Source organism: Megalops cyprinoides, chromosome 1, assembly GCF_013368585.1.
Source record: "Megalops cyprinoides isolate fMegCyp1 chromosome 1, fMegCyp1.pri, whole genome shotgun sequence".
In the NCBI taxonomy this organism is placed as follows: Eukaryota; Metazoa; Chordata; class Actinopteri; order Elopiformes; family Megalopidae; genus Megalops; species Megalops cyprinoides.
The window spans coordinates 25,588,972-25,724,601 of NC_050583.1; the positions used below are offsets into that span (position 1 = coordinate 25,588,972).

Sequence of the window (135,630 nt, forward strand, 5' to 3'; positions counted from 1 at the left end):
CTGGCAATACGTAGCAGCCTTTGGGTGCTGGTCTGCTGTGCCCTCACCAGCATGCCTCTACTATCTCTCAGTACCCCACTGCTACTCCTTAGTTGTCCATCTGCCTGCCACTCCCCTCTATGGCACCACGGAGCAGGCTCACTTTTTCTCTCCTCCTCCACTCATTTACAGTATGATCTGCATGCCACTGTCAGAGCAGCAGGGTCACTCACCTCTCTCCCTCAGAAGGCTTCATTCGCTACACAAAGAATGCACTGAATCACCTTAGACACACGTGTGCAGCACGGTGTTAAACTGACTGATGAGGAACACGGGCACAACCCAGCTGTTGGCACAGGATGTCACCATTCAGGCTCTCTAGGTATTTCTAGGTATACAATCACAGAAGCAATTTAAACTTGAATAGGAATAAGAATAGGAATAGGAATAGGAATACTATAAAACAATCAGTTTTTCATAATCCACAATTATTCCATAATTTGGGTTTAATCTTAAAAGTGCTTTACTGAATCACCTAACATTTTCCTGTAAATATCTCAAGTTTTTCCATTGTCTCTTATGAACTTCCACATATGCAGATTTAAGAGCTAATAATTGAACTGTGGTTTGGTTTGGGTTAAGATTATTTTACTGATGTAGTAAGTTATTATATGCAGTTCACGGGATCAGCAATGCATGGGTGGCTCAGGCTACACTGCCACCTGGTGGTAGTACACAGCAGCATTTCTCCACTGGGCAAATCACTCAAACAAAAATAATTACATACTCCCCATATAGATTTTCTGCACTCATTTTTCCCATTTTCTAATTATCCTGAACATTGCATCGGTGGAAACCAATCGGCAAAGGTCTCTAGTGCATCCTCCCTTCCATTATAGGAACTGGGTTGTGCCTACTTTTAATGGTACAAATCTGAAAAATAAGCAATACACTTGACTTCTGTCTCTACATTGCCTAGAAAAGTTGTACTTATGCTTATGATGAAAATCTGTATGATGTGCCCAAAGGTTTAGTTTTCAAAAACTGGAATCAGCTGGCTGAAAACCAGGAAACCTGCTCTGAGTACAGAGATAACCCAGAAAGAAGATTCTAATTTTCATCCAGTCAGGAATGAGGAGAAAGGTGAGGTGAAACATCTTGTCAGAGTACAAAAATGAATCTGATAAATTTGCACATAACTGAACACATAAAATGTTTCAAACCATCATACAGTGCTGTGATTACTAATGCTACCGTAAATACATAGGTATTACAATAAACTCAGAAGTACATTACAATAAGCTTTCCAGTAATATAAAGACTACAGATGTAGGGGTAAGATGTGAGTTATGAAAACTATTTGAGTTAGAAGCTGGGGATGCTACTCACAAGGTTAACCAACCATGGCGAGACTGTGCCTTTGTTCTTGTGTTTGTGCGCATATATCAGGGGAGCCATTGCTCTGAATTGTTTGATCCCCAAGACTTCAGTTTTAGGGGTTAACAAAGGGACAGGACATGTGAAGACAGACAAGAGCAACTGACTCGACATCCCAACTCTATGTCCGCTGTTCGAAGTTCCCTAATTACATTCCCATGCTCACTGCCATGCATTTAATAGGGCCCTGATGACTGCAGGTGAGGTATGGTGATCAGGGGATAGGAAGTGAGTGAGTAACAGGAACGCCTAAATGAGGAGTCACAGGACCACTAATAACCCTTTGTCCCTCTGAGGGCAGAGAGGGAGAGCCTCAGGGCTTTTACTTTTGAAAATATTTCATCGTAGGGCATTACTCCCACTACGTACAATCGCAACTGAACAGTGGGAAAAATCATTAGTGTCTGCTGAGTACAAGTCAGCAATGCATGCAGGGGTTTCAGCACAGTTATTCTGCTGCCACTCAGTACTGTGTACTTACAATTCAATCAGCTTCTAATTAATGTTGGTAAGAAGAAACATTCATCTACAAAAACAGGACAATTGTTGTCAAGCAGGTCTGCTGTCCATCTGAAGTTACTAATAGGCCCCAAGTTACTAACAGTGCTGTTGTTGCTGCTGCTGTTTCTGCTTCATATGCTGATCTTAACCCATGTGGGACTTTCCCGCTGTTCACACAAACACGATAATTCTTCTAATGCCCGGCTGTCAGCACCTCTTTTGAATTACAGCAGAATGAACAGCACTGTGCAAAGTGACCAATGCCCCCCCCCCCCCCCCCCCCCTCCAACTTTTCCTACATGTATTGCAGGTCTGCAGAGTGAAGTCCAGGTCAGAGCCTGTGGCCAAGAGGGACCTGGACCAAGAGGGTACTTTACAATGATTGCTCCCGATTTGAAAACATTTAAATGAATTCCAGCATGGAGAGCGGCTTAGGATAATGCCACCCATTAGAAATTAGAAATAAACTCCCTGGCAATGTAGCCACATGATCTAAGTTATTTTTTACTTTCTTTGCAGAGGAAACACATGCCTTTAGTAATTTAATCTTCAAGCTGAACTTGCATTATGATGTGTAGCCTCACAAGAGAATGAGTGTTTGTGGTAAATGCAACACAGATCGGTTTGTCTGTGGTAAACCTGGTTTCTGTTTCTCTGTGTCTGCTTCTCACTTCATTTCTCTCCTTCAGACTGCCAATGTCAGTCCAACATAAATACACAAGTGAAACCCAACTGTGTAAAAAGTATCCCTGCACAGCTCAATGAATCAGCTTGATGTTGGTGTTTACAAAGATCAGGCCTTTAAACCTACTGTAATATGGGATCACTAGTGGCGGTCATCCAGCCAATTAGCATTTGCTGTTCAAATTTGACAATGTAAGATGAACGAGCCAGAGAGTCCTGCTGCCGTATAACATCTTTCACTCTACATGGCAGATGAGCATCCCAGCAGCACAGAGCCCACATGTCTAGCCTACATTTAGCAGAGACATTGACAACATGCCATAAACCCCACCACCCCTGTCAGCAATGTTTCCTATTGACAGCAAGGTCCACAGTCTGGAAAACATGCCCCCTTCTTTCTCTCCTCCCCCTGCTATTCCCTCCTCCCACTTTGAAGTCTGCCCTGTTGTGCATCTATCTGCATAATGTCACAGAACCTACTTTGTCTCCTCTGTCAGAGTGCACAGATAAATCTGCCATACCCTCCGTGGAGAAGTAATGTACTTGCAGTAGTTTGCTGGTGGACGAGAAGGGATTGATTGTTTCATTGAACTGCAGCTCTTTCCAGGACTGTCCATTTTTCAGCACAGTAAATTACTGAATCCCCTGGTGCAAAGAGAACAAATTTATATCCAGTTATATCCAGTTTTCATACCTTGATTTATTGTGATTACAAATTAGATGGTTTGTTTTAAATTTAGAATTACTGTACAAAGTACCACTGAGAGTTTGAAGCTGTGTTCTAGAGATCTTTTAATGAACTGGTATGGTATCAATTACATGTAATTAAGGATGTCAAAGTAACTGCTGTTTTTGAGGTGAAAGACTTCTGTTCAGTGAAACTCATGGGATTGCAGCATTTTGTGTCCTGAAATACAGGCAAAGGTGCCTAAGAGCATTACCACTGAGAGCATCCACCTAGCCAAGAGCAGGTGTGTGTTCACCGTGCAGTCTGTAGCCACACAGTTTCCAGAACTCTTTCCTTTCATCTTTGCCCGAGAGTTGAACAAAAGCAGATTTGTTCAAACTGAGAAAGATCAGCAGATGTATCAAACTGTTTGTTGAAATGAAAACAAATGCCTATGCCTGTCACTTTTATCTACTGTATATTCCTCTGAAAGTTTGGACGCAACCACTTGCATCCTATAACTAATGCATGTGCTATGGGTATACTCTAAAGTAGGACTGAAGAGCAAGACAGAGTGAGTGAGAGAGAGAGCTGTTTCAAGGACATGAAAGGCATACTTTCCTCTGTGCTGAAAACACAAATCTGAACATTTATTGCTGAATGTAGCTGCCATATCTTAAATTAGCTCACTGACACACTGCAGCATCAAGTGCAGAGAATGTCAAATCAAAATAAAAATAACAGTTTGTAATGGAGTGTATAATTTGAGTTGGCAGGCATCTTTTCACAACGCTTTGAATATATTTTATTTCATTACATGTCTGATTCATTTTTTACTATGGGTATTGTTCTCTGAAACAAATCATGTAGAAATCACCGCTAAGTGCTCACAAGTTGGTGATAAATTTGCCAGTGTAAAAAATTGCAGCAGGGCCTTTCCAATTAGGAAAATTCAGAAATTCCCCTACGTGATCTATCATTCTTGCTGCATGAAGATCTTAGCGAAAGAATAACACACTGCAATGATTATTCCAGACCGTAGGATCATTCCCCTGCCACCTTGATCACCTCTAGGACTTCAGACAGAGAGAGAGAAAATAAAAGGATGCCAGCACCAGAAGTAACTCACAGCCTTGCTTTGAGAGGAGAGGAATGTTCCAAACATCTGGGAAACCAATGGAGCCAACAGAAAATCTCTCATCCAAGGACGTTTATTAAAAAACACAGGTGGGAGATAAAGAATAACTCAAATAGATAATGCAAGCAGAAAAAAAAGCTGAAAGGAAGGTTTTACAGATGCTGCAGCTGCACTGCATGTACCCCTTGTTGCTCTCAGTCGTCTCTGCTGTTGGACGGAACAGTCCAAGTAACCAAAAAGCAAGCTCTGGGAAAAAGATATGCAGGGACTCTCAACTAACAGATGGCAAGAACAACATATTTTATCATAAACTTTCCTTTGCAAAAGCAGCTAGATTTGAATCCCAGGATGACAATCAAAAACTATTCTAAGATTAATAGTAAATATAGAGGAGGGAAAGTTATGAAGTTTATGCTGTACCTGTCTTAATAGCTCATCTGTCTGTCCTCCTGGAGAGGCCACCACCTATAACACACTGACACTTGATTAAATAAACGGATTCTTGATTCTCTCATATCTTTCAGTCTAATCATAGTCTAACCATAGTTATATTTTTTCATGAAAACTTGACTATTTCACAGGTAACAACATGAGCTCAGACACGTTCACCTGCTATTCTTCATCCAGGGTTTAGGTTGTAAAACAAAAGAATGCACCCTGCCTAATGCATTCCATATTGGTTATGGGAAGAGGGTGCATTACAACAGTGTCTTGTGGGTAAAAGTGGAGAACAAAGCTCTGTATTGCTACATATGACTACATGGAGAGAAAGGGTGGGTTTGCAGAAGATATAAAACACCCATGGACTGAAAGATTTTTTTAAAACAATGCAGGAAGACATTTGGCTAAGCAAATCATTACTTAAAAAAACTCTTAGAGAAATGTTTTTTTTGTGTGTGTGTGTGTTTTCCATCACTTATTTCTATATGGTTTATACAGTTAGTTGCCTTTTCCTGGCTGTGGCACAACACAGTGTAACATAATGTTTTTCTGCTGTAACCTCTGTATTTCAGGCTCCCCCTCCATCACAGAAAGCAGAACAGACAGAAGTACAGAAGTTTGGACGTGCTGTGGCTTGCCCATTTAAGCCTGCAGTGAATTTCAGCATCATGACATCATGACCCAGGTTACAGGGGCCAAAGTGGAACTTATCAATGAGGTCACACTACCAATCCTTTGTTTGGCCACCCAAAGCGCCCTCCTGAGGGTGCTTGGGCCTAAAGATCCCGCCTGAAGTGCATAAGCAGTGCCACCCACCCCCTCCCACCACCCCCCACCCCGCACAATGCAGATCAAGTTCAGGAACAAAGAGTACACATATTTTGGTTCCTCCCAAGTTTGTACTGAATGCACTGGTTTTGTTTGGCAGAGTAATGGGAATTTGTGTGCACTTGTTTCCATTCAAGTATCCGGTCAGTCTGTATTACTGTACACTAGGGTGTGTTTGCTGGATTTTATCCTGAATTCCTCCACTATGAGACAGGACTTGCCATACACCAGAATCTTTCTTAGTTTGTATCGAAGGTCACTCAAGTCCAAACAAAAGAACATTCCAGTGCATACTGAGTGGGTGGACAGTAACAAACGCATGCATGCTGTGGCGACCCTCCTCCAATTGGATAGGCGGTTTTGTATCTCGTGTCCAATAGGGCGACCAAAAGTGGAGGCATGAGGAGGGATTCTTGCTCTGTGTCTCACAGTGGAGAAACCGCACAGAGGTCACATATCCTCAGGCATCACTTTGTAACTGTTAATCATCTCCATCCTGTGGAACTCATTGCAACAGTCACCTTCAGTCACCCTCTTCGTACCCGCCAGCTCATATATGCCCACACTTAGTAAGAGCACAAAGAAATCTGTCCACATATCTTGCGGTACCGTCTGTGTTTGTTCAATCTATGTAGGAATTTTAGATCTTGTCGGACATTTTCCTGCTCCTCCACCTTACTTGTGAAGGTTGGCTGGAGTTTAGTCTGAACTAGGAGGGTGGGCCAGATGGATTGCTGCAGCATGTCTTTAGTGTCAGGAACGCAAGACTTTGAGGCTTGTCCTTCCCTGCAGGGTGGGAGGATGGGATATAGGCTGTATCCTGATTTGACCCGAAGTCTCTCTAAACACCAGCCAGACCCCGCCTGACTACTGCACCACATTAGTGTCCAATAAACTCTTTGCAGAACTCAAAGTAACATGAATAAGGACAGCCTAAAATAGGACTTCACCACTCATCTTGCCAGCTTTACCACAATCACCAACTTCAAGATCACTTTTTTTCAATGACTGCAGCATAACCACAGTCAGTTCAAATCTTGACATTCCTCAGATTCCAGCAATGCTTCTGTGGAGAGACTTGGAACCTGAGTAAAAAGCCTCAGACACACAGAGAAGCAGTACTGCCACATGGCGTACCATTAAAGGAAGCATTAAAGCAGAAAAATACCACCAAAACCGATATTGGATCTTGCTAACATAACAACAGTACCTGTGGTATAGGGGCTGTAAACCAATTCTTTGTGTTTCTAATATATTTAACCACAAAAGGGAGGCAAGCGCAATGTTAAGGGCTAACATTTCTGTTTCAAGGGATGATCCAAAAGAGCTTAACCATTCTTAACCATTTTTAGTCTGTGTTACTAAGACAGCACAGTCGTTTGAGAATACTGGAAGCCAAATTGGAATGATACACATCTATTTAAAAAAAAAACATTACCTCCATTTGTATTTTGTCACGCTATAGCACAATACCGACTTACAGCATCACTATGCATTTGTTGTTGATGTGAGAACCCAGGACCATGAGGTTTCATTGTGGTGTTTTTTCATTTGTGAGTTAAGGTCAGGGGGATACAGATGTGGATTGTCACAAAATGATTTACAGTTAAAATGTGTTTATTTTTTCATACTGCTAGGTGTAATTTTTTGTACAAAATTGTACTAACTTCAGATCCAGCCACCTCCTAAAGGACTGCTAAAGTGCTAATTAATGTCCTCAAAGAACAATGTGCGAAAATTCTGCAGCCAATGTTTTTACAAGGGCTTTGATTTGGCTAGGTCAAAAGAAAAGACAAAACTTGGAAAACTGGAAAAGTGTGTGGTTTCACGAACAGGGCCGCGTTTCAATCTGTGCACCTGGCCTTTGCCAAATGCGATCGCCAGTCCTTCTCCCTTCCGATGTAAGCCGTGTAAGTCTATCCTCCTCCAGACCTCCCTGTTTTGTCCTGTCTGCAGACCTGCACCTGAAAAGTACACAAGTGCACCTCTGACAAAAGGAAGCTGGTCCACAACCTACTTACTTTCTCATGTTCTATTTTAGTTATTTCAACTTCTCCCATTGCCCTCACATTGCTCTCCATTTACAAATTTGGCAACAACAGAGCACCATCTGTCCAGCAGATGGCATGTGTGCGTCAAGACTGTTAGGATGTATAGAGAGGCACACACAGTGTAAAATTATGAAAGGATTCACGGAGAGGATCGCTGTCGTATCTGATAACGCGCAGTCCGAGCCTTGACACTGTACCATTTCAATTAAGTGTTTTATCGCTGGGTAGTAAATCAGCAGAGCGCACTCATAAATTCAAATGAAGCTGAATCGATGCCTTTTGTTCTTATGACAGGCAAGATGATTGATTCTGAACAGGCTTGTATTTAATGAGTTATGATTGCGTGTTAGATACATGAGCATTTTCAAAGACAGTGAGACTGAATGGATCTCAGCAATGCCTGGCAAACCACAAGTCCCCCGTTCATTCTGAGAATTCATTGCTCCCTGACTTGCTTACACGCTGCAGGCATCTATGGTCATACTGGAGCAGGCCCATTATGCACCAGGCTGGAAGTCACCTACTGTAACTGGTTCATTGCATTCATGTTCATGTTCATTCAAGTTCATACTGATCCAATCTCTGTTTGAAAAAAGCATGTTAAACCTGCTGTCCACAATGCACTATTTTGCACCATTGGAACCTGAAAAGGATACTATTATGAGGGGTCATGGCACAGACTGCTAATGTAATGTCTTTCTCTGCATAAATAAGTCAGTACAATCACCTCATTTCCTGCTGAACAGCTTGTTTAGATGCAGGCTGGCGTAACCTCTGTCCAGTCGGGGTTAACAAGGGTTCTACTTTTCATTCTAATTTTAACTCACCATTTCTAGATGGAGCACTTCCTGAGGTGTAGAATCTTATCATGTGCCAGGACTGGTGAGAAGACTGTGGTGGCGGTTACAGAAGGTCACCCCGGTTATACAATGTATGTAGAAAATCGAAAATACTGAAAATATTCAGGATATTCATGGATATTCAGACACTAGTATGCGGTATCTGTAATTTTTACCATCTGATTCCTACTTCACCTACTGTAAGAGACATATCTTACTCCCTTGACAATTACGTATTGTTTTGTAGACTTTACTATGCACTAGGCATTACTACATCTGCTCTTGCTGGTTTTAAATCATATCTCTCTGAAATGATTCAGTTGGGGAAAAAAACCGCATCCACATGCACACTGTCAGTGGACCACAGGGGTCCGTTTCAGGGCCGATCTCATTCAGCATATGGTATTTGCTTCAAAGAGAAGTGGATGAAAAATAACAGTTATTGCTTAAGACAAAGACGATGAAGTTAGGTCCCTTGCATGATATCAGATAGCTTTCTACCTCTGGACTGATGGTGCTAATTCTCATATCTGAAGAGTCTTTCTACTAGTTTTACTCAAACTTACCCTGCAAAACACGTCCATAGTGTTGCTACATGTTACCTTAGTGTCCTTACCTTAATGTTACTTTTACACATTCCCCAGTCCACAGTTCTTCTTGTCATTTGTTATTCTCCATATCAACTACCTTGTTATCATATGTTTTATTTATTTATTCATGATTTGGAGGTGACTGCTTTTACTGCTACCTCCAAAACATTTATTCTTGACAAACAGTTTTAAATAACAAAATTTAATAACAAAATGTGCCAAGGCTCTTTCCCTTTTCTCTCTGTTTAGATCATTCAGGGTCCCTGTATTACGCCAATGCCTGTTAGGCTCTTCTACAATTCTGTTGCAACAAAGGGAAAAAAAGTACCACATATTTATTAAGACTTGCAGGTGTGCAACAGTTGTAATGATATTCTTTTCGGTCTGAAAAAAAAAAAAAATCATACAGCACGCTGGTCCAATACAAGGTTTTGCCACCCTTAAACTAGATATTTTACCACAATAACTCCAGCAAATATCCATCTGTAAGAATGAGCATGTGCACATCGCAGTGAGGTAAATCTGTAAAGCTAATTTGTGGCACTCCATCCCATCTCTCGGTCATTTATAGTCAAAAGCTATCCACAGGAGAGGTACTGAAAAATGAAAACATAAACACAATTTAATTTCACTCACAGACATGCAGGGCTTTCTGAGCCCAGCTGACTGGTCTGAAACTGCCGCCATATGGAAGACATAAGGGTCTACGTATATTCCTTAAGGGGCAATACTTTGGATCACTCCTAATTGTATTTCCTGTCTGGGCCTATGGTACAATCCAACCCAAATTTGCATGTGATTATTTAAATAGATCCACATTACTAATGATTTGTCCTGAGTGTCAAATGTCATTTTATTCAATGATGATTCAATTATTGAGATAAAAGGAGGCCGTTTAAGAGGACGCCCCCCACTCCTCCACAGCGACAATAGTTTACTCCTCCACTTCGTTTTATATCTTCATGTATTTAAAAATGATTTTCTTTATAGTCCTGTGAATGCATGACTTTCGGTGGCACCGGGTAAGTATTCTGTACCATTGCATTGAATCCACGTTTAAATCAAGGCAGTAACACTACGGTTTTCAAAATGGGAAGCTTTCTAGGTAGGGTTATAGTCAGACCTCATTTCTTTATTTTCTTGTTTGTTTTGTTTTCTGTGTGTTGCTCTTACAATCGTAGGCTATCTCCTGCTGTGTTGCAAAGCCAGCCAAGACCATGATGCTAGGAAGTCCGGTGGAGCTCTTTTGAAATGGAATACGAGCGAAAACTGGAAACGAAAACGTCATTGCCCCCGTGCGAAGGAGAGGTCAGATGAGTCCGGAGTAACTTTTTTCTTCAAGTCGACAATTTCCAATACGAACACAGTACCACCTACAGCCGTAGAAAATTGGCGGTAAGAACACATTAAATTGTTTTTTTTTTTTTTTGCTGTTTCGTTGCTTAGGTGGCCTATTATCTGAAACCAAATGGCAAAGTACATGATACTTTGATGTCAGTTTCAAATTTTAAACACGTCGATAATTTTATTCGAATTGGGACCGTGAGATGTGCGTGCAGAGGTAGGTGCGGTCTGTTATCTGAGATAATTAATAATTAGTTATAATAGATAATTAATTTTAAATATATAAGTATAATAGTTAATTGTTAGACCGACAGCCAGTCCATTCATTCTGCCTGAGCTCTATTACAGTCTTCTAAAATCTGATCATTTTAAACTGTAGATTATCTGTGTCAGTTTTTTTTAAAAGGTGGATTCATGAAAGTACATCCATTAAGCTGCCTTTTGGTGACATTGTCAGACTTTGATTTAGCATAGCATGCCTCTGTTGTAATTTACCTCAGAAATTGATGTGTTCTCCAGCCTGTTAATGGTTCCTGCCATATTTACAATGAAGAGAGTACACTGAAGATCATCACTACTTAATGCAGGCCTTTTCTCGACTGAATCAGCATAATAGAGGCATCCCTACATGTATTGTTTTAGAGACACTCCCATGACAACTTCAGTGTTAGCTACTACTTGAGTGAGTTCCAATGTCAAGCATCCAGTGCTCATGTTAGTGGAATGCCATTGCATTTGTCAGGGTTGTCATTTTCATTCATTTAAAATGTGTCGTATGTCAAATTAGCTAAAAATCTATTAGAGCATAATAAACACATTACTTTAGCAACGCTGAGAATAAGTGGGGTGAGGTTCTGCTTTTATGAATCCCTCTATGCATTATAAATCTTTTGGCTCATTTAGCTTCACCTGACCATATTCTGCCTAATGAAGTTTCAATAAACAATCTGAACAAAACCCAGTTCTGAGAAAAAGCAAAATTTGGCATGTTGGCATTGGTTATGCTTTTTAAGGGACGCAAATAATTGCATAAGCTGTTTGGTTTATTGTGGGAAAGGAGACCATGCTTCTAACTCTTTCCTTATGTTGTATTTTGATATATGAAGTGAACATTTTGCAGCCAAAATCCGCATTGGAAAGTTTGTAAGCAGCCGTCAACAGCATAAAACACGTGAAATTCAAATGGATTTGAAGTGGATTTGAAGTCCATTGTGATCAAAGGGGACAAGTTTTATTAAAACTGCAAATTGAAATCAATAAGGCACATGTGTTTATACAGGTCAAGTGGTATTTGAAGTAATGTTGGCATTCAAACAGTAATTCTACCAAGAAGAATATTAATATTTTAAAAATGTTCTATTTCAATTTAACATTCATGTTTGGGACTATGTCATGAATTAAGAGTAAAGTCATTGGTTGCAGCTGTCTTGATAACCAGTTTGAACAAAAGAGGTGTTGTGAATGATCAGCAAAGATTTGTGCTTGTTCAGTTTACCATCCATCCGTGTTCAGTTTACCATCCATCCGTGTTCAGTTTACCATGCAGTCTCATTCATCAGGTGGCTTGCATTATTTGTTTTGTTTGAGACTGACCTGTATTTCTTCACAGGGTCCTGTCTAATCCAGTTTAAAATATCAGACCCTGGCAGGCAACGGTGATTATGTTATTTTTCATATCGGAAGAGGGAGGAGAGCTTTAAATATGATGAAGCAGATCCCTGATTGGATTTATCCTCAGGCTAACTGAATTATGCTGCCTAGGGTACATGCAGTCAGATGACTGACTTTCAGGTTTCATTTTTGAACAGCCAAGTGAATTCAGAGCTGAGCTATGTAATGGTCACATGCTGTTGAGGAAGATGCATGGCTCCCTAAATGTGCTTTTTAATTAACAATCTCATGTTTTGTCATAATTGTAGCTTAGAGGCTACAATCTGTGAGTGGAGGAATAATTAATATTATGAAAAGTGGGCACGGCACTGTGACTTATAGCCTCAAAGTTCAATCCTTAGTAAATGTTTTATGTATGTAACATGAACCAGAACACCTTGCTCTGTGATGGATTGATACTTTAAAGCAGAGGAAAAGAGGGTGCAGAGAAGAGGAGAACATGCTGCTTTCAGACGCACGCTCTGCACTGAAGCTGTTCAAGATGAGAAGTATGCACGACTGACCAATTACATGAATTTGAGATTTTCTTCTTCTTGTCTTTCTGGTACTTGAGCTGCCCCCTCAGCATGGATGGTATCGCCGGTGATCGGATCTGCAGCGTGAAGAGCTTTCTGGCTTTAATCTGCCATGAGATCTGTGTGAACTGAACAGAATGCAAACTGGTAAAGAATGTGTCTGTGTCGTGGACACAGTCTCTGCCTTTTTTAGAATCCCCTGTATTGAGTGGTCTCATAAGGCCGCATGTTTGAATTTTTCGGCCCTTAGGTAAACATGTTTCCTGTCGATTCTCGAAACCGCAAGAGCAGAATTTATGTAGTTTCTTTAGCAGGTCAACGGTTAAGTTTCCCTCCCCCTAATATTTACGGCGTGTTTGCATATGGAAGAGCCGTAGTAATGTATTAATCTCTGCAGGATCATTAGAGAGCTTTTCTGTAAACCGTATCATTGTCGAACATATTCCTTTCATTAAGATTCATTCTGAGGGCTTCTAAAAACTTCCTTTGCAAACAGCCTGGGAATGAGCTGAGGGGGCTTGACATCTGTGAAGATATTTATAATCAGAAACATGTGGCTGGCAGACAGAGGCAGGAAGGATACTGGTTTCTAAGCATGCTTCTTGAGAGCCGATCCCCAGCATGGAACTCTGACCTCGGTGATCCAACGTGTCGTAGAACAATCAGCTCTCTCAGAGTTCAGTCTTTTTCATTTTCCCATGACTCTTCCTGATCGGCACAGGAACAAGTGTGAACTACAGCTCGAGAGCGCAAAGGAGCCACGGCTATTGGCTCTGAAAATCAATAACGTAATTACATTCATTTTTTGGACCAGGACCAGAGCAAGCTGTTTGGTGGCCCACAGGGACAGCGCAGATAGCACAAAGGCCTCGTTAGACTTTAGTGTTTCGTTCCATCCACGTAATAAAGTACTCAGTTTGCCAGTGTTTCCTTTATAGACTGTGGATGGATGCCAGCTGCCGCTGTTCTCCAGTGACTTTTAGATTGTCACTGAGAGGTAGCACAGAGTACTCTCTGTGGAAACTGAATTTGCATCAGCTTCCTGTTTTTTTATTTGGTTTTATTTTGTCTTGTCATGCCACAGTCAACAATGACGAATAGTCTGCAATGTTTGTGCTGCTTAGGAAATACCCATTGTCTCATAATGTTATGTGTCATCTGAAAGTCTCCCACAGAGAGATAACATGACTGTGGTTTGTTTAGAACACTCTTCAAATGCCCCTTCAGGCTCAGTTCAACTGAGTCCTGACTGAGCATGCTCCATTTAGTCATGCCTTATAATATCGCTATCTTAACTGCAGCCTTGCAATGTCCAAACTGAAGAACATAAATTGATGTACTTGCTGTGCACCTGGTTTATTTTTTTATCCCATATATGCTTGATTACAATGTTATGTTTTAACAATGGCTGTTTTGTGCATCAAACCATTCAAATTAGGGATTTTAGACATGTGTGAGTTAGATGTTTCCAGCCACAGCCAATCAACATTTGACATACATAATGCAGAGTGAGTCTGATATTTATGAGATGGTTTCACAGATCCTGTCTTTATGAGAGATAACCTGTCCCAGCAGCTGCATGGCCTCCTCTAATGCCCTGTCATTTGTTAACCCCACAGCTGTGAAGCACAGGTACCCATGATCTGTACACTCCCTTTATCACTGCCTCTGTACAGCCTGCTGAGACACAGTGACATGCACTCAGAAGGGGAGGTGGCAGCAATGCTAACAGAAGAAATAAAGGGACTAGGCTGAATATTACCCCATCTCCTTTCTGCATTGTGTCGCCTTGAGTGCAAACATGAAATCCTGGCAGATATGTTTGTCAGATTGATAACTGATAATGTTGTTATGACATGTAAATTAACACACAAACACAAAAGTGCGCGCGTACACACACACACACACACATCCACATACACACCCACATACACACACACACACACACACACACACATACACAAAACAAGGACATACAACATTGAAATGAGTGGGCTCACTTCGGTCTGAAATTTGTACATTTGTCTGATACATGCAGATGAAACCGAGATGAGTCGAGGCTGAGTGTTGTGGCTTGCTGTGACATGAGTCTTCTGCCTTGTGCGTCATCACGGTCAACATTCGGTGCATGACCTTATTTTGGTACAACCTTCTGTTATCTAGAAATGATGACTCCGTGAGTAGTTCATGTAGTATGCCTGTGGATTTGTCTCTACGGGGGCTGCATAGTCACTGTTGTCATTGTCATTGAAAGTACTCCTCCGCACCACCCCCTCCGACAGTTCCTCTGTGACAGGGAGCTGCCCAGTTCTCTCAGTAGAGTTACTTTTGATGGGGCACGCACACACTTAGTATTCTGCTCAGAGTCCCAGCTCTGTGCAGTGGCATCCAGTCTGGGGCTGTGTGTGTGAGTCTGCTCCTCCCCCTCCACTGGTTGAGGTAACACTTATCCCTCTTATTGCGTGTTTACATTGAGTTACTCCATTAAATTCCTTTATTATACATCTGAATTTTTTGCAGTTAGCAAACAACTGTACCGTTTCAACAGTGTGAGCTCTCCTCATATCCTCAAGTCCTACAGGTCCAAAAATAAAACTAACCTGCTTTGGGTCATGAACATATTTACCTCAGATTCTAGCAATGTTCACCTCTTCTATCTAATGTAATACTTTCTTTCTCTATATCTACACACTGCAGTGCCTCAGAAAGTCTTTTCTGAATGCAAACATCAGATAACGCTTATCAGCACAAGCGTCTCATTTTACATGTTACATTTTGCCTAGGAAATAATACTCATATTCTACATACAGGAATGTATGCATTGTTGCCAATGTATCTGAATGTAAGCGGTAGTGTTATATGAAACTGTCATGTACCCTGATGTCAAGAGGCTGTAAAATGTAGTGGTAATATGATACATCAATAATGTTCATATTTTATAAAAAGGATTGTATAACGCATGCACATCCTGACCTGCCGTTTACATGCCATTGTTTGTACATGCCATGGCTTGCAATAAATTAGGACGCTCTTCACTTTAGAAAACAGGTTGCACATTTTAAACATGGCCTTTCTCTACATCTGCTGTTTATGTATAGAATTATTACTAATTATTGTCCTCTCCAAAATATTTGATTCATATCTTCGTCTTGCACCTTTAAACACTGTCACCATGTACAGAAATACCACAGCTTTCTCAAATAATTAATAACAACTCCACTAGCATGTCCATTCATTTGCCACATACCCTCCACTTACATAAGAATGAAATAATACGGTAGTTGTCTATCTGATTTCTAGTGGTGGTGCAGTTAAGACTCTTTTGCTCAGGTGTTTTAACTGTTTTGTCTCTCCGCTTTGCCTTGTCATTTTATCCCAGAGTCATAATTTGGGCAGTCTTTGCTAATAAGTAGTTATAAATAGTGCCAACCTGCTAATGCCAGCTGCCTGGAGCCCAGGAAGCAGGCAGCGCCAGCTTGGTCCGGACCTGAGCCCGAGCCGTATGTCAGCTTTGTAGGATGGCCCTGGCTGCAGTAAGACCTGCGCACTTGTTCCAGAGCCCAAAACGATCCTTTCAGAAAGACCCCTGCGTTGACCCCATGTGCTGGCACTGGGTTATGTGGTTTGGTGCAGTTAAAAGCACCGGATGGCTTAACAAGCAGGTGTTAGTTGTTTATCCCATTGGCAGTGTTGGAAATGTGATATTCACAACTTTACCCTCCTTGTATTAAACTCCTCTTTCTCCTCCTATTTGAAAGTGGAGTCTCAGAGTGGTGGAAGTGCTGTGTTCTAGCTTGCCATAGCTGTCATCTCAGTGTAAGAAGGAATTTAAATAAAAATGAGTGTCCTGCTAGATTTCCTCAGGTACTTTCTGTCTCTTATTTGCCTCAGTCAAAGTCAAAGCAAAAAACGTTAACCTTGTGTTAGTCTGACATTGTAATCAGGATGTAACACAGGAAGGTTTATCTGAATGTCCTGCGTGTAGCCAACACTTTAACTGGTGTTGTAGAAACAATAGGCTACAGACTGGCCCTGAGACTCTTATTGGTGAAGTGAACTTTCTTTGTATGTCTTGTTATTTGGAGAAGGAATTTGTGTGTGTGTGTGTGTGTGAGTATGTTTGTGTGTTTTTATACTTGTGTGTTTGTGTGTGTGCGTGTGTGAGTGTGTGTGTGTGTGTGGTTGTGTGTGTGTTTGTATGTGTGTGTGTGTGTGTGTGTGCATGTGTGTGTGTGTATGTGTGTGTCACATTTCTCTTAATCTGCACACAAAGCGAATTCCACAGTAACCACAGTATTTTTAAGTTTTTTCAAAGAACTGTCTTGTTTTGTATTGATCCAGATGTTTGCATTTGAGTTCATATCCCTTATGTCCTCTGAATTTTACTCTGGACACTGACATCTGACTTTGTGAAGGCTCTCGGATTTGTCATACATCTTGTGATTAAAGCACATGAAGGCTTTGGTTTATTTTGGAGTCATAAGTAAGCCACAATCCTGGAACTCTGGAAGTTTGTACAGTAAATCTTCTCAGATGATGTCATACAGAAGACTGTAGGTAAGAGAGGAAAAACTGAAGTGTGGGTACTTTGAACTGGATTCTTTGGCAGGCATTGCAAGATGGCGTTGTGCTTCATAATTTTAGTCTGACAGTATGTAGCTTGACACGGTCTTCATTCCTTGGACGTTATTCAAATTCTTCTGTTCCATCAAAGTGCTCTTTGTTTTAATGCACCTCACACCAGGAAATAATATCCCTGATTGATGATAACTGGAAACTCCATGAAAGTGGTAGCTGATGAGAAATTTGTGTGTGTGTGTGTGTATGTGTATGTTGGGATTTTCATTAAGATACTTTAATTAATATTCTTCAAGCTACAAGTCTCTTTGAAATGCTACTGTGATTATAAGAGTTAATGTAACGGCAGGCCAGAGAAGCTGCAAATGCTATTGTTTTCATTCTGTGTTCTGCACAGTTAATTTATAGTATGATTAATTGATATCAGGCATTGCTTCATGACATACACTCTTGCTTTTGTGGTTATGTTTGGTTGCATGATTTTATTTCATTTGCTGAGGTTTTACATAAATAATTGCGGTGTCAGCATTCTGAACCCAAGACTGCACTAGAGGACTCTAGACTTATTCTGACTGACACCCTTCTGCTATCGGCATCTCCAGTCAGTGGTGTTCATGTGTTTACTTGTAGCTAAACACATATCACAACGACCATAAGCAATGTATAATTTTGTGCACAAATTATAGTTTTTCGTTATCAAAGCTTCCCTTTTTGGTGCTGATGTGGAACGTCAAACGTTTTCTCGTCGTGGGCTGGTGTGTCACAGTAAACAGGAAGTCCGTGGTAGCGCTGACCTGTATTTGTGTTTATTGGAGGAGAGAGTCCTGAGCAGCCGGGAGGCCGATTCTGTGGGGCCTACAGCCCAGAGTGTGAGAGGGAGAGACCTGAGAGGCATGAGAAGTTGGAGGGGTTGTGGGAGAGGTGAGAGCCTGAGTCCCTCAGTTCCCAATTCCAAATGAGCACGTGATCGGCCATTGTCATGTGGAAGACACCCTCAGAAAGCCATCAGACCAAGAGGAGCTTCCACTGTGTAAAAAGAAAACACAACCTGCTTGAGTAAAGCACTGAAAGGCTCATATGTTTGTGTTTGGATGCTGTTGTAGTACAGAAGTGCAGACCTTTCAGCCCACAGAACTGAGCTGTTTATTTACACTTTGGAAAGGAAGCCACCTACTCAGTATAATTGGTGTTTGTGTGGTGTGTGAGTGGGTGACTATTTAGAGGAAGTTCGTCATCAAATTCAAAATCACCAAATATCACTCTGTCATCATCACGACTACTGTGACACACTGAGCAAAGCATCCGTACTATACCTGAAACTGAGGAGTGCTGTAAATGGCTGCGTTTACCACAGTAGTGTTTTTCCCTGAAACCCACATTTTTGTCATGTTACGTCTGTGGTAGTTTTTAAGCTTGTATTGTGGAAGGTCATTTGTGGTATCTCCCTCTTTCAACTTACCTCTGCAAGATGCCTTGGCTTATAAATAACTCACTGATACCCTGGACTGGCTGCAATCTATATCACTGGATAATATGAAATGTGTCACAGATTTACTGTCTGCTCTGCTGTTTATATAATAATACAGCCGCAGTGCATGTCTTGATCCCCCCTTGTCTCGGAGGAACGAGGAGAGCTCTTGTTTCTTATGGTTTATTGCTCTCTGGCGATGTGTCCAGCAGTCATGTCAGCAAGCTGATTCATGTTAGGTGTCCCAAAATCTCCCTGGGAATGAAGGCAGTGAAACTGTGCTAAAGCCTGAGGAAAAGGAAGAACAAGAGCTGGGGGAGAAAAATGTCATTACGCTCATGTTTTAGTGCCCTGGAGGCAGCCATCTTAATAGACCTAAGAACGGTCCCCAGGTGTTTACAAGATAATATTTTGGCTTGCTTGCAGAGCTATGTCATCAGCTCTCTGCTTAGAAAGCAGGTTCACAGTTATAGCTATTGATTCAAACCGTGTTCCACTCTTACTACAGAATTGTTGAATTTTAATGCAGGGCCTTTTGTATTTATTGACTTGTTTTTGTGAATGATGCTGTTTTTGGTTTGAAACCCATATCCACAGTCTGGTATTTTTCATTCTAAAATAATTTCTCTCTTCAGGTTGTATTGAACTGCTTCATAGATTTTCTTTATGTATTTCTTCATTTCCAGATCTGGAATCCTGCAACATAAATAAATGTCTCTGTTGCTGTGAAATGAGATAAAAACCCATGAAGCTGTAGATCAGTATTTATGAGGTAAAAGAAGAGAGATCCTCCTCCTGTCACTGTCTTTTTTTTAGGGCGAAGAAAATTTGGGACTGGGTTTCACCTGACATGCTTCTGCTATTTTCCTCAAAGCGTGTGAAAACAGGGCCATCTGTGATGACACACCATGTCTAATTGGTTCTCCTTGACATATTGTCTTCTCTGCAAGACTAACACGATAGACCAGCAGCAAAGAGACAAGCATTTTACTCCTATTAGTTACTTCTTGTACCTGTACTTCTTGTGTGCTTTTTATTTCTGAGTGCATTTTCCCATAAAAATATTCAAAAAATAAGAGCAGAGAAAGAACAGAAACTGAGATAAGAGAGGGATACTCAACTGTTATTGAGTTGGGGTTGGGGTTTCCTTGCCAGTGTTAGCGTAGAGAGCTCTGTCTTCGCTATCTGATGAAATACTTGACCGAGGAAGGGGAACACGGGTCAATGTTGCCTGTGGTGGCCTGCTCCACGGGCCAATTTCTGAGGCTGTCAGACCTGGGTCTTGGGCCAGGCCAGCTGAGCACACATCTCTGTATGGTCAGGTCATCAGAATCAGCCCGACACGCGCCCCCTGCCGTGCTGCCTGCTCCTGCTCCCGTAAAACAGTCCAACTGGCAGAGGACACAGATAAATACTAGAACAGAGAGGAACATGGCGAACCCCCCAGTCCCCTGGCTCACTGGCCCGCTCCTCTGAAGGCCTGCCAAGCCAGCTTCCTGTGTAGGCCCCCATCGGGAGGAAGGCACTTTGAAGTGGCTGCTGTGTGTTGCCGAGCAACAGGCAGCAGAGGGTAGCATGGACAGCAGGAGCAGAACACACGCACAAGACATCAATTTCCTCCCAGGTAACAGCCCCGGGAGCAGGGCTGTTAAAACTGTTTGCTTGACGACCCTCCAGCCTCTCTCACACCTGGTCATAACTGACAATGACAGACAGTCACCTGTGATTTTATTAATGCATCTGTTCCTTGAGATAAGTAATACCAAAACTGGTTATTTTTTATTGAGAGGTGGGCATTTCTCAGTGTGACACATCCATGTTCCTTGTCAGGGTTATCTCCCTCAGGATTTAACTGAACCTACATTTTGTAATGCTGCCGGGCATTTCCTTCTTTTGCTTGTGTTCCGATGAGGTCATGGGGTGTAGTGGCCAGCAGGCATATAACCAGTGTAAATAACAATTGCTAGTTTGAGGAATGAAGGAAATAAAATGAAACACAAAAATCACAATTAGAACATCAAGAGGCTGTTTCTTTTGTAAATTTTGTTTCAATGTTTTCTTTCATTTCATGTAAACATTTTTATTTCATAATTTATGTTGTGTTTAGATTTTTAAATCGTTGCTGTATTTTTACGACAAGTTTTCTCGGGAATGTTTATGTTCCTGAAAACATCAACCATCACATAAGCTGCATCTCCTTAATTTTCATGTCCTCGTTCTTCATGGCCGCTACAAAACTCCTCCGGTGCAGGAGTGTCTCTTCGGGTCAGCGCTTTACACGGGCCCTGCTTGCGGGTGCGGGCGTTTGAGTGTGAGTAATGGACGGAGGCTGTGAGGGCACAGTGTGACCATGCGCCCCCTGAGCTGCGGTGCTGTGAGAGAGACACTGGGCTCTGGAGTTCTGCCAGGGACAGTAGGCACAGTTCAGGGAGTGCTACCCTGATGTGTAACCAGGGCAAAAATAGGAAAAGGGCACACGGGACACAGCAAGTAGGGATATCCGTCTGTTTTGATAATACAAATATGGTGAACAGGGAAGAATTTCAGATGTTTTTTAATGTCACAGCAGTTTCCTGCTCATAGATATAGAATTTCTACATCTGTCATACCTGTTGAAAGCTGTGGTCAAATATATGTGATCCATAAAAACAGGATCTATAGTACTATATCTTACACAAGACAAAATTCTACTGTAGGGTCATTTAAACTATCAACAGCGAACTGCCGCATTGGTCACTTTCATCATCCAGCCACTTGACTCTCTGACCCTGTGGTCAGAAGTACAGTAGTCACATGCATCGTCCCTTGTGTAATTTAAATTACACAAGGGACACAGTGCTGTTCTGTGTGCAGTGTGTGCATGCACATCACAGCTGATTCAGTTCTGCATTGATTTAGGGTGAGCATGTGTGTGCAGTCGTTCTGCACAAACATGCTGTCATAATAAGAACAAAGTATAAATGTGAATATTTGCATGCTCTATCAATATTTTACTATTCAGAATCTCAATGTTTCAGAATCACCATACTATTACAGAGCCAGCTGCTCTTTTAGTTTCATACCCATACAGTTGGATTATATCCATCTGGTAAAAAAAGATTTCAACAGATGCTCTGAGACTGTTTCTGTGCTGTATCTTCATAAAATCATGAGTGCGGACAAGGGTTTAAATGATAATTTTATGATTAGGAATATCTGTAGAGCAGTTACACTCATTTTGATCCAGTTGTGACTTTCAGCTTTGCTGATTAAATAGCTCACTGTCCAGGAATTCTATTCTTTGGGTCTGATCTTGGCTTACTGTGATTCCATCCTAACTTGTCTCTCTCATACCTGTGAATATAACTGTTTTAATGACGCAGATTTTATCTGGCATATACTACTAAATGACATGGTCACATGTCTTTGTAATCAGCTCCATTGTAAAACATATCTGTCAAAAACAAAACTCCTATACTATATACTACAAAAGTGTGTGTGTGTGTGTGTATGTCAACATCATAACATCAACATGTCATAACAAACATTACTGCATATTTCAGACCAAAGCGGTTTCCATAAATCATAGTGAATGGTTATGAATGGTTAAAACAGGTGCCATGTCATTCTCATGACAGCATTAAACAGTCTTTATGGCAAAGGGCTTGAGCTTGGTGTTGCAGATTTGCATACAATCCATTTTATTTTTAATTAAGGCCCTTTCCTCTGGGTGAAGGTAACTACTACAGAAGCTCAGGGCCAGCAGTGTCACTTACACCCGGCCTCTCCCAGTGAGTGATGAGCCAGTCACACGCCCACACTCCAAACAGTCACTGTCTGGACAGCTGGCATCTGGCACCTCTCATGCAGCACCATTCCAGGTCACCCACTGTGCCCAACGGCCTTGGCTGCCCATCCGTCCCTCCCAGAGCAGGGGAAGCGATGCATCACTATGCAGCCAGCACAAGGTGGGACGCGGACCAGACAAAGACAGCAAGAACACGCCCCCCAGCACAGGAGGCTCATTGTGGGATGACGCTGGCATGCGTCTGATGGTCTGGCTGGCCGGCCCATTGTTGCCATGCTTTGGCCCTGTTTCATGTGAGTGTCAGCAGGGTTTGTTGAGTTGGTCGGGCCGGTGGGTATTTCCATCACCACTGCCGTCCACTGGGTGCTGAGGATCTCGGCTTCTGTGACATTAAGCACAAACCTGTGACCCACTGGCAGATGCACTCCCATTTCTGAGTGATTATGATATTGAATATATTCAGTATGAGACACTGTTAGGTTATCTTGCAGCAATTCATGGTGATAGTGATTCATAGCCTGCACTAGTTGCAGTCCTTTATCAGCTTTAACCTATGTTACAAAAAAAGCGCTCTTTCAAAACCCTGCCAAATGGAACAGCAACATTGTAAATTATTTGAAGGACTACTGCTGAGCACTTGTGTTTATTTGCTGATAAAAGGGTGCCAGAGGTCTCTGAAAGATGTATGGCCTCCCACATAGGGGAAATGGATTGGTCCATGCAGAATCATTTGTAAAGCAGCACATGAACATGACTTTCACGTTTTATGGTTTAAAATGGGTTACTGATTAAATGTTTAAACAGACAGATGGTGTCCCTCTCTTATTTCGGGCTGTCTGGTGAGACCACCTGCTTGGCTTAGACTTAAAGAGAACAGAGCTGGAGGGAAGGGATGATCATCATGAAAGAGATGTTTGCGCCTGAAACATGTGCCCTGCTTTCCGTATGTTCCATTACCTGTTTTTTTTTTTTTTGCATTACCCCCTAAGCTTAACAGCCCGTAGAGAATGACTCCACTCACCATTCCCTTGAATGCTTTAACCCTGCAGCTGCAACATCAGAGTCATGGGAAGATTACGGCATGGCTTTGACAGACTGGTTTTCGGTTCAGTTTCATCATTCCTGCGTAGCTCGTACAGATCAGCCAAACAAACCACAGAGTCAGATTACAGCTTACAGTACACATTACAGTTGACTTGTACCTGTGTAATTACATACAGTAGGCACTATAAACATATTATACAAGTAAACCTTTTCTACACAGCACTTACTGAATGTAAAGCCCTTAATGTGCTTGAGTTCAGTATGCAGTTACATGGGTCAAGGCCATTGCACTGTAAGCTGTGACCCAAATTTAAATCAGTCCTTTTGATGTAAAATATGTGACGGAAAGTATGCCTGACCCCTCATTGTAAATGAAGTGCTGTGGAGTGGGGTGTTCTGCTGTCAGCACTGAGACGCACAGAAAACCCAAATTTCAGTCGGGTGTCAAGTCTTCTTGTCCTGTCTGTGGCACCACATGCCCCCCTCCTATAGGAAAGAGGACCCCCCCCCCCCCCCTTCTTCACCGTAGAGTGGGCGACAACCCCCGAGGCTCCTTTGAAGTGTGATCTGGAGTCCGGGGAGACTGAAATAGCCAAGATCTCGCTTACAGGCCCGTCTTAGCCTGGCCGAGAAGATGAAAGTCAGTCTAACAGCTCCAGAGGCCGCTGCCGTCTGTGCTGCTGAAATACTGTACACAGCACCCTGAAAGCCTCCGCTCCATCAGGGACACATGCGATGACAGACAGCACACATCTTTAGACTTACTTAGCCTAGCATCTCACTCCTGGAATCTGTGAGGCTGCTGTGAAATGATAATAATATCAATACCAGGCTTATTTGTGGGGCCATTGCCACTTAACCGGGGGTGACTGGGGAACATCCAGGGTGACGCTAGAAGTGTTTTTCCATGACAGGTGCAAAGATGATGGGTAGTTATCAGAAGTTTGGGAGGAAAGGAAACAAACGAATTGGTGAGGGAAAAGAGACAACCACTGGAAAAAGCACATTCGTTTTGAGCAGGAGCGGTATGTAGAAGATGGAGGCCAGCAGAGATGGAGCACACGAGGAGCTCTCTTCTTCATCTTACTATATGTGTGGCCACACACTGACAATTTGTCCCTTTGTGTCTGTGGCCCACACTGCCTAGTTCCCTTTGTGTCTGTGGCCCTCAGTGTCCAGTTCACTTTGTGTCTGTGACCCTCAGTGTCTAGTTCACTTTGTGTCTGTGACCCTCGGTGTCCAGTTCACTTTGTGTCTGTGGCCCTCACTGTCCATTTCCCTTTGCTGGACCCTCGCTAAAATTAACCTGATATCTCTGTCAGCTGACCTGCAGCTCCTAGCGTTACTAATCGCTGGCTCCACAGCAGCTCTGAATTCCTCTGGATTAGCTTGTTGAGAGAAACACACACACGCACATGCACGCATGCACTCATGGACACACACACACACACACACACACACAGACATGCACGCTCTCCCCAATGCCCCTCATGTGTAATTTGGGCTATTGAGACTCGCTGAGAAGAAAAGACAGCATACAATCAGGGGGTTCTGCTCAATGGAAGCCAGTGACTTGCAGGCCTAAAAAGCCAGAGGCAAATAAAGGAAGCCTTTATCTGTGCTGATGGGCTTAGAGAAAAGACTTTACTTTTCTTTGCCTGTATTGACTGCCACTTTTCAAAAGAACATAAAGTTGACAGTGTTTTCAGCATTGTGTCTGCCGCATTGTTGGTCAGTGCTTCAATGGCAGAGAGTCAAAAAGTCAGACAAAGCATACCTGTTTGTGTTTGAAATCCCAGACATGCTGCCTGAAGTTTTCCCCCACAGCAGTGCATCGCAGAAAGGGAACTCAGATAGAAATGTGCTGCTCGAATTGGGAACAACATGTGGAAACTGTAAAGGTTAGCTGTGAGGTTCAGTGGTGCAGTGGAACAGCCCACTCAGAAAGTTTAGACGCATACTGGAACAGCTACCTTTCAGAGTGCTATGAAGTGCAGTGGTGGAGCAGAGCTGCCATCTTAGAGCAAAGTGTGGCAGGGAAGCTTGGAAAAAGTCAAGTTCTTTTCCTGTGTTAGTGGTCATCGGACTCCTCTTGTGTGGCTGGTTAGCCTGAAGTCTGCCTCTCGGAAAGCCTGCTGGTCCCCTGGAACCTCGCTGCCAAAGTAATGCAACTGTTTAAAGAGGATTAAAATAATGATTTTATACTTCAGCCCAAATTGATCTTTCCCCAAGAAGCGGTGTGAAATTGAGAAGGTCTGGCTCTATTGATCCACGACCAGACATTTGAACTCGATACAGTACCCCGGGATTTTCAATTACGGGAGCGGAACTTACACTGTGGAATGAACTCAAATGCTTTTTGAATGAAAACCACTTTTTCATTTCTTGCTTGTCTGTTCTTTTCAACTCTGTTCAGATGTTCTTCATGTGGTTTCAGTCTGTAGTGTCAGTTACTCGTTCAGATAATTGAAGTAAATTACTACTGAGTTATGAATACCAGAAACATACCACAATGAATGCACTTTACTTGAGTTCTGACGTTCATTTTGCTTAAAGCAGTAAGATGATCGGTCAGGGATAGGAATGAAAGTGCCAAATCACATGGTTCACCTCAGACTAAATAATTTGCCTTTCAGCGACAGCATTGTTATATTTCCAACCTCAAATATTTTGATCACTATAAATGTGGTCCTGTTTTGCATTTATTCTGTGATCAGATGCTATATATTATGATCACTGTGAGAAATCTTAATTATATTCCACAGATTCTCCATCTTTATGGGACATTGTAGACATGTTTATAAGATATCTTACAGAAAGCAGAAAATCAGCTACCCTACCAGTCTTTTCTCACCAAGTCTTTCTCCTCCTCCTTTTCCTGTTCATTAGTTTTTGAGAGTTTCTCTTTCTCCCCCCTCTCTCTCCTTCTTTCCTGTGTGGTGGGGTGATGGATTCCCCTTGGCTAAGCCAGAGGGCCTTATTGTACCTCACCCCCCCCCACCCCCCCACCCCCCCACACACACACACACACAGGCACGTATGCATCTGCCCACACTCGCTCTCTCTCTCTCTCTCTCACACACACACACACACACACACACACACACGTCTAGGACCTGGCACTGGATATCTCTCTGTCAGTCACTCATGAATATGCTGGCACAAAAGGGAATGGTGTTGAATGCTAATTGATTCAATGGCTACCACTCAGATGCACTTTATGTGCACAGTGTTTTTACATAACGTGCCAGCAGGTTAACCTTAAATAAGCCTAAGCCAGCACGGTTAAGCTATGACCTAATGTAAGCCATTACCTCTGCTACTTATTACACAGCACAGGGCATCACAGTTCACATCACGCTGACAAGGAGTCATGACACATTTATGTCATCTTTACCAAAACACAGCATTTAAAAGCTTTGTTGACTGTTTTTTTGCTCATTTATGCCTCTGTTAAAAATGTCATGCTGTCTCTTAGACTTTACTGGGTGAATATATAGCTGCCATCCACCACTCAAACACCGGAAGTGTTGTTCATGCCACATGCAAAACAAATGTTGTCATGGTGCAGGTTATATGTGCCTTGTATGTTTTAAGTTTTAATTTGTTGTTCAGTTGTGCTGAGCGTAGGTAGATTTAAATTCTGATATATACTCTCAGACAGATGTATTTCTTTGGCCACATGAGCGTAGACTGTAACATGGCTTTTGATACTGTCTAACCTCTTTTCAAATGTAAATTACTTTGAGTTCTTGCAATCATGTATGTAAATGTATCAGTCTCCAAGTTAAAAGCAGAGCTGAAGAAAGAAAAGAACTGCTCCAGAACCAGAGCCTGCAGCAGCATCCGCTGCTCATCTGTTTGATGATATTAATTTTTCATTTTGAGCCATGAATGTTTAACGGGGCTCTTTGGGGCGTGCAATGTCAGGTGTGTTGCTGAGGCAGGTGTCAGGTATGATGGGATCTCGGTGAGAGGGGAGTGTGGATTACTCCCCGTCTTTTGGGATGGGCTCAAAGACAGGTGTCTCTGCTGCTTTGTCAGGTGCATGGCATGCTTGAGGAGGAACAGCTGGCTGATTTGCTGGTCTGCTTTGTTCTTTGGTCTCCTCCTTTCGTGCTGCTAGATTAAAATACTTCCTGGTTAGTGAGTGTGTAAAATGCATGAGATCTCACTTATTCATGGAGGTTGACCCTTTAAATAACAGCTCAGCCTTGTTGAACTACAGTGTCGGTGGGTTTCATGTCACATTTAAATGTGTTGTGTAGTGTCCCACACAAAATAAGTTGTGTGGTGGAAGGTCAGAATGGGAAGTCTAAAAGATTGACGTAAAGATTTGTGTAGTAGGGGGTCTGAATGAGTTGTATAATATTGTATCATGTCTAAAGGACTTGTGTGGTAGTGTGCCTGAATGAGTTGTGTAGTACTGTGTCTGAATGGGTGGGTAGTACTGTATCAAATATGAATGAATTGTGTGATAGTGTTTACATGTTGTCTAGCAGTAGATCTGAACGATATGTTGTAGCACACCAACATGATTAGTGTGGAGGCTGGTCAGAATTAGAGCTGTGTTGAGGTGAAGAGCCCGCTGTTTAATTTCTCTACTCCTGACCATGTCTGACAGGCTCCGGTCTCTTCTGAAAGGCATTTCTTCCTGACTGTCTGGAGCAGTGACTTCATAGAGACTCCTCTCCCTGACCCCAGAGTTGAGAAGGTTTATCGCTCCTTGGTATTCCCTGATAAACGCTTCCTTCACTAATTTCACACTAGCAGAGCCGTGTCTGACGACAGCCTTCTGCCATTGCCTGGGAAAAAAATCCCTTGTTTACGGTCCGCTGTGGGTCTCTTATCTGAGAGGAGGGTCTGCTCGACTCACTGCCACCAGCTGCTGTCTTTATCTCCAACAGCCTGTTTGATTTCTATATCCTTTCCTGCTGCTGTTTGCTCTACTTTTCTCAGCACAACTCTTTGGACTGTTTAGAGGGGCACCATTACTTCATTCTTTTTTTGCTTTAAGGCTTGTTTTTGGCTATGCGGTTCTTTCCTTCACATGCACAGATCCATAAATGATTTGAATCTGTGCATTCATACACTGTTTTTCTTACATTTAGGTTCGTAGAGCATAAACTGCCTTCAGTTTCGTGCGATAAGTAAATGTTATATTCTTCGTACTGGCAGCACGCCCGGCCTAAATACTTCCTTACGGTGGTGCATTCTGCAATTAAACCTAACAAGCACTGTGAGTGCATTTAGCAAACATTCCCATGAGCAACAGGGAGAACGTTGTGCGCTTTCCCCCTCTGCCGTGTCTCGCTGTCTGAGCGCAGAAGTCGTGCAGGTCTTCACCGACAGTGAGAGGCAGAGAGCGCTGAGAGCGTCTGATCACGGGGGGTGGGGGGGGGGGGGGTGCAGGGGCAGGGCGACGGCCCATGGGCCGCTCTCCCAGCAGGGCTGTCAAAGGGGGATGACGGGGATTAGAGGCTGTTGTCTTTGCGCTGAGCAGCTCAGCCGCTGCATCGGATCCGAGGGCTCTGGAGATCCCCGTCCTGACAGGCGAGCGGACTGTTTTCTCTGCCGCCGCCCCGTCTCCCTCTGCTCATTCTGACTGAAAAAAACAAAAGCACACCTTCAAAATACAACAAAGCAGCCAGGCTATACAGCTGCCCTACATTTGAGATCAGCTGGAATATTGATATTTCAAACATCAAAAGACACTCTACGTAAAATCTGTGGAATATTACAATAAAGTCATAAAGTTTTATTCATAACTCCCTGTGTCCCATGATATTTGGACACATTATATTTCTTATAAGTGAGCAGTTTTATTTATTTTACTTTATTGAATAATTTAGATCACATACCAATGCATAAGGATAAAGAGACTGTGTATTACAGTAGTAATGTGTAGTAAAAGTAATGTGATCAAGCGATTCCTTGTTCGTACGTCTGTTTAATTGTATATTTGAGGCCATGTGGATATACTTATACTGTATATTCCCTGTTGAGCACCAACTGGAGAACATGCCGATGTGAGCAGGGTCATCTCTTACAGCAGGTTGATTGTGTATGTGTATTTACAATAGTCTGTGCATTGTGGTCTGTCTCTGAACGAGAGTCATTTCAGCTCAAGGTTTGACAGTGACCTCACCACCCAGGTAGGATTGATTCCTGCTCCTCCAGTTCTCTGGCTGATTAACTCAAGAGGAGCATGTTTATGGGCTTCTGACGTTGTTCCTTCCTGGCTCATTATGGTTAAACATTGCTCATGCCCTCGGCCCTTTTATCTGTTACTGATTAATACTGTTCCAGGGGAGCTTGGATGCACTTACAGGTTTGGCATCTAACCGTTGCCTGTCCTCAAGGCTCTCTCCTCCCACCTCTCTCGGGGGCCCCAGGGAGCAGTCCAGGCAACTAATATTGGGCTATTTTAAATACTGCTGGGTCAGGCTCCATCAATCTGGAGCTCCCTGTGGGTTTGCTGCTTCCTAGTGTATTCATTAGCTATAAGCCATTCTTTCCATGTACTTATAAAGTTAATTGAAGGCTCATATCTAACAGATATGCTGTTCAGTGTGAGGAATCAACTTCACTCTGTCTGCATATGACATGCAAAACAATGCAGAACATTGTCTCTGAGGCACAGGAGTGAGAAATGTAGGCTAGTTTAGTGTATATATCGTATATAGTGTATTTAAATGGGGAAGGAATCACTGCTGCTGTAGTTTATTTCATAGTGGACACAGTTAAATGGTTTTCAGGTTGTCTGTCACATTCCCATGGCGCGCGGTGATGCACACTGAGAACAGCTTAAAATACATTGCAATGCCTTTTTGTAACTGCTGTGACAGAGTGGAAGATGAGGCTATATCTGTAATGCTGAACAAGGCAGACCATCAGTATGGCAGACACCAGGGTAGACAGGTGTGATCCAGGAAACAGGAATGTACCTGCTGTATAATGTATTATTAAGACAAAGTAAGGTTTATTAGACATGAGGAATTCAATAAACAAACAGACCCTGTGATGTTAATGAAGTTCTGAATGTTTTTATTATGAGGAAACCCATATAAGAGGTTAAGAGTGAGTAAACCAAATATTGTTTCTAATCTAAATCAAGCAGATTTCATGGTTCATATCTAAGTGAGTGGTTACTCTGATTGTTAAGTCTAGAAATAACATAAATATTCATTTACCTTCCACGTTTAATTGTATTAAATTGATTCAAGATCATGAATAAAAAACAGTAATAAATCTCATCCAAATAAAAAGTTAATCCAAGCCCTCTGTTGGAGTAAAAATCTGACCTAGAGATCACAGAGATAATTTTCCAGTAAAAATATTGTTATTACAAACTGCACATAAGAAATTTAGCAGACTATTTATAAAACTAGGTAATGAGCCATTCCAGCTGAATCATACCACCCCAATCCTACAAATGAGGTCTGAGTTACTTGTTGTTCATAGTGTTAATTTTGTATTTATCTTCCCTTATGGAAGAAGAAAGCTGGAAGCTGGAAATTATATCTGTAATAAAGTTGAAAAGAAAAATCATCGCTCCTATCATCATCCTATCATTGCTCCTCACCTAGGTAGATGCTTATTGTTATCCATTGTAATTATTCATTGCAAATTGTAAAGAACTTAGAGAATTTTTTTATGTTTAAGGCAGGCCTTCTTTGGTTGCAACATGAACTGCCTTTGACTATGTTGCAATACTGCGGAGAGTAAATGGCAACGTGACCACTTTAAGTGTTTGAGCAGGGGAACAAAAGTGAGAAAAAGCACACATTGTGTCAACCACCAGACATTAAGAATGTGTATCTCAGCTTAGGCTCACATAGACACGTTCGCTTTGAAGGGTGACCTTGATTGGTCTCTTGCCGTGGAACTTTGTCGTATATGCTGTATGGTAACGGCAGTCACGGTCATTTAAAAAAGCACTCGGAGCAAAAAAGTTTTGAAACAAAGGATGGTGTAAGATTTGAATCCTCTTTCCCCTTCTGATCTGGGCAAAAGATTGAGAGCCTTTGGTCTTGTTGTGTCCTGAGTTTTAAGTTAGTTTGTTTTGTCGAAGAAGGAAGTATGCCTTTCTGACTTGATTCAATTCCACCATTGAAAGCAGTAAATGAAATCTAAGCAATGAACTTCAATTCATAGTACATCATGTTGGGCTGCATAATATATCATCGTAAGTATTGATTATTGTACAGAGGCTTAGACATTGCTCAAACTGGACTCTCTTCATGTTTGTCCTCTGGATTTGGGACATAATTTGCAAAGATTCTTGTGCCACAAAATTGATAGGACAGTGACCAACGTCAGGTGTTTTCTATGCAAGAATCATTTAAAGGTAAAAACCATACCTTGGTGCTGATTGTGAGTCCAAAGGTGAGGCTGAATGCAGCTTTAACTTATATATGTGAAAACCATCAGAGTTGTGTTTGATTTTGGTCATGCACCATTCTTATCTGTTAGTGCTGTCAGACATGGGCCCCTCACCCCATCCATGCTGTTTCTCCCCAGCCAGAACCCACACTCATTAACAACATTATTATGACTCTCCAGTCTGCCTTCGCCCACATTTTGTCTGCAGATTTACCCTAATGAGAGCCTGGATTTCTCAGTGAAAAGGCAAAACATCGGGCCAAGAAAATGTCTTTAATTAAGTGACTCATATTCCCTTGGCACCTATCAAAGAGCCCTATGTTGAATCTTGCAAACACCCCAGTAACTGTGACAGCACTGCTGTAGTTCACAGGTGGTCCTATAAGGCTGACGTGTGCTCGGAAAATCATATGATGCTTTTGACCTTCCTTTGAAGTATAAATTATTAACGGACCTGTATCAGGTTAAAAGTCAGTAAGCTTCGATGGAGGTGCAGGCATTGTGGTCTTAATGCAAAACAGTAAGAGGAATGCGACTGTTGTTTGTAAATTTAAAAGCCTTTATTTAGGGTCTGCTAATTAACTGTCTTCCTTTCCAAGACTTTAGAACTGCATGAACATTTGACTACACGTTCATAATTGTCCACGCTGATTCCTCTACTGTTCCGTGTATTGTTTCAGATTTCCCTTCTTACCCCAAAATGTTGATGCTTCATCAACTTGGGAAAAATAGTATGTATTGTTCAGAGGAAAAAATCTCTTCCTGCTGCAAACATGTGCATTTCTTACACAGGCTGATTGCTGTAATTAATCTGCTTTAAGCAGCAATGAATTAACTACTTTTCCCCAAGAAACATTTCAGTTTCAGTTGAATAAGAATGCAGCCACCAAATGCAGAGGCCCCTTCCTTAATAAAATTATCTGTTTCCTTGTGTATTGCTTACAAATAATTCAGTTTTAGATTTCATAGTGATGTATATTTAAGGCTGCCTATCTGCTGCTACAGTATGAGAGCATCTGGTTGAATGCTGTGGTCATTTGCTTTGCTAGCTTGTGGATTGCCTGTATCGTCAGAGAAAGAGTACCAAACCCTGTCACTACAACAGTCCTACAATGCAGTTAAGCCACATTCCTGAAGCCAGCCAGCTGAGTCCTGGGTGGATGGTTTGGAAGCACTAAATCCAGCTGTGTTGCACAGAACAGGGGAATTCCTGACAACCTAATGCATGTTACAGAAAAGACAAACCCTCCACCTCAGCCCTACTCACAAATCCCACGTGGTCAAAAAGTCAAAAGTCTCCCTCCCCAGATGGCATTAAAGGCTCTTCCTCTGTAATCTGAAGACTGGCCTTGTCACCCAGCTCTGGCACTGCTAGCCGCCGCAGTATTTCATCTGTGCTTGTGACATAAGTCTTTGATTTGAGACCACCTGCCAGTTGGCTGAGAGTCAAGCAGCCAGGGATTGCCTCGCTGGGGGTTGAGGTTAGGCACGTATGTGCGAAGGGAGCGGTGACGGTTCCCTCCAGTATATGCCTTTCCTATGTGACATCTCGAGTTTCCAGTTTTAAATGCAGTAGGGTAGTATTGGGGAGGGCTTGCTGTGACAGCGCAAGTTTGCAGCAGTCAGACCTGATTTTTCTCAAGCAGCTAGGCTAATAGGCTGTGGCTGCAGCCCGGGCAGTGCAGTGGGGGGGAGCACAGTGGTTAATGAGGCATCGACCGGAGAGGGCAGCTGAGATCAGAGCTGGCCTCTGCCTGAGTAATGTCACTGAGCTGACACGGAACTGAGCTCAGTTTGGTCTGATCCTTCAGTTTACTGTGTACAGTTCTGGAAAAAAACATCCTCATCTGAGTGTAACCTGTTGTCTTACCAGTGGCTTTGGGACGATTGACTGGGTCTCTAATAAGGTCAAGGCCAGTAGCGAAGTGTGCGGTTCAGTGGCTGGGCAGTACTAGCCTGCTGTGAGGAGTGTTCTATAACAGGGAGCAGTGCTGATGTCCAGGGCTGACCTTAGGCCTCTGTGCTAAATTTTCTCATAAAAGAGACTCACAGTAGCAGTTCCCCTGTCATCACTTCAGGAAACCTCTTCATTCTTAACTTCCAGCTTCTTCTGCTCAAGGGCCCCAGAGAGTGTGTGAGCCATCACAGACTACAGGAGTTAAAGGAAGTCTCTTTATTTTCATTTTTGCTGGAAATCAGAAACATGTATTTTCCATCAAACCACAAAACCACAAAATATACAGTTTCATAGTGAGGTAAAGGCAGTGGGATAGTGGCTAAGGTATTGGACTTGCTGGGAAAAGATTGTATGTTCCATTCCCTGGGTTTGGTATTGACATTTTAGGCTTGAGCAAAGTGCTTATCTAGAATTGCTTCAATAACTATCCAGGTGTTTAAATAATACTGTAAAATGTAAGTAAAGCAGGTCACCATGGCTACCAACCAAAAAAATAATAGTAATAATATTACTAATACTACTACTGCTACTACTAATAGTAATAATAATAATAATAATAATCGTAATAATAATAATAATAATAATAGTAGTAGTAATAGTAGTAATATTTAATTATTCCTCAGTGTACCGAGGAATAAAATTGGCTCCATAGTCACAGCTTGGCTGAGACATAGTGATGTCAGTCATGCATTGCGTCAGATTTGACAGTCATGGCAATCAGGGAGGGAGGGAGGGTAAGGGAAATGGCCTGACACGGCAGTGCTGTGCCTCAGGGGCAGGTATGTGGCCCAGTTTGTTGACTCTGCGCCCCTCTGTATCAGTGCTGCGGTGTCACACTCTTACATTTTTAATCTATATGTGGGCCATGCGTATGATTTTATGTGCCGAACAAACACAACGTCTGCATGTATTGGACATGTTCTATGTCCTGTTTCCTTTGGACAATCTATATGATCTGTGTGGGAGTCACAAATTCAGCACCAAAGTGAAGCGCCAGAAGTATTTTTCCTTCCAGAACTCAGTAGTCTGGTAGTGGTCACTAGAAGCAGCAGAAGCATGTATTTCAATCTCTGTTTGCCAGTCTGTAAAACTCTGCTTATAGGGAAGGCACGTTCATGTTCGTAACTGTTATGTATCAAGTGGTAATTGAGATGGGGAGTCCCTCTGGTCTGCTGGTTTGTTGCCTGTGTCTATCTTCGATGGGCTGGTTGATAACGGGTCAGGGGCTAATACCTTCCATATGCTGATGGAGCCTTTCTGTTCCGGCCCCTGCAGCTTTCCTTCTGCATTCCTGTGTGTCAGTGCAATACACCGTGGCCATCTATCTTTTCCCAGTCAAAGACACGGGGGCAGGTTCAGCTTGTGAAACGTTTCGATTATAGATGTCTCTCTTTTCGTTTCCTACAGGTAATGCATCTGTCTAAATTTAAACTCTCTGAACCTCTTTGTAGACATTCCTGTTTCTCCGCTTTGGCTTTCCAGCTGCAGGCTTCTGACTTTTTGCATCCTGGTTGTAATAGTGTGTCACACCATTAAAGCAAACACCGTGTCACAACAGTATGCAAAACAGTGGAGTAAGGTGTCATTGCAGTACACACTGGGGGCTCTCTTAAGTGTGATGATGAGCGAATAGTCTTGCTTCCCCCAGAGAAAGCTGCGTTTCCACTCTTATTGTTCCAAAGCCAAACCCTCTAACAATAACAGGAGTGAAATCATGCAGCTTAAATGTAGGTGCGGCAAGGAAAGGCCATTTTTCTTTCAATAGTACAAGTCAATCACTCTGCCATGAAGTGGCAAAAGCACACTTTGTGGTCAGTGGTGTTAATGTTTGAATGTCATTGTTTGTGTATATATATGTGTGTGTGTGTGTGTGTGTGTGTGTCTAGGCTTAGGTGTGTACTGTATGCCTATGCATGTGTTAGGCAGTATAATACAGCCTCACTGTCCTCAGTGTCTGCAGGCCTGTGACTATCTCAGCTCACCTCTGCAGCCCTAGAGACCGATGCTAATTGGAAGTTAATCGTCTGTAAACAGAGTGTCAGATTGACTCAGTGGAGAGGTGATGAATTTCTCAACCCATGGGCTCTGCTGATATGGATTATGTAACACTTAAACACGGCAAACTCATAAATAGTCCCATAACCAACCAAACTTTGAAGGGGGAAAATGTGTATTTCATATTAATAAGAGGTGACATCTGATTAAAACCTACTTCAGGTATTGTTTTTCTGTTAATTATTACTTTTACCATTGTGTTTCCTTAGTTATAGTTAGTTTATACATTAATATAAGACATATATTTTCATTATAAGACTTCTGTGTCCCATGTATTTAACCGTCTGCCATTTATTTGTTCTGGGTTGGAATGCAGAATCACATGTAAGGTACTGCATACCGCAGAAGGGTTGTTGTGGGAACAGTATAGTCTATATGAGCTAAGGTGTCACACAAGAGCCTATACTAAACAATGTTTTAATGGTGGTCTTGTAAAGGTATTCTGTTTGAGTGGATTCTAAATAATTGTGCCTCATGAGTTTGAAAATATACTGGCTGTGCCTGTCTCACAATATGAAAAAAATGACACCATGTGCTGTTTTACGACACAAAATCTTGATTTGCAATGCATCTTTTAATGGGGCTCAGAGCAATTTTATAGTATGTTGTTATATTTTGTACACTTAAAACTGTTGCCCAGTTCATTTATATCACTGGTGACAAGACAGAGGCTGGGGAGTGAGAGCAAGATTGAGAAAAAACCAACAAAACTCAGTAAGCAAAACAAAGGCTCCAAAGATTTTTGTCCCGTTGGGGTCTTTGTTTAAGATTGTTGTGTTTACTTTTTATTTTCTTTCTATATTATCTTACTTTAGTTTATTTTGTTGTTTTCATTTAATTAAGTTGTTAGGGGAGATGAAGAAGATTTATTTATAGATTTATTTATTTGATCCTTTGAGTGTGTGTGCTCTGTCCGTCACCCTGTGAATAAGAACTGGTCCAAAGATGATGACATGCATCTTGCTGTTATATCCTCTCATTCCTGAATCATCATTCAGTGCATGCCACAATGCTGAATATCTGTACATTACTTTATACGCTTGAGTTTATTTTAAAATACAAACATTTATGCAGTATAAATGTCTTATGAACATTTGATTTATCTAATTCTTTTGGAGGAAACTTAAATTTCTAGTCTGTGTTCAGGAGCATAATCCCCATTTATAGCATTACATCTATGGGAAAAAGGGATTCAGTTTATGATCCAGCTTCCAACGGGGTTTGTAGACATGCACTGTGTCATTAAGTGGGGAACACCTGTACATTTATTATGCATCCTACATGACATCCTACATTTTCATCCTTCCACTAAGTGATAAGGTAGTAAAGCCTTATTTTAAAGAAATCTGCATATGTATTTATACATAAATATTTGTGATTTGTATACCTGTAAGTCACAATTATACCCAAGCAAATTCAGTACAATAAACTAAAATTTTATAGCCTTGATGTCTCTAACAAAAGAAGTGAGCACTGATCATAAATGTTCACTCAGGTTAGACTTCTCAATACACATGGATAGCAATTGTTTCACTTGACTTCTATAACAACCCCTGGCAGAAAGAGAAAGGAAAACAGGCATCAATAAAACATGCATGTGAGCAACACAGTGGGTTATGATGTCAGCAACCAACAAATCATCCCACATGGGTCAGCTTAATGGGAAAACAGTGTGTCACCAAAAAGCGCGTCTTAAACAAACAAGATTCCAGTGAGGGAAGCTGCAAGTGAGATTCAGACTGAAGCTGGAATGAGTCTGAAGTCAGTACTGGAAATTCCCCTGAGGAACACTGGACGTGCTGCAAGAGGAATTTCAACAATTTTTAGTGAGGGGGAGGGAACATCTAAACATCTAGATATGATCTCTTTGTCCTAAGTGCAGACTGTGTTTAGAGACACTGTACCTGTGTAGGTAGCTGCTGCCTTGATGCTGGTTATTTTACCCTTTTCCTCCAGACCTTTTCCCTGTATCTGTCAGAAAGAGGCCCCTGGCCTTAGGAAAAGGGCATGCACCACTGCCCTTGAAAGAGCCACTATTTTTATAGGAAGCCAGGTGTTATTTTAGGATCTTATCAAGTGCAACAGACATTCACTTTGTGAGATTGCCCTCCTGCTCAATGTATGCTTTTTTCCTAGTTTTTTTTTCGAACATTGTCAGATCGTCACAATTCATGTAGCGCAGTTAAAGCACCCCTATATGGCCTTGATGAATGTGACTTCATGTCCTTCATGCCCTTTCTTCCTGTAACTAGATTTATGCCAGCCTCCCTCATTCAACTAATTGTCCAGGGGTGTAAATCCCACTGCAGTTGCTAGGGTTACCATGTGGAGGAGCATAGCAACCGGTTCTCTTTGGTTCTGCAGCAGGCCTACTTTTGGGCTTGACTCAGATTTCACATCTTAATTCCTGAAGCATAAACCAAAATTGACTATGGCTCCTTGCGAGGTGTTTTGACTGTATCCCTCAGAGTAACTCCAGTTTTAAATTTTATAATTAAGCAACAAATAAATTGCAGATCACTAAACCAATCGACAGTATCATAAAATTTGCTATTGACATGTTACATTATCCCAGAGTACACTGAAATTCCACTCAAAAACATATAGATGCTATTACTGCCTGTTTGAAGGTGCGTCATTTAATCCTTAACCTCTCTTTCCTCACTGTGTCTTGTTGAACACCATAATCACAGCACAAGAAAGGCAGTTGTAGAATTGTTTCCCATAGACCCACTGCAATTACCGCCTTGACTGCTGCGGGTAGTTATTCCCACAGGCATGAACAGACTAGTTATCCATTCAGTTAGATAACAGGGGAAATAACACCCTGGTTGTAAATGCTTTTTTTTCTGTTCCCAGAATATAAAGATAAAAAATAGTAATGAGGGTCATTCCTGGACACAAAGGTACTTTTTTAGTAAGAGAAGAAATAAGAAAAAGGAATTTGTTAATTCAGCAACTACAAAAAGCGTAGTAAGAATGACTGACATCATTAATGATGCTTGCTAAGGATGCTTGTTATGGTGTACGTTGTTAAATTAGGCATCGGTGCATTTTGTCCTGAAGGTTTCAGTGGCAAACGATTGTGTTGCACCTGAGCTCACGAGTGCATCAGATTAGGCAGATCAAAGGCCCTCTCTGTCATACTGTATGAGTGGCAATGGGAAACCTGGGACAGAACATGATACTTGACACATTCTGTCTGAAAGGAAAATCCAGCCAGATCCTGTGTGCTGTATAAAGGTCATCTTGGTGCTGCAGCACATGCTCAGCCATGGGCTGAGGCATGGCGCTGCCTTCATTGAAAGCACCTGGAGCGTCAGGAACCTTTCATCATGACCGGCATAGTGTACGCTTTGCCTCTCTCTCACCCTCATAGAGTGGCTCTGTGCTGTGTCAGGCACAGATGTGACCTTTTACCATGTTCCTTTAGCTTTGGACCCCTCTAATGTTTTCTGTCTCTGCCCAGATTTTCTGCTGTTTGAACTCACTGTCACCAGGCCAAACACACACCCCTATAGATACTTATTTCATAGAATGTGAATACCCAGACATAGTTATGTTAGTTCTGTTATACTTCATAATTCTCATTTTTGACAGCTTATTTTGCAACTTACATTTGTTCTGGTGAAGTTTTTAAATGACACAGTCTTTTACCTCAGCTGGTCATTAATCAGTATTTGAAGGCGTCTGGGATTAGATAAGTATATAACTTAGAATTTTGTCAATAGCAAGCCAATGACAGAGCTCAATGTGCATGCCATCCTCTTTGTCACTAAGGATGATAACCTATTAGCAACGTTGTTGTGTAGTTGGGAAAGGTAACCCAGGTTTAGTCCTGGAAGGTCTGCTTTGGTGCAAGACAACAGTATGTTGCTGCTTTCTCACTTGATCTGGTTTGCGATAACAGGGACAAGTACACAACAATCTAACTGAGATTCCACTTAGTGTCTCTGTTTAACACAAAGTCAGGCACATGCCTACTTCGGCGCTCTCAAGGGTAATGTGCTTATGTAAAAATGCATCAACCTGGAAAGTGATAGCGCTAAAACCACTGGTAATTGAAATGTTTTCATTAGGTTTTGGAATTACTGCCTGGCCTTGATGCTGAAGCTGTGAGAGTATCTTACTAGCCAGCTGGATAACATTATTTTCCAAATCAACGAAAAACAAATAAACAAAATAAAGTGAAATTTAGCATGAATGTACAGCACGCGATTTGTAGATTCACTGCTCATATATATATGGACGTGTTATCTTCAAAGGCACAGATGACTGAGCGCAAAATAAATGTTCTCATTTTCAGACCTAAAGGCAATCAAACATTAAATCCAAGAAATGAAACAAAACACAAGCAAAAAAACAAACAAAAAAAAAACATGCAGGACCTAAAGCAGTTTTACCTAATGGTCAAAAATCCCCCCTCAGAACTGCCAGAATGCCATAAAATACTACAGGAGATGATTTGTCAGTATAACCCCAGCCAAGGGAGAATTCATAAAATACTAACTACAAGGGTGTAAATAAACCTTGTGTTGTCTGGAATACAATTACACACTTGTGAACAATATGACATTGCTTTGTGTAATGTTAATATTAAATTTTTACATTAAAAATATTTGGAAAAAAATCCAATACATTTTTTTTTCTAGTTTTGATCCTATTTATTCAGGGATATGAATAAAATCAGAGGATACCATAGGGCAGGCTACTATATACATCATCATGGTTGATGATGAGCTGACAGCTGATGGTTTCAAATCTCTGGTGGAACACTGGTGTTGTAGTGAGAAAAGTATGCATATACATTGGTTGTGCCAGTGTAGATGTTTTGAGCAGAGGTTTTACGAAGCAGATCCTCGTGTTTTACATAGACTGCAGTTACAGTATGTTAGAACAGACGTCTGCAGCACGTGCAATTTACACTTATAACATCTACCTGACTAGCATTTCTTTCTGCACTAGTGTTAGCGGTATGGTTGGATTCCTTAAAATTTCATGCCTGATGACTCAGTTTCTTGTGTTCCATAGCCTTTTTAAAAAAGTCTCCTTCCACTCAACTGTCTAGAGTGGTCATCAGCCCGCTTGTTTCCACCCATCGAGGGTCAGCCTCGGCTCCAGAATACACCGATTGGCTATGGCGGCTGACAGCCGCTCAGCAGTTACCACCGATAGTTTGTCTCCCAGTGTGGTGGGCGGGACTCTCGATCAGTGAAACTGAAGTACACACAGTTCGTAACTGATCCCGGTGGAGCCCAGACTGGTGTGTGGGAATGTGCCGGGCACTGTATGGAAAAAAGAAGACCATATCAGCAATTTCTTGGAATTTCCATACTGTAACTTGTCAGTGCTTTGAGAGTAGTTCCGATATCTATTCGAAGATAGATGTTTTACAGTTATCGGGATCATACCGATTTTTATATAGGCTATCTATCCTGTGGCTGTTCTACTGTGCGAGCATGAAGTGACATATTCCGCACCATATCACGTTTGAGCAAACAGGATCCCAGCCCGCAAAAGCCGGGTCGTGTGTCTTGCAAGACAACAGTTGAAGACCTGAGGATTTGCATTAAGGGTAAGTTGTCATGTTTACCTAATCAACTGAGCTTCCAATTTAGACGAGCTTCTGTCGTATTTGAAAGGCAACTAATGTAGGCTGGTTATTTAGGCGTTGTTGGCTATAGCTTGCTAAATTGTTGCGCTCGCTAAAACATCAGTTTAGACATGTGGCAAGCTACCTATAACGTTACAGTAACGTTACAACTAGCAACCGTACTAGCTGTAACGAAATCTAGCTGTCACATATGGGATCTTTTCGCAGGAAGGATAACGTTACTTAGATTATTAGAGCTTTTAGTGTAGCCTATAGCTAGCTATTAGTCTTGTTTGTAACTCATAATTAAGAGCTGTAGCTATCGTTACTGTAGTTGTATTTGATCACATATCTGGAAAAGCCAAGTTACTTGTGGGCTAACTTATATTAAGTGGCTAGCTAAGATCGTTAACTACAAAAAGTTATACCTCCGTTTTCGATAAGACAATTACCAATACCCAGCTAATCTTGATCAACTAGTCATCTAGCTACCGTCATACTCTCAGTGCTACTGCCGAATATTCTAAAGTATGATCATTAGCTACTGTACTAGGTGGCACAGCTATTAGTTATTAATTTATTGAGTTAGAATGGAGAGAAAAGTTAAATAGCATGCTGACGTTTGCTATGAATGTATGCCTGTAGGGAATCACTCGCAGATGTATAGGCAGCGTAGGGGATGGTGCCATGTAGATAATTTAGCTAAAAGCAATGTCTCCCCATTCATTCACTGTATGGCTACCTTGCTACGTTCTGTTTTACGTACAAGCCATTGTTCGGTCGGAAAAGAAACGGATAAAAACATATCATTGTCAAGAAAGCACATGGGACAAAAAAACAAACAAAAAACAACCCATTTAAACTGACGTTTGCTAAAGAGCCCAATACAAAGGTGAAAGTTCACTTTTCTATTCTGAGTCATATAATGCAAGAAACTTGTTTCCGTCTGATATAGGTTACGATATCTACTCGCATGACTGTGTTTAGAATCATGGGCAAAGACTGCAGACTAGGAATTGTAGCTAGCCAACGTTCGCAATTTCTTTTGTCGCTTATGATTGGTTTCACAGTCTCGCCCACGGGGAGAAAACTTGAGCGGTAGTCTCAGTTGCTTGTTTTGTTTCCTGTCGTGCAGAAGGCTTTTTGAATAAGTCCTCTTGTGGTGATAAGCGCCCGACTTTGAGTTTCGCCGTTCATTGAGATATTTTGGTTATTCCTGAGAGGTTAAACGCGCCCTTCGCTTTCTTGTCCTGGCACAAAATTAGTTACGCACAACCTACCTACCTGTTTGATAGAAAGCTGGGCAATTTCCTTTGCCTTATTTAATTCTGCCTGGTTGAGACATAAATCTGTTGCCGAGTTTACCCACATTGATATAATTACGTTGATAGATTGTTTGTAAACGGTCAGATTCATATTGCCTTTTAGTCCGTATGTCGTGATATGGATTCATATGGTAGGTCAGATGTTAAATATTTAAACAGTTTGATGTCTGGTTCAAAGTATGAATTTAAGAATATGCATCCTATTGTATTCAGTGTTTACATGCCTAGAAAGGACAATATGCCCATAACCTTTAGGCAGGAAATTAAATTGTCAGCAGCAATATGTAGACAAATTGGTTGTTGCAGCAGTTTCACAGATGCAAAAAAAAGTTTTGTATGGTGTAATTGATGTCCTGTGTGCCCACCCCAGATAGCATGTTGAGGTGTTGATGGTAGTAGATGGTCAGTGAAATTAAGACATATCTGGCAGGCTCTCTGCTTTCAGTTGCAGCACAGTCTGTGACCAACGGAAGTTCCACTGAGGTTGGGCATTATAAAGAACATGTGGAACCTGGGCTGCAATGCTCATAGAGGGTGGGAAAGGCCACGTAAAGTTCAGAGGCTTGTGCCCTTAGCCTCAGACCTAAATGTAACACAATACCTTCTGTGGGCCTGTGTCATTTGTGTGGAACAGAAATCATATGCAGTTCAAGTTCATTTGCATGTGCATATAACTGTGCTGTGATTCAGCAGATCTGGCCTGCTTTTTGTTGTAGGCCCAACGATATAGCCTGGGTCTGTCATCGCTTCATTCCTTACGTTTTCTATGCTTAGTTATATTCTCGGAAAAACGTCAGTGAACTATGCCATACATGCATTTTTTCCAGATGATCCTGCGAATGTCGATGCTGTAAATTGTGACTGAAATGCAAAAATACTTGTGTATTTGCCAAGGTATCTAGACAAACAGGGATGGAGCACGTGGCAGCAAGACTGGAGCTTTCAGCTCATGCCCCTGAAATATTATCGCCCGTGATGAGATCATTGTGGCGTGATGTAAGAGCACAGATAAAAACTCAACCTGCCGTGTGAGGGCGACCATTAAGATGGCCCCTCTCTTTCAGGTTTCAATCCATCACTGAGCCCTGACGTTGTTGGCACCGGACAGGGCAATCTATAATGATGCTGCTCCAGAGAGAGAATGCTGGGAAAGGGCCCACAGCCCAGAGCCAGGGTTTATAGTGAAAGGAACAGGTGGAATGTCCGGGCTGTTTGCTGCATTGTGGGTGTTGCTTAGGCCTGGACAGAGGGAGCACTGGAACCATGTGTGTGAGTCATGGTGCAGTATCTGTCTGTCAGTCTGTCTGGCCAGGAGAACCACACTGTAATTGCATGCTGTGTTGTTTTCTTTTGAGGCAAGCCCTCAAGCGAAGGGTCCGTGGAATAACATCTCGCAGCTCTGTCACTGAGATCACGGGGGCCTGGCGCAGCGATCGTTTTTCCCTCGTGGAATTTACAGTATTACCCAACTCACCGCAGTGCTGCTGAAAAGCACCTGCCCGTAGCATGCCACACTAGTGCCTATTTCTGTTCAAGCTCTCTGTGTGCAGTGCAATAGAAAGATGGGTCCTTCTCCCTTGGTGTCTTTATGACGTTGAACTTTGCACGTCTCCAGCACTTATTATACTCCAGCCTCTGCCACCATTAGTAATGCTGTCATGAGCATTTCTCTCCCCCACCCTAATGGAATATTTCAAGGATAGGTCCTGATTAAATGATGCGTAGGCCATTTATCAGTTTGTTGTAACTTGTTTTAAATCTGGACTTTGTTCCAGATCAGTTCACCAATATTTGATGCTTCACTTGGTCTGGCTTTCAGACAGCAAAAAACAATAGAATGTTAGCAAGAAAAAGATTTTATGTTATGAAATCCCACTGTGCAGCATTGTGCTGGCTGCTTGCTGCAGGTCCTGTGTGAGTATTTCTCAGTTCTCAGCAGCAGTTGGAACATGGGGAAGTGAGGCTGGCTCTGTCTGTTCAGCACATGGCCCTTTAAATCACCCAGCCAGGGGCCACCATGGCAAAGAGAGCCGCTGAGCCATCGTGCTTACAGAAGTGAACAGCCGCGGCAGAAAAAAACGGCTCTGTCTTTCCGTCTTCTCACGCTGCCGTTCCCTCTCCATGTGTGGCTGTATCTGTGTCAGCCGTGGGGCTTTGTTGCGGCTCCCTCTCCTCGTTACCATACCCTCACCCTTCCGGATCCTTCCAACATGAGCAAGCATGTTGGTATTCAAGCAGGAAATTCAGCAAAGGCAACTGTGTCTCTTCCCATGCTGCTCTGGTTAACCAACTAGACCTGCAACTTTGGAAACAAAGCAGATCAGTTCAGACCAGTCCCACAGAGGCAGGCACTGAATGTGCTTGTAAAAGAAGGCAGCAGAACGCTCTCAAAGAAAGAATTCCTGTTGAGAGTGGTAGAACAGCCTCTGACCTCTATCTGAGCAGGGCTCCGTATGCTGTTGAATCACACACCTTGATGTGGGTGTACTTTGGACTTCAGACCATGTCGCAGATGCTCGGAACGGCTGATTAGCAAAAGCAAATCGGGAACGTGCATGCCTGTAATTTTTTTCTTCATTCCCTCTGATCGTCTGTTGTTAGGTGCAGTTTCAGCTTCATGCTGGGAAAAAATGCTCTGTGTGTGGTGGATAATGTCAGGGCATACTACTGCTATAAAATACTCTTTAATGAGACAAACCCATCACATCTCTCAGAATCGGGTTTGCCTGTATGAAGAGGCGTGTTATATTGGCAGTTTTTTTTTTTTTTTTTAAATGGGGAACTTAATGATGCATGACGAATATTATGAAAGGAGTCTAAAATCTTAAGTGAGGATTCAGCTGTGCCAAAGATCGGAGAAAAAAGACTGAACTGTGACATCACATGGACAGCTGGAAACGGAATGGAAAAACTCCCTTGCAGTTTCACAATAGCCAAGCTGTGAAAGGCTGTGCCTTCCAACAGCATCCTTAGTTCCTGCTTTGTGGAGGCTGACGCTTTTTGTCACTGTGGCGTTTGTGTGTGCTCAGAGCTCCCCTCCCCTGTGTCTTTTGGCTGCGGATATTCAAAGGAAGCCTCGCTTGGCCCTGCTGTGCGTGTTTCCTGTTTGTAGCTTGTTTGTGTGAGCCCTTGGCCCTGCCGGTGCCAGCTTTGCCTCTCCCTTTACATCTTGGAGGCGACAGGGAGCAGGCCTCGACATGTTTTCAACAGGACTGTAAATTAGCTGTGATGTAATGCGGCAGGTTTATTTGGGAGCCCCTGAGAAGCGCAGCCGCCACGGCCTCTCTCCCCTCCTCAGACCCACCGCTCACACTGCATCCGCCTTTGCCCCCGGCCCATGTGTCAGGGGGGCTTTGGTCAGGATCCCAAGGAACATCAGGAAGGGCACAGGTCAGGAAGTCTTAAAATGCCCTGCTGTCTTATTATGACGGGGGGTGAGTTGGGGGGGGGGGGGTGAGTTGGGAGCGGAAAAGGAAGGTCAGTTTTTTTCTTCAAATGGAACACAGGTTTTAATATTTATTGGGGTTTTATGATTGTTTTTTAAGCTGATTGTCTTGGTTTTCCCATGCAAAAAAAAATAAATGATAAAGATTTGAGTTGATCCTTGGTGATGTGGGATTTTATTAATCCGCCTGGTTAGTATGTTGCTGGGCAGTGCAACGGCAAAGCGTGCAATGTCTGGATCAAGTATGTGAGGGTGTCTGTGTAATGTCACCACAGTGTTTGTTTTTCTTCTCTCAGCTCAAAAATATCTTACCAAATCCTCAGTACCATAGCTTGTGAGATTGTGTCATGCATAGTAGCCCATACATCAAAGCTGGGGGCAGTTCGACAAAATTCAGTGTTCAACTCAGCTCCTTCTCCCTGTATATTCAAACAGTTCAATTCTATCTCCAGTGTTTGAAGATTCTTTAAATTCCAGTTCATGTCAAGTTCTCCACTTCATGCGCGAATTCATGAATTGTTGCATGAATTTCAATTTAAATTGGAATTGACCCCAACCCTGACACTCGTACAAATGATCAAAACCTGCAAAATAAAGTAAGCCATCTACAGTAAAATGTGGGCCAATACACATGGTTTCTCACAATCTAAAGCCCACTGTCAACTCTCATGCTGCACAGAACTAGCAAGGCTTCCTCTTTCCTGCTAAGATACCTAATAGCATTGCATGCATTAAAATTTGCTTCAAATAACATAACAGTCAGCCCTCTAATTTAAATTTAAAGTTAATCTAACTTAAAGTTTTGTCTGAAAGCTTTGTCTCTATGTGCCTGCACTCCTTGGCTGTGCCTGTCGCCTTTCTTGGCCCTGTGTCTTTAAAAGCCTGAATGGCCAGGAGTGAGGGCACTGCTTGAGGCCCCGTCATGGTGATATAATATGGGATGGCAGGGGCAGCAGGGATGAGAGCGTGAATATAAATAGGCAGCCAGCCTCTCGGTTGCTATCTTTGGCACAGAAGGCAGCCAGACCCCAGAGGCCTTGGGTTTTATTTCTGTACCAGGTTCGTAAACTCATGTTTGCCTGTGGACATTCATTCCCCTGCAAGATTTCATGCATTGTCATATCTGTCTCTGTTGTTTCTTGTGGTCAGCACTCAGCAGGGGAATTTTGTGTTGAGGAATTGCTGGAGACTTGCATTAGACTCCCTTAATTCTGAGTATCCTTCCACAAATGGAATGAGTAGGGGGGTGTTGTGTAGAGCGGCTGTGCAGCTGGGGTGGAGCACTGTTCCAGTGGGAATAGGTGTAGCCCTGGACTGCCAGTAATAATATGCAAGGAGTTTCTGCTGAGGTCACAACCAGTACATTGCAAATGGATGTGCAGACATGAGAGCATGGGCACACAGACAGGGTCGGGTCCTCCGTCTCAACCCATCTCTTGGCTTCCAGAGAAAAAGCCACCTGTCACACTTCCATCACGTGCTGCTCTACACATGATACTAATGTGGAGGTCTTCTGAAAGCCAGCTGACCCAACGGTTGTATGTAGGGAGATTTTTATATTTGGGTATTTCAGTCCTGCCGTGCACTGGTCTCACACTTGGAACTGTCCTGGTTGGTGAGACATTGTGTCAGTTTGGTTTGTGATGGAATGTTTTCCAATCTGATTTAGGTGGATCCAGTTCTCTTTATTTCTGGTGGTGTGCAATCGGCCAACCCTATCTCCAGCAGGTGTCATCTGTTGTCACGCTGCAGAATCGTGCCAATTGTCTCTATAATTATCGTTTTAATCATCTCTTGGCCCTGGTCTGTGGGCTATGGAGGTGATGTAAGAGGTCTCTAATGGTGGCACCAGGCTGGATCGTGCCAAGAAACGGTGACGTGTGACTTGGAGGGAGGAGGGCATGACATGTTTGGCTGCTATGCTCCCTCGCCTGGGAAGAGGCCGCTGATGTTGAAAGTATCGACCGAAACGTTAAATGACAAAAAAAAAAATCGATGAATTGAATCTGTCTTGTTAGCAGACTGCCTGGAGGCTTTCCATCCAGGCGTTTACTGATGTCTGCTCAGTGCCACAAATCCTCCCAGCTCCACCGAGCTGAGCCTGGCTATTTCCTTCACAGTATGATACCGGAAGAATGGATCTGTGGCGTTCTTTTTCAGGATGGGTGGGAAAATACCTAATTTGTATGTATTTTGGCTCCCGTTTGAGTGATATGGTGCAGCCAGAATATACCAGCCAATCTCTCAATGTGGGGGGGCGGCGAGCAATTACAGCAGAGTGAACAGTTCTGTGGGGGAATGTTTTCTTCTGGCCCTCCCTGATGTGTTCCAGGAAAAAAAATGTCGGCTCCTATCCCCAAGGAGTCTGTGTTTTCTTTAGCCGCCCTGCGTTGTGATGAGACCTCCCCCCCACTCTGCAGCTAATGACCCAGGGGTCTGCCCTGGACCTCCTGTCACTGTGCTGTTAGTGAGTCCTCACTGTGCCTCTCAGGACCTGAGCTTAGCCTGTGTATACCAGTAGCTCCCTGTGGAAGGTCATGTCCAATTCTTTAAATGCTCCCGAGCTCTGATTGTTAGAGGGGAAATGTGAACTATGCGATAACCAACACCCTTTCTCAACAAGGTCGCAATAGCACAAAGACGCTAGTTGTAGCGAGTACTACCATGCAGACGTCTAACTGTAGTAGGGGTTGGATCTCTACTTGCTGACAGTCGTAAGGGAGGGTGAGAGATGTTTGAAGGAAATGAAATTTGATGAGACCCAAGCTGGAATGAAACAAAGCTGTTATTTTCCATACAAATATAGACAGTGGACTATATTGCTTGATGTTTTTGTGCTTTGATGTCCATGTGTAGCCCAATCCCCATAATAGTCAGTGACTTCAAATGCCAGAGTGCTGCTTTGAAACTCTGCATAAGACAGTGGAGGGATTAAAATGCACAATTCCGATGGACCCCAATTAACATATTTTTCTTGAAATATTCTTTTCAGTGTTTTTATTTTCCCTCTCTGCAATGCAACTTTATGTAATTAGCATTTTGATAGACTGCGAGCCAACAGAGGAAGCCCTTATGTTAAATCCGCAGCTTGAAGATGTCACATAATGAGTTCCATTGTGCACTCTGCACATTCTCAGACAATGGCTATCAACCACTCAGTGCAAAACAAAAGAGCCTACCACTGTGTAGTGTGACAAAGAGTTTAACTCTGCCCACTTCCCCGTGAATGGCGATTATGAATTTCTGATATAATGTCTGATATAATCCTTAAACCTCCACTTTAACTGCGCACTTCCTGGGGCATTCCTCAGTGGACAGGCTGTACCACTAATGCTGCACAATATCACAATAATCATAACTGTTTGCCAGTAGCTTTACTCTACATGGCCTGGAACTCAAAGCTCTTATCAGTTAAAGACATTTTCAATATGCTATGCAAAAAGGGGAATGTTGTAGTTGTGAGTAATGAGATGTTTTGATTGATTGTAGTTTGAGTGGAATTGACCAAAGATGTTTTGTTTCATGGCTTATTGACTGGGAAGGGGATGAACTGGTGCCTGAGATGGATGAGCGCTGGCATTCAGACCTGACATGGCCATGACCCGCTCTGACCTACAATAGGCACACTCTAGACCTCTGAGTGTATTAAAGGCAACACTACCTCAGCTTGTGGAATTTCACACACTGCACCAGCATTCTTGATTACACCAAGATGCAATATGGCACAGAATATAGCAAAGCCTATTAATAACATTCCTCTGCACAGTATTGAAAACCATGATATCTCTGGCAGTGTAGGTTCTGTGAGAGATGTTAAGTTGCATGAGGCCATTGCTCTGTGAGTTCTGGTCTGGGTAAAAGGTGGGTTCTGCATCTCTGTAGATGGTATATGGCAGTTCTTTATTAGCTGGGTAATTAAACTCTTTAAACTGTGGGATTTTTACCTTGGCTTGCCATATTTCAAACTGATCATGGCCATGAGTCCCTGCAGATCAGAAGCCAAGGTTAAATCCCATTAGTTCCTCTTGCAAGGGTGTGACAACCTTCTACAATCGAGATGATTAATTTGTGTGTTACACATTGAGGGAAATCTTGAGTGACGTTCTGGGGCATGGCAGCAAGAATTGTGACTCCACTTTTATGTAGCGACAACATAAGAGAAACGGAGATGGATGTCCGCTTATCAAAGTCTGTGCCAGTGTTCATCTGGTGGCAGGGAGGCAGTGGCCTTCCTTTTCCTTGGCTTTGGCCTTTGGAAATCGGGACGAAACCGCTGAGAGTGTGTCCTTCCGGCCTCTGTCAGGACTTTTCCATGCCATGTCTCTCTCTATTCTCCCTCCTCTGCTTCCTGCCTCCTGCCACAGGTCTGGGTTAAAAACCTCTGACAGATGGAAGCCTGACTTTGCTGTGCGTTGAGGGTCCCCCTCCCCCTCCTCCTTTTTGAAGACAGCGTCGCTTGCTTTGATGCATTATTTATTTCATGCTTTTTGCGTAGTTGTTGTAGGATGGAGTCTTTACCTTACCTCAGGGGTACAGGTGTGTTGTGTTTGCAAACTTTGGAATAACTCTGGATTGTCTGAGCAGCCTTTTTTAGAGTTAATCATTTGAATCAGTTCCTTGAATCTCTTGTTCTGACAGTTACCGAAGATAAAAGCGAAAACTGACAGACACCGCAGTTTGACAAGTCCAGTATTTTATGCGCTGCCGGTGCTGGCAGCGGTAAGGCCGTTAATCCTGTCTTGATCAATATCTGCCGCTCCTCATTAGCTAAGTGACAGAGAGTGAATAATGTGCAGAAGGCGGTGCTGAAGGCCTGGAGTGCTGAAGCTGCTGTATCTCCTGGCCATTGCATTGGGTCAGAAGATACCGGTGTGGTTGCTGCTCTATAACTGCCAGCACAGCATCGAAGGGCTCGAATCAGAGCAGATGCACAATAAGCCCTTTTGTGGGGACAGGCTTTTGGCTGATATCATGCTGGAAAGTATTTAAATGGAGATCACATGTTGTTTAGGCATGCTGCTAAGAATCCCTTCTTAGCTCACTTAACAGGAAAGCGTCTGACTTCCTAGAGACAATAAGGCGTTTGTTGGCAGATTGGAGTGCATCTGGGAGCCTCTCAGCAGCATTACGCAGTGCCACCGCCTCTCGGAATATGCCCTGCTCGGCTTTTTCTCTCTCTGCCCTCTCTCTGAGCGCCCGAGGCCGATAACCAGCTCTCACAAGGTGCGAAATGTGGCAAAGGCTGAAGAGTCAGAAAACGCTGTTAGGATCCTGCTGCAAAGTCAAATGTGAACAGCTTTAGTCTATAGGGTTTTTCCTACTTTTTTCCTACTGACCTTAGTTTTTTTCACAGATTGTTCACGTAATCTAAAACAAAGCCCCAAATGTTATTGCTCATGTGAATCAGAGCATCCTCAGCTACCTAAAAGTACATTCCATTCTGAAATGGTATTTGTAATCAAGTACAGCTGAACAGTTGATTTGTGTTTTATTAAAAATTAAACAAAAAACAAAAACGTGTTTTAAGGTATTTCCAACGATCAAGGTCTGCGCTCAAAGATGACATAACGTAATAGACGTTTGGGTTGTCTATGGTATTCATTCCTTCCATATCAGTTGTATTCATCATTGCTTTACACTGTGAAGTTATGTGTGGGAAGTGCCAGGTGCAGTTGCAAATAAGTAGACTTTGCAAGAAGAGACATGTGAAGGACCCCAAAAAAAAAACAAAAAAAAATTGAAAAACCTAACTGACACTGACAGAAATATAGCCTGTATTATAAATGGGTGTTTTCTTGAAGAGAAAGGGAGTGCAAATGTATCTCATGCTGCCCTCATGCCTGTAGGTATGACCAAGTTCTCACTCTATCACTCCTAACTTGTGACCGTAGATAACCCCTGTGCTTTGTGAGAGATGGAGAATCATACTCGGGAGAGTCTGATGTGAAAGTAATTGAGTAATTTAGTAATTACACAGATGCCTCCACATTTGTGTCACTCAAAGCTGTATCCCTCTACTGAAGTTTTTAAATAACACGGATCATTAATGTAATGTCAAACACACCATTCAGGATAAAGGGGTCAAGTCAGGTCTGTACTGAGAAGTTGGGCACTTTGCAGAATAATTTCCCATTACCCTTTTACCTTTTGCACTGTTGCCGTATGGATTCCTGCCATTTCTCATGGATGTCTCATTTTGCCTGTTTAGTTTCTCCTCGTCTACAGGCTGAGCTCATGATGCTGACAGTACCTGTGTCTGTAAGCTCAAGAGTGCAGTAACTGAGAAGGTTGTTCGTTAGCCCTGCCTCAGTCTCATTGTTAGTGTTTCTCCTTGGTATGCTGCTGTGTCTGCTCCCACTCACGCTGGTCTCCAGGGACGCTGTGTTTACGGGCAGAGGGTCAGGGAGGGGTGGGCGGGATCCCTGCGTGGGCACACCGCGGATGGGAGATGAGACGGGTTTCCGTGAGAAACAGCTCAGCCCTGCCAGCCTCAGGGACACCAGACGAGGGATAGAACTACCCCCTCTCTTTCCACGTCCCGGATGGCCCCCACAAGGGAGTTTGTTTCTCAGAAAAACACTCTGAGCACACAAGCATGCCAGATTACTCACAGGTACAAATCATCCTCTCCATATGTCAGCGCATACGCATTTGCAAAAGCAGCTCTGCCAATCAAAGCAAACTCACAATTAACGAATGTGCTCTCATTAGCTCATGCACACTGAAGAGGAACTATTCCACACCACTAACCATTCCACTAACCAGTGTTTCTATTATGTTTTGTCGTTTTTGTTATAGATATCATGTCTTTTTTTAGATTGCCCTGTGTGTTAAAATAATATGCTGGTTATTCTTGTGAAATAAAAGCGGAGCAAATGTGCACAGACATGCATACACACGCTGAATGAAATTTAGGATAGGCAAATGTGTAGAATGGGGCAGGTAGTGATGCAATTTTGCTGTAGGAAAGAGCAGTTTTGATATTTTCCCAGCATCAGATTGGTACAGCAGTAGTATCAGCTTTAAATGTCAGTATCTATATTGCACTTAAAAGCACTTCATGATTACCAAATTATAATATGTAGTATTAGTATTAAGTAATACATGATTTTTAAGAACAGTGAAAAGCCTTTTTGTGACAATGATTTTTAAGCAGTATTATTTGTCCTTCATTTTTTTTTTGTTCAGTTACAAGTCATGAGATAACCTGAAGGCCTAATGGTCTGGATAAACTTGCAATTGGTTACAATGTTCCGATGCAGGTATAGCCTAAGCATGAAGGAAGTTAGGCTTCCCAAACAGGATGAATCAATGGCAAATAGTACATTTACATTAACCGTTGCTGCATAATGCTTGATATCTGATGCTGAAGTTTAATCTATGACAATAAAACACAAAGAATAGGAAGACACAAATCATGGCCTCTGGACTGGGATTAGAGAGGGTGAGCATGACGCTGCTCACACACACATAGGATAAAGTAAATAAATCTTCATCAGTTTCCCCTCAGGGGGTCACCGAATGAAAACAACATTCTAAAATAAGAGAGGCAACAAAACAAACTAAAACAAAGACCCCCCCATGGGAAAAAGCCTTTTTCCTTTTCAGACTTTTTTAACTTTACCACTTTCTCATTCTCATTCTCAGTCCCTAACCTCCTTAATACGGATTTTACGTAGTAGAGCAGTTAATGGCAAATGGCTTTTTTTAGTGTTGTAGGAGCAGATAGTTGTAAATTTGATTGTGCTAAACCGGGGACTGTCTGTATGCTGTTGTGCAACCTTTGTATTCCACTTATTTTCAGACTCAGCTCTCCAGAACAAGCTGGTCTGGCAGTAATGCATTTCCATGTGAAATGGCAGACATATTATTACATATTATTTTTAAGTAACGTACCGTAATATACAGTATGTTAATAATAGCTGTAATACACAACTTCAGTCATTTTAGACCTCTTTTTAATTTAATGGTATTTTTCTCATTTTGTTATTATTTTATTGCATGGACTGGCAGTGGGACATCCTGGTGCACATTAGTGGCAGATTAATTGCATTTTCTGAGAGAAACATTTGGATTGAGTCATATTTTTGCGTGAACAAACCAGATTAAATTTACAAGGTTGGTTTCCCAGACACTATATTCTTTTTAACAACAGGACATGGCTGAGCATTCCTGGAACCTACAAGGATTTCACTTTGATTACAGGTCATCCAAAAAGGGATCAGTTAGGCCTATTATTTCCTATTAAAACATGTCAGAGCTATAAGTGCTGCTCTTTGGATACTGTAAGTTCAATATAAATAAGCCAGTCTGGTCATTTGAGGTGAGAAGAAAGTATATTTCCAAACCCTGAGCTACACAGGTGTTTTATTAATTGTATTGTTCTTCTGATACAAGTCATACTAAAGCAGAGATGTAAACTCTTAAGTCACAGAAAAGTCAAAGAAAAAAGGATGGTGAGGTATTGTATACACCTGCTACACCTGCTGTAGCCATAAAAGTGCAAATAGTTAAATGCAGGTGAAGATCAAACACCAAAGTAAAAAGACATTCTGTAGTCTTACAAGCAAGCGTTCAATATATCACTAAGTACCTGTCACTTTTCTGTTTAACTGAACATTTCTGGGACACGAGCAGACACATCCTGATTGTGAGTGCTGGAAGTGCTGCGGTGCTTTTGTTTCCATTCAACTACTGATACTTAGGACTGGATTTGGGCGATATTTATCCTTAACTTTAAACCTGGAAAACTGGATGGCAGCATTTAGAGTTCAGATGAGCTTGGTAGTTTTTTTCAGGAATGTTCTCTTATAGTTTCATATGTCAGTAGGAGGATTAAAGGTCACTCAGGGAGAGAGGCAGGCCTGACGCTGTCTGACACCGCACCAGCTCTGATCCTCAGACAGGTCCTGATCGCAATGGCTCACACTGCTTTATGGGGCTCAGTAGTTCAGCAAAACAGCAGAGCCAAAGCATTCAAAAGGTTTTACCAAACTTGAATGACATCCACCAAAGCCTGTGCAGTTCTGGTAATATAATTAGTTATTGGAGGTATTGGATGCACATTTTCTTCCTAAGTCGCAATGGGTTTGAGGCTTTCTTGTCACTGGAAATTGAAAATGGTTTGCTCTGTGTTGACATTAGGTTCACATGAGTGCATTCATATGCATACCTGCGTAGTGTTTGTTCCTAGACAGCGACAGTCTGGACCGCATGCAGAGAGAAGGAAGCCTTTGGAATTAAGTCACACAACAACCGACTTTGGCTAATGCTGCACTGTATCCCGTTATCCTCTTTTAGCACACTCATAAGAGCAGGCTGACAGTGGAGGGGAAAAGGGGAGAGAAAAGCATTTTCATATATTTTTTTTTCTGGGCAATGAAAAATATTCTCCCGTGCAGTAGCTCTTAGCTGAAGTAGTAGTTGTCCCCTACTGTCTGTGACTTTTGGTCCTAGCCACCTCATTCTCCTTCAAGCTTCTGCTTGTGTGACATGCCACTAAAAAGTGCCCATTGACTGCTCTGCTCAGATGATGGTGTTTTGGTGTTTGCAGTTCCATTATTATTTAGATTTTTGCCATGGCTTTTAGGTAAAGGCTATTGTCATGGCTGGCTTTCATTGTAGTTCAATAAACAAGAGAAAGAAGCACTACCTTACCATGGAAGTTTTTTTCCATAAGGATATCAAAAATGTTGCATACTCTTCTTCAGACGTACTGTAAAAGAATCAGCAGGGTGAAAATGAGAGTGATTTCTGGGTTCTTAAATGCCTCTTAGCAATACAGAGTACCATGCATACAGCACATTTACAACATACCTGAACTGATAAGAGCAGTACTTTATGGTGTTACACAGGTGTATTCTAAAGCTACACAATATAAATGGGGTAGGACGTATAAAAGTCTATTCAAAAGCTAAATCAAGCTCTCAGTCATTTCTTAAACTCTCTTTGGACACTGAAAAAAAAGAGAATTGCCTGGATGAAGCTGCATCTTCTGATTCCTGATACAGTATCCTGTCTTTACACCATCACCCAAGGACACGCATAGCTGCACTGCTTCCCGTCTGTCCTGTAAAGGCAATCTGGAGAACGCGTGTGGACATTCTGGCATGGATCTGTTCCAGCTGAATTCCCCAATCACACCCTAAAGTGAACGGACGCGTCTAAATAAGAAAGCATGTGATTTTTTTTTTCCTATTGCAGAAACAGGTTTGTGTCTCTTTCAGTGTACTGTCCTGCCCAGCAATGCTGTGACCCAGAGGCCTGCCTGCTCTGCTGATTTTTGTGGGTCATTTTTTGGAGGATTTACATAATCATCGCTCAAATAAAACAACATAAAACTGTAATCTCTTATCCAATTGTGAGATGTTAGAGAAGTATGATTCACTGATGAAAATGTCAGCCATATGCACTTTGTAGGAGTCATACAGGGGGTAGACAAAGTAATGGAAATACCAAACAATAGATGAATATTTATTAAACGATAAGGAGTAAGGCTGACCTTTGTCTTCAGAACAGCTTCATAAAGGTTCAATGTTAGATTGATGATTGGGGAGGCCATGGGAAGTGTTTGACTCCATCCTGGTATTCAAAAAAACCACTGTTGAATCTGTTCAGCAGTGTGTATGGGGCTGTTATCGTCTTGCAATATGGGCACTTTCTGAGGAAACAATGTGTGCACTGTAGGTTACTCATGGTCGCCAATAATGGCTTCATATTCCTTAGCCATAGTTCTACCATGCAGAATAATAATTGGACCCAATGACCCATACCATAACAGATCCGTCACCATGTTTAACAGTTGGGATAAGGAAATGCAGGTCGAAGACCTCCTTTGGCTTTCTGCAAATATAAACCCATCCAGACATGGGGGAAGAGTAAAAGATGACTCACCAGACCATATTGCTTTCTTCCACTGCTCAAAGGTCCAGGAGTTATGCTTATTACACCACCATTGTTATGCTTTGGACTTGGTGTTAAGTGGTTTGTGAATGGTTGCCCTACCATAAAGCTCAGCTTTGTGAAGCTTATGGCATTTGCTTTTTGTTAAGACTGGGTTGCGGAGGTGTATATTCAGTTCTGTGGTCATTTTTGAGGCTGTTATAGTGTTTTTTTGCAACCATCCTGTTTGTCTGTCCATCCCCATTGGTGAGCTTCGACTTGTGACCACTGTTCCTTTTTCCTGATGTGGTTTTTCCTTGTTTGGCAGACATCATAATATTCGAAAGTGCCCCCCTTGACATAAATAAATAAATAAATAAATAAATAGTAATAAATAATTTTGCTGCTTCTGTGGCAGATTGACCTGCAGTTCGGGCACCACCTATTAAAATTTTGATTTTAAAACATCTTTTATAGCAGGAACATATTGGTAATTAGTGTCGACATTAATATGAAACATGTGACACCTTTTGAATTGTGATTTATTTACTTCAAAACACAAGTCCTTTTTCATTTGCCCCAGTACATGTCTTCACGACATTCGTTTTTATTCGCCGGAACACATCGTTCTCCTTAAGTACAATGCACCATTCACACACCTCATTTACCAAGCTTTCACTTTCCTCAAGGTATAAACGTGTCTTCGCGAGGACAACGTCTTCCAGCCGCGAGCCAATAGGGTGAGCTGTGAATGAGCGAACACTGTATGATTGACATCCGCCCCTCCCACTGAGTCACCTGGTTACCTGTTCTAGCCCTGTCTTGGGGAAGTGTGTGTGTGTGTGTGTGTGTGTGTGTGTTTTTACAGATGTCAGAATGAGGTGCTGGTTAGACGGCCTGTCGTGGCGCGTGTCATGGTCACGCTTCGCCGTATCAGAGGCCTCGATGGTGCGAGTCAGCTGCGGGCCCGCGCTGCCTGGTGGCATGTGAGGCATTTCCTTGCATGTGAGCGGAGCGGCTGCCAGGCGGTGCGCCAGACGAGCGAGGAGCCCCTTCGCTCGACCCTCCTTCCTCTTCCCAAAGCTCTGTTGAAAATCCATCCCGGCATCTGCTCCGCTCTGCGGAAAGCTGCAATCCTTTCACACTGGTGTTAACTGCAGAGAGAGTACAGCACGGAGCCTGTTTTACAGCAGGTGGTCTCAGGTCTGATGCCCAATCAGCATTGGTCCAGCGTTGTGTGACAGCCCACTGATGCTGATGTTCACTTTTAAGCTTTCAATCTGTGTGCAAAAGCTGCCGGCGAAACACAAAGCCTGCTGCTCCTTTCTGATGATAAGATTTGTTGCGATCCTTAATTTCACTGCGTGGGATAAACTGTGCCCGTGAGATAAAGGGCGCTACACAGCAGCAACAGCGCATAGACAGGACACACGGCATTCACATGGGCGAGAGTTACACAACTGAGGCTGTAACACATAAGAACACGAGATTGGCGCGGGGGGGGGGGCGCCTCTGAGACGAGGGTGATGGATTCTGCCTCTCGACGGTCCCCACCGACGTCAGGTTGGGCAAAGAGCCAGATCAGATGCCTGTGGATATTTCTGTGTGCATTCTCGCCCTCCTCGGGAACAATGCTGCCTTTCGCAGCTCTCCCGGGTGAACTCCAGTCGGCCCAGTCACAGAGCGCACCATGGGACCGTCATGAGTTCGGGCCTCGTGAGACAAAAGAGAGGAGATTTACGTCTGTGCCTTTTCACCCTAGACAAAGAAAGATGACTTTTTAATATACATGCATTCTTTCATATTCAGGGCTCGTAATCCAAGGGTTGCCAGTTCGATTCCCAGATGGATGCAGTGCTGACTGAATTGCCTCAGTAAACATCCAGCTATATAAATGCATGATTAGTGTGTATGCGAGTTGCTCTGGATAGTTGATTAGTGTTAGAAATGTATCAATTGCCATCACTTTCATTGTAGATACATGATATATTTTCAAATACCTGTGAAGTTTTGGAACTGTACACTCAATAACATATGAACAGTGCTATGTATGGGAAAGTAGTGTTTTTGTATGGTGTGTGGCATATTTTGACATTAGGTATGAGCTCTGTGTTTTTTGTGCTGTGTTGTCATACGTGTTCCCATATAATCAGCAGGTATAATATCTCAGCTGCTGGATTCTGCTCATGGAGTTTTGAGTTTATTCCAAACTGAATGACTGACTGACTGATTGTGACAGCACCACTTTGCTACCAATGGCTGTGAACTCTCCAGAAAGGAGGATACATTGTACTTGTGGCCCGTGTTACAGGCTGTATCTACAGCCTGCTACGGCATAATTTAACAGGATGTAGCATGTAAAACTCTTGAAATAGTACATTACTATTTGCATCAGTACTGTTAATCTGCATTTATCTTCCTTCTTTTTGGATTTGTGGATTCTGATGGCATTAATAATCAGCAGACTTATCCCCTTAAAGCTCCTTCCTTTAAAGGTTAATTCAGGAGTTTAGCCTCTGAAGTATAAGTGAGGGGAAATCTCCTTTTTTGTGTGACTGATCTGTTTCCTGAACCTATAAATAGATCTGTTTTGTAAGTGCTCATACCCCTGGTTTGAACAGTCACAACTGCTCCTCTGAACAAGCTTTAATTGTCAAATCTGTGATCCAGTCCAAAAAAATAACGATATTGTTTTTGTTCCTTTGTTCCATTCTTGTCTTTGCTCCTAGTGTTTTCATTGTTTAAGCTGGCTAAGCTACTGACATGGGAAATAGCGATTAGCAAGCAGGTTGTGACAAGCTGACACTCTGGGGTGGTCAAGACGGTCATTATTTCCTCCAGCGTTGGAACTTCTCTTGTGTGTTCAGAGATCATGATATTAAAGTGGGATGTTTGAAGTGCAGTGTACCTAAGAAAGAAAGGTGTGTGTGTGTGTGTGTGTGTATAGGTATATTTGAGAGGAAATTTTGTGTGTTTTGTGTGCTGTAGAGTAGGTTGTGAGTGTATGTGTGTGCTTATGTGTAAGAGTCAAGTGTGTACATATGTGTCTGTGTGTCTGTGTTTGTGAGTACGTGCGTGTGCGTATGTTTATGTGTGGATGAGTAAGTGGTGTGACTGAGTACGTGTGTGTGTGAGTGTGTGTGGGAGTATGTGTATGTGTGTGTCTGGGCTGAGGCGCAGCTGGTGTAAACGTGTGCAGCCATCCAGCCTGTGTGTGGAGAGGGACTGCAGCCCGGGGCCGGACACGTTGCTCTCAGGAAGGAAGTGTCCAGCCTTCCCTCGGCACAGATGAATGAGGTCATCCATTTCAGACCCACACGCTGACAGCACGTGGACATCTGTCTGCCGCTCCGTCCAACTGGGTGGGACATCTGGATCAAAGCGATAGGATGGGCCAGTCTTCAGATCCACGCTGCACAGGCCATTCGTATCACTAAAGCGACGTGCATAACAGGAAACTACCAGAGTGCTGCCCATTTGGATTAATGATAAGATTCAGTGCAGTGCAGGGGCACCTCGCGGATCAGTTGTTCTTCATGTTTGCCCCTCTCATTTTTTGTCCCTCATTTTCTGAGACTGGTATGTCTGTAATAAACTTGTGAAATGCTTGAAATATTTGTGGTATTAAAAAAATTAAGAACAGCCCTCAGTTTAATAATAAACCACATTTCTGCATTCCATTCCATGGCTAATTGTTTGAATTAGGTTATATGGAATTGTGTGCGTGTTATATGGAACATTTTTTTTTATTTTGTCTTTCATGCTATAAAAATATCCAACTCTTTGTACAATGCTCTGTCAAGCTAATGGCAACAAGGGTGGTAGGAGGTAGCATGGAACGTCTGTGTAGATATTATATTTAGTTTTCAATAGTGCAATTGTTTTTGCCTTTCGGAGATGAAAAAAAGGAGCTATTTCTGAAACGGAGCCTTGAGAGGAAGTGTCATTTAACATCAGGCATCAAGTGCCGCTCTGCTCACGAGTGCGGTGGGGTGAGGTGAGAGGCAGGGAGCGAGGGATGGAAACAAATAAGAAGCAATGCCAGCCTCCTCTGTTTTCCTTCGGGTGATCTGCAACAGGTCCCCACAAATGTCCCTCTACCCAGAATCCCCTGAAAAGTGTCTGTTTGGAGTGTGGGGCTTTAGTTTCTCAGAGCCGCTGTTTATTGTCATTTGAGTGTTTATGATCCTGCTGCGCTGCAGTCAAGTGACCCAAATTTACTACGCCGTATAAAGGCCTGAATCGATCGCTGCTGTTGAGGCAGAAACGGGCAGTCGCGGCACACCAGTGCCTTGCAGCTCACAGGAGGAGAACGGAGCGCTTACTTAAAGGCACTCTGGAGGGAGGCAGCCCCCCTGTGTCTGGCCAGACCTTGGCCCGCCCTGTTTGTTTTGTCTGCCATTGCGCTGATTCCCCACTACTGTAGTGGCACACTCACAATGTGCTGCGAACTAAAATTAGCTGTGGAAAAACAGCAATTAGGCCTAGTGTTCAAAAGCACGCTGCGCTGTTTTAAATCTCTCGTCTTTCAAGGGTAAGTGGCAGTGCGTAACAGACATTTGGCTGAAGCAATCTCGGCAGCAGGCAGCTAATCTCACCCACCACAGCAAAGTGTTTTAAAGCTTGTGCTCTGAAGATCTGAATCTTGATGTGAAAACATGCATTAAACAAGCAGGGAACGAGTTGGTAAAATCTTAAAATGGCTACTGAGAAACAGGCATCGTCTGGTTAGTGTGATACAGAGGAAGAATGATATTGACTTTGTTCCCCTGCGATTTTAGTGCTAATTTGTTGGAATGTGATACATAATCTGATGCAATGTGTGTACTGTGTGACCTGTTGTGAGTTTGTGTGTTTAGGGGAATGTGTCAGTAGGATAAGGTGGGGCTGTGCTGGTGGGATGCCATTTCAGAATAAAAGTATTTTGTTTACTTTCCTTGAAAGAGGACATAGGGTCGTAAGTCCACCACAGAAGGATTGGGCCTTCTTCAAAGTGAACTAAAGAACAACTGAACTGTTGTTTCAATACACTCTCCTTAGCCATTAGCTCTGGGCGGATGTCCTATTATCTTGGGGTTTGGAAACACCCCCAGTTTGGGCTGACTGGGTGGTATTCTAGCGTTGGATAGTACAGGGTTTGTTGCATTTGGCTGTGGTGCTGAAACCTAAGGTTTGAGGACCAATTGTTATGAGCAAAAGACTGTTGCCGAACTTTCAGATCTGTGGAGATGGGTGAGACAGTGGCTGGAAGAAGGCAATGCTCTATTCTGTGAGGTGGACTTTTTTAATTTGAAAATGAAAACCTTCGGCAAATGAGCCATCCAGAGGCCTTGGACGGCAGCCATGTGTAAAATTGAGTACACGCTCAACTCAAATGTCCTCTTCGTGGAAATCTCATTGAAATTCCCTCCGGCTTGCACAGGGACCTCCTCCTGATAGCAGCTACAGCCCGTGCACGGCGTGGGGTGGGAGTCTGCCACATCCACACGAGGGGACAGCGCTGCTGTGACGTCACTGTACAGGTCACAGCGGCTGTCCTCTCCTCCCTCTGCTGCACTGTCACTCATAGGCTGTGTCCTGGAGGCCTTCCCAACAGCCAGCCCAGCTCAGTATGATAAACACAGAGGTACAGCAGCATATAGTTATACTAGCATCAGATGTGTTCAAGGATGTCATGTGATGTGCCGTTAGTGGAGGAGAATGTGAGCTATTCCTCCAAAACACACAGCCGTTCTTCCAAGGCTGGGGTTTGGCCTTTGGGCTGTGGCAAGTTGCTCAGCATTTGGCATCGTGGTCCGCACCCATTCAGTACACTCACCCACAGCGGTGATCCGTTATGGTGACAGTGGCCAGACTGGCTGGGGACTGCTGTGTCTGTGGGTGTAGACAACGACGGGGTGAGAGAGAGAGTGGAGACCAATGGAAAGAGAGAGAGAGAGAGAGAGAGAGAGAAAGAGAAGGAGTCGAAAAGAAAAACAGAGCGAAAGGAGACAAACAGGCATACAGAGAGAGACAGAGAAAGGCAGACTTTGTAGATAGATGAGTATGGCAGCAGCCTCAGACTTTGCTGCTTTGGCGCGCACGCTGTGGCTGCTTATTGGCTGAGAGACGATTGAGCACAGGCAGGAAGTGTGGGCTGGCACACAGCAGGAAGGAGCAGAGGCGCTACTGAAATACAAGCCTCACAGATGTGGACCCCAGGGCACTTCAGCACAGATCCAGCACACACAAGACGTAGCTGGGCTGAGCATCAGTCCCAGCAGGCCCAGGGATCCTTTTGTCCATTTTACTGTGCCAATGAGACCGTAAGCCACCCTGCCCTGAGTACAACACACAGACTCATAACACGTCTGCATCAGCACATGTTAGACCTTGTGGTTCCATCCACCAAGGCCGCAGTTTGACACCGGCGACACCGATCAAATGAATGAAACTCTGGCCCCGGGCTGTCAGTCTGTTTTGGGCATTAATCTGGCAGTGGGTGGTCTGTCTCAGCTCAGAGGGAGAGCTCGGCTTTCCCTCTCTTCCTGGAGTCTGCACGCTGGGGCAGGGTGGGGGTGTCACTCAGCAGTGTCTTCTGTCTGGTCGGACTGAGGGTGAGCCGTTTCTGGGCAGCCCTCACTGAAGTGTCCGCCCCTACTTGAACCTTATGCGGGAGGTGCAGAAAGACAGAATGGAGGCACACAGCCACTTAAGCTGAACAGATCGGTCGCCAAAAGTTGGGTGACCCGCAGTTCATCAGCCTGCCTCTTTGGGTGTCTCTTCAGACTTCTTGGGTTAGAAGAACATGACACTGGTGGTGTGGTGGCTGGCGGCCTCTGTGGGTGGCTGCCTCTCACTCAGTAAAAATGCCTGGCGGTCTCTATGTCTGCCCCTCTGCAGCAGACGCCCCATGCATTAGAGATGTCATCACTCGGCTGCCGGGCCATGCTGCAAGCCAGCAGTCCACTGTTGGCTGCCATGTTAACGCTGCGGGTGCCTCGTACATGCAAGCGCACTTTTGGAGGCCAGACTGTACCCCTGGTGCTGGAATTAGCTGCTCCTCTGCCCCCCTGCTATGGTGCTGTGTAGTTAGTCAGCACGGGCATCATTGCTTGGGCTCACTGCAGACAGTGAGGCTGATGCCTCCATTAGCACTGTATGACTAAACTGGCAAGCATGTCATAATCGCTCTCATTCACGCTCCATATGAGAACTCACAAAACAGGACCCTGCAGCCGATTCAAAGCAAATTAGAGTGGGTAGTGACGTGTGACTGCCAAAGAATCCAGGCCACAATTAGAAATCTGAAGGCATGATGCAGCATGATCGCCTCTGAGGAAGTGGCGAAGATCAAGGTGAGATCAGCACCTCCTCTTTTGGCTTCTCTGGCAGACGAGAGTGTGTGTGAGTGACGCGTGCGACAGTCAGGGAACGTGAAGCCTTTTCTTTGGACCCGGGCGCACTTCAGTCACTCTTCCTGCCAGGAGCTCTCTCAAAAGAGCACTGACTTGGATTCCGGATTAAATAAATGTCCTCTCGCTCAGTCATGGTTGATAAATGACTCTTTTTTTTTTTGTTTGTGCTATCGGACATCCTTATTTGTCCCCTTGTCTGTTTTCCCGCCTCTTTTGTGGAGACCCGAGCCAAGTGCGGCTTGCGCGGGTTTCAGTGTAGGTTTATGTGTGTGGCCTGCTGATTACGTAGGAGATTAGTCACCCTCGCCTTTGATCCTGAAGTTCCTGTGTATGCGCGCGCAGTTTCGAGGGCGTTCCGTGCTGGTGATGAATAAGACCTCATTACGGGACTAAAGCAAGGGACTCCTGCGGTAATATAATAAGGGCAAAAAAAAATCACAATGCCTGTGCCACACCGCACTGTGGATAGTGAACACTAACATTTAATGACAATGTGGGAACCGGTCCAAATCCGCTCCAAACAGCCACTCAAAGAATAATCTCATCACAATAAACCTTCCTACTCGCGCAGCGCAAATATTTATGGCGCTGCGCTAAATGGTTCAGCGTGCGTCTCTGAATACAAATAAACAGATGTGGTCTGTTCTGCGTCGCTTTTTTTGTGGTGCGGATTCAGCTTTAAGGGCAGCGGTTTTATAACAGGGGAGCTGTGGAAGGCCTGCCCTGTTGCATGGCTTATGCTGTACGGAGTGCCATTCCAGTGGTGTCAGTGCCACCTTGTGGAACAGAACTGCAGTGTGTTGCTTTGATATCCATCTGACATTTGTCCGCCTGCTTTTTAGCGTGACCGCCAGATGGATCAGGCCTGCAAACCTTGTTTCTTGGAGTGGAGTATCTTATTATTCATTTGGGTCAAGTGCAACAGGCAAAAAGGAGGACATATTCAGAGTAGCCCTGTGTTAAGGGATGTAGATGTGCCATGATGATGTGGAGACTTCTGGGATTCCCAGGCCTCTCACGGTCCTTGAAAACCCTATTTGCATCATGGAAAAAGTGGTGAAACATCCCATAGTTCTTTAAAATCCATGGCAAATTGACCAAATCTAAGAAGTGTTAATAGATTGACAAGTTGGCTGCCATAGATCTTACATTACACCCAGCCACTGCCAAGAACATCAGCAAGAGTGTGCCTGGGCAGACACAAAAAAGCACATGTCTTTCAGCATGTTATTACAGTTCTCCTGTCAAAGACCAGTTTCACAAGAGTTTGTCCATTGTACTTGACTTGCAATTGATTGATTGATTAATTTGTTCATTCTTCCTTTTGTTTGTGTGTACTGTATTGTATATAATAGGCTTACTCTAAGTGATTTGATTAGGTAAGATATGTGAAGCAGTAGTTTTTGTCAAATGTCAAAGCATTTCACCTCAGTCAGCATGGATAAATCTGCCTCCCACTTGGGATATAAATTACTATGTGTGAGAGCGCTCTCCTTGCCTGATCCATTTGTCCAGTTAAGCTGGGGAATAATTCTGTAGTCAGATTGAAGAAGCTGGATTTCAATACTTCCTGTGTGATACACATATTGTATATCATGTGGGAGTGTTGAAGTGTTGACACTGTGTTACAACCAGCATGATCACATGCGCTGCAGTGGGGGATGCTGTCTGCGACTCAGTGACAGTCTGTGTATGTCGAAAGTGTACGTATGTGCATGTGTGTGTGTGTGTGCCAGCAGTGGTCTGTGTGTCTCTGTATATTTCCACCTCTGTTAGTGGGTTTGTGCTTGTGCATTTCTGCCAGCGTTACTGTGTCTTTGTTTGACCCTGTCTCTGTGCTGTGTGGTTCTCTCTGTGTACTCCACTGTTTCTGCCTGTGTTATTGTGTGTGAGTCTCTGTGTGACCCTGTGTCTCTCTCTGACTCTGCAGCTGGCCGGCGTGGGGAGGGGCAGTGAGGATGGCTGAGCCGCGGCACCAGAGCAGCAGCAGCCTGCAGAGGAAGAAGCCGCCATGGCTGAAGCTGGACATCCCGCCCACTCAGGTGTCATTGGACGAGCCCCCCACCTTCATCCAGGTACTGCCTGTGTCTGCACTCTGCAGTCTCAAATTCCCTCCCACTCCCTGGATCCTTCCATAATGTCTCTGCTCCTTTGTCTCCCTCCTTTTGCCTCTAAGGGCCTCTACTTACCAGCATGTACGGGAGAGTAGTTAACCTGGGAAAGAGGGCAGGTTTGAATGGATCTGCTTAAACAGGCAGAGGAATGGAATGGTGCCACAGAGGAAGACTGTAGTGGGTGGGATCTAGAATGATTTCCTCAGCATTCTCAATGGGTATTTCTAACGATTAACCAGTCAGATTCCAGTGTGCCAAGATTAAGTCCCAGTGTCAGCACATTTTTCCTCTTGAGTGACAGAATGTGGGTGTTTTAACATGTGTGAGCCAGTACTTCAACAGTGCTTCTAGTCTCCACAAATTCAATTCACCCTCTTAAGATTTGCGCTGAGGGTATCAGGCTATACGAGAGTGAATGGCAATGCTGTACTGCTGGTATGTTTCTTTTCAGGGACTTACCATTTGATATTTGAGAAGCAGTGCAAGAGATTGTTCCTAAGCATTGCTCATTCTGAAATCCAGCCTCACCTGAAGCAGAAAGGACTGGTGATTATGGTGATACTGTGCAGTGGTTGCACTACCCACAAAGGATTGTGTGCTGTGCTTAGTGTGAAGAACATATTGACACAACTATTCAGTGTAGGTTTCTATATGCATACATTAGTAATCAGCAAAAATCGATGAGTCAACGTCCTCTCCAGTGAGTCATTAATTTCTTGAGCTTAGATTTAACCAGAGCTGCCTGCCAGTCATGAGTTTTAGGTGTCTGATACATTAGAAAATACATCAAGTCAGAGTACAGCTTTGAGTACTGTGTAGTGTGCTGCAGCACAGAGACAGTTTGTAATGCTTTAGTTCATGCTCCAGGATTAATTCAGGAAGTCCAGGAGGACTTTCATTCTCTGAATTGCAGATTTTTAATACAATTCAACAATAAATACCTAATTGTTTGCCTCCATCAGCATAGTGGTGGTAAGAATAGCTAAGTTCTAGATTGCATGTGGTGTTGTCTGTACAGCCTTTTTCACAGTGCAGTGGCAAGTGGCTCTTCCCTGGCCCTCCCTCCCTCCCTGGTCTGTTACTCTGTGCCTTTGTCCTAAAGCCTGTGTGGGTCTGTGCTGGATGTGACTGTGTCTCTGTCCTGTAGCCTGTGTGGCTCTGTGCTGGATGTGACTGTGTGTCCCTGTCCTGTGTGGGTCTGTGCTGGATGTGACTGCATGTCTCTCTCCTGTAGCCTGTGTGGGTCTGTGCTGGATGTGATTGCGTGTCTCTGTCCTGTGTGGGTCTGTGCTGGATGTGACTGCGTGTCTCTGTCCTGTGTGGGTCTGTGCTGGATGTGACTGTGTGTCTCTGTCCTGTGTGGGTCTGTGCTGGATGTGACTGTGTGTCTCTGTCCTGTGTGGGTCTGTGCTGGATGTGACTGCGTGTCTCTGTCCTGTGTGGGTCTGTGCTGGATGTGACTGCGTGTCCCTGTCCTGTGTGGGTCTGTGCTGGATGTGACTGTGTGTCTCTGTCCTGTGTGGGTCTGTGCTGGATGTGACTGCGTGTCTCTGTCCTGTGTGGGTCTGTGCTGGATGTGACTGTGTGTCCCTGTCCTGTGTGGGTCTGTGCTGGATGTGACTGCGTGTCTCTGTCCTGTGTGGGTCTGTGCTGGATGTGACTGCGTGTCCCTGTCCTGTGTGGGTCTGTGCTGGATGTGACTGTGTGTCTCTGTCCTGTGTGGGTCTGTGCTGGATGTGACTGCGTGTCTCTGTCCTGTGTGGGTCTGTGCTGGATGTGACTGTGTGTCTCTGTCCTGTGTGGGTCTGTGCTGGATGTGACTGTGTGTCTCTGTCCTGTGTGGGTCTGTGCTGGATGTGACTGCATGTCTATCTCCTGCAGCCTGTGAAGCGGCAGGGCTTCCTACGCAGTATCAGCATGCCGGCAGACAACACGCACCTCGGCTCCCCGGCCTGTGAGCCCCGCGAGCTCCGTGAGCTCCGCCGGCCCGTCCTGCAGCGCCAGCCTTCCATCACACAGACCATCAAGAGGTAGGAGCCCCGGCCCTCCACCGCTCTCACACCCATCCACTCTACACACAGACACACGCATGCATCTACACACACACACACAGGCACGTATACATCTGCCCACACTCGCTCTCTCTCTCTCTCTCTCTCTCTCTCTCTCTCTCTCTCGCTCTTACACACACACACACATACACACACACACACCGACACCCACACACACACACTCACCTACACACACACACATACACACAAATACACACACACACACACACTCACCTACACACACACACACACACACACACATACACACACACACACACACACTCACCTACACAGACACACACACTCACCTACACACACATACACACTCACACACACACACACACACACACACACACACACTCACACACACACACACACACACACACACACACACACACACACTCACCTACACACTTTTATTCATTATACACATTTATGTTTTCAAATGTGTTCCCACATTTTTTGCTGTCCCCCTATTTTTGGCTCTTTCCCAGACCGTTTTAAAGTGTCTTCCATGAACATAAATGTTTATATTTGCTGAAGCAATGCAGATGTCTGCGCTCTATTTGTGATTTGTGGTAATGATGCAGTCTTGTCAGCAGGGGGCAGAAGTGTAAAGCAAGTATAGGTTGCAGACTTCTCCTGAATTTTTTATTGAAGTGTTTATTGATGTAAATTGGAATGAATTAAATATATATTTCCACTTTTCCACTCTTTCGATGAAATGTTCAGTTGAAACGTCAGCATGGTGCCATTCATTTTGTCGGTGTAATCATTTCCATCAAGATGCACGGCTTTTTGTGGCGTGTGGATTGGGAGATACTGGGGTGGTGTGTGCATGGTGCTGTTCTGTGTCTGTGCAGGACGGAGTGCGGGTGAGCCATGCTGTGTCTTCATCGGCTCAAGTGGCCACGTGGCGCAGCATGCCTGTGATTGGACCCTCGTTTTATTTGACACTTTTACCATTCATTTAGCCAGCGCTTAACAGCTTTGACAGGGTGGATTTATGATTTCTTATACAGCCTGTTTCTCCCCTTCGGCTCCACTCCTTTTGATTGCTAATGATCTGGAGTGGAGCCCCAGATAGAGTAAACTGCTGTAAACCTGAGCTGGTGTGGAGTGTTCTGTGTCTGTGTCCCTGTGACATTGCGTGTGTCTGCCGATGTGTGCTTGTGCCTCGTGCATTCCCAGAACAGCGTCTGTACGTGCGTGCATGGCTGTAGTGTGTTACCCTCACCTCGTGACCATGTGACCGTGTGATTATGTGTGTGTGTGTGTGTGTGTGTGTGTGAATGTGAATGCAAGCCTTGACCGTGACCCTGTCCTTCAGATTGCCTGCCGCAGATCGTCCGCATGCCTCTGCATGTTGGCACGAGCGGTCTGTCATCTCCGACTCACTCTCGTCTTCTTCCAGCTGACCTCTCTCTTTTTCTCTTCACCTGCCCTGTTTCCTGTTTCCCGTTTTCCCTCCTTCCTTCCTGCGTTGCCCTTCCCCCTGCCCCCCCTGCTCTGCCCGTCTCCAGCGGAAAGAGGGTGCACTTTGAGCGGATTAACACTGTGCCCATTAAAGGGCAGCGGGCCGGCCGCCGTGTTCCCCGGAGGCGTCAGTCCCTGTCCAAAATCTTCCTCAGGTACCACAGGGGGGAACGCAAGCCCCCCCTCTGCTCACTGCAGGGGTGGGGAGGGGGGACTGGGAAGCCAAAGAACTGGGGAGTACCCTCAAAATTCGATGACTTCAAACCAACACTGGAAATGTGACTATTGTAGATGCAATAGAATGTAGACCATAACACTGGGACATTCCATTGTTCCACAGTTTAGTCCAGTCTTAGGCAGGTAAGTGAACACAATAGGTTCTTCTGGAAGGGTAATCAGGAGTAATTGTGCATATTATGTATCAAGCATCTGTATAATTTGCACAGCCTTGTTCAAAATCGTGTAGCTATGATGCAACCCATCCACACAGCCATGCCATAATGAAATAATTATCATCTTAATTGTGACTATAACCAAACATGTTATTTTTCAATATGTGGAATGGGAGGAGGCCGGAGTCCCCGCACACGCAGTAGTGAAGTTCTTTCCCCACATCCAAGCTTGACAAAGACACCTGCGTAGCTTCAAAGGCCCTTTGAATCAGCCTTTGTGGGATTAAGTTGTATTCCCAGCCTGTTGTTTGATGACGAATACATCAAAGCTAACCACCGAGCTGGTGTTCCTGACAACACAAAGACCGCCGGTGTTGCACTCGTATCTGTGACCTGCAGTGCCACTCTCAAAGAGACATGATTGACCAGAGCCGGGGCTGGCGTCCTGCTCTGTGTTTGCTTCCTGCTGGCAGGCTGTCAGAAGTGGGGATTAGATTCTGTGCAGTGCAGCAGTGCTCCAGGTGTTTCAGCGGCGAGCATCCTATTTATAGCAGGGGGAGGTCGCGGAAGGGTGGCACTCTGGTGACGTGCCAGAGCCTGTGCGATCAACAAGAATGTCAGCAATGCAAACACAGCACTGCCACAAACAAGCGGGGGAGCAGATCGCTGGGTAAACACGGCCCTCTGTCACTTTTCGGATACTCCCGGGTCCTGCCTTTTTTTGTGTGTGTGGAGGTCGGCGATCTGCATCGCGCAGGTAAGGGGTCCTGGAAGTGGAGCTTCCACTGGAACTCAGGGAGGTTCCCTGGAAAACGGTCGCAGCAGATGTTATCTTGTTCAGCAGGTTGCTCCGGGCAAGGGCAAGTTCACGAACACACCCCTCGTCAGGAGATGGGTTGTGTCGAGAGCTGATTGTCCTCCTTAATGGAGCGTAGCTTTAATTTCCTATCCTGGGGGGAAAGGTTTTCTCTTTGTGCTCTTGTGCTAGCTGGGTGTCTCCCCATCTGCGGAGCGATCCAAAATATTGAGTAATGCTGGAATCCAGGAAGCAGTAGACTCCAAGGTGCAAGCTGATCGAAGCAGCGGAGCAATGATTCCTTTTGCTTTATTTTTTATAAAAAAATATCATGTAATTGTCTTATTTCACAGGAAGTTTGAGAGAGCTGTAGGTATGAACCTCAGGTTGGTTTGAGCGCTTGTGATCGCGGCTTGTGAAGGTCAGTCAAAGTGATTGACATGTGAGGGTGACAGACGCCCTCAGGATGTTGCAGTGTAGCAACTTTCTGCTTCACAAATAGCGTGACTGTGCTGACTGTGTCAAGCCAGTTAGCGCTGTACCATACATTGAGGAGGAAGGACTCCCATAGGTGGGTTTAACCCCCTCCATGCTAGGGGCGCCCACAGCTTGCGTGATTGTGTGCCAGCCCGGCCAGGAGGTCCATGCTGTGACAGCGAGCAGGCGCTCTTTGGACTCCTGAGCGGCAGGGCATGTCGAGGCACATCCCCTCTCTCTCTCTCTCTCTCTCTCTCTCTCTTTCGCTCTCTCTTCCTGCCCGTGCCGCGTGCCTCCCAGTTTTTGTCTCTCTCTCCCATCGCGGGAAGTTCCAGTGTGTCACTGTTTACACGCGCTCCCAAACAAGGCGGTGAGGAGTGAGTCGGGGAGCAGCCGGCTGCAGGCGAGCGGAGGGGCACGCAGAGCCGTTCTGCCGCAGTTTCGCTCCGCCGTGGGACGCGCTCTACCCTGGGCTCTCCCATAGCTTCTCTCCCGACGCAGAGTTTTGCGTGGCTGCGAGAGGCCTGAGGCTGTTGCAGAGTCCTGGGAGCTGAGCTGTCGCCTGGAGGCAGAACTCGCTGGCAGGGACTGGGACTTTTGTGTTGCTTCTGATGGGGGTTCCTGAGGCGTGGGAGAGGGAAGCATGACCTTCTCCTGGGATGAGCGGGACAGGTAAGGCTCTGCGCGGGCAAACGGATATACCTCCAGTGGAGGCTCGTGCGACTCAGCTGTTCCCTCCAGTGCAGAAGTGGAAGGCTAACAGATGTGTAAGCTAGCAGCTCTGTGACTCACAGTATTTCTCTCCTTCCCGGAGAACAAGTGAATTGTTTAGTCTGGCACAAATGCCGCTTGTTGCTGAAATGCTTTTGTGAGCACAGCGATAGATCATAATCCTTGCGTGTGACCTTTTAAGCAGAGATTTGCCTCTAGTATATGTGGTTCTTTACTGTACAAGTGCAGTAGAATCATTTCTGTGCTATATATTGTTCTGTAAGCCCTCAAATCACTTGGGGGGGAAAAGCAATTGCTGTGAATACCGTTCTGTTCAGTGACTCCACCCTGAAGAAATAAAAGGTAATTGATCTGTTTTTCCGTGTGGGACGCCGCTGTTGGTTGCCTCCTCTGGTTTGCGGCTTTGCCAAGAGACAGGGACATTATAGCGAACGATGATCCAGCAAGTGCCCCTGCCCTTTCCATCACAGAACAGGCAGTCAGCTCCATTTCTGCTGCCTTAATACTGAGACATTCCGCCTAATGCGATTAGACACTGTCTTATTTCCTCCGGGCCCTGAACAGTTTGGGCAGTGATTAATGGCGCTGTGCTATAGTATGGACTGATGAGTTAAGTGAGCATTTACCCATACTCCAGGGGAAGGGCTACCTCACATCCTATAGTCCAGTTGCCATGCAACTTGTTTAGCAAAGAGCTAATCTAATGGGAACCTTTGTCAGCGCATAGAGAAGAGTAAATCGGAGTGGGTGTTCATCACCAACTCCAGATAGAGTGCTCTGAGGCGAGTTTGAAAGTGTAAATGGAAGACTTCACCCTCTGCTTTTCTGAACAACTTCCATGGGCTGTATTTCCTGTTTCAGAGCTCCATGCTAGGTGGGCCTACAGCTGAAGTAGTTACTGGTTGTTACTTTACTAAAAGCCCAGTAAAAACATCCATCAAAAGAGGACAACAATGGACAACCTGCAGCCCCCTCTTCCCCCCTCACTGCCATAAAAGGCCTCCTTCGGCCGGCCTCTCTGTAATGATGTAGCGGTCGACTCTGTTATTACTTAGTGCCTCTCTTTTCTAAACACTCTGAATGTCTTCGCTCACACAGACTGCCTTCCTCCCTCTAATTTATACAACACAGCCTCATCACGCCTGTACACACACACACACACACACACACACACACATACACAGCACCCGTCCGAGGTGAGTCACTGGTGTGCAGCCTGGCGATCCAAATACAAAGGAACACCGACAGACTCATGTGCAAGAAAGAGATGAAAAGGCGTCTGAAAGAAGAGCTGTTTTGTCAGAAGTGCTGTTCTGGAGCTGGCCAGCTGGGCTCTTTCCACGCTGATAGTTACGGGCAGGTAGTTACTCTCTTTCCCATGGCTGTTCTTCATCTCTGCCTGGTGACGCACTTTCCCAGGGTCCTGCACAGCTGCAGTGAGCGTACAGCGGTGACTCTGGGGGCTGTCAGCCTAATGCGTTGAATGAGAAATCGTCTCCCGTGTGAAGTGTGAAGAAGATGTTACAGAGCAGTGTGCTTTTACTTAGTAATCATAACAGTCATTGTTTCTTTATAGACTCTAGGGAATAGGAGTACTCTCCATTTTTATTTAATGAACTTTTTTATCCATGGCTATTCCATTTTATCAATGGTGTTTTTTCTCTCTTTTGAATTGTACTGTAATGCTGTTTATGAGAAACAGTTTTAGATGCAGTCTCTACCTTAAATATATTCCCACTAATGTCTTACTTGAAGTATTCATTCTAAAACATTTCTTGTCGACTTTTTATTGATTAGTAGTTAAGTTTGTCAGAGAGTTTTTGGACAGTACAGTTGACATGAACAGCCCTCTGGGACTGCAGAATTTAAATGGTGATGTAATCACTGACTGGTCAGTACAGTCCTCAGATCTCTCAGGTTTCGAGTACGGTCAACCTGACCGCAGTGATGCACATGACGTCAATGTGTGTGCTGTAGGACAATGTGTTTGCAGTAGTGCTGTGTGTGTGTACGTGTGTGTGTGCGTGTGTGTAGTAGTGCAATGTGTCCTGTAGCTCAGTGTGCATTGTGTGCTTCAGTATGTGTTTGCTTGGCCTGTGGGAGCTGACTTCACGCTGCTTTGCGGTCACAGGGGCACGGCGGACTGGTTCGGCATCAGTAAGGACAGCGATGCCACGCAGAAATGGCAGAGGAAGAGCCTGCGGCACTGCAGCCAGCGCTACGGCAAGCTGAAGCCCCAGGTCATCCGGGAGATGGACCTGCCCAGCCAGGACAACATCTCCCTCACCAGCACCGAGACGCCCCCGCCCCTCTATGTGCCCTCCTCCCAGCATGGCATGCAGAAGGTGGGGAAGCCCCAGGCCTGGGCGAGCCGTCTCTGTTTCACCATGTTAATCATCAGATCACAACCTTATTTAGCTATTGGATACTGCAAACATATGAATTGTGAATACATGCCGCAGTGTGGTGTAGTGGTAAGGAGCAGGACTGGTAACCAAAAGATTGCTAGTTTGATTCTGCGATGGTACTTAACCGTGCTGTATAAATGGATAAGATACGGCGTGTCATGCTTACCGCTGTCTCCCCCTCCTCAGATCGTGGATCCCCTGGCGCGGGGGCGAGCTTTCCGCATGGTGGAGGAGGTGGACGGGTATAGCGTGCCGCAGACTCCCATAACCCCTGGCGCTGCCTCGCTCTGCTCCTTCACCAGCTCTCGTTCTGGCTTCAACCGCCTGCCACGCCGACGCAAAAGGGAGTCCGTCGCCAAGATGAGCTTCCGGGCAGCTGCAGCTCTGGTCAAGGTGAGTTCCCCAGAATTCAGTTCATTTTGATGACCTGATTTCAGGTTTTGTCACTGTTACGTACAGTAGTGGCCCTCGTTCTCTCACTTGCTCACAATGGCACTAGAAGGTGAAACGGCAAAGGAAAGCACTTGCAGCCAAGAAGAAGAGTGCCTCTTCCTCATTTTATATCAAACTTATTTTTGAAAAACAAAAAAAATACTCTTACATGTGTATGGGTGTTCTCCACCTGTTGGTTGACAGGTAAATGTAGTAGCCACAATATATTCTTTTCTACAAGAGAGTGCTACAAGGCATTATTTTGTGTGGGTGGGAGAGGACTTAAATATTTAAATAGCCAGAACAAAGCAGGAGTAGCATTATCAGATTGAAATGCCTTGTATTGCCTTGCCATTTTTCTGTTCATTAGCTAGGTGTCATTAGTGCTAGCACTACTAGCAGGTACACGTATGTGTCCATCCGGTGTCCATTTGTCCATCAGTTTTTGCTGTATGTGTTTAAATAGGAACATTGCATTTGTGAGCATTAGTAATAGCAGTGAGCTGGAATTCCTGACACTGATGGAATCGCCTTGATAAATGAAATCTCACAGAGACATGATTATTATCTGTGTGATCTTAGCAGGTTTTGACTTGTGTGCTTCTCTGAAACAGTTTCTGATCTGTCCTATAAACATTTACCTCAAGCTTGTCTTGTAGCATGTTGGTTTAACATGCAACAAACCCAAATTAAGTGTCTTGAGGCACTGTGATACTTGTGTTCCAGTTAATAAACAAGCATTAAGAGAGAATGATAGTAACATTTTGTCACTGTTACTTTTTACCATTAAATCGACAAAAATAGAATCATTTTGTAGATAACAGACAACTTTCATCTGGGGTGTAACAAATCACTGGTATGACTCATTCATTAATTTGCATTGTTAGGTTTTACTTGTGTTGCCATGTTTTAATGTGTGTAAAGTTATATATATGTCACATTTTCAGCAAGGAAATGATTTTCTTCCCACCTAAAAATAATCCTTTTGTAAAATAATCATTAGTTGATTGGTTGATTCTGACAAAAAAAAAGCATTCCGTACATTGTGTGCTTTTCTCTATACAACCCCAGTGGCTTTTCTGTCAGGAAGGCTCGCCTCATTAAAGAGAGGGCCAATGAGAATGCAGATCGTTGTGCACAAACTGTGCCAGGCCAAGAAAAAATGGAGTCAATGCCTTTAAGGCCTATAAATTGGATCAAACGTATATTTCTTTCACACAGACACTGAGGGGTGGATTGCAGCAGTTGGCAGGAGATACTACACTGCATACCATTTATGATATAATGAACTCATATAGATTCTCAGAGGAGCAGCAGTGGATCAGGAAATGGGCTGTGTGTTGCCCACAAGCAGCAGGTTCTTCATCCTTGTGCTAGATGACCAAATAGCAAGAGTAAGAGTAACAGTGAAATGGTGCCCATACCCAGCTGTTAGACTGTGTGAAGTATGTGAAACATTACAGTGTGAATCAGAATCAGAATCAGACTTGTAGGCCAAGTATGCTTTTACACATACAAGGAATTTGTTCCCGTGTGTGTGAGTGAGTGAGTGTGTGGTGTGTGAGTGGAACTTTGATTGCAGGAAGGTGATTAGTGTGATTATTTATGCAGGGCCGCTCGTTACGAGAGAGTACTCTACGGCGAACTCAGAGACGCAGCTTCACCCCCGCCAGTTTCCTAGAAGAGGACACGGTGGACTTCCCTGACGAGCTGGACACCTCCTTCTTTGCCAGGGTGAGAAAAAGGCCGCAGCACCATAATTGGTTTGGTTGCTGTCCCTGCTGCTGTCTGTTACCGCTAAAGTACGCCCTGACCCTGTTCCATACCACCAGAATGCTTTCCTACAGCTCAGTGCATTTAGCAGTTGAGGCCTATCTCTGTACTTTTATGACAGCACCCCCTGGAGGCGTTTTTGAAAAGAACAGGTGAAATAGAGCTCACTGTCTGCGGTGTCGTGTCTCAGATGTAGATTCGTTTTTTGTTTTTTTTGATTTCATAAGAATGGTAGAAAATGTTAGTGAATAAATGTGCGATTGGGTTTGTGTTTCTCACTGCCCCGGCAGTGTCACCAACACCCCTTCCCTTTGCAGGACGGCCTTATGCAGGAGGAGCTCTCCACGTTTGCAGACGAGGTGTTCGAGTCGCCCTCGGAGGCTGCCATCAAGGAGGCGGAGATGAGCAAGGCGGCAGACGAGAGCGACATGACGGGCAGCGCGCTGGACAAGAGCGAGCTGGAGAGGAGCCACCTCATGCTGTGAGTCTGTCCTTTATACACACCCGCACATATGCAGCACCAGTCAAAAGTTTGGATGCAGCTTTTATTCTTGAATTTTACTATTTTCCACATTTTAGAATAACAATTAAGACCTCAAAAATATGAAATAAGACAAATGGAATTCTTCAAAACTCATATTTTAGATTCTTCAAAGTATCCAAACATATTTTTAAAAATAATTAATTTTATTAATAACATATATTTATTGGAAATACATTCATACAATAAAGAAAGAGAGAAGAAACAAATAAGAAACAAATTCCATGAATTTAAGTGTAAGTCTTTATGCATGCCTCCCATTACAGTATCTTAATTGGGTATGTCCAAACTTTTGACTGGTACTGTGTATACACTGAACACACACATATGCATACCACACACTCACACAGTTTGATGCTGTTGCTACTGTTTGCCTCTACACTGATACAAGCACCACATAGCTTGTTTGCATGAGTGTCATTACATGCCCTACTCATGCAATAGTCGTATAACACCATGCTGCAGGGCCAGGGCTGACAGTAGCAACATTCCTCTTTACCAAACACACCATTTCAGTGTCCTGGCAGCGTGTGGGAGGGTGAGGTTGAGGCAGGTAGATGAGCTACCTGGGCATGTACAAAGAGACCACATTTAAGCCGGGTGCCAACCACACTGGCAGCACATCCCTCATAACGAAAGCCCTTCCCCTCTCACCTGTGGTAAACAGTCAGGATGATAGCTAGGGATTGTAGTGTAGCATAGTGGTAAGGAGCAGGACTCATAACTGAAAGGTGGCTTGTTCAATTCCCTTCTGGGGCACTGCTGCTGTACCCTGGGGCAAGGTATTTCACCCAGAGTTGCCTCAGTAAATATCCAACTGTATAAATGGATAACTTTGAAAAATTGTAACCTATGTAAGAGCATCTGCTAAATGACGACAATGTAATGTAATGGCTGGCACCGCTCGCCAGCCCTCTTTCCCTCTCCTCAGTCTCTGCTATAGTTGGCTGAGTTTAGTGTTTGTTGCGGTCCGACCCTCTCTCTCTCTCTCTCCCCCCTCCCAGTCCCCTGGAGCGAGGCTGGCGCAAGGGCAAGGAGGGCACGCTGGTGCAGCCCAAGGTGCGCCTGCGGCAGGAGGTGGTGAGCGTGAGCGGGCAGCGGCGGGGCCAGCGCATCGCCGTTCCCGTCAAGAAGCTGTTCGCCCGCGAGAAGCGGCCCTACGGGCTGGGCATGGTGGGCAAGCTGACAAACCGCACCTACCGCAAGCGGATCGACAGCTACGTCAAGAGGCAGATCGAGGACATGGACGATCACAGGTAATGATCATGCGATGGGGTCTCCACAGGCCATGTCACTGCTTTGGTGACACAGTGGTTTTACAGATAAACGCTGTCTTTTTTGTTGGAAAAAAGAAATCCTGCCAAGCCTAAGTATGCAAGTAACTATGTAATTAGTTTGGATCAGTCAGTCAGGGGTAACCAAAACCTGTGACAGTCAGTTTGGGATGAGCGTGGTTGAGTGGTACCTGGTTGTAGTTCCCTTGCTTTAACTGCAGGTGGCGTTGATTTTCATTAGCAGGATAGATGCAGATTAATCTTGTGTATGCTGCATCATTTTTGTGAACTGTCCAGATGCCCCACGTTAGAAAAAAACACTAGTGCGTGTTAGTATGTATTATGTGGATGTGTCCTGAGTCACTGTTTTATCCTCCCCCAGGCCTTTTTTTACATACTGGATAACATTTGTCCACTTGCTGATCACGATCCTGGCGGTGTGTATTTATGGCATTGCACCAGTGGGCTTCTCGCAGCACGAGACTGTGGATTCTGTGAGTATGACCTTTGCTCACCCACTCTCTGACACCCCGAGCACGGAGGAGCTTTGACACCATGTGATCAGAGTACAGGAGTGGCCTCTGTGCTAGCGAATGTCGCTGAATTTCACTGCATCCATTCTCTTTGTATCTTTCAGGTTTTAAGAAATAAAGGTGTTTATGAAAATGTCAAGTTTGTGCAACAAGAAAACTTCTGGGTTGGACCAAGTTCGGTAAGAAGGTTGTTCAGTTGTGCAGTAAATACGGATTTGGCAGGACTCTGTTTGCATCAGTAAACATTGATTTCGCAAAACTCTAGCTACCAATTTGAAAGCATGGAAATTTAAAGACCAAACACCATTATGTTGCTTACAAAGCACTGAACTCTTAAATAAATATTATGACTGACAGCAGCTAAATATTTCACAGCTCAGGTGTGCGGTTGATAAGATCATCCACGGCACTGAAATTTAAAACATTCCATTTTAAAAAATTTCAGCTTCTCTTTCAGTTTAACTCAGCTACCATTTTCAGTAAAGCCCCTTTAATATAAACACTGCTGTTCAAAGCTTTGTCCAAGCATTAGCCTTTTTTAAATGACAAGAATTGCACATGGTTGTGTGATGCCATGGAAATAAATATTGGAAAACTGAATATGAGAAGAAACCAAAACACTGATATTAAGTATTGGAAAAAAGAAAAATCACACCAAGCCTAAATATGCAAGTTATTATGTAATTACTATGGATCAGTCAGTCAGGGGAAACCAAAGATACCTGCGACAGTCAGTCAGTCAGAACGTAGTCGAGTGGTATCTGACTGTAGTTCCGTTCCTTTGACTGCAGGAGGCGCTGATCCACCTGGGAGCCAAGTTCTCCCCCTGCATGCGACAGGACCAGCAGGTTCATGATCTGATCCAGAAGAAGAGGTTGAGGGAGCGCGATTCTGCCTGCTGTGTGCGCAATGATCGCTCGGGCTGTGTGCAGACATCTGAAGAGGAGTGCTCTGTGAGTCTCAGCACACACAAACATAGACCTTCACACACACACACACACACACACACACACACATTTTACACAGTCTCACACTCACAAACACATAGACTAGCTTACACATGCTTTCTCTTGCTCTCACACACACATACACACACACACAAGCATTTTCACACACACAAGCATTTTCGCACATACCTGCCACAGAAACACTGATGCGCCAGAACTCTTGAAGAGTGCAGCTGTGAAGGACTGCCTCTCTCTGTGCCTCTCTCTCAGACCACCTTGGCAGTGTGGGTGAAGTGGCCGCAGCACCCCAGTGCACCGCAGCTAGATGGAAAAGAGCGTATATACGGGTCTGTTTGTCACCAGGACCCCAGGTGAGTCGCTGCAGTGAGGCACAAGTACAACCAATGTGCTGTTGTAACATTGCACATACACTGTTTCAGGCAACTACCATGTCTTCATGCTTGATTTTTTTATAGTAGAGCCCTTTCTTCTTGTGTGTGGTTGGTCTGTTCCTTAACCTCTCTGTGTGATTGTTCTGTCCGTCACCTTTCTCTGCTCTATGCAGAACTTGTCTGGAGCCAGCCTCCGGATCCCCCCACGAGTGGCCTGATGACATCACCAAGTGGCCGGTGAGTACAGCTGTGTCCACACGGTGGAAAGCCCCGTGCAGTCTGCTGGAGCTTTGGATGTAGAGCTGATGACAACCAATCCATAACTCACAGTTATGTCAAAGCATAGCTCAAACCAGAACTCATATTCCTGTTGGCAGATCTGCACCAAGTACAACACAGGGAACCACACCAACCTGCCCCACATCGACTGTGCCATTACGGGGCGGCCCTGCTGCATCGGCACCAAAGGGAGGTGAGGACAGGCTCTCCAAACACACCCCCACTCTCCTCCACACATCTTGCCCACAGAAACGCTTGAGACACAGTTCAGCCACAATGCTTCCCTTTTCCATTGGTCTCCATGTTTTTACAGTTACAGTTTCAGTTTTGTCATTTAGCAGATTCTCTTATCCAGAGCAACTTATATAGTTTACAATTTTTTACAAGTTACCCATTTATACAGCGGGATATTTACTGGGGAAATTATGGTTAAGTACCTTGCCCAAGGATACAGCAGCAGTGCCCTTGTGTGGAATCGAACCAGAAACCTTTGGGTTATGAGCCCTGCTGCTTATCATTATGCTACACTGCCACAGCTTGGTGGTGAATTGAATATTTGAACACATGTGCGCTCCTTTTCTCATGATGAAAAGCCTCAGTGATACAGGAGTGCAGTGCTCGCACTGGATCTGTGAGCGATGTTTGCGTCGTGTACCCCCCTGCTCACTCTGCGTTTGCCCCGCGCAGGTGTGAGATCACGTCTCGGGAGTACTGTGACTTCATGAAGGGGTACTTCCACGAGGAGGCCACGCTTTGCTCACAGGTGAGAGGGTGACCGTCAGTTGGCACAAACCTGTGTTTCTGTCCGTCTGTATCTATCTGTATTTCCATGAATGCTGTACTTCTATCAACAAATATGTGCGTATTTTTATTAAATATCTTCGGTAAGCATAGAATTGGTGGTAATGATGGATGGTGAGGCTGGTGGGGGGGCATACAGAGTGATGCATAGGAAACACATAAAAAGTATGTTGTCCTTGGTGTGGTGCAGATGGGGTACACTGATAGAAAAGTAAATACAGATTATGCCGGGTCACAACTTTGGCTCGGACGGGGAACCGAAGTGCACTCCAGCTGTCTTTTGTAAATTCTTCACTCTTTGCCATCTGTCAGCTGGCAGTCAAACACTGCTTAGGGGGCTTAACCCACTTCACTTGGTCAACACCAAATCAGACCTTCTCGGGCCCGACCTGACCCGCTCCAGAACCCACCTGAAAGCTCATGCGCACAGCTGGCGGCTATTGAAGGGGCTGTGACCAGCCCACAGGTCGTGTTTTCCCAAGATCAAAAGGGCCGCAGTCGCCACTAATGAGGTCATGTTAATTACCACTGAGTGGCAGATTCTCTAATCCTGTTTTATCTCTGACTGCCAAGGGAGCGCTGCTGCCAGTTACAGCCTGTGGCCTGGTGTTGTTTGTAGCACAGGGGTATGGGCATCTCTGCCAGGCTATTGGGCCTCCAGAGACCTCACCCTGGCTGCTCTCTAGAGAGCGTGAAGAGGAGTGGCGGCAACACGTTGAGTGATATGCCCTCTAAGGCAGCTAAAGTTCACTGGCATAATCAGTCTTAAAACTGACCATGTTGCTATGATGAGCCGGGGGCGCTGTTTGTTAGGAAATGATGGGACGGAGTAGGAGTTCCCGGTCCTGTCTCATCAGCAGGGCTGCTGTAGCGGTGTTTTCCCTGTGAGCTCTGGGCCAAAGCTGTCGTGTTCCTCCAGGTGCACTGCATGGACGATGTGTGCGGGCTGCTGCCGTTCCTCAACCCTGAGATCCCGGACCAGTTCTACAGACTGTGGCTCTCCCTCTTCCTGCACGCTGGGTAAGCGGAGTGGGCTGGGGAGGGGGCGGGGCTTTGAGCGGAGCAGAATCTGTCATTCGTCTACATTTATATTTATTCATTTGGCAGACGCGTTTATTGATGTGTTCTCTGACACATTATAATATAGGCATCTCAAAAACTGGCAGTATACTGACACTGGAGAAAAAGCTACAACCATCACTCCCTCCAGCAGGGAAAATAGAAGATTACAGTCACAATACAGAACGGTGAAAGTGAAATCATGTTACATTCAGTGAGAGATATGGAAAAACTCTTTTGCCCTCATTCGTAAGGTAATGGATTGTGCTAGTATGCATCTAGCGTTGAAAATGAAAACAACTGTATGTCAATGAGTTGTGTATCTTTATGTAATAGTCAGCCTGCCTAGACAGCATGTTATTTGCCTGAAAATGTAAAGAAAAAAAAAAAAGATGTTTAGGGACAGCTATGGGTGTGTCGGGCGAGTGACACTAATGACCCTCTCCTGATCCCTACTTCACGTGCCCGAGACGTACACTGACAAAGTCATACCTGCACTCCTCATTACACAGAGCCTCCTCTAATGCCGCTTTGTCTTTCAGGAATTAAGTCTAGGTGAGCTTTTAAACAGAGTGGGATCACCTCCCTCCCGCATCACCCCTTGTTTATCGTGCTCTACGCCACATTCGATGTGTCTGGCTAACAGACTGCATTGGCCCAAAAGCCTCTGCCACTATTTATACACATGGATTTTGTTTGTTTCAACCTTGTGGATTTGCCCAGCATGTTGCTCCTTTTATGGTGTGTCCTATTACTCATCTGAAAAACATTCATGTAAACATGTGCTGTTTGTTCCAAACATTATAATTCTCAAGTGCATTTTCTGGGTAATGAGACCTTGGCAGAGAATGAGACCCTCTCTCAGAATAATTGTGCCTGTTCTAGCGAGATTGCCACGATTGTGGATTTGCAGCAAATGCTACACTTGCCAGTCTTATCAGTGCCCGCTGTAAGCAGAGGCTACACATGGTTTGTGATGGAATAACTGGTTAAAGAGGAGAGGCCTTTACTGCGTGTGTTTGAGTGTGGCTCTCTCTCTCTCTCCCTGTTTCTGCCCAGGATCCTGCACTGCCTGGTGTCGGTGTGCTTCCAGATGACCATCCTGAGGGACCTGGAGAAGCTGGCGGGCTGGCTGCGCATCTCCATCATATACATTCTGAGCGGGATCACCGGGAACCTCGCCAGCGCCATCTTCCTGCCCTACAAGGCCGAGGTACAGCTGCACCACTCCTATTTGTGCCTCCGGTGTAGCTGCGCTTCTCTCTCTGATAAGATAAGATATGAGCGCTTTATTGTCATTGTCCAGGACAACGAATTTACATTTGCTAACCCGTGTCAGTACCAGAACAACATAAAACACGCCTGATTAATCAGAATTTAGGTTACACATTTGAAATTGAATTAACATCTGAACTTTAAATCAAAAAGAATCTATACTAAATTTATAACATGTAAAATGTATAAAAAATGAGGAGTGTGTAAAAAGGGAAATGTCCATGTAGTATACATAAAAAATTGTCTGTGATTACGTTGACAGGAGCAATCAGCAAGAATATGTAGAAATGTCCATGTAATACGCTCAAAATTGTAATATACTTGTAATATACTCCACAACCATTACCACAAAAGCTTTGCATTGGACAGCTGGGGCAGCTACCCGCCTCACTCACGTTCTCCACAGCAAATGGATTGTGTTGTAAACTCTTTAAGAAGTATTATTGGGAATAATAGCTGAGTCCTGAAACGAGAGTCTGCAAAACTGCTTACACAGAATGTTGAGCCATATTTAATGGAGCTTAGCCTTGTAGATTAGAGCTAGATCATGGCGGCCTTGGCGGTCAGTGATTGAAGTTGGACAGGTCGTGTGGTGAGCAGTGTGCATGCGTGAGCTCAGCCCCTCTCACTTCTGTTTGTCCTTTGTGTGCGGCTCAGGTGGGGCCGGCGGGCTCTCAGTTCGGGATCCTGGCCTGCCTGTTCGTGGAGCTCTTCCAGAGCTGGCAGATCCTCGCCCGGCCGTGGCGCGCCTTCGCCAAGCTGCTGTGCGTGGTCCTCTTCCTCTTCGCCTTCGGCCTGCTGCCCTGGATCGACAACTTCGCCCACATCTCCGGCTTCATCTCGGGCTTCTTCCTCTCCTTCGCCTTCCTGCCCTACATCAGCTTCGGGCGCATGGACATGTACCGCAAGCGCTGCCAGATCATCGTCTTCCTGGTGGTGTTCGTGGGGCTCTTCGCCGGCCTCGTCGTGCTCTTCTACGTCTACCCCATCAAGTGCGAGTGGTGCGAGCTGCTCACCTGCATCCCCTTCACAGACAAGTTCTGCGAGAAGTACGATCTCAACGCGCACCTCCACTGAGACCCGCCCCTGCCCCCGCCCTCCGCCCCTGCAACAAGGGTGAAGGAGAGGACAGAGAGGGAGCAACTGGGCTGGTGCTATTCCCAATCCCTGTCCAGCCTCTCCTACACCTCTACCAAGAAAGGCAGAAGGTGGAGCGTCTCCGGTATCCTCCGAAACTGGCCCCTTCTGCAAACTGGCAGTGGCCCTTTTTATTCCCCCGCATCCCTTCATGAGAACGTCATGTAATCACAGAGATGTCTCCCCAAAACACCTTTTTATGTCCCATCAATTATGCAGTCCTCTGGATACCTTCCAAATGTCTCTGTATCATTGGACTCCAAGGAATTCCCCCCCCAAAACCCTCTCATATCTAAAGGAAAAGAGGCAGACGAGCTGTCCCTGGACAGACTGATACGTGACCCAGGAGCGGCTCTGTGCCCGATATCGTTTGATGGTTTTCTATTTAATTTTCTAAGCACTTCGCAAAGCAGGATTAGGTTTTATTACTTCTTGGGAAACCTCAGAGACAAAACTCCACCAGGGGAAAAAAAACAACTAAAAACACCTTTGGTGCCTTGTTGATAAATGTACCAACTACTGCCATATTTTTGTTACACTAGATTGAGCACTCAAATGTTAACCTTTTATTTGTTTACTGCTGTTGAAGTGGTGATGAATTGACAGAAAGGTAGTGTTTTAACTACCACCTACTTACTTGTAACTGAGAATACAGCAAGAGCAAACCTCACGCTGCCCAATAAGTGTTTGTGTGGTTATTTCAGCTGTCTCTGTGTTTGGTGTTTGTGAGATAGGATGAGTGTAGGTCTCTGACTCTGGTCCTAAGTGAATGAGGGAACAGAAGCAGAGAGGCCATATTCACTAAAATTATTACTATTATTTTCACATCTTATGGAAGGATTGAGCTGTGCCACAGGTGATATTGAACTGGCATTTGCTTAGAGTGGCCAAGGTAGTGCAGCTAATTCTATGAGATGCCTTTGTTTGAATGCTAGAACTATTATAAATACAATTAGTAGTTATTGTGGGGGCTGTGAATTGGTTGGCATTACCTAGACTTCTCTTGATAAAACAGGAGGAACAATAGCCCTTCACAATATATGTTGCTGGTGTTTTTTTAAATGCAATTTGTTACCTCTCCTGCTAGAGGCATAATTTTCCCAATCTGTTTTTGTAATAATCATGATAGAATTTGCAGTGCTGATGTAATTGAGTCCCTGGAGTTAAGTGGCCACAACCTAGTCACAAAGCCGCCTCCTCCATCACTTTCTACATTAATAAGATGAGATGAATTTAGGCAAGACAGACCCGGTACGGTCTACAGAACTGAGAATAAGAATTTGTGCAAATTCAAATACATTATTGACCAGTTAAGATTCATTAGTAAAACAGTTACAAATAGCTGCAACTGCATCTGATACCCAGAAAGTTACAGACAGTATTGAAATGAGGGCCGGTGAAGTACAAGATAAATTTACAAAATTCAAGACAAATAAGTCAACAAGCCCTATTGGTGTGACCAGGGGAGATTATAAACAATTTTTCATGCTTTTGCCTCTATACGCAACCCCGTTGAGGTTCGCCAGTTGCAACAACCTCTGCTCTCCAAACGCAAACATCTGATAGACGTGCACACAGCCAACACCTGTTTTTCACACTACAAGTCACACAGTACACCACAGTGAAGTGGGCACCAATTGGAGGATAGGTGCTATTCCACTGACATCGCCCAAACATCTTTTGGTCACCTAACAAATCACGTGGTGTCTGAGAGCAGTGAGATGAGGAAACCCTGGCAGACCTACCTACCTACTGCTCCCGGTCATTGTCGTCAGATCGCAGGGCCAGACAAGCACCTTTCCAACTGCGCCACTTTGAAGCCCCTATTTATAAACCACTAACTAAAATCTTTATCAGCCTCTAGAAACTGGAGAAATTTCTGATAAATAGAATCAAGACAATATTCACAGTGGAAGCATAAACCATTTGAGTGTTCAAGACCAAGCTTAACACTGGAGCTGGAGACACTGACTGTAGACTGTAGACACAATGGTGAGCCTAACTGGACTGCATGTCTCTACTCCATATTAGGTTTCTACTGTTCTAACTGGCTACTACAAGGGAAAAGGTGGGGACTGCATGCAGAGGAATGATCACCACTTTCTTTCTACAAATTAATTTATTGGTTTTAGCAACAATTAAGACAATCCTGAAGCAACCAAACATGATGGGACACACATTATATACAATCTGCTCATAACAGACTACAGCGTTTTGCCAAAATGCAGTCTTATATGCAGGATCCTAACTCTTAATGAATGCTCCTTCAGTGGAGAGAAGTTTTTTTTATTCATTGTGACAATCTGTGGGGTCGACTTTATTCCAAATGCACATTTGAAGATTAGTACAGGATCTTCAGACAATTTCCACAAAATATTCTGTTGAATCTTGACTGGGGTTACAGAATTTGAATTCCAGAATGTGTGATAAGCAATGCCCTTTCACAAAATCTGTGGATCTGCCAGGTGTATTGGGAAGACCCATTCTAATTGATCAAAATGGTTTCTGCTTTAATCGGTGGTTACTTCATCAACAGTTACTGTTACTTCATCCAAAATAGCCCATGATAATTTCTATCACCAAGAAGCAGTGAATGCAACAAAAATAACTTTGTGTTTCCATAGCAGCAGTGAGGTGCACAAATTCTCATCAAAGTTACAAAAGAGTATAGTATTTACATTACAGTACACTTAAAATGCATTGTTTAAAAACTGCAGTGCCCTTTCTGTAAAGCACAATGAAATTTGGTGTCTGAAATACTTTTGATGGTAAACAAACGTGTTGTACAACTGATGTGAACTTTTGCCCAGCATAGTCAGTTTATTAGATTGAACTGCTGTGATTAGGGGCCTAGAAACCAAGGTACCTTAGAGCCCAGAGCTCCATTTCTGCAGCCAGCCGAACTGATGAGAGTGAGGATTGTGGGCGTCTGGTCTCTGAGGGCAGTCCATCATTCTTAAAGGCCTAATAACATCGACCTGATCTTCTCCTTGGTCTGAAGTCATGTTACTATTTCCTGTTTCTCTGACAGCTTACACAGGCCTTTCGCATTGCCGCTGAGCTCAGTGACCATAAGCGATTAACAAAGACAGGTGGACAGCAGGTATTTAGGGAGCTTCTGTCTCCCTCTCCTCAGGTTTATCACCTGGGATAATCCACTCCAGTGTAAGATCAGATGAAACAAACACCACCTGCAGTGCTAGTATCCTGATCTTGAGAGAGACGGTCTGAGTGGTTTTGGTGGTTGGTGTGGGGGTGAAATGATGTGATGCATGGTTGTATTACTGAGCAAAAAGTGGTGAGAGTCTGTAGGTGGCTGTGGCTGGCTGTGAGGTGACAGTGAGGTGATGCTGCTCTTCCAGGAGCCTGGACAGAGGCTTGAGGGGCACACATAACTTCCGGTGTGCCCTGACACAGTGCCGGAAAGAAGGGGAGGCGTCGGCGTCAGGCCGGGCCGAGCTAACAGCCGCTGTTCCGCCGGGCGAAGGCGACTCCCCCTAGCAGGTACTCCATCTCGATGAAGCTGAGGGTGCCCACGGAGATGGCGGAGGACCCCTTCTCCTTGAAGCCGGCCTTGAGGTAGAAGGGCACCAGGAACTCCTCACAGATGAGCAGGGCGCGGCGCAGGCCCGGCAGGCAGCGCAGGTACTGCAGGTAGCGCCACAGCAGGATGGAGCCCTTGCCCTGCTGGCGGCAGTGGCGGTGCACGGAGAGCACGTGGATGTGCACGGTGGGGGTGTCGGGGACGTGCGTGGTCATGGACTCCTTGGACACAGTCACAGCAGCACAGGTTAGCGGGCCAGTACGACATCATTAAAGCAAAACACATCAAAGAGGGCAATTCATCACTTCGATAATGCCGCCATCCTCAAGTTTCATTGCTTTACTTGGTTTACTTTCCCTTTACTAATTTTTTCACTCCTCTTGTGGAGCTGGAAAGGCTAAGCTGGGCATTGCCAACACGTCACTACACACATGGTGATATGTTTTGTAACAAAATGTGTCTACTGTATTGTAGTAGGGGCATTACACTACATCCTTAAAGATCAAAATGACCTGCTTCCAGGTGTAAATAAATGTAACTCTTTGTATAGGAGCAGTGTGTGGATTCTCACTATTTCACTTGACCTTGGCTTTTGGCTCAAGATTACAGGAAGCTGAACATAAATGTGGTGTTTGGGGTGGCAGTGTAGCATAGTTGTAAGGATTTGGGCTTGTAACCAAAAGGTCGCTAGTTCAATTCCCTGCTACTGCCCTGAGAACTGCTGCTGTACCCTTGGGCAAGGTACTAAACCCAGAATTGCCTCAGCAAATATCCAGCTGTATAAATGGATAATGTGTAAAAACTCTAATCTATGTGCGTTTCTCTGGATAGGAGCATCTGCTAAATGACAATAATGTAATGGTGGCTTTAAACTTAAGGCATGTGGGAATGCAGGAGCTCTCTCACCTGCGCCAGCCGCTCCTTGTCCCACCCAGAGCCGATGATGAAAGCCACCAGCTGGCCCTCCTCAAACCAGCCCAGGGACAGCTCTGGACACTGCCCCAGGAAACTCAGCACCTCCTCCAGTGTGAGCGGGCACTCGCCAGACACTGAGACAAAAGCTAAGGAGCAGAGACAGGAGAACAACGGTGTCACAGACCACAGATTAGTGACTGAAGACATGCCTAAAACCTGAATCTCACTTTACAGATTAACAGTAGGATATTAATCAGGAGCCAAAGTAGTGTTACACCCTGTTCTTACTACAGGGAATAGATACGTGGAAGGTAGAAAGATACAGCTAGCAGACTTCATAGCTAACAGTAACTTACTAGCTAAAATGAGCTACATTTAGGCCACAATATAATAAGCTTAAAATCGGTAACCTATTTGAGTAGAGACATCTACGCTTGTTGCACATTGGGCTCTTGCTATGCTACTATACTGTTAATATAAATTATTTCATTAGGTCATTTTTGGATTTGCTCTGGGGTACTTTTTACAAAGCAGTCCTGAATAATAAATGACAAATGACAAACGCCTCATCCATCAAAAGCTAAAGACAGCCTATTTAGATGTGAATGAATTCACTTTAAATTGAAATGGATAACCTTACTGTTTACAACGTGGTTAATGCGGTTTACAAAATACAAAATGTTGCAATGTGTTGTCCACTTGATATCATCACAACAGAGATATTGCATGACAAGTATTTATGTGATAACTGCCAATACTGCTAATAATGTTTATTCTTTGGAAGAAACCTGTTTACCCATTATTAAATTCTTGGTCATTTGCGACCAACTGTTCCCTCAGCTTTATGCAATATGTAATTTGACCCCACTATGTCAGGGCTACAACAGCTTCTTACTCTTGGTTTGAGGTCATGATTTTCTAACCCTATGCCACAATCACAATCCTAAATGGAGAGGGTGAGGTATTCTTTGTCTGATATAATACAATGACAATGTTATTACAGAGATTTACAACTAATGGAATCCCTGTAGGATTTTTCCCCACTACAACCAAACATAAGATGAACAGTCTCTTAAGAGGTCAAGACAGCTCTCCGCGTCCCCCGCCCGACTCCTCTTACCTTCTCTCTCGATCTCGAACACGCTGATGGCGTCCTGCGGGGTGAGGTTGCGGAACTCGCTGGCGGGGAGGGTGTGGCGGCGCTGGCGGTGCGGACTGGGCACGCTCACGGGCGTCTTCAGGAAGAAGGGCCTGAGGAAAGGAGAGCTGCTGACCTGCTGCGCCATGACAACAACAGAGGCTGGTGGTGGATGGTAGGAGGGAGAGAGAAGTCCCTGACTGCCTTCAGCCTGATTGGTCGTCTGCCTGAGGAAGTCGAACGCAAGTCGGTGACTCTCTCTCGCTCTCTCTCTCTCTGTTGGTGCCTGAGTGCCCCCTAAACGATGGCTAATCTCAGCTCGACTGTGGATAATCTCTATGGCTCTCTCCCTCTGTTACCTCTGTCTCCACCTCTTCTCCTTGCCTTCCCCTTCTCTCTCCCTTTCTCCCTCTCTCCCTCTCTCTCTCTTGCTCTCTTTCTGTCTGTATTTAAGAGGGTTATCTGTCTACGCACGTGAATTGTGAAATTCCACAAATCTATTGCAAAGCCCCTGAGAATAGGGGCTAGGAGTGTTTTTCTGTAATTTATTTCACGTTATCTTGTTTTCCTCCAGCAGCTGTTCTGTTCTTTGACCATCACCATGCTCTTATTTTTGGCCACCACTGAATGCCCTGTGATGGTACACCTCTAAGATCTGTGGATCGTATTATCTACCAATCTGATACCTGTGCCAATCTCATTACTTTAAGTGTGCATTTGTTTTTTTTTTAATCCTTCCAAAAAGTATTCACACCAACAGAAAGTAGTGTCTCGTTGAGAGATGTATCTTTCTATGAGACTGGCAGCTTTAGAACCACAATTACAATTTCATATTTGTATGGCTTTGTCAGCGTTGTGTGAGATTGTCAGCACTATATCTGTATATAGATTGTGCATCATATCATGTGTGTTCATAAGATGGCTGCTGGTGAAGGCAGCCTCACCTTAAGAGACCCAACAAACTGGACAAGATCCTGACGGTAAAGTTTCCATGTGTTGTATGATTGTGCACTTGGCCTTACATCATCGGTTCCTGGAGGGAGTGGCCTGCACGTATCGCCCCATGGTGAGCCTGTCTGGCTGGACGGGACGGGGGGCCGGTGACTCATCTGACAGGGGTGCACGGGCGCCAAGGGCATGTGGACTTTTACTGAGCCTTGGAGAGTCAGGAGAGATTTGCGTGGATTCCTGTCAGCCCACTTCCAAGCCCTAAAGAGGGTTAGTTCACCAGATAATTAAATGAGGAATCAATTGCTCGGACAGCAGACTCTTGGCTCAGGCCACCTTTCCAGAATTCCTGTCAGTAAGGCTCTTTCTGTTCTGTGCTGGGGAAATGCAGTGTGGTGCACTTCTGCGAAGGCAGACTACAACAACACATTTTTTCTCTGATGCAAAATCTGTGATGCACGTATCAAAATGTGAGGTCAAACATTTTTAGTCATATTTATTGGACTAGCTGCACTGTCAAATTCAGTCAAACAAACTGTAGTCACCAAGTGGCAACATTTCATGTAGTACATTAAATGCTAAGGGTGTGATGGCTGTAACTGTATCTGTAACTGAACAATCTTGTAAGAATTCTGAGAGTCTAGGAGTAAATATATGGGTGACAGAGTCGCTAGTAGTTGTAATTTAGAAATCGTTAGTCATGAATTCAAAGTTTTCATAATTTATTCTTAGATAGACATGGTCTTTGGTGTTTTTGTTGCTAAATCTAACAACTTTACAAACTATGTCAGCTTTTTTTCACCCAATGATAAGTTAATTTTAAGATATTTTAAATAAATATGTTAAATATAAGTTAAGATTCCATTACTCACTACTAGATGGCAGTGTTTCCTCATTTTGCTTGTGTATACACTCATTTCCACACAAAAAAGGCTTTCTGTCTTACACACATGTACAAAATTATTCTCCTATACTTTCTCTGTAACTTTTGAAAATAGGTTAGCTATCAAAATGACCAAAATCAAGCCAAGTTACCAGCACTAGTCCAAAACAATGCCACCCAATGTTTCCTAAATTCATTTGTGCTTCGTGTGTGTGTGTGTGTGAGATCATTGTTGCAGACCATTTAGATAGATTCCTTAGAATACCTTAGAAATATTGACACTTTCTCTCTTCATACATTTCCCTTAGCCTCTCAAAGCATATGTATTTGTGTTGTATTTCTGACTGAAATGATTTTATTTTTGCCGTAACTATAGAATTATTAACATTTTATTTGTGTTAGATGGTAAGTTAGCTTATTACCTAGTTATACAGCTTTTTGAAAATGAAATTATTTAGTTAACTACTAATCAAAGTGTCTAGTTAGCAGTGACCTCATAAAATAGCAAGTTATCTTGCTAAAAAAAGAAATGGCTGGCTAGTCAATGAATTATTTTAAAAGGCTGTAGGTTTGCTGGCTAACTCACAAGTCAGTAGGCTAGGTGTCTGGACGAAAATAAAATGACATATTTTAGGTGTGTTGATGTACATACACACGAAAGTAATTCCATACATACACGCACACACTGTTACTGTAAATGTGAAATACATTCAGCTTAATCTGAAGAATAGATTTTAAAACAACCCAGGTGCATAGTAACCATTCACAACTCACACCGTGCTTTGCTGTTGAGCAGCTCATTTTAGCTTTGTTCTGTTAGCATCATTTTAAGGATTAATAGTGTTGTCAGGGCAAAACTGCAATGTCCAAAGTTATACCTTACCTATCTCTCTGTCCAAGGCTAAGATATTCTCAATAAAATGTTGAAAATCGCTAATTCACTTTCAGCGAACTTGCAAGCCTTTGATGCGTTTCAACATTATCCAGGGATGTCTCTGCCCTCAATAGCAAAGCTCATCATTTGTGAAGAGATGGAAGGACTGTATCTGACTAGCGGCTCCCCTGTTACGCTGCCTATCAAAGAGGGAAGAGTGACTCAGGAGGGGCCTTTCAATCATCAAGTGATTACCTTGGCCAGTTCCACAGCAGATTGGCGCTAGGAAAAGTGTATGGGTCATTTGGGCCTTTCTAATGGGACTGGCTATGCACTAATAAGACAGAATAAGAGGCTTAAAGGCATGAAGAAAATGGAGAACAGGATAAAAGGATGTGCAGGTTTCAAAGTGGGATACCCTACCAGCAAAGAGACCCTATCTACAATTCAGCAGAGTGAAACATGTTTGAATTATCCTGTTCCAGTGCAGTTATTATTATCACTATCCTTCTCCTCCTCATCATAATTGCTGTTCATTTATCCATTTAATAACTCAGCAGACACCTTATAACACCTAAAATTTTACATGCTCCTTAACCCATTCAGGCAAGACGGCATACAACCCACTAATTTCCAGTTCAGTGTCCTTACCTCAACACCTCACTGTACATAATATGAAGTCATATCATGCGTACTCTGTTCTGTATTTCCTTTTGAATGTTTGAATTATGTGCAGAATCTGTTTACTAATCCCAAATCCAAGCGGTGACTTTGAAATGGACTGAATGAAGCATGTTGTCCTCCTTTAGTGTGTCAGGGAGGCAGCTGCCTCTTAAGTCTGCTGGCTGGAGGAGGATGTGTGCTGATTAGCTCCACATTATGGCAGTGTGCAGACTGCCTATTTAGACATGAGTTGACCTTTACTTGTAACCCAAAACACCTGCCTCCTAATCCTTTAGCTAGCTTTAAATACACAGGATACTTGCCTGGGTGTTTTCAATTTTGTTAAGACTGGATCCTTGTGGTGAAAAAAAGGAACACTTTAATTTAACTGCAAATTTGTGTAAGAATATAATGATTGGATGGAGGGGTAAGTCCTCACACACAGTTTTTTTTAAAGGTTTTGTAAAATCTATCAGATTGATTCACAAAATCTGTCACTTAAGACAGCATTTCCGGTTGCAAAACTAGTATTTTTTGTAGATAACCAGTATCTCATATAGTGAAACTGGTGATTTTTCAGATAACCAGCATTTCCTATTGCAAAATGTGATTTTACTATAATCAGCGTGGCACTGCCCCCACAAATTATATACGACAAAGAGCTGCAAATCACTGTTGAAGATGAACCCGTTTGGAATCGCTTATACATTTGTTTTGTTACTATTTAATATGGGAAAATGTTTGTCAATGAGTAATGAGAAAATAATATTTTATCCATTTTCAAATGAGATGGATTGCATAATATACACAAAATTTCAAGAGAGAGGACATATTATGCATAATATCTATGATTGAAATTATATATTGCCGCCTTAAAATTTTGACTAAATGACATATCACTTAATAATTGAAAGTACTTTTTGCCCTGCCAATTTTGAGCCTGAATTTTACTTCAGTTTCCCTCTAGTGGCAATTACATGCAATGCATCCACGCCTACCGGCTGCAGACGTACCTCCTTTGAGTCCGTTCATTTTTCATGCCTCTTCTAATTCTTTAACTGCAAAAGGCAAAAACAACTGTTTTTTTTTTTTTTATCAAATTTAGGAAGTAACATTTTACTGGCTGTGTTACTGATGTAAATGATGAATGGCCGATCAATTTCCTGAATGACAGGTCATTGTAAGCTTTTCCACCTCGTTTTCAATAAAATGTCCTTACACTTGATGGGCCAGAAAGACAGAAGTTAGAAAGAAATGCTTTCAAATAAACAATTAAAAATGGAACAAATTACGTTAATAACTAATTACAGGAAACACTGGAGCCTTCCAGGACACATAAATGGTCCTACAGGTACAGTACTACTATCTTGAAAATTAGCTGATACACTGCTGCCCTCTAGTGATCACGGGCAACATTTCATGATTTTTTTCTAGAAGACGCAAAATAATTATTTTGTTATGTATTTGTGCTGTACAAAAACAATAATGAAAATGAAAATGATGAAAGGATGATGAGGAAAAGTAGGAAGAGAGTAAGAGTTTATAGATAAACAGAAGAAAAGGAAAGGGAACTGTAAAGACTAATTATTATTAAATTTCACTTTGCTCCCCAATGGAAAAGGAACATAGTTTCAGACAGACAAATATTTTTAGAAATGCCAGTTCATACAGTGGTCACTGTGCTCGTAAGATCATGTCAGTCTCCCTTGTTTGCTGACACTGTTGGCGTTAAGGAGCGGACAAGATTCAGAGGAGGGAAAGGCAAGAGTGTTCCGCTCTTTGGGTGCCAACGTCAGTCAATTGCTGGGTGAACTGTGGAAGGAATCTATTTCCCAGAAGGATATGCAGCCACTGGATCTCTCCCACGCCGGCTCTTGACCCCTGAGTGTGACTGACTCACTGTGAGGCCTCATGGGGAAGGACAGCAGAGCTGCACACTGCGTGTGCTGTGCATGGCAAAAAAAAAAAAAACATTCTCCCTCTCAGCCCCTAAAAGCTGGCGCAGGCCGATATAAACAGATCCATCCATCCATCTTCCACCTCCTAATGGGCCTGCAGCTGCACAATATCGGCGTACTCATCTGCTCCCCGTATGACAAACACGGGGAGATTTAAATAGTGCCGCAAGCCGATGCCAAAACAGCTCTTAGCAGATGGGGCCGGCTCCGCGAGGCAACGGGGTGAAGGAGGTGCTTGAGACTGGAGAGTACATTAGCTCCATAAGAAACGCCGCGGCGCGCTGCGTCTCGCGGAGCGGCGCGGCGCACAATTTCACTTTAATCGACTGGAACCAGGGTGGCAGAGTTCAGCCTTTCATGCTGAATGCTGATTGTATCTCACTCTCCACATCCCTTATATAGCAAACACCGCGAGCCCCTGTGTGAATATAGAGGAGACAGTAATTGAGAGATAATTAATGTGCATGTGCGCGGCTCATGCATGCCGTCTCTGAGGCCTCCCTCTGTGGCGTTTAACCATCTCCTGCATTATCCCGGTTCTGCAAATATTTTGCAGTGGCCTTCCTTCCTCTTTACTTTCTCAAAGGGCGCAGCTGGCTTCCTACTGTCCGGCTTCAGGGTTGTCTCGGGTAAGGACAAAGGGGCAGCTGAGAGAGGCTCCCAGCATCCTTCTCCATTCAAAGTGGCTCCATACGTTAACCCTCGCTGCACAAGACAGGAAATCAGGCTGCTCCAACCCCCCCCCCCCCCCCACCCATCCTCTTCTGTACTCCCTCTGCTAGCTGGACCCTATAGAGATGGTAATTTGTGAAGAGAGCCACATTGCAACTCATTGATAAGCATCAAATCAGCACTGAGGGGGAGCTCAGCCAATCTCCCTCCACTTCACCGTCGCTGGCTGATTAAGAAGCCTCTCCTCAGGCCCTATATGATTAGAGCAGGCCAAATGTGTCCCTGTCTCCCACCTCAGCCCTCTCTCCTGCTGCAGGGCCTGCTGCAGCCCAGCGGTGAGGGACCTTCCTCTTCATTAGATCTTTATTTGCCAGGTCAGTGAGCCATTTCAGTGCGGTGTCTGCAGAGCCCTGCTCTGCCTCGGGACCATTTCTTCACATCCACAGAACCGCACAAACTGGCTTGAGCTCACTCACCCAGATGTGCGTTCCTTTACCCCAACACAGTTATAGGCAATTTCCTCCCCTTTATCTGATGCCTGAAAGGCTGTGATAGCATTCTCTGACTGCCGCTTTATCTCCAAAGGAGATCGCATTGAGATCATATCGTATATCATACACAAGCAAGGCCTGCAGTTAAAATATAATTGGGCTCAATGGATGATGACTCCTTTAGCGGCAGTGTGGCTTGATGGATGACCCCCACCCCCACCCCCCCGCGTGCAGTCGGACATTCTTCACTCTCAGGCGCAGACAGATTAACCAGGCTTGCCCTCGAGCACCTTGCCCCTGGTGACCTCTGACGCGGGTGGCGTGCTGTCTCTGTAGCCAGTCCACACTGACACCCACTGCCTGCGGCACACAGTCCCAGAGAGGTGGGGGGGGGGGGGGGGGGGGGGGGTTCTAACCTGAATAAGCAGCAGGAGAGTGGAAACAAAGCCAGGACAGAGAGCTGATACTGGAGCAGGTACTGTGAGGGAGGGGGGTGAGGGAGGGGGTCACACATGTACTTTCATCAGCAGCCTGGAGAACAATAGCTCTCTCAGCCTCAGGCTACCACACAGGTGCTGCGTGAAGTCTGTTAAGAGCCACTTCCTCACTGATGAATGTAGAATGCTAGCATTGTGCGGTGACATAACAGGGCTAAACACATAGCTGACGCAGAAGCTGTCCTGTTAAAGTCAATCAAGAGTACAATCACACACGAATGACTCATCCTTATCAAACAATGTAAAACTTGTTTTGTATGTGTGTGCAGAATGATATAATAACCCTGATATGAACATAATTTATTGATATATATAATTTTATTACTATAATATAATTTATTGAACAGTTAGGAGCATTTTAGATGTTTGTGGGTTTTTCGGGGGGTCCACCACTTGAATTATTTCTTTGAGGCTGGCATTTCCAGCCAGGTATCAGCTTACCAGTGCATTTAATCAATTGTAATAATTCACAGCTGATGGGTGCTTCCATGAGAGGGGGGTGGGATTGGCCATGTGAGAGAGGACTGACGGTGGACAGGTGCTCTCCTGCTGCTGGAAAGCTGACCCTGAAACTGGACTCTGACAGCTGCCGAGCAGGTGGTCAGTGGACGGCCCCGTCTCTCCTCATTGTCTCCCCAGTCTGCACCCTGGATCACAGACTCTCAAGGATGCCTGGGACCTAGGTAAGGCGGGGGAGAGGGGGGGTGGGGGGGCGGTCAGCACAATTCATCTGACAGGACGTTCAGTGACGCACTTCACCGGTCAAAACGTCTGTAATCCCCGCCACCTGGGGACCGTTCTGTTGTTTCTGTCAGAAAGAACGGGATGTCGAAAATCGCACAACCCTAAATAGGTTCTGACCTGAATGTGCCTGCCAGAGCTCCTGCATGGATGATGACTGCCGGTGCTGCAGTTTTATTTCATTTATGATTATGTGCCTGCCTACAGTGAACTTTTCATAACAGCAGTGCAGCTTTAGGGCAGTGTATGTAAGGTAAAACCAAAGCAGCAGTGCCTCCCTCTCCCCTCTGCTCAGCCATCATCCACTCGGCTGCCATGGCCCTGTGTTCCTTCTGAACCCATTAGTACTAAATAGGGGTTTACAGTACTCCATTCCCACTAATGACTACCCCCCCCCCCCCCCCCCCCCCCTCCCCAACCCACCCACCCAAAGCTTACCGCTCCATACACACAGTCTGCTCATTACAGACCACTTTAACAAGGTCTGCCATTTTTGCAACACTCATTGGAGTGCAGGAAGGATGTCTGATCTGTCATGGCACAGGCTGGGCCAGAATGTAGCTGTTCTACAGACATTTTTAACAAAAGAAATGAATCAATGCTACCGCGAAGTAGGGCCTCCATACGTTACATTTTTGTCAACATTGTTTCAGCTGTACTGTGTTTCTTAAACCACTGCAGTGAAAAAAATGTCTTGCCTTTTTCTTGTGCAAATAAGGTGTTGATTGTTCAAAAGCATCTTCAGGGGAACTGATTAGTCTCGAAGCTTTTAGGTTCATATTTATATTTATGTAAATAAATTACTGCACTATTGGTGTATATGGAGATACACTGTTATGAGAATGTCTTTTGAAGTTGCCATTCAGTTAGAGGATTTGAAGCGTTAAGTTAAAAGTGTTTTAGAAAAACCCATCAAAGTATTGAAAAAATCTCTTTGGGGGTTAGAATTTGTCGCTGTGAAAACAGGATATACGGTGAAAACATACCATGATCTGCATATTCATGACTGATGAATATTCATTAAAGTGCTTGATTAGACGCTTTGAAATTAACATACTGTCCACCACGAACACTTGATGTGGTCTTCCATGCAGTTCAGGGAGTGCTGCTTCAACGCTGTGCAATATTATTCATGCAGGGGCTATCTACCAATGGAAACCACCTGACACAAGCTCTGATTTGGTCTGTGTGGAGATGGTAAGACGGAGGTTTTAAGGACCATGGAAACAAATTTCTTTTTAGTAGTGCAGGACTGCCTACATACAATCTGAGATGATCCGGGTGTAAATTGAGGTTGCAGTGACCGCAAAACCATCACACAACATGTTTTACTCCTGTCTGAGAGTTTAGAAATACAGAGCTCAGGCAGCAGGTTCTTTAGCCACCTTTAACACTTTAGAGCAGCGGTCCCCAACCACCGGGCCACGGCACATTCGCTACCGGGCCGCACGGAAAGGATAAATAATTTCTTTAATCGGTAAATTAAAATAATAGTAAAATAATAATTATATACAATTATAGACTATTCGTGCAGTAAGTACATTGAACTTGGTGCATTCTATTGGTCCTTTTCGCACCACTCTAATATCTCTCACGCCCACAACAGTTTACAGATTTTGAACTTGAGTAACGCGCGCGCCGCGAGTTCATCACTTACTATACGGTCTGCTTGAGCTGTGTTGCCAACTTTGTACTAGCTAGCTAGCTGATATGATTAAAAGAAACTAGGCTGAATATCTTGAGAAAAGCACAAAAGCACTGAAAACGTTGCTTCCATTTCCAACACCCTGTCCCTGCGATGCGAGGTTTTCCGTAATGACGGCAACAAAAACGAAATTTACGTAGTAGACTGGACATAGGCCTAAGGAACACACTTCGGGTTGCAATGTTTTTAGTATATGATCATTGACAGAAATATGCACTTAACGTTTTTAATAATATCATCACGTTAGACCTACTTAAACTAAAATGTTACGAAAAAGCGGCCATACTAAACTTATAGTCGTAATCGATATTCCGGTCGTGTCGTGATACTCTCCAACACGTACGCACGACACCCCCTCCCCACCGGCCGGTCCGGGAAAATATTGTCTATATGAAACCGGTCCGTGGTGCAAAAAAGGTTGGGGACCGCTGCTTTAGAGAGCTATTTGAACATTAATAGGTGGCAAGCCTACTAAGAAACAGCCAAAGGTAATGACGGGAAATGAACAGATAGATTGGAAATCATAAAACTTCCTCATCAGTTGATATTCAGCTGAACTTCCACCTGCCGATCGGCTTGGGGATTGCTTTCTGTGGCATCCTCTGAGCATGGCTCTCATTATCTCAGAACGCCTCAAAGCGCCGCAAAAAGGACTGACCGTCCAAAAGAGGAAATAGCACGTTTTCCACGCGCCGAGACGTGCCAAACTGGTTTACAGTCACATTCGACATACCTGCTATTCACAGAGCGGCTAATGCCCCCCCCCCAGTTCTGATGCTCCTCGTGACAGCTCAAAGGCAGCACATTGTACAGAGGAGCGGCCGATTGTTCCTGCCTGGAGTTTACGTGTCTAATCAGTAATCAGCACAAGTGCGGGCTTGCCGCGTCCAGAGGCGCGGCCCGTATCACAGGGCGGCCACAAAGGCCTTCACCTCCCTGGCACTGAGGGAGAGGAAAACAAACTCCTGGCCCGTACAGAGCACTCAATGGGGATTACAGAGTTCCAGGTAAAACTGTCAGCGTAATGACCGTCCCCACCTCCCCTTGTTCCAGGAGGCTGGCGTGCATGAGCGCTCAGAGTGCGATCAGTTATGATAATGATAGGGATTACTTGCGTATGATGCGTACAGCGTCTTTCTTCAAGGAATGTCAAAGCCGTTTTCACTCAGATTATTGGCTGATTATTTACCTTGCTCCCCGCCTATCTGTCACCCCAACCGGCATGTGTTTTTTTCGTCTGATTTATTGGGTTGGAGGCTTATCTGAAGAACCTGGTTCAAAATGTATTTCTTCCTCAAGGCAAAATTTAGATACAAACAGCCCACGCACAAATTTCAGCATTCATGTTGTGAGGGTGATTGATACATGGAGGGATACTTATCAAAACTTGCATCTCTGACTTCATCACACTATGGCAGCAGGATTTGTACTGCACCTTTCATATGGTTAAAAGGAATTACCAAATTAAAAAAAACACCACTTCAATCCTTACTCACAGCATGCCCTGTGTGATTTGTCATCAGTAACTATGTTTGTCAGAGGCAAATGACTCGCGGCATTTGCACACACTTCCAAACAATGGTGGACATCAGCTGTTCCCAGACGCCATTAAAACGCATTCTCTCTGCGTCTGGAAAAAGGCAATCTTTAATTTGTCATTGTCAGCAGGGATGTACCTAAAGAGCCGTTTGTGGCCTTTCTCAGTCCTGACAGCCGCACTGAGCACACCCGAGTAAACCTCTAATATAAGGTGACGCGCTGTGCTGTGCTGAATCATGCACTCCTCAAGTGAGACTTATTGGACTGGACATTTCATTTGTTGATTCCTCTACAGTTTGATTTTGGTCTAGTGTGTTTGGGGGAGGGGGGCATCATTCATGTACCCCTTTTGAATCATACACCTACATAGTTACACAGATAGAAACTTTGCTGTTTATTCCAGGTTTTGGTATTTTGCAATCAGGTATTTTTAATGACCTCTGGCAACGTCCTCCCTCGGGAGACACCAGCACAAGGTAAGATAATTATAATAGAGCTCATCACCATGATTAGGCAGCCCGGGCCCTGGCAGATTGTATTGGTGCCCACTTCCTGCCCTGATAGATTATTAGGGGCCTTGCATTAGTTGGGCCATGCAGCTCCGCAGTCAGTGAGTGTGAAGGGCGGGAGGCTGGTTATGATTTCTGAAGAGGAGAACCGCTGATTGTTCTGCCACCCATCATCGCGGTAAATAAACCGTGATTTGTATTTTGCTCTCTCCGTTCACAAATCTACAGCAGTCACAACATAATTACAGCCCATCTGAGGAGCGGGGTGAGGGACACAGCCACTTGCCTTGAAAAGCTCACCACTCAAAGCCTGGAGATCACTGCAATGCTGGCAGCTGAAGGTTAACATCGGTAAGTAAACATAATGTAGTGTCTCACTGGGAGGTCTAAGACGTAAGCTGATCTTGATCATAATTATAAAACTAGCACAGTTTAACTCAGGTGAGGAGAGGTCAAGTCAGCTGCACCTGTTGTGTTGCAGTACTAAATATGACCACCAGGGAGCAGAATGGTAGCTCTCTAGCAATGTGGATATGGCAGGAAAGAGCATAGCATTCAAACCTCAGTTTTGGCATTGTCCTTGAAAGATACAGGTATGTTATATGTAAAAATAAAGATATGTAGAGATTGATATTCCTTTATCAATAAATGCACTCACTCTGAATGCCAGTTTCCTCTAAAGAAAAAACCTAGCATTAAAATATTGTGTGAGCTAAGCTGTTTATGCTGTGTTTGCCAGTATAAATTGGAAAACAGGAATATCATTACAAAATAGTTGCTCTCATTTTTTGTTGTGTTCCCAGAATATTTTAAGTCCTGAAACATCTGTTTGGAAAGCACAAAGGGGATAGTTGTGGAAAATTCCATGGGTGAAATTTATGTTGCCTCTTCAACAGCAGTGTACTTCACAAATATGTCACAGATTCATTTGAATCTCTACGGTATTTTACACTCAATTTAGAGAACACGAGGAACCCTGACCATTTAACTAAGTAGCAGCCAATCTACCAGCCATTAGAAAGGCTTTCTGAAAACATTTAGGCCTTTAGAAGCTCACATCAAATAGAGTTACAGAGTATGTGGAAAAGCACCAAGCTCCACTGGCAGACTGCCCAGTCTATTTACAATTTAGACTGTTTTCTAACAACTGCTCTTTTAATAACCACAGTGAATATGTCCTCATGATAACACATCAGTATCGTAGGGCTGGATGTGGCCAGTGTTCATATGCAGTATTATGGTACCATGTCCTGTTCATGTTTATGCAGTTTAGTGGTCCAGTAGCCAGCACTTGCAATCACATTTTTTAAGTCAGCCAGCGTCACTGATGTGGGGGTGATGTCACCAGGGCAAGTTCAGGCTTGCTCGGCCGGCCCTCCCAAGGTCTGAGCATGCAGTGAATTTCCTCACGAAGGCACTCTCTCAATCACGAGTCGGCCCTGTCAACACCCCCCACTAAATTACAGCTTTGCTGATTTTTGGAAAATGGCTCTTTAAACAGAGCAATTGCTTATTGCGTATAGAGCAGCCTTATCAGACAGTAAAGTGGCACGAGCTCTCAAAGATAGATGACCTCCAAAAAAAAAACTCCACTTGTAAGTCATTTCTGTCAGTTCTCCGTCTCTTGCTCGCACGTTTGCTGTCTCTCCTCCCAGAGTCTCTAGATCATTTCATCACATTCTCAGATTTCAGTTGCAAATGCAATTGTGACGCTGAATATTTATTACAGTCCCAATGAAAAAAGATGCATAAGGGAAGCATATTCTTCTTTGATTACATCTGAATTACAATATATTCAGACTGATAATGTAGGCAATACATGTGTGACTTTATTGGATGGATTAGAGATTGCCTGAAGTGCTGTCAAGTGCGAATATGACAGAATATGTTGCGCATACTGTACTGCCTGCCCTTTGTAGTCTGTGAGTTGACTGTGGGGTCATTGTTATTAAATTTGTAAAATGTGCAGTGTCCTGTTTCCACGTCTGGCGCTGTCCTAAATGCATCCTTACCTCGTAATGGTTAAAAATTTTACCGTTGTGCTTAATAAGTCATTTGGCTTCAGAAAGGTTTTGACCGGGTTTGAATGAAAGCAGCCTGTGCACAGTTAATCTGCAAACCCTGGGTGCAGCCAGGACCAAAACTGATGGAGTCTGATCCTGACTGGCAGAGCTAATATGCACCTTCTATGTTACTTTGATAGGGGACAGGGAGCCAAAGAAACTACAGCTCTGTTGTATTCTACTTGCTCTGTGTTAGTCTTAAGTGTGGTGGTGTGTATCCCTGATCCGGGTGTATCCTGTATTTCCTGGTTATAGACTTGCCAGAGAGATGGATGTGCATATCTCTGCTTAGTAGTGGGGTAAGATCTTCTCCTTCATTCAGAAACACAAAACCTCAAAATCTATTGCCCTCAGCAGTTGGATTTGTCTTTACATCCCCTGTGCATGTAAACATTATATCCACCCCCTGTGAGGTTAAATCAACCAGACAAAACATGAGTGATTGGTGTGATGCAATTTTCGAGAAGCACTGTAGTATTTCAGCAGCTCATGCAGCTTATACAGCAAGGATTCCTGGGAAAAGCTATTTGCTGTGCCGTCTCCGGTTTAGTGCTGCTGGAATTATACAGGGACATCTTTCCTGTCCATTAAACACAACTCTCTAAGCATGCTTGTAAAATAAGCCCATAGACCATGTTGAATGGAGGACCCTGTTGAAATCCTGCTCTGCAAATCACCCAGACAGAACAAGTCTGGCCTGAGCATTTACTGGGTTCATCTGCCCCATTCAGCCTCCAACAGAACTTTACAGCGCGGCATGGTGTTAGCCAGTGAATGGACCTACGGGAACACAACAGCAGCCTTGACTATATACTGGAGAGTGTCCTGGCAGGTCCCCATTGTCATGCTAAGTGAGGTTAAAGGAAATCGGATGGCCAGGATCCACATAAACAGAGAGACAGATAAGGGTGAGGAGGAGGGGACAAGTGACAACAACAGACCACCTCAGAGAGGACTATTGGCAGCTCATCTTTACACATCTGAGCCTGATCTCCTGCTGGGCTGTCTGAAATGGATCAGTCCAGCTGACCTCCTCTGGGCTTTTGTCTCCAGACTGTTTCTCCTTGTTCTCCCAGCACTGGCATTGAGGTCAGCTGTGCCCAACACTCTTCTGGCCTTCTTAAAAAGGCTTCAGGACATTGTGTGTAGGAGCCCATTGCTGTTTGCTAATTACCCAGCTCCTGTTGTTACCCACAGAAAATCAAGCCTTCAATTAGATCCCGGCGGTATCTTCACTGTCGACAGGCCCAGGTTGGACAACCAGACACAATGCAGGACCTGATGTTCTTCCTAAAAAGACAATGGCAGCTCACTGAGCCACTGTGTTCAGCCCATAAACTCAAGACAAGGGTTCGGGAATATGGCACAGGTACAACCTCAAAAGCAATCATTTTTTTTATCCTTCAGAATTGCTTGGAAAGCTGTGGTTTTTAACCCATCAGCAAAATCATATTCAGGAGCAGAACCTTTAGGTTATTTTTCTATCTGCAACATCTCATTTTCCACCATATATGTTTATGTGCTCTAAGGTGCTTAACGAGACATCTCATTTGTTGAATCTCTCCTTTGAGACAATGGGGAAAGGAAAATATCTCTATAGGTACCAATCTCTGAGGGTTAAATTTTCCCAGGTAGAAAGTATGCACTAATGAGTAACGATGTATGTACACAGTACATGTGTACACTACTGTCACAATAAAGGAAACAGCTGGTTCATTGTAACCATGTAACTAGGAATTCTCTTACTTGACTCTTAACGGCAACCCAATATCTAGCATTTATTTCACCAAGGAACTTTAATGACTCCCCCTGTGATTATACATGTTGAGCTAAAAAATACTGCTTTACTGGTTAACGTGTCTTACTCGTACTGTTGTCAACTATATTTGACTGGCTGTAATGTGACAAATTTTGCTGGATACTGGTGCATGAATGTGATTTGATGCAAAAACTGACCCCAGGGTGACACCAAACACATGACAGAAATGCCTGAGCACGCTGGCGGGCCTCTGTTGATAAGTGTGTGGAAGAGAACAGCTGTGTGTGGCAGGCTCTGTAAGCACGTCTTACACCCCCCTCTTGCCTGCACTGCAGGGCAGAATTCCACTTTCCCGTTCCACTTTCCACAGTTCTGAGGGATTGCAGCTTTTTTTCAAAAGGGATTGGCAGGGAGGCTCTACGATATTGTGCTTGGTTTAAATTCTCGGCGCGATTAATTCGCCTCTCTCTCCGAGGTCTTGTGACAGCTTGCGCAATAATAGGAATCCTGGCGCTGCGCTTGCAACGGCCGGGAGGTCAGCGCTCCTGTCTCATTGTCAACTCAAATCGAGCTGTGCGGCCCTCCGCCTGAGAGTTCACCGCCTGGCTGAAGGACAGCGCGGCAGCCGCTCCATTCTTACAAATCTCTCCACTGAAGCACAAACTGCAGCGTCAAATAACACTCCGCATCATATGCCAAGTAATTATAATGTAGCCACAGCAATAAGAGATGTTCAGTTCCCAGTGTTACTTAACTCAAAGGATTAAACAGTGGGGAATGTTGTCAAACAGTCCTGCTCTCATACAGAGACTCCAAGTGTCTCCAGTTTCAGTTGGGCCTCTATTGTCAAGCCTGTGCTTATTGGCCCTCCAGCCCTGCCTCTTCAGGGCATAAAGATCAACTATCAGCACAGTCAGGGTTTTCTTGCTGTTTTACAGGGTGCCTGTTTCCAGCTATTGGGATTGGCTGCATCAAATGCTTGCTAGAACAGAAAGAACATAAAACCTGTTTTGGCATAGCAGGTCAGACTGCCCTGTTCTAAATGGTACTTGTTTGCATTACAATTTGACTGTGTGTTGAATTCCACTCAGTTCTCCCGTTTTTCATCTTTTGCCTTCGCTAAAAAAATGAAGTCTTCTGCTCTTACATATTGTATTTGTATGTACCCTGCTGAAATCCGGTAAATGAGATCTTCACATCATTGAATCAAATGACCTCATTAACACTGCCATTAACTCCTCCACTGGCCCTGACACTTCCAGTGGGCGGAAGCGCTGAACAGTGACTACTGAACACTGAGCTCTGATTAGAATTAGTCAGAGCACCCAGATTTCTCCGGACTGTTCTATTTCAGTTGATTGTGGTTGATCACTGTGTTATGAGGAAGATTTAGTGAGAGAAACTGAGGAAGTGCGATATCCCTTTCCTGAGATTTGATTAATTACTTTTGCATTTGTGTGCCTGTGTGTTTTACATTATTGTTAATTAGGGGATCATTAATGTATTCTTCAGAGCTCAGAGAGTCCTCAAAGATACAGTCATCTTCAGCACCCATTGACAGTCATTTAGATGTTATCTGATGACTGTATCATCCAGCGTACAGTTAAAGCTGTGTGTGAGCACTGGGTAAAAAGAGAGTGGAACAGGAAAGTGCACAATGTTGGGACTCACAGGGTTAAAGTCAGGGCCCAGCCGGTAAGTGGCACTAAAAGATCTCCAGCAGCTCTCCACCCTTGAGAATGATTACTTGTCAAGTAATCAGTGACAGATTAAAGTGTGGCGCGCAGCCCTGCAGGAGGAGGAGGGAAAGAGGGAGGAAAAAGAGGCAAGGTGAGCCCCCCCCCTTCCCCTCCTCTCCCCTCTCCCCACTCCCCTCTCCCCTTTAGCCACTTGTATCAACACACAAAGGCACATTTTCACAAGCATTCACATATATACACAGACACACACACACACAGACACACACACAAAGGCACATTTTCAAAAGCATTCACATATACACACAGGCATGTACACACAGACACACACACACTCACACAGACACACAGACACACATGCACACACACACACACACACACACACACACACACACACACACAAAAACAATGTCTGCTAACCTCTGCTCCTCACCAAGATGTTGGCACATCGCTATCTATTCTTCCCTGTTCCAGCCACTCTCTCTTTCCCTATACTGCACCCATTGGTTAGCTTTCCTTTTTGTCACTATTGAGAGTGAATGAGTCTTGTATTGGACCGCTATGAGTGTGTGCCTCACATTTCTGGCATTGTACCTTCACACAGTGTATAGAACACAAAGAGGCATGCAGAGAAGGAAGAGCAGTAGAAAATCTTCAGACAAGCCACTGGTCAGTGTGGTCCTGCTGCACAGTGAATACCGCAGTCCTAAAAATTTTGCAAATAATGACCTTTGTAGAAAAGCTGCTGAGAGAGATTGAAGAAAAAAAAATTGTGTTCCAACAGTTGATCCGTTAAAGTATTTTTACAGTACACCTCCTCAGACAGCAGGGGGCACTGTGAGGCCTGTCTGCTCTTGTGTGTCCTTCACCCACCTCCATGTGCCTTGAGACCAACTGTTAACCAACATTTGATACTGCTTTGTCATCACACATCCACATTCATCCTCACAGGACCAAAAGGAAAGTGTATAACAACATGACTGGCACAAGTCCATGTTGCTGGGTTTTTGTCCATACACAGCATGTGAAAATATATTTGTGTTGTCTTGTCTTTTTTAAAAGATTTAAAATATTATCCATTTTGCATGTTGATTGTTTAGCAGTGTTATCATAGATGCCCCATTGAATCTATTTCATTGAGTCTATTTTATTTTCCATCTAAAATGTATTTCAGTTTTTATGCTCTTCAGTAAAGGTCAAAACCTCTCCTCAGACAACAGCCTCCATGATTGTTGGCGTAAACAAAATTCAGTATCAGTATGAGGGAGTGAGAGAGAGAGAGAGAGAGAGAGAGACATAAATAAAGAAAGAAAGAAAGAAAGAAAGATGAAATTAAAAAAGAAGATAATGGGATAATTGCATTGGTTCTGCTGGACAAACGACTGTGTTATTCAGACTGCCTCACATCTACTGCAAACAGCTGACTGGAATCACTGAGTACCTGTATACAACAAACAATAGCAAACCTTGAAGAAATTATTCAAGGTTTGCTGTTCAGGAGAGAATCACAATCAGAGTACCTTCATTCTGTTCACTCTTGTAAATGGGATATGAAAGAGGGATCAAATAAATGCTGAAAAAAGAAGAAGTAGCAGAAAGAGCAAGATCCTCAATCTGTGTTAAGAAAATGCAAAAAAAAAAAAAAACAAGGATTACCAGAATACATACAGACATCTGCTCATTTCTAACTGCTGCGCAAAAGAAGCAGGTGAAATAAAAAAGAAATGTGTGTTAGACTGTTGTCTAGATATGTGCACATATCTAAATAAAATAGTTCTGTATGATGAGAGAACAATTCACAGACATGCCACCAACTACGAGAAGGAATTAGCCCATCACTGAAGGTTCAGGGTAGTAATCCTTTTTATTATACATAACACATGCAGAGCGCATTATATAATACTTAATGAAAGGCAAGAATAACCTTCATCATTTAACTTATAGTCTTTTATTTAATGTACTTAACAATGAAATATTAAGGTATACTTCAGCATATAATTTCAGTACTTGAAATTATTAAAAAGAATCATTATAATGCATCATATATACTGTAATGAAAAAATAATAGCAACTAACTATAGTGATTATACAGCTAATAAACAGCTGCACACTGCATTCATGCAGTTCTGTGTTACTTTTCACAAGCAGCACTGAAAAACTGATATTTTGTGGTGCGTCCCATACATGTAAGGTAGATAATGTGCTATTATCTTCTGGGTTCACAGCTGACAGTGGAAATCAACAATCTGTGTGATGCCATTGTACAGACTCTGTCTTCTTGATTCAGCAATTTAAGCAAATGGGAGAGAGTACCCTTCCATCTGCATGTCCTCAACACGGATGGGACAAGGCCTTTTGGTGGAGTGGACTTGTGCGGACAAAATGGCCTAAATCACATCACAACTGCGCTTTTGAAAATCTTGGCCTTCTTAATTGGTGTGGAGGAAGATCAGGGGTATTTAATACCACTTGATTACTTCAGAAGGAAATCCTCTAATTAACTCCCCTAATTAATTCATCCCCCTCATCATTATGCTCACTAGCCTTTTTCATTTAGTGAGACAGGAAAAGAGTGGGGTAAGGGGAACATACAGGAAATGATGGTGCTGAAATAAAACATCCCCTTTGCTTTGGAAAGAAGAATACCCGTACTTAAAACCAAATGGTGTATAAATGATGTAACGTCAGCTTCCATAATGTAGGTATGTTACATAAAACAGTGCAATACAGTGGTGCAGGTGTCTTGAACACACTCACTCCTGTTCCACAGGGCATCCCATGTCTGTTGAATCCCAGAGATTTCCCAGTTACTATATTTGCTGCTTGTTTACGAACAGCAGTGTAACGCAGAACAATTGGACTGGTTTTAATGAGGTCTCTGGTGCCCCACAGCACTGTGGTCTCACATTGATCTAGAGAGCCAGACTGGGCATTGGCTGCTGGGACCTGTCACACTCTCCGCTGGGGTGGCACTTTTTAAACAAGCGTCCAGGGTTAGAATTCCTCGCACGTCTCCCTCAGTGCCCAACGGCCAGTGGGGCACCCACAATGTCCGGGCTCCATGTATCAAAGAGAGAAAAAAAAAATAAGTAAATGCCAGGGAGATGCGGGAGACCTTACGTCAACCTAGATTAAATGCTTTTCAGTTTTATTTCCAAAGACTGTGGGCACCGATTCATAACCCACGACTACAAGTGCAGCAATGAATGTCACAGTCAGAGCCAAGTCATTGTTTTCATCTGAACTGACACACAGAACTTTTCATTTTTCTTTTTTCATCTTTATTTTATTTTTTCAGTGGAAAACTGTGCAATAAATGTTTTGTGAACAACAATCCATGTCTAAATAACAGTAATGTGATGTAATGTGATTAGGAAGAACTAATAAGTGAATATGCAGACTTGTAGAGCTTTAAGAGTTTCCATAAGATCACATAGTGGGTGAAGTGAAAGGAGCATGTGAGGGGGAAAAAGGACCAGGGAACGTGAGAAGGAGTCATAAACACGGTGGGGGTGGGAGCTTGTTTATTATTTATTAATACTCTTTTCGTTGCTCTCACTCCAGCTGACACCATGCTTTACAGAGAGAAATATATAAAAGTAATATTCTAATAATCAAACAAAATCCATGGTAACTGGTTAGTGCAAAGAAAAATATTCAGAACAGGGATGTTTCTAGCTGTTGAAGAGATCCGGGGCTAAGTCAAGTTTGCCTGGGGCTTGTCTTGGCATCAGTAGGTTGGGGAGGTTATATCTACCTTTATAATAAATAAATATTGTCACACGTTTGGACGCTGCAAGTCAAGTGTTGCTCTGTTACACAGTCTGTCTGTTGTTTTGCTATAAACACCTCCTTTAACAGGGTGAAAATATTCGGGGCTAGGCTTAAAATATTCATGGCTATAGCCCTGAATGATCGGACCTAATGACGCCACTGATTCAGAATAAATACAACATATATATAACTGTAATACTATTCATTCTTTTTAGGAAAAAATGATAAATTCCTTATTGGATGAAAATGAAATCAGATTTTTGTTTGGATCTGCTTCTGGTGATTAATTTTATAACACTTGCTCATCTTAAAATGGAAAGTTTAGCTGGTTTTCATGAAATTACTTTTCATTTTAGCTGACCTCTCTTTACTGAAAGACTGCAAGAGGACTCTGGAATGCAACCACCTGCTATGACCATTAGAACCACCACAGAAACAGGATTACTAAAATATCCCTACTCATTAAAACAATGATTCAATTTATTAAAGAGCTGAGATTAGATATCCCTATATTAGATGGTGTAGGAGGGAAACAATATCTTTGCTTAAATTCAAATGTAATTGTTAGTGTGCAACAGAAGTTATTGAGAGTCCAGATCATGCACTGTCTGTACATTCATTCATAACACCGTATTGATAGAATAGTTTTACACAACTAAAAAATCTTTTCAAAGATTGAGAAACTGTATGTCTTCAGTGCCTGCTATACTAGGATGACAGTGGCACCCTGATCATGTGACCGAGTACAAGGGATCACCTTGTATCTGTAAATGAAAGAAATGTATTTGGTAAAGCAATCACCTGGCTCTCTAATTATTAACTGAAATTTGATTATGGATTTTTTACAATAACAACCAAAAACTGCCGTTGTAGTTTGCACGCTTACAGAAATCACCAGGCTACTCTGGACCATACAGCTTTCTTTTTTACCTTTAATTTTTTAACATTATCCATACACTACTGGCTTTTACAAAATAGTTTAATAACAGCACTGCAAAAGCAAAAGTGGCATGAGATAAAATGTCAGACTTCAGAACACAAGGTATAATAAATTAGGTGTCTAACAAATCTACAATTAAACTAATTGCACCATAGATTTTCCATCTATGGTCTCACCTTTGTTAAGGGCTAACAAGTGCTATTACCTTATTTTCACCTTCTCATCATCCCACCAGCTGCCATTGCATGAAAGGTTAGGATTATTTGCCTTTAGTTTCAAAGCACAGTCCTGTGGTGGCAACATCACTGGTGTTCCTCTCAGAAGCCAGTCATAGGATCAGAGATCTCACCTCTATCAGCCCGGAGACGTAGCGGAGGCATTATGTCTGGGCTCTTCCTGCCTTGGCAGCAGCTGGCTGAGTGTCAGTGTGACCGTGCATAATTAGCAGCGTGAGACAGGGAAGCAGGCTCAGGCTGAAAACGGACAGGCCCTGACCTAGCTGTGCAAAGGCCCGGCTCATTAAAGCAGCGCGGAGCTGTCTTTCCTCTCAGATGTGTGAACAGGGGCTTGTGTAAATTAAAACAGAAAGGTGTAACAAAAATCAGACATTAATGTGACCAAGCAGAGGCATTAAGGTCTCCCTGTCTGCTGTGGATAGAAATAACATGGAGAACAAGCACATGGTTTAATGGAGAAAGAAACCCCTAAGCGGTTTCAGCGGAGCATTCAACAAAAAGCATTAGATACATTCCTTGTAAAAGGTTTGCCTCAATAGGCTATGCTTGTCCTGCTATGTGCCTTTCTTGTGAAAATGTCAGATTTCATTACTTTTGACACTCATTGTTGAGTGCTTGTTGCCAGTGATTGTTGCATGTCAGCAATCTAAGTAATTGCATGACAATACCATAACATGGATGTAGATTGAAATTGGACATTTTTTACCGGATGAGACACTGAAGGCCCTGGTCAAGGGAAGTGATCCGTAACAGCAGATACAGGTTTTATTCATGTATGTGCATGGGGGTGGTTAGGGGGCAGTGGGGGTTGGGTCCCTGCCCTTGGTGCATAAATGCCCTCTTCAAGCCAAAACACGTGTCTTAATTAATGCACATATTCATGTAATGAACAAAACCAAATTCATTCATGAAAGCTGTGAAGTATAATAGACTGTGTGAAGTGCTGTAATTAGCAGCTCTGGGTTTCTGCCCTTTAGCACAGATTTAAGATCAGCATGACCACCCCAAATTCTACTTCTTTCTTGTGCCCCTGCTGTCTAATACTTCATTACATGGTCCTGGAGTTGCAAAATATATACATCACCGTGGACTTGGGTATAGAATGGGTTTATGGGTGCCATTCAAATCTGTGAGATCTGAAACATTTTTCTCTGAATGCAGCTGTTTTCTCATGTCCAAATACTTTTTAAACCACTGCGCCCTCTGCACCACAGCCCCACCTTGGTGTGACTGTTCATGTTTTTGCAGGGGCAAGATGATGCCTTGGAGGAAGAGCCTGCCTTTGAAACAGTGTGATCGGTGTGCAGAGGAGAAATACGCAGCGGCGTGCGCTGCCCAGGTGCGATCTGCAGAGCTGTGGGAAGAAGGCCAGGGGTTGATGGGCCGTCTCCCGTTAGCCAACACCTCGAGCATCATTAGAGAGAGCCAAGACATCTCATCTTCTCTCCTCCACCCCTCCCCCTACCGCTCTAATTAATCACCCACCCAGAAAGCCCATAGCACCCCAGGGACCTCCCAGGATCTCATAACCCAGCCCGAGGAGCAGCCAGCAGCGCAAACGCACTTCATGCTGGCAATTCTACTGTGGAAAGGAAAAAAAACACTGTAAAGGTCGTTGACTTGCCTTTTATTATCCAACCGTCGGTTCCTGCAATCACGATGTGTTTAATAATCTGTTACCTGGGTTTTTTCTTACTTTATTCTTAGAAGTGAAACTAAGGAAGAGGTAATTTTTTTCTATACATAATCAGCCACAGCAGCTGTCATTTTTCCCATGTTTCCATGCCTGCGTTTCAGTGCCGTAACCTGCCGTAACCTGCCGTAATCATGAAGCATTAAACACACATGCTTCCAGGGGATCAGCCATGGATATTTAACAGGGTGATGGCCTCCACAGAGCTGGACCCCTTTATGTGTTATCCAGAAATGGGGAAAAAATCTTCTTAGAAAGACATACACTCCATCATGCACTCAGCATCCCCCCTCCCCACCAGCAACCCTTACACAGACCCAACCCTCCTATGTGCATCATTGACCTCCCCCATCCCCCATCCCCCATCATCCACCATGATCCCCCCCCCCCCCCATCCCCCTGGCCCACCTTGTTCCTGAAGGTTCAGTACAGCAACAGGGGAAGTCTCTGCAATTGGGGAGAATGCATCATCCCATTTCCCCACAGGACACCTGTCCAACCACAGACAGGATATTAACTTCCTCAGGACCCCAGAGAAACCCTCGGAATTAAACCCATGCTGCATTCTTACTCAATCATCGCATAGGTAATTAAGGCCTGGTAGAGATGGAGGCTAAAATGGACAGATAGGTTGAGTTCCTCAAGGATTGCTCCCTGACTTCAGCTATATGATAGTGGCAGGCATAGAGCTAAATGCATTTACATTAAAGGAAATTAACAGTGTCCCAGTGACATTCTGTACATGCCACTCATATACTCATGTTCTGTTAACAAACAACCACAATCACAATTATTGAGATTGCCTTTTTTGCAATGGAGTAAAATTTGAAAGGAAGCTCTGGTGAATCTGTTATGCCCTGGGTCTGTTATAAAACATCTTCATAGGCCAATACAATTGGATCTGCTTTGTTTGAAAGTTTTCAACATAAACATTAACATTAACAACATTAAGAGGTCTCCAAAACCAGATTTTTACAGCTTTCAGCATTCATGTGTTTAGAACAGTGGTATGAAATACTGACTATTTGGAGAACAGTCAATAAATTCACCTTTAATTATATATTTGTTAAAGGCATGAGTGTAACCAAAGGAATAGAACTACAATTAAAGTTTGACTCTGCTACACTTAGATGTGGATGTTGGCAAACACAACAGCAAGTAATTATCAGCTGTGATATATTTCACACTTGAACTCACTTGTGTGGCTCTTCCTCTTCCATCATGCTGCATATAAACACACACACACACACACACACACACACACATATATACACACAACACACTCCTTCTCTCTCCCCTCCCCCTCCCTGTAATGTTCTACCACTATCCCCAACAGAGAGCTTTTGCATCCTCCTTTACTCCTGTGTCCAATTAGAGCTATTGCAAACTGGCACAACAGCCAAAGGTGCACTTTCCTCTCCTGCTGTAATACCCTGTCACCACTCATTCTCACACACCGCCTCTTAACCCCCTACCCCAGCCGCAGCACAGAGCGCGACTGGGCCACCGGTCCTCAGATGTGCCAATTCTTTAAAACCGCCAGAATGGCTGATGCCACTCACCATGGCTTTAGGGAGCGGGCAGCGAGATCAGCTTTACAGCTGTCTTCTTTGTTCCGACATCACCGCTGAGCAGCGAGCAGGCCCAGCCTTCAGCATTTGGGTTCTCTTGTGGGCTTCGATGATGACTCATTGGTGATTACAGTCACTGGAACTGTATGGCACATATAATCTTGTTTCTTGTGTTTTGTTTCTGGAGCTACAGAATGTTTAGAGGTAAATGGCTGGGTCCAGCTGAAATATCCAGCCTCTCTGGGAGTCCGCTCTTGTCACATGGATTGAACATCACAGCAATGCTTAAGAGCTGTTACTGATGCGTGTGTCATTGTGTTGAGCTCAATGAAAACCTGGACCCAGTGGAAAAGGAGAGAGAGTGTGTGTGTGTGTGTGTGTGTGACTGTGTATCTTTTACATATTTGTGTGCATGCATGTTGATTTGTGTGGAAATCCATGTCCCTGTGGCCAGTATGCCTGCTTGTGGAAATAGGTCTCCCACCCCCACTTCCTTAAGCAAAGACAAAAAAAGTCATAGCTGGTTGCAGGGACCTAGTGGCAGTGTTGCATGAATATTTAAAGAGCTGAGAAGAGGAGCGTGTGCAGGCTGCACCTGCAGCAGGTCATGGAGGGAGAGCTGCCAGGAGACTGGAGGGCTCTACATCGGAGACGGCCCCACACCTCACATGGCCTCACCCCCGACCCCCCCATCGCAGGCCGGCAGATGTGTGCTAGGTAAGCACTCTGCCAGGAGCAGGTGTAGTCCCAACAGATCCAATCACTTTTAATGAACCCCCGGTGAGTATGGAGACTGTACAAGAAAGGCCGCTGTTTGCACACTGTGGTTCACAGGTGCTGTGAGACTCTTCTGAGCACCCGGTTTACCTCTGCTCATTTCATTCGCACCTAGACTCAAGTCACACCTATGGATAGTTTCAATTCATTTTACCTGCTCAAACAAGAAAGTTTATTGAAAGTAGCTTGACAGATTTATTTAGTGCTAATAAAAACCCATTAATACACCATATGTTCATGTAGAATCAGTGTAACATTCACAGATGTTAACGTAAGTCAAGTTAAGAAAATTAAGTGAGGTTTCCCTTTATTTTGAATCTCAGCCATTGAAGAGCTTAAGTTCAACAGTGTAATACAAACAGCTGGTACTAGGAACTGTTGTTGCCATTGCTTTAAATGTTGTGTGTCTGTCTTAATTGCTGTCACTAAAAACAGGGAGCAGCTTGCAGTTGTCTGGATGATCTCTTACGTTTCATCATTTGATTAGTACACCTGAATCATCTAGCAAGCAAGACTTCTGCCCCTCTCTTGAAAACACATATATGTAGAATTTATGTGTGGATAGCGAGTGAAACTGAACAGCAAAAGTAAAAGAACCCTTGATTCAGTTTCCTGTGTTTTGCCTGACATGGTTGTTGTGGATAATTGCTGTAACAGAGGTACATGGATGCTAAAAAACCATTTGTTTCAGTCCATTATCTAATCTGCGTAACTGTACTGTTGTATTAAGTAAACACAACATGTATGTGTTGTCTTAGGCCGTTGGCTCAGGCCAGTATTTTATTATACATCTTATCTTATACTGATGTCATCAAGAGGCTGATGCACTTGTCTCATATGGACTTTTGAGTACTCTCAAACATGTTTGTATGCTCACCTACAAGCATGTTAATTAATTTATGGTAATTTATTCACTATCACCGGTATCAAATGCCAGGCAACGCTCACTGAAGAGGTATCTGACTGTTACATCACAAGTTGTGATGGAAGTCACTCTGGATAAGAGCGTCTGGTAAATGCATGTAATGTAATGTAATGTTAGACGGTCTACACCTCGTATCTTGCACACACCTTTCATTAGTTGTTGTTGCTGCCTTGTATCTAAATGTATTCAGACTGCATAAGACAGTTCAGTATGTTTTTTGTTAGTTACTGGATGTCTTCACACAGACTTTGAACTCTGACTGGAACCAGCAATACACTAGAGTGAATGTTGACATTAAATAATCAAAGTACATCAAGGTAATACACATTAGATTCTCGAAGATTACATATACATATATAAGTAAAAATTAAGAAAATATCAATCCAATTCACGTATCAAATATAAAATTCTATAAATACACAGGTAGAGTGGATCAACACAGAGAATGATGGTGATGAATTAGCAGATCTACCTGGACAACAATAAATTGAGAACCCTTGACATAAATTGTGGTCTCAAGTTCACCTACATTGGAGCCCATGGACAACACCACAAGCTCAGCACATCCCCCACATACACAGGTCAGTCATCCATTATGAATAGGAGGAGCCACAAGCCCCATTAAAGTCACAAAGGCCGCAGATCGCATTTCTCTGGATGAAGTCACGCTGGGGTGGGGGATGGTCATAGATTCTCTGATGGAAGCAGATTGTATGGAATTGGATACGATAAGCATGACTGATGGCTAGGAATAAACTTGCCATCATCTCTACAACCAATGTGCATCACTATGTCAAAATTTGTGTTTCAAATACCCTCCCCCATATAGGACTTTGAAAATTGTTAGAGTTGTCTTTGAATGAACCTGAGAACACCAAAATAATTCACTGTGTGCCTTCCCTGAAACACCCTGAATGGGTCATTACATAAGAATGACTCAGTACATGAGAAAGACACATATATTATGCATGTGTATGTGTACATTTGTGTTTGTTTTTACATGCGGGTGGCAGTGTAGCATTGTAGAAAGGGGCTTGTAACCAAAAGGTTGTTGGTTTGATTTCCCACCAGGGCTGCTGCTTTAAACCTGGCAAAGTACTTAACCCACAATATCCGCAACTACCCAGCTGTATAAATGGGTAACATGAAAAAATTGTAGCCTATGTTGCTCAGGAGAAGAGTGTCTGCTGCATGACACTGATGTTTTTATGTGTGCATGTATTTGCCTGTATAAAAGGCAGGGGTTTGTTCCCAATCAAACAGCCTGGGATGAGAGAGTCTAAGCATGGTGACAGAATCCGGGAGGTATTATACAGACAGAGATGGGAGACACATCTGCTGCCAGAAAATCCAGGCCAAATTAAACAGGCAAATACTGGGTTTACTGAAAGAGGACCTGGCATATTACCTGCACAGCCCAAGGTGAGGTATAGTGTTACCCAGTCAGCTGGGAAGCTAGATGCAAGGCTTTACAGAGCAGGCCTCAGCTAATCTAATAAGGGACTCTGCCATTAACAGATAGAAAGAACCACCAATGAGAGATACTCTCTGCTTGCCTTTCAATTCAATCCGGCTGAATTCTGAAATCAGAGACACAGACATAGAGTCAGCTGAGGAAAGTGCTCAGGCAAAGAAATTAAAAACTGTGAATATCTACAAGGAGAAAAAAAACAAATGATCATTCACGTTTCTAATTAAACTCATCTCCAAAGACCAGGAGAGTCTGAAGTCATGGCCAAGGACAGATGCTGTGTGGTATGCACTGCTCCGCTCTGCACCCACAGCTCTAAGCAAACACTCACTGTGTGCTTGAGCTCTTTGCAAACGTGAGCTCTGGCAAATGTGTAACATGCCCCAATACAGTGTCACTTTCTACCAGGCATTTTTAACTGTCTTTCATGATCAAAAAACGAATTACTCTGGCATGACCATAAATTGAAATAATTATTCTGTGAACTGATTTGAAGAATTTCTACTGTTTCTTAAAAATGTAATTACTTGAGACCTATTCTTAGGCCAAATGGCAAGTGCTGTAAAGCTGATTACATTACCACAACACACATAAATTAGTACTGTCTTTATGTCATATACAGGGATTCTACATATGTACTAATAATGAAATATTAGGAGTACATGTAAAATCATCAAGACTTTATAGTGAACTACATTTCACTCCTTTGATTTATAGATCAGATAACTGTAGTAATTTGATTTGGGTTATGTTACTTGCAGGGGTGGCAAACCTTGTCAGTATATTTTTTATTTGTGACTGACTCCACTGTGTTCACATACACAGAGGGACTCTGGAGGAGATGCCAATGAGATAGATAACTCAGTGCAAACCACACCCAAATAGACAATGATTGAGCTGGCCAGCTACCCTAAGCAAATTAAAGTGACTTTATCCTTACTGTTAGTTAACATGCAACAAATGTTTTTAAGTTTTTTAAGTTTCATTTTCAACACACATTTTAATATACATTAAATAATATACAAAAATATACAAGCTGTGTTTTCAAGATTTTGGCTGCTTTAGGGTTTTTCATAAGAAAACATAAGTTAAACTAATTTGTAGTTCTACCTGATTCAAGCACTGTGTTCTCATTACATGTATTTTTAGAGTTATTCCACAACTAATTCTGGCTGCAGAGGACAGCTCTTCACAGTACTTCATAACAGGAAATCATAGTTGTGGACCTGGTCATAACAAGCAAGGCTGTTTGTAAATAGTCATTCTCTGCATTCCTCTCTGTGCTGCAGCATAGTGGGCTATGAGAATATTTAAGCTTGGTGCCAGTTTAATACCACCCATGCCCCTTCCCCATCAATGAATACATATTTATGGAGGAAGCTGGGATCAATTTGAAAAACAGGAGGGTGAGAGACTCATGTCATCAGTCATTGTGTTGTAGTTCAGGACTGCAGTCAGTACAGAGAGAATGTCAGCAGCTCCTTATCAAAATTACTGTATGACCTTATGGGGTTATAGTTCATCATTTCAGTTCATTTCAGTTCATTTGAGTCCCAACAACAGAGCAGGCCTGCTGCTCTTTCTTGATGCCTGGAATGATCCTCCCGTCCACCAACAACAGATGAGTGGGAAGGTCAGTGCTCACAACCTTTGTTAGAGTTCAGGACAATGTTGATGTCCACCTCATAGCACTTATCCGTGATTGGTTTGAAATTCATGTATACTTCTTGGTGGTGATTCTCCCTTCAATAACCTGATAGAGTTTTTTTTCATCCAGGAAGATTTGTATTGGATTGAGCTTTGAACTGGACAGTTTATGAACGCCACCCCAATGAGCAAACATTCCTTCTCCAGGAAATGGGAGTGGCATATGGAGAACTCACTGGGGCTGCATGCCGTGGGTGGCTCCTCCATCTGCCTCGGTTCCCCTCAAGGTGTGTGGCTTGGGAAAACATTCTGTGATATAAATGGGAACATGTGACCAGAAAAAAAATCACAGGCTTGGTGTCGAATAAAATCTCTTCCTGCACAGTTTTGTTTATCCTGTTATTACTGCAATGGTACAACAAACAGTGATTTTATGTACCCGTGCCTGTTTCTGCTGGAGGAAAAAGAGATATGGGTAGCATGTTGCAGTACACATCTTCCATCTGAGTCAGAAGAGTAAACACTCTTTAGATTTATGCCAGTGTTTGATTTTGAGTCAAATAGACTTGTAAGCCTTGGATTTGGAAATGGGTTGCATTTGTGGTTTTCCAAAGCAAACATTAACGGTCAATAATTTAGTGTTACTGTTTTGAGAACAAAGAATATTGTTTAGGGAAATGTCAAATGACAACCTGTAATTGATGCTACTGGCTGTTTGCTGAGTTTGCCTCAAAACTGGTCTTGGAAATGATGAAAAACAGGTTTGTTCCTCGTGTAGGAGCACAGTAATTAAGGCCTTGACCTCTATTCCCCTGCAGTACCTGAAGGGTATTGTTCCTCCTTTATTATTGATGACTGGATGGGACCAACTCGTGTTAGTAACAGCCAGGAATTATGGGTGTTTCAGGAGACTCACTGATGAATATCTAACCAGGTGTCTGCACGTCTGAGTGCGTCTCACCTCCTCAGGTCCCAAGGATTTGCTTCTCAGGGTCTGACTGTTTAATAATGGGGACAGGAAGGAGAAATATCCAAAATCTGAAGATCTCTTATGTGGTATGTGAGAAATCAATAAGTGGTCATAAAAGCAGTGCCTTCATAAATGAAAGCATAACCTGTCAGACCCATTCAACACTACCGGAGGTATCAAAATCATAGATTTTGCTTTCACATGACCCCAGCCTCAATAACTCCACTATCATATAAATATGTAAGTTTTGACACCCGGAGGACTCCATTTTAGTTCCTTCCTCTTAAGTATTGCAGAGAGAGTTTTTGTGGCACAGGTCCCTGAGTGGGCCTCTGGTGTGTGCGCCAGTGTCATACACAGCTTTCTCCCTGCTCTATGTCTGAGAAACTGAGTTCAAACATGGGACCACCAACCCCATGGCATCAGCCCTGGGTAGAGACCCCCAACAAAGGAATGCTCAACAGGAAGAGCTGCATCACAGAGGTAAAGGTCTGGGGATTTCCACAGCAAAAAAGGTACAAGAGACTGAGCCGGTCTGAGTCCCTGTCCTACCATTGTGATTCACTGCAGCACTCATGCAATAGACCAATTTTGAAAAAAAAAGAAATTCATAAAAGACTGCATCATTAGTGCAAAGCACACTTTTCTTATGAAGGGGTAAAATCAATGTTATTCTCTTTTCCTTCAAGGAGACTTTCACAGCGGCAAACTGTTCTATTAGGGATGGTGTACCATCTGATCAAGACGGAAATAAATGTAATGAACACCAAGACCCTGATCAATTCACAGACATGTGTCTTTCATTGTGTGCAGCCCCAAAATCTATTGGAACTGCCTTATTAGAATTACTGTCATTGTGTTATGGCTTTCTGTGCTGTCCTGGCTGACTGCCACAAAAGAGGTTTATTCTTGAAAACTAAAACTAACTAAATTTTCAAATCCAGGTAATCAGCTGAGTTGCTGGCTTATCTTTACTTGCTCTGTGCTAATCTGTCTAGTTCAATTGCACTGTGTGATCCATCCATCTGCAATGCATCTCTTAACAGCCCAGCCAGCTGATGGGCTAGTTTAGTGTCTCCAGGTCCTGAGCAGCAAACAGCACTTAGCTTGCACTTTCAGCGGCTGTATTGAACCACAAAATGATAGTCTCTGTCAATGCTTGACCTTTAACTCCATGGCTCAGCCCCATGATATGCCAGACCCTTCAAGATTCTCTCCTTCATTATATATTTTACATGATGTGAACACAACTAATAGTGAGGCATCTGCCCGTCCAACTGAATTATGGGGCAATACCATTAAACTCAGTTATTGCCAACAGACAGATAAGTACCAGTTGTTTTGAGCAGCAACTAAAAAACATTTAAAGAACAAACTAATACAAAACAAGATTTATGTTTTATTCAACAGGTTTTCTGATCTGAGTAGCTTGACTGCACGATTATTGGCAGACACAAATAAGTGGGAATGTATAATAATGGAAGCATTTTATGAAACAAATGGACTGCTATTTAAATTCCAGAGTGAGGTGCTGTTTCTATTCAATCAACTTCAATTCAGGTTGCCATTCAATTCAGCTTCATTGGAAAATGACATTGGAAAATGAGTAGTGAGATATTCTTGTACTTGTTCTTGCACACTATACCCCTGTTTGTTTGTATATAAACATTTATGATAAATACATACAGGATACTGCAAGTGTTATGCAGGTGGACCTACTGGGCATCAAACTGTTTATTTCCCATGGCATAAGCATAGGCACAAGGCATAGGCATTGACATTACAACGTTGCTATCGGGTCAATCAACTGCTACCAGCTCAGCCCTAGTGACATGTTTGCACGTTGCCTACTTGTTCTATCAGATGTAACTGCCACAGCATCATTATTGTAATTGTTTTGAGGCTATGGGTGTCGGTATGTAACAGGAGACAGCAAAGCTGGACTCATTAAGACTGGAGATAAATGACTACTATCAAATAGTAATGTGTTGTCATCCAGCTCAGTTAACTGCATGAGCTTCATTCAAGACACAGAAATTACAATACATTAGAGTGCTGTTGTCACGCATCCAATATTGTTGAACATGCACACCTAGACTGACTTGTGGTGTTCTGTGTAATATCCTCTCTTAATACTGAATACTTCATATTTTCCTTTTTTAAAGGCTTTAAAATATTACAAAAAAGTCTTCTGAGGAATTATTATAGTGTTCCCTAGCACACTCAAACCCTCTGAATTTTCTCACAGTCCAGAAAGGTGACAAAGTATGCAATAAAAAGAGATGGGAGAGAAGAAAAACTGAAGAAATACTGCATGGCAGAGTGTCGTGAGCTCTCTATGGGTGATTGAGTTAGTGGTGAAGGGGTGGGGAGGTAAGCTACAATGTAACAGTGAGAATTTACCAACAACAAGGGCATTGTTTCATTCAACAGTGAGTCCACCACTCTATTTAATAAAAGTGACAGTCAGCTTTTTTGGCAATAACTACATTGCCCCCCATCTGAGAGAAAGACGAATGGCGAGAGTCTCTGGTCTCCATCCCCCAAGAAACGTCTCAATGGAGCCTCTTTAGCCTCTTTAGATTTCCCTAATTGCTTCTCCATTTACTATCGCACTTCAGCGAGGATTCAGTGCAAATGAGGCACAAACAGCGCTGTGTGTGATGTATGTCAGTATGTATGGGTTTGTGTGTGTTTTAATTGGAATAAATGAAATTAGCACATCAAAAACAAAATGCTAAAAGAAAATGGAGGCCATTCTGAAATTTTAGCTGGGGTGTAAAATTGGGAGGAGAGTGAGTGGACGAGATGAGGTGGGGGTAGTATCTTATAAGGCCCAGTGGTCGTTAATCATTGCAACGCGGACAGAATGGTTGATTTACAGGAAAAAAGGGATTCTGGCCTTTACTTAACAATCCCACAGCCTTGTTCCATTCATAGGACATTCTTTGAGTATTTGGATCCAAAATTCACACCACAGAGGCACACACATAAGCACACAGACACGCACACACACACACACACACACACACACACACACACACACACACACACACACACACACACACACAAACAAACTATCCCCTCACTGGAGTGTGTAGGAACCAAACCAGCAGGCCACTGCCATTCACAATGTAGATTTCTGGAGCTGATTCAGAGCTGAAGAACTATGGCAGGTTGAGATACAATTCATCATGGTTTTATTTAATTATTTATTTATTTATTTAGAGAAACATGAGGTTTCAGCCAAGATCCAGAAGTAAATTAGGTATTACTTTTAAGAGGAACACCAGGAATCCTACTTTTTAGCTCAGTAGAACTTATCAAACTGAACAAACTTGTTTTAATTACTGTAATTTAATTAATAATTAATTTAAAGAAGCTTACTAATAAAGTTATTAATAAAAAACATTGATCTCTACATGAAGTGAGTGTCACAAAATACTCTTAATAATAACAAGCTGCATTGGAAAGTGTACCTGCCTTTTCCTATATATTTTGCCTATTCTGCCTACCTATCTTACAGCGAGGAAACATCACCATGCATTAATATTGCTAGTGATTATTAGTTAAACATAAATATGCATATTAAAATAGTACTTCAGTGTAGAAACACTAAGCTGGAACCAAATAGCCCCATAATAATTTCATGAAATTGTCCTGCTGAACTTCTTGTTGAGGAGATTTTGTCTTGCAGATAGCCATGTCATTCTTCTTTTTGTCTTTTAACTGTGCTTTGAAATCAGTCTAAAAAGGACTATAGCTGCTTTGATTTACTGTATGTCAGTAATACTATAATTATACACTCAGATTCCCATATCATAAAGGCAATCAAAACAGAATTGCATACATGACACTAGCATGGCAGATCTGAAGATCATTGACCCTAGGAACAGATCCTCGATGCTAGCATCTGTCCTAACAGCGAACTTATAAAATCTTTTCAGAAAGAATGGAATGCTTTTCTTTTTGTCGATGTTTCCTAAATGTTAAAACAAAGTCTAAGTTTATTCTGTGAAAACAAATTTGGGTTTAACAGAGCTATTTCCATTCTGCAAATATACAAAGTTGGACAGACGTTTCTTTAACAAGCTTTACGCTGCTTTTATGATGTAAATGAGCTTCCTTTTCTTTGTCTGGGGTCAATGGGTATTTCTCCATGGACACCCAGATTAGAGCAGGGAGGGAGGGACCTGATATTCAGTCCAACAATATGAATTGTTTCCATGATTGAAGGGATTGTGGGGCTTGTTTTCTGACAGTAATAGCTATCCACTTTCCAGTTACTGCCATTTCACGGTACTTCCCCTGCACAGCTAAACAAAAAAAGACCTTGCATTCAGGAAGCAGGAGCACACCAGCATCCTGTTCCCCAGTCCTTGTGGGGCTACTTATCTTTTCTAGCTCACCATCTTGACATAAGGCAGGAGTTGTGTCTTGTGACCAAAAATAAGTGTACTATGTGGTGTTACATGTTACATTTGATGCTTCATTCAAATTTAAAGCCATTACAAAGACCACAAACCCTCTGCAGCACTGGTGGTGTGCTTACCTTTATTAGTGCATTAGTATAATATTGTTGCTATGTCTGCAGTTGTATACACTTACATTTTTACATTTACAAAAATAAACATGTCATCTTTAGAGTTTGACATACTATAATTTGGTGGTTCTGTGGTTCCCATGAATTGACCAAAAATGAAAAGCGGTGTTAGGTTTGAACTCCTGACAGTTCAGACCTGATTTTAAATGATATTATTATGATTAAAGGTGTTATACAGTAATTGTGTGTCTGCCTGTGTGTGAGATGTATAGCTACAGATCTAATATTTACACCCTTAAAATGCATAAAAAATATCACAATTATAGAAGTGGCAAGAATGACATGCACACCACTGTAAACTGGATGAAAACAAGAGAAAAATGTTAATGTGAGATACAGTTTGTGCCCACTCCCCAGGGATTAAACTTCTGGAAATGGTGAAAAACACAACCTCAGATCTTATAAATGCATCTGAAACTGTACCTGAAAGAGTGAACATTATTGCTAAGGATTCATTTCAGACAGCAAGGGTGAAACACGTGTATTTGATTAGTGGGCAAGATTTAAGCTAAATTAGAAATATTTGATGTTTATTTCAAGGGGTGGTGTGGGAAGATAGGCAGTCAATATAGCTAAATTCTGGCCATATTGAGAGAACTTTATGATAATGTACACATGAACCATCTAGATGGAATTATTTATTAGTGACAACATAGATTTCCTTGAAATTTCAACAGAAGTCTCCTGCAGATCGTCCATTTCCAGTTGAAATGGTAAAATACATTAGAAATGTACCTGCAGTACATTGAATTGAATGGAATTAAATAGAGCACATTATGTTTGAGCAGCAGGCTTCCTGCTATAGCTGCTATTCTGAAATGTTGATGTGGGAGCTGTGTCTGTATGTGCTCTTATGCTGGGGATGTAAAGAAACATTTCATTTTATTTGGGGTTAATATGTATTGATTTCATATTTTACCATATTTTAAAACAGACTGTAAGACTTAATATGTTACATGAATCAATGAATGCAGCCATCCCTGGTACTCTCTTTTCACTAGCTGAATAGGTCTCTAGGGTTTTTTTGCTATGATTCACCTTCATCTCCTCAGAAGTAACACATTGTACATTTCCAGGGAAACAAGCCCTGTCTCTGATTGAGAAGTATCTGAGACTCTTATTTTCTACTATTGCTGTGAAGGGGCCATCATAGATCAAGGAAGCTAAAGCAGTATTCAAACCCTGAGAAATGTGTTAACATATGGAAAGATGCATCACCCATAAAATAAATTAGGAGACATTCAAACACTCCATCATTTAATTGTGTTGATATCAGTCTTTTTAGCGAATCCATTTGGAGACCAAATCTCTTTACTCAATGCAAGCAGGAAGTTAACAGTGATTCTCATATCTTTTCCAAATAACTATAGCATATAGCTGACTGACTGCTACTTCATACAACTCCCATTTCATCCTTGTAACATCAGCTGCAAGGCACATACACATATAAATTACCTTCAAGATAAAGCCTGCTGATCTCTGCATGGGGGGAATATTTGACTTCTTGGAAAACAAATATTTCCCCATGCAGAGCTCGAGCGCCAAGTTAATTTTCATGGTTCCTTTCAGCACAATTGATTTACTCTGGTGTGCAAACACTTGGTGGGAGTGGGACTGTCTCTCACTACTCTCCTGAAGGAATTGCTTTACTGCAGGATCATGGGATGTAGTGGAAGGTTAGGCGTACTGTTCCCTGCAAGGCTGAATAATGCAAACCCCATACATGCAATAGATTCAGTTTATTCAGACATTCACATGCATTTTTAATATGGGGATGGCTCTGGTCCATATTTGTGAAAGTGCAGGCAGGGTCAGCTAGGGACCTTGTGTCCACTTAGTCATGTGATAGCCAATGTGCTTTTTACACTGAAGACCTGTGACACTGGGAAACCTGGCCCAGACATTCCTGTGTACTTTATTTGTTGGCAGCTTAAAATAAATCAGAGCTAAATGCTAGCACATCTTGAACATTAAGCTGACTACTGAAGATCAATGATGGCATGGATGTGTGGCCATCAGTCTCGTGATCACACTGAAACATGAAGTGGTGATTTCACACAGCTATGCATCATGTTTCCTCTGTTGCTTATCAAGGGTTTACTTTGCTCTTTAACCTCATTCCGTTGTCTGCTCTGTGCCTTGATTTTACTATGCATCTCTGCACTTGGCTTAATTAAACCCCATAAAACACATGCTTTTTACATGGGAACATGTCCATTGATGGCACCCAGTCAGTGTGGCAGCAGATAAAGTATGTGAACCCCTCAAGCCCTCTCGATCGCCTTCACCCTTTGACCTGTCACCGTTGGTGACCGGCAGCTGCCCCATACAGCATTGCCATGGTGAGCGCTGCCTGTGCTGAGCCCAGCTCTCACAGAGAGAAAGCAGGCTGTATGTGCTGGCAAGAGAATAAGCTAAATCAGAAGCCATGTCCTTTGAGACAAACGTCCTTATGTTTTTTAGACTTTGACTAGGCACATGTAATGTCTATTGTCTTGTCTATTACAGATGTAGTATGGATTTCCACTGTGTCAAATAATCATTCCATAATTACATGGAAACCATGCTATGTATTTCAAGAAGAATATACTTTGTCAGTTTACATAAGATCTGTGCACATTTAGGTGTTACCCCCCAGTCAAGAACAGGCAAAAGTGTGAATAAAAAATATGAATAATAAATGATCATGATCTTTGTTTTCATTGGTAAGATAGAAAATCAGTTGGGAGTTTGAAAGGCTTTCTAATTTCCTGAAGCTTTTAACCCCCCCAAGTCATATCTTTATTGTTTCTTTGTCTCTCTCCGCTTCTTTGTACATTTGGGATTAAACTGCTGCTAACAGAGTGACAGAAGGTTATGAGGGAAAAAGTGAGCAGGAGAGAAAATGTTTCCTTGGGCAATAATGAAGACCGTGCTCAGAGGCTGAGGGCGGAGGGGTCAGACCTGCTGTGTCTGCTCCTGAAAAGGCACTTCAAATAGGTTAGCTGGGCCCCCTCCATGTAGCCTTTGGCAGCAGAAATGAGTTTAGTCCCATTTCAAGAGGAGGAGAAGAAGATTGGCAGCAAAAAAAAAAAAAAAAAAAAAAAAACAACCAAGACTTCCCATGGCCAATTCGTGGATTTAGAGACTTTTTTTTGAGGGGGCGGGGGGGGGGGGGGGGGGGGGGGCTAGGCTGTCATTTTCTGAAAAACCACTGGGTGATGTGTCCAAACCCGTAAGCCTTATATTGATCCCATCAATACCTTTTCCTTTTGTGACTTTGGATCTCATTTCTCTTGACTGTGGCAGCTGTGGATATTATAAAAATCTACTAATACAAAATATGTTAGTATTTATGTTATGAGTTTGGTGAATTTGGACACAGAAAAAAATCCCCACTTCTTCATACAAAACACCAGAGGCTGGTGCAATACTGCTGTAAATGCCAATAAACATTATCTTTGTTCTCAGCTCAGGCCATTCCATTGTGGCCAATCATGAGCCCATTTCATTCTCTGAATGCAGATATCCAGATGACGACAGGAAACCCCTCTAAAGCAGGTCACTCCACACATTATTTAATATGTTCCTGTAGCTGCCTTTTTTGTCTCTCTGAGCAGGCTGTCTGAACTAAAGAATTCATTCTGTTAAGGGACAGAAAAATCAATATGCTCAACATTTTATCTCAGAATACAATAATAAAACATAGGAATGATTTTTCGAGGGATAAAAAAAAATCAATTTTTCAATTGAACATTAGCATGAATTAGTATGATACATTGTACTGTATGAAGATATGAGGAGAGCAGGAACATTTGAGGAGGTACTACCTCTTAATTTATGGCACCTTAGTTTGGGCAGCTCTCATCCTCTGTCTCATTTGGCTTGCTTCCAGCGTGCCCACTCAGTGTCCCTGTAATCAGCACCTCCCCAGTAGTGCCAGGGGGACATAAACTAGTGTGGGGTCAGCCAGCCCTGACAGCAAGCCTTGTTCCTACTGACAGGTCTGCATGTCAGGGCACTGCGGCAACAGGGCCGGTGTGAATAGAGCATGTAGCCCTGCCTCTGGGGAGATAACATTATCTTTGTAGCCCAGAGGCCCCGATGCCCTCACAGCAATGCTGTTTCTCTAAAGGGTTTTCCATAACCCCCATGGTTCCGCCCCCTTGTCCAGTCGTCATGTCCACCGATTCACACGTCGCGTCAGGGATCCTGTCATGGCCAAAATCTACCAGAAAACCCTACTGCTTCCACCTTAAAAAATTATTGGAATTTTCTCCCTGAGAAATAACCAATCCACAGGTGAGGTGGACACATACCCATGGACAGATGTGAATGACCAGCTCATCTGAATACAGACATAGTGTGCTGCCATAGTCAGTGCTTGTGCCCTGCTGTTTCTTAGAATCTGAATTATTCCCAGAATTCCTCAGGATCTTTACCTCTGACCTCTTGTCAAAGGAAAAGGGAGCCAATGTGATTGGATAATCCTCTTTCTTTTTCTGCTTTTCATTTTTAATTAAAAAGAGATTTTAAGTATGAAAGCATCCTTTTTCATACCAAAAGGGGCAGAGATCTTTTTAACATAAGTAGGCATTCTTGGATTGTGGATGCCATTTTTCAAAATTCTTTTAGGATAACCATAAAGTTATTGTGTTAACCATTTTATAAGGGTCATGTTAAGGAAAATGTCTTTTGTCAATTAACCAGAACTGCAACATATCTGTGTATTAGAGGTATCACAGAGCACATGCAACAGCCTTGCTTTTGATCATTCAATATTGAAAATTTAGATACCTGGCCTAAGCTGCATAGTGCTGCTGATAGTACAGGTAGAATGTTGGGTAACTGCATTCAGTAGATCAGGTAGATAATTGCAATCAGGTAGATAATTGCTTCAGGTATTCAGGTTTTCGCTTGGCACTGAACCGCAGTCCTTGACATTGAGGCACAGTCCTCTTATTCCTCTCGTAGAGAAGACTGGCCTGAAGAGCGTCCCACCCCACCCGTTTGACGCAGCTCACTGGTAAAGTGTGCAATGCCCCCTGGCATGCCCGGGCCTGCCTCGCCACCTCCACCTGACACTCTCCTGAACACTTTCCTCTGCTCCCTACAATTGCAGGGTGAAGATTACAGGAACAGCGGGTTGGAGCGAAACCAAAGTGCATTACAGCTGTTTGACCAATGGGTGTTGTAATTTTATGAAGCCAGACAAGCTCAGACTTGACCAAGGCATATTTGTCTTTCCTTTGTTAAAGAACAAACTTTCATCTTCACAATAACAGAAGGTACAGAGCCAAAAGGGGATGAGCTGCCAACAGAGTGTAAAAGAAAAATATATGTTTGAATAGTCATAATAATGTGCTCAGAACTTGACTGTGACTAGTATGGAGTATACTGATTTTTGAAGTGTAACCAGGAAGTGTAACAGATTTTCATGATGTTCATGATGTTCATGATGTTTATCCTGATTCAACCCCCTGATTAAGCTGCATACTTTCTGGCACAGAAAACTCTGAAAAGTACATTACTGGGTCACAGTGGAACTGGGCATCATTTGCAGAGCAATGTGTGTCTGAGCTGTAGCATGTATAAGAATGACGTGCATCTATAACTAAAATGGATTCATTCTGATGACATCAGAGTTGTTTGCTGTGACACTGCAAGAAGGGAACAAGCTTTAGAAAATGGATAGACCAATTTCTTTGCAAATGAGACCTATTTTGGGATGAAATCAATGTTCATCTCAGAACAGCTCACAAGTGAAATTAAACGCACTTTTGTCAAACGGGCCCTGTTTATTTCAGTGGCTTCAATTTTTGGTGAACTGTCCACAGATAGAGCATTCCATCTCTGGTTTTGAATTTATAACAAACCATCCAAAAACAAAAGCTTTATTTCACTTTTGGGGGGCAGGCTGGAAGCTAACGAGGGGTGGGGAGAGGTGATGGGATCGTAGATTTTGTTGCAGTTTCTCAGGCCCCAACGCTGACCTCTGCGCTGCCTCCCTCATGTTCCACGGTCTGGAAAGTCCAATGGAGCGTTGTAAGACCCTGTAGGGAGTGCAGATCCTCAGGAACTGGGAGGTGGGAGGTGGAGTTCCTGAATGAAGGAGATGACCTTCTCCACCATCATCCCCTGATAGCCAGTAAACCTTTCTTATGAGGGACAGGGACAAACTAGGACGCAGGACCAAGGACAGTGTGTGCTTCTTATACATCTGAATTTCACAGATCCTCCAATTTACCTTGAGACTATCAAACACAGGATTTTCTAAAGTTTACCATACCTTTGTCTTTAAAATATTGTTGTTAACTTATATTGTATACATACTTCCTTTCTACAAGGTTGAGAGGAGGTTTCAGCTTACAAAGATAATGATAATGACAATTACCACAGAGCAAGGAATGATCTGCAACATAAAAAATATGTTGTTTCACATATGGAGAGTCCAGTGCAGAAATGAACCAACCACTGCACACCTCATACTGAAAACATTACGCATTGACACCCTTGCTTTCATACCGCTCATATTAATGTTCATTTAGAGCCTATTTGCAGTCTGTTTTAATCTTCTCAAAATCCATAAATCCAGGGTGCTGAGCTGACCATTTTAAATACTTCTTTTCAGCACAAACAGGAATATGTTAATTATGATGTACAGTGTTTGTCTTTTTGCTGGGGGCACTCTCTTCAGAAGGCTGAAAATTATTGATGACTGAGTCTTGATGCCAGACCTTCGTTACATTCAACCCGTTTGACAACCTTCACAACAGATGTATGGACACCACCAACAACAGATTCTATGGAAATAAATGAACACCAAAATTCATTTTTAAACCCACAATATTTATTGCATTGAGGCATTTCATACAGCTTGTGAATACAAATTACAAATAAAAAATAGACAAATTGCACAGGCTGCCACCAAGCTTCATTCAGGTCATACTTCACAGTGACTCAAGGAAACTCACTCTCAGAGATATATACTTCTTGGATTTATTCTTCATTTCTCCCCCATTCATACATTTTTTGTCTGTGTTTTCAATGAAAATGAGACATCCTCTTAAAAAATACAATTTGCTGATGAAGCGCTCCTTGATGAGAGCTGCATGTCAACATTCCAAGGAACGTCTATTTTTCAGTCATTGAATTCCAGTGGTCTTCCACACATTTCAGTTCTGTCAATTAATCTCTTGAAAAAGGAAGCATTACAATGGCAAACAAGCAGGAATCCCCCTCAGTGACACCTTGGGGTGGTCATTGTGTGTCCACATTTTAGGAAAAATGATGGTAAGACACCAGTATAGCGCAGTTAAACATAGTTGCCCTTGTTTAAATAACATACTCCTAGGGGATACTAAATCCTTGTTGCATGACCAATACCCTCACAATTCTGCCATAACCTTCCCAAAATATCTACCAGATGGTGATCTATCATTAACTTGTCCTCTTGGCTTAGGGTTTGGCTGGATGACTGAGGTTGGGACTTCTGAGGGAGGTCCATTCCATTATTTTTCAAACTCAGGAAAGAATTGCAGAGTCATGTACTAATTACCACAGATAAAATTTCATCTCATTATAATGATACAGCCCATGCACCAATCAGGATGTGTCAAAGCAGATGCACACAAAATGTCGGCATCACATCCCAGTGGCTCACGTATTAAAAGGTCTCTCTCCAAAGCATGTTTGGCAGATGATGACTTGGAGATTCCCTATCCCCGAAACATCTTTAAAGAAACACAAATATCTTCATCATTAATTCACAATTAAAGAAATGGATGGTGATTTAAATTCAAGTATGTTAAAGTAGCATTTGGAATTGATCATTGAAAAGAAAGACAGCTTCATAACAGTCAATATCTGAAGTATATTGCATTAAAGATGTCTTCAGTGATGCCAAAAAAAAGCATTGCATCTCTGAATGACATAATCAGAATAACTCAAAAAGTACATAGTTTGCTATACTTCCCACTCACCTGGTCCTACTTCAATGACAGCTATAGGGGGCTGAGTAACTCCTCTCCCCCTCCACAAACACAACTGTAGTCTTTCAAAGTGCATGTGCGTGGGAATTCCAGTTTAAGAACAGACCAAGTACCTGGAAGGCATTTTGTTTGTTTTGCTCCCTCCTTTCACAATTTTCTACATTGCGATATAATCCGGGTTACAGATATGTGGTGTCTATCCACTAATTTATAAATGACTCAAATGTATAGATTTTTTATATATGGATGTACAGCATATATATAAATGAAATTTTCTAATCTACAGCTATTCTTTCACTACTGTCCATACATAATAATTATAGCATTTTATTTTCATTCATACCATCAGCCCAAAAGAAAGGACAATCAACCACATATAAAAAATGGATTTTGTGTAAATACAACAAACCAAAAAAAAAAAAACCTAAACAAAATTTTCAATATTTGTCAGAATTTATGATGCTAATGTAGCAAAACAGAAGTCTGAGGGTTTTCCAACCAGCAGAGGGAGTGCACATTTGTGTGGGGTGTGGGGCAGGGGGAGGACGGAGGGTCACAGGTAAGACTCCACCCTCTCCCACGGCTGCATTTCAGAGAAGAACCCCTCACAAAAGTTGAAGCTGTGGTCCAAATTGAGGGGAATGGGCTGGACTTCCTCCTTCAGCTCCTCCCACGGGTGCCGCTGCTGCTCAGAGAACAGAGTCAGCTCCTCAAAGTGCTGCGGGTGGGTCAGCGTCTGCTGCAGCTGGGACTCGCCCACAGCGTTGCCCATGGCGCTGCCCATTTCCATGTAGCTACAGGCCTGCTCCAGCCCGGTGCTGCACCACTTCCCCACTGCTGGCGGGTGGCGGCCCTGCAGGGAGACGTCCAGCTCGCAGCCCAGGGAGCTCAGGGCAGCATTGATGTCCAGGTCCTCAAAGTTGCTGCCGTTGCCGTTGAAAACGTCGTCGAACACAGAGGCCCAGTCG

General features: G+C 43.5%; 3 protein-coding genes across 9 annotated transcripts in view; 1 reads left to right on the forward strand and 2 right to left on the reverse strand.

The window, feature by feature from the left end:
- The first annotated feature begins 10,517 nt into the window (after positions 1-10,517).
- rhbdf1b (rhomboid 5 homolog 1b (Drosophila)) lies at positions 10,518-86,160 on the forward strand. Of its 7 annotated transcripts, none has more exons than XM_036535895.1 (19): positions 10,518-10,550; positions 66,531-66,675; positions 68,596-68,744; positions 70,289-70,396; positions 74,770-74,983; positions 75,233-75,439; positions 77,090-77,212; positions 77,542-77,732; positions 78,797-79,048; positions 79,449-79,560; positions 79,704-79,778; positions 80,391-80,552; positions 80,817-80,917; positions 81,112-81,175; positions 81,316-81,410; positions 81,905-81,980; positions 82,938-83,038; positions 84,137-84,290; positions 85,010-86,160. In XM_036535895.1, exons 2-19 carry the CDS (start codon positions 66,559-66,561, stop codon positions 85,427-85,429), a joined length of 2,721 nt encoding a protein of 906 aa, XP_036391788.1. In that variant the 5' UTR covers positions 10,518-10,550; positions 66,531-66,558; the 3' UTR covers positions 85,430-86,160. The 7 variants fall into 7 exon arrangements, with proteins under 7 accessions (XP_036391788.1, XP_036391784.1, XP_036391789.1 ...); XM_036535891.1 differs by lacking the exon at positions 10,518-10,550 and adding an exon at positions 41,210-41,534; XM_036535896.1 differs by lacking the exon at positions 10,518-10,550 and adding an exon at positions 41,210-41,534 and having other exon boundaries at positions 77,569-77,732.
- Positions 86,161-88,948: 2,788 nt separating this feature from the next.
- LOC118785395 (serotonin N-acetyltransferase-like) lies at positions 88,949-91,234 on the reverse strand. Its single transcript, XM_036540013.1, has 3 exons — positions 91,069-91,234; positions 89,940-90,094; positions 88,949-89,254 (listed from the first exon to the last, which is right to left on the reverse strand). Exons 1-3 carry the CDS (start codon positions 91,232-91,234, stop codon positions 88,949-88,951), a joined length of 627 nt encoding a protein of 208 aa, XP_036395906.1.
- A 43,961-nt stretch (positions 91,235-135,195) lies between these two features.
- foxj1b (forkhead box J1b) overlaps positions 135,196-135,630 on the reverse strand; it is a 4,368-nt gene continuing 3,933 nt past the window's right edge. Inside the window, exon 3 of the mRNA XM_036551398.1 lies at positions 135,196-135,630. This exon is cut by the window's right edge and continues 413 nt beyond it. Within this exon, the coding sequence (XP_036407291.1) occupies positions 135,216-135,630 (415 nt within the window). The 3' untranslated portion in view covers positions 135,196-135,215.

Bases quoted from the DNA above. Each gene is read 5' to 3' on its own strand.
- rhbdf1b (XM_036535895.1), top strand. From the start codon at position 66,559: ATGGCTGAGCCGCGGCACCAGAGCAGCAGCAGCCTGCAGAGGAAGAAG. The intron at 80,918-81,111 runs GTGAGTCGCTGC...TGCTCTATGCAG, and splicing joins GTTTGTCACCAGGACCCCAG to AACTTGTCTGGAGCCAGCCT. The intron at 81,176-81,315 runs GTGAGTACAGCT...TCCTGTTGGCAG, and splicing joins ATGACATCACCAAGTGGCCG to ATCTGCACCAAGTACAACAC.
- LOC118785395 (XM_036540013.1), bottom strand. From the start codon at position 91,234: ATGGCGCAGCAGGTCAGCAGCTCTCCTTTCCTCAGGCCCTTCTTCCTG. The intron at 90,095-91,068 runs GTAAGAGGAGTC...TCTGCTCCTTAG, and splicing joins GTTCGAGATCGAGAGAGAAG to CTTTTGTCTCAGTGTCTGGC. The intron at 89,255-89,939 runs GTGAGAGAGCTC...ACTGTGTCCAAG, and splicing joins ACAAGGAGCGGCTGGCGCAG to GAGTCCATGACCACGCACGT.